This window comes from Leuciscus leuciscus, assembly GCF_965113295.1.
Source record: "Leuciscus leuciscus genome assembly, chromosome: 14".
Classification (NCBI taxonomy): domain Eukaryota; kingdom Metazoa; phylum Chordata; class Actinopteri; order Cypriniformes; family Leuciscidae; genus Leuciscus; species Leuciscus leuciscus.
The window spans coordinates 18703245-18815994 of record NC_138738.1 but is presented as its reverse complement, the minus strand read 5'-3'; the positions used below and the strand labels follow the sequence as shown (position 1 = coordinate 18815994).

Sequence of the window (112750 nt, the reverse complement as noted above, 5' to 3'; positions counted from 1 at the left end):
GCATTTTGAAATCCCAGGAAACATCCGTAATTTCTGCTTGCATTCCTTTGCAGTTGACTGAGCGCTCTCTCCCCAAGCACCTCCCATCAGGAAGTGCCTGACAATGGGAGCAGAGTGCCAGAAACAGGCAGACAGACAGGCAGGACAGAGCTGGGGGCAGCCAGGGGTATCCAAAGTCTATTCCCCTTGCCCTCCTACCCTAATTCAACAAACCAATGCTTGCATAACACAAGCAATGGTGGTTATTTACAGGTGGTACCAAAAATGTTGTCTTTACAAATAAGTTTTGTATTAGGATTTTAATTTACAGAATAATTGACACTAGTCATCCCAGAATTTTGGAACCGTCTGTTTATAGAAAACTTATTTGAACTTCAGTAAATATATATTTTTTTTAATTAGTTGGACCAACATAGGAAAATTTTGTTTGACAAATGTAAAAGTTACACATACTAAGAAATTGGCTTAGTAAATTAATTTGACCTAAGCCAACTAAATTGTGCTGACCCATTTACACTGATTTATTTTGAATGAACTGAATTAAATTATGTGTAAAAAAAATTAAAAAAAACTTCAATTAAATTAGGTAAGGGTAATGGCAATAAACTTGATTTAACTGATCAGATTCATTTGGAAGGGTTTAGTCTAATTCTAAAGTATTCATGTGTATTTTTGTTGTCTAGCATGAACAGTCTACAATCTGTTGTTTACTTATGGCCTTATATTATTGGATCATTATCATGTTGCAACAGCTTTTGTTGTAGATCTCAAACAGATACCCACATTATGCTGTACTATTATCTGATGCAGCTTAGAATTCATTGGTCCCTAAATGACTAAGCTAAGCAGCAATGCACTTCTTTGCTTTACGCAAGAGGTTTTGTCATTGTCAGTTGTATGCAATGTTGTGTTACTCTTTTGTTTGTGCAAAAGATCAAACTTGTCAGTTTCCTATATGTAATGTGTCAATTGAATGCGTTTTTCAGTACTCTGTTAGAGTGTTAAACATGGTTCTGTTCACACACAACAGAACCATCTTTCTAATAAAAAGAAAGTGCCTGTAACATTGGTTTTGGGTTTTGTTCATGTCTTTTATTTAGTTATTCATGCTCACAGTCTTAGTTCCTGGTTATGTCATGTGATTCCCTGTTTCGCTCATGTGATCCTATCATGTGCGTCCCCTGTTCTTGTGTCATGTTCTGATTGGCTACCCTGTTTCATGCGTCACATTCTTTTTGGTTGTTTCATCAGTTCTGTCTTGTCATTGGTTTATCGTCTTAATTATTCACATCTGTTTCTTGTTAGTCTTTAGACTTTGTTTATGTCTGTGTGCATATATATGTGTGTGTGTATATATATATATATATATATATATATATATTAATATAAATATATTAATATATTAATATATATAGCCCTCATGTTTCCATTGTGCCTTGTCTTTGTTAATAACCTGCTGTTGGTGAGTCTTTGTTTCAATGTATGGTCAAGTTTATGTCAAGTCACTGTCTGGTTCTGTTTATTTGTATCTATTCATCTTTATTAAAATAAGCTGTACATGGGTTCAACTTTAACTTGCTTTCTGACTGTTACAGTGCCACATTCCATATTATATAACCAAATTGACTGAATTTTCATGACTCGTATAATAATTTTGAGAACAGGTTTGACGGATATTTGCTTTATGAACTGGTGTTCTGTCACATCTATCTATTAATTATTTAATGACACATTTTTTTACTGAATCACATTTTAGGATTTATTCATGTTAAAATGTATGGATGAGGGGGAGGGAATTTTCTCATGGAGACACTTGATCATCTATCTATATTTTAATCTTAAAACTTTAAATTCTTAACTGACCTTTACAGACTCTATAGGTACGTATTGTTTACTCCGAAAATATGCATATTGGTATCATAAAAGGAGTCATAGAAAACATACAGATTTATACAATCACTACAGATCAATACAGATAAATAAGCATTCAGCATTTTTAAGGAAACAGCCTTTGAAGCCAAATTATGGAAATAACTTCATCCGGCACCATATGCAGACAAAGAAAGAAGCAGAAGGCGCCACAACAATCATGCTGCAACAATACTGTGAGATTCCACTCAGCAGCTGGACAGTGAGATACACAGGCCAACCCTATCCCTTTAGTCCTGCTCTTCGCCACCTGGCCTATGCGTGTCTCCGTGTGTGAGTCTTGTCACTAGGCTTCAGGCTTAGAAGCATCCATCTAATTTCAATGGCTGACGAGACAACCCATGGATCCCCAGTCAAAATGGCCTAGAGAGACATCTTTATCAGAGCTGGTGGGGGAGGTTTCCAGACCATCTGCTCTTGTGTCCTGGTGTACATGAGACCTGATCCGTTTAGATCGTTATCACTTACTGAAAAAAATGCTAAATGCTGTATCAGCAATGAACGTTGAGTTTACTATGACTGTCATATATGAGCTCTGGGATTAATTAAATAGCAGAAAAGGATCCGATTGAGAACTTTCTGAAGGTTTCTATGCTCACTGTATAAAACGGCAAACATGTAAAAGGTAATATATACACCATTGAGAAGTTTGAGGTCAGTAAAAATGTTTTTGAAAAAAACAATCTCTTAACCAAGGCTGTTTATTTGATCAAAAATACAGTAAAAAAATGTAGTATTGTGAAATTTGATTACAGTTTAAAATAACTGCCATCACCGCAGTCTTCAGAGTCACATGATTCCTCATTCTAATCTGATTTTGTGCTGAAGGAACATTTCTTATTCAGTTTAAAGGGGTCATGAATTGAGAAATCAAATTTTCCTTGATCTTTTGACATATAAGAGGTCATAGTATTAAAAAAATCCTGTAAATCTCACAGCTCCAAACTTCCTTATTAGTCCAAAAAGAGTTTTATTGAAACCAGGCTACAAAAACGAGTCGTTTCAGATTTTGTCACATTATTATGTCATAGTGGGACGAAAGACCACCTCTGCAGAAGATCAATGCATACGTCATTGCCCCTTTAGCCCCGCCTCTTTATCGCCGCGGTCAAACTGAATAGTAATAATAGTCTTTGCTTCGGCATAAGCCATTTGCTGTAATCATAAAATAAGAGCTTGAGTGAATGACAACATTACAACACGTTTTGTTTTCTTTAAAACACAACTATGTTTTTCGCTAAATAAGAAAAGGATTAGCGATGAATAGCCTACAAGAATGACAGTGTGACAAACAATGGTACGTTCATAATTGTCATCTATAATTGTGGTAACTCCAAGTACTTAAACTTTATTTGCCACAACCGATATTTATAACGCATATGTAATATAAAGGTTTGACATAGTTGGCAAATGAAATACAAGTACAGAATTATATATCATTTGCCAACAATGTGAAACATTTATGCATATTACATATGCTTTAATGTGTGGTGTCAGTAAGATTTTTTTCCGTGAAAGAAAGTAATACTTTTAATTCAGCAAAGACACACACACATATATACATCCCCCTAAATAATATATGGGGTAGGTTAGGTTCACACTGTGGAAGACCTCATTAACAATTGCCCCTTATGATGGCTGAAAGACTCTCCTGATGTGAAGCTGAAACGCTATCCAGTCCAGACTGTTTTACACCTGCTCTCGTCATAATAGCCGTGTGGAATGCGGAGAGAAAGTAAGAGAATACCTCTTATTCATAAAGCTGTTCTGAGGGGAGACAGGTGCTGTCAAGGGGGGGGGGAAGCTTTCAGCGCATGGCGGGACTGTTGGTAAACACATTAAGGGATTTCGGAACAGAAGAGGCCATGATGATTGCTAAACAGTCACCATCAAAAGAAGTTCCTGAAAAATGCTACATGTGTTTAAACTCTTAGGCACACTTTAAAGATAGAAAAATATATGTAACATTGCATTACGATGTTGATTTGGAAACTTTTTAAATATCCTCCTTGAAAAAAGAAAAACATGTATAAGTGACTGGTGAAAACAGAGGGGAAAAGCTTCAGTAATATTTGTCCAATGGGTTTCATCAGAGAAAAAAAAAGGAAATTTTATATTTTTACGCATACATCCATGAGGACCCCAAACATAAAACAGGACATGAAGTTAATAATGTTTTTGTGTGATGCTTCTGTGGCCTGTTTATATCAATTCTTTCTTTCCGTGAACAAGTGAAGAAATTTAGAGAGTAACACGAGTGTTTCCCTGTATGTGTTTGTGTTTGAAAGGAAGCAGAGGGGGTTTGAAGAGTGAATGCACTCTTCTCAGATGTGCCATATGGTGTTCGTGTGACAGGTGCATCTGCTACTGAATTCCTCAGGCTTTGTTTACATACAACAACAGCAAAATCAAACCGAAATCATATTTCATCATACTTTACAAATATAATCATATAGGCCTAGTTGTTTTCATGTATAAAATGTTTATATATATCTACAAATGTTGCATGATTAATTGATATGCTCCTTCGGTATCACTCTTAAAAGTAAAGGAGATTTTTGCATTACAAGTTAAAAAAAAAATCTTAGTGTGAAGAATATTTCAATAATATGAAAAACCTTTTCCCACTATATAGAACCTTTTGTGCAATGGAAATGTCCCATGGATTTTAAACGTTATTCATGGAACTATCAATGCCTCTTAAAATAATCATTTTTAAGAGTATACAATAAAAAGTTAAAGAAAATGTAAATTGCCCCACGTGTTTACTAAACAGTGCACGATGAGGGTTAAATATTATCAGCAAAAACAGTGAAGTGGAATCTGGTGCATGCTAAAGAGATTGTGTTTATGGTATAAACAAGCTTTGTTTTTCTTCTGAGTGCCATAAACAGGGGAATTGGGTCCACAGAAAATTGGAATAGTTTTCCGCAACAGTGGTATCACGGAATGTCTGACCGTCTGATAGGCACAAGGGCAGGTTTTGACATTGCTTTTTCTAACCCTTTTCCTAGATTGTTCCACTGTAACTGATAGTAGATTTTTTTTTTTTTAGTAAGCACAAATTGTCAATATCCAAGGGTTTATTTGCTAATGTTTTTGTATTTATTATGTATATATTATAAAATCAATACTATTCTATATGTTGACATTAGTTGCAACAACTAACGTGCCATAACAATGAACAGTGCTTTTGAAGCATTTATTAAACTTGGATCATTTTAATTTCCACATATACTAATACATTTAATCATTTCAGTTTGTTTAAAAGAAAAATAACTAATTAACCATAAAATAATAATGAACAATAGTACATTTATAAACAAACATTGACCTAGATTAATAAATGCTGTTGTTCATTGTTAGTTCATGATAACTAATGTTATTAAACCTAACGAACTGAACTTTATTTAAAGTGTTCCCTATTAGGCAAGCAGATTTTATAAGCAGGGGTGCAGCTTTTTTGGTCTGGTTTTTTATTGTTATTTTTTTTACTCACACTTTACGCGGTGCACTTATCCTACAAGCTGTCGTCATCACTTTCCTCCTGACTGCTCTCCTTACTATCTTCTTTTCTCTCGAACATGGTAGATGATGATGATGATGTTTTTATTTTATTTTATTAGCATTAATGACTCAGACAACAGCAGGGATATTAGGCTGCTGTCACTTTAAGACTGAATGCACAGACCGAATATACTGACAAACATTCGGTTTCTTTCTCAACTGTGCACTTATGACATAATGAGAGAATACTTGGCCGTGACGGGTATTTTGACATCATTTTGTGTCTATGTGTCCATTCAAGTGCAAGTAAATGCGAAAAGATTAATCGAGCACTCTCTCTCTCTCTCTCTTTAATTAATGAACACACTTATCATCATGATTGCTATCTTGCAGAGGTGGAGAAAAATCCTACTCCAGTAAGTAAACGTGGCCCTGTCCCCAAAAATGTTGGTACTCAAAACCGCTTCCCTCCACGTTTTCTGGTGCGCATTGTTTATTTTCACCACGCATGCGTATCAGTTATATTCACCCCTGTTTATAACCTCATATTAATTGAGATACTATTTTGAGATACTTTTTGTCCCACTGTTTTTGCTTGCTAAAACGTTTTTAAAATGTTTTTGTTAATTAAAGTATATAAAATGTAAATATTAGATGAACAAAATAGAAATATTGCCTTGGGAACTGTTTGAAATAAAATAAATTAAGAAATTACTGAAAACTACTAAAACTGAAATAAAAAGAATTTAATGATTTAAAAGAAACTAATAGAAAATGAAAAAAACCATGAAATGAATGAAAACTATAAAAGAAAATCTAAAAAATATTTCTATATAAATGATACTAAAAAAGCACTACGCAGGACAATTTAAAATTAACGTAAAGGCAAAAGGGTAAAAAAAAATTGTGTGTGTGTTATAGTTTCCATTATACATTGATACAAATTTGAAAAAATAAACTGCCTTTAATTTATTGTAATCTCTCAACATCATTTTATAATGTGACACATTAAGGAATTGCTGAAGTGTGCTGTGAAATTTAAAATCAAACAGTGATGCGTGTGTGTGTGTAAATGTCAGGTTTGTATTGTAGTCCAGTGCTTTAGGCACATGAACAGCCCTTTGTTCTTTGTGTGGACTCAGATGTGCTGGCCAAAGCTTTCATTGTGTTCTGTGAAGTAGAGAAGAAAATTGCAACCTGCCTTTGAAGGCCACTGTCAGTGAGACATTTGGAGCTCAAAGGAGCGGTCAAAGAGCAGACGTCACAAGTGTGTGACAGCGTCCTGGGTCTTGACCCCCACTATTACGCTCAATGCACACCTGGATACCTAGAAAAGTGATTCTTTTCAATATGTGTTGTGGAACATTTAGTCATCAAATACCAAAAAGATCCATTCCCTGATGTCAACAGAATCACCTGAAAGAAAGCTCTGTCACTCCAGTGAACGAGGGGAAGATTTAGGTGACGCCCCGAGGGCTGAGACGAGAGCCCTTAGTATGCCTGGCCTCACCTGTCATAGATAATATTCCAGTGGTCATGGACAGCTACACATTTTCGACAGCAATTTTAAGATGTGAGCAGCTGTCCTTTGCATGAGGAAGGGATTTTTTTGAAAGGGGTTGAGGGGTCATTAGTGGACTACTGGCCCTCAGGCCAGGATGGATTTGGTTAGGCAAATGAAAGGCCAAAAGGGCTGGTTGAAATATGGCAGAGGTGATGAGAGAGATAGAGATCACCGCCCCAGCAGCTGAACTTTGACATTAGAAAGACCCAGATAATCTATGTGTTGGGTTATAGATATAATAAGCAAAAATGTGCTTACTACCTCTAGCTGTTTTATCTGAAATCCCAGTTTAAGGGGATGCTTAGATTGAAATTAAGCCCATAAAACAGATTAACGGATATGCCTGATTCCAACCTTACTGAAGAACCACCAGATGAATCCTCCACCAAATTTCACAGTGGGTTGAATGCTTCTCCAGGTCTCTATCTATCTATTAGAAGACCAAGTGTTGGGCAAAGCTGAAAACTGAACTCATCAGAAGATCAGGCACATCCGTCTTTGTGAAGGATGCATGACTCAGGTCATCCTGGAAGAAAATTTGCTTTCCTCTGCTCTGACAATGTTCCCAAACTCGAAGGATTGTTTTTTCCCACAGGACAATGCTCAATGCAACACAGCCAGACTGGATGGAGGACCACCAGATCAAGACTCTGTCATGGCCAGCCCAAACTCCAGACCTGAACCTCATTGAAAACCTCTGGAATGTGATCAAGAGGAAGTACACAATGTCACAATTCATCAAACAAGGCCGAGCTGCTTGAATTTTTGTGCCAGGAGTGGCATAAAGTCACCCAACAGCAATGTGACCGACTGGTCGAGAGAATGCCTAGACACATGAAAGCTGTGGTTGGAAACAAAGACTTTAGATATACAAAGATGGTGCACTCGTGTTACTATGAATGGAAAAAAGTGCAACGCCCAATATGGCGGAATTAGTCACTGTGTCACCGCAGATGCCGTTAGAATCTCCGGTTGCTATAGAACAGTCAATGTTTCGGAGACGCACGCTTAGGACTGCACATGTGTGACCGCGGCTGGTCTAGCCTGAAAAATAAGCTTTTTTAATGCTATTTGAGCATAAGAAACAACATTTATGAGATAGTGGTTGTCAGATTTCATTAATGATTTCAAATATGAAATTTAATCGTAAGCTTGGTGTACAGCTTTGGAGAATTTGATGTTTTCCTATTCAAAGAGCTGCACTTGCATGACTGAAATAGATGCCCGAGAGGCGTTTCAAAGATGGCCGCCGAGTGAAATGACTTGCCTGAAAGGAACTTTTTTGGAAATCAGAGTTATTCCATATTGGTTATAAAATATTGATTTCTGAACTTAATTGAAATTAAAACATTAGTATTGTGTTGTTTGAAAATGAACATAAACTTGTTTTTGCATTATTCAAGGTCTGAAAACATGGCTTTTTTTGCTTTTGTTATATTCTTCAAGTAAATTTAACTTATACACATAAATATAAATAGTAAATCCAGAGAAACGGCTGATTTTGCAGTATAGATAACAGATCTGTTGTTGTTTTTCTTTGACTGCTTCAGTTTGAGAGGAAACTTCTTTCTGAGTCTGTTTTATCCGTAGTTTATGAGAACAATAAAGAAACAAACTTCTTATACTTACATATGGGGCTGTGGGGTACAGTACATAAGACAAAAAAAAAGGTTATAAAGTTTGTTAATAATGCATAATGTTAAACTATTAGTTCAAACAAAAAAGCTCACCTGTGAATCCCCATGCATCGCATGTTAGGCAAGTGCAGTTGGGTCGGTCTGTAAATGCATTTATAGACCTGTCTGTCTGTCTGTCATTGTCTGCAAATGTCTAATCAAATAAAGCAATTTTGTGTTTCTGAATTTTAATGTTTAATGTTTTAAAAATGAAAAAACCATGATCCTGATACTATTTGTTCAAAGTCTAAAAAAGCACACACGGACATTTTTGAGTGGCACTCACAGAGCTAACTTTATCTTGTGTACATGCAGTAGCTCATGCATGTAGACATGTTGTTTTTAAAGAAAAGGCTAATTAAGTAGAAAACCCCTCCTCAACCCTCTTTTCCCACCCATACTGGCCGCCACACTGGCCCCAATGCACATGCTAATGTGTGGAATGCGGCCATTTCCTCCCTCTCTAGGAAGACAAAGAGAATCAATGCAGAGACAGTCTTCCCCCCTCTCCTTATAACCTTCAGTCTTGTTCTCCTGAAAAATGCCTCTCTATATTACACATTCACCTTTATGATGGAACAAGCAATGCTATTTTTAAAACCTAATTGCATAATCAGAGATGAAACTGTGATAGCTCACATTAAAAGCCCACAATGGAACTTCAATAGTTATTTGTTTTCTTATTATAAATATAAGATTTAAAATAGAAAAGCATTCTCATTTTATAGCTGCACCTATACAGGAGCTTGCAAAAGAATTCATTGGAGATTGATATTTGCAACATAAGCTGAATAGGTAAATGTAAAGATAACTGTCATGCTAATTAACTAGTTGTACCTTTCTAAATAAAACGTTTGTATATGTGTTTGAATACTGACATATAAAAAGGAACATGATATGATGATATGAGTCCAAATGTCTGCTCAACAAGTGCAGGCTTGATTTCTACACACAGCTGCCACTCACAAAAGGCAGGGACTTTCTTACTTTCCAATGCGTCTTCTCCAGAGCAGGTGGTGTATTCAATACATAGTCGTAAAGATTATATTTAAGATTATGTGTTTTCAAAAAATGTCCTTTCATTTCGTTTTAACATACACTAATAGACATAAACTAATTGACTAAATTTTGTCCGTCATACAAAAATGAAACAAGATAGAGGTGAAATATTACTAATGAAATAAATGTGTTATAAATGCACAATAGGTTTCTGAATCATTATTTAATATTTATATGTTCATACTTTTTAACAAACATAGATCAATGCTGATTCTATGGAGTTTGAATAAATACATTTTGAACATTTTTCTTTTTTAAATCAAAGAAAAAATAAACTGTTATTGTTTAGTGAATAATGAGAGATGAGAGTAAATTAGGCATAGTTTTATTTTTAAAACGCAGTAGAACAGAAACCATTTCATAATAAGAGAGTAAAAGTTTCAAAACAAAAAAACACTTGAATGTGAGCTCTACCTCTATTCAAACTAAATATTGGAAATTTGCAAATTCACAATAACAAACTGACATTTCAATAATAAATGCACAACTGTATGTCATAGATTTATCCAATTAATTCTTCAAAAGTTGCCAAGTGCACACAAACCGTACATATCTTTCTTTATTAAAAGATCTGTCATCTACAGCATTACGGCTGTCTTCTTTATCCCGTTTTTTCATTGCCTGTAAATAGGAGCTATGATTAATAAATGTGTCAGATGTGTGATAAAACGAGGGTTTGCGTTGTGTGATGGGGTCAGGCGTGTGTGTTTGTGAATAGAGTGTTTGTGTAAAGTGTGTAAGGGAGGTGTAGGGTATACGAGCAGATGGTAGACCTCTCCCCTGTAATGTCTGCTTGAGAGAGAACAATACGTCTCTCTTTCTGAGGCATGATTAAGGGGTGGAAGAGGATTGCTCTCCACGGACAGCTGGTTGGCAGCATGCCTCAAACACACATACAGACACCCCCTCCCCATCATCCACACAGACACACTCAGCAATTAACTGACACGGGCCACGGCTTAAATATTCACCAGCCCAGAGCAAACAAAAGACCTTCAAATCGATTCTCTAATGGCTCATGGTCTATATTTCACTTGTGCATTCGTCTTTTTGATTCTTCATCCTGCTTAGCACATACACACTAGCACAGCACCCACCCCCAAATAAAAAGAAAAAAAAAACACGCTCATGTATGACTTTCTTTCTTCCATGGAACACAATAGGAGAATGAAAGCCTCGGTCACAATTCACTTTAATTACATTTTTTTCTTTGTTTTTTTTATACAATGCAGGTGAATTGTGACTGAGGCTGTCAGTTCCGACAATTCTGCCTAACATCTTTTGTGTTCCACAGAAGAAAGTCATACAGGTTTGGAACAACATGAGGGTGAGTAAATAATACAGGCTATCCCTTTAATGAACTATATCGTGAATGAGACTGCAAATCAGCCAAATATAACAATATAGGAAGTGAGTGTCGGTAGAACATCATCTCTATGTCAAAGTAACATCCAAAAAAAACTATTATTCCCCATGATTTTTGTTTACATGAAGTCATGCATTTATAGGCTTAATTGAGCGCACTGCAACTTCACAAGAAAGTGTAGTAAAGCAGAACAACAAAGGTTACAGATCTCTGCGACTTTTACTGCATTCCTCTCACCGTTGAAAACAAAAACGCCTTCCAGAAGCAGGACAAATGCGCACGGGGCTGAGAGTGAATGCAGTTCCGCTGGTCGCGCGCACTGCCCGCCCCCCTTCAACAGCGCGCTCCCCGCCCCCCTTCAGCAGCGCGCTCCGCTTGGGTCGAGCGGTTCTCCCTGCGCTCCCTGAGAGGGGGCGGGGCGAGCGAAAAGCGGAACTGCTTTTGATCCCCGAGGGACTGCAGCCTTCGCATTCCGCGCATTCCAAAGGCAGTGAACAATCGGAGCTCGGTCATTTATTAGCAGAGCCCCTCCCCTCCTGATCTCAGTCTGCTGGAGGAGCTCTCCAGACGCGCACGCAACTCAAATATACGCATGGAAATAAAAGCCGTACTCAAAGAATTTCATTAAGGATTATATCGTTAAACAGATATATCGTCCGTATTTTTTATTCGTAATGCTACTGTGATTTGGTGAGTTTTTAAAGAGTTTTAAAGTAGCTTGTTGTTTTAAACTGAGTTTTATGTCACATGCTTAGTTTCTTGATGCTTTTGATACTGTACGTGAACGATAGGGTTTTCTTTGTAGGCTGTATTTGTTAATCCAACAGTTTTTACATGAATTTGAATATTTTGATGGAATAAACTACGTAGCATTGTGGTTTAAAAAGAATGAGGAACTATAGCTCTAACATTCATAATACCCTTTTGTTTCCATGCTCACTTTGGCATGTTTAAATGTATTGCTACAGTTGTGGTTGTAAAACAAAGGTGACCCACTGGATAGGAATTTGTGTTTGTCAGAAAATAATTTTCGCAACTTTGGAAAGTTATTTGATCCTACCCCATTTTTGTTCACTTCTAATTCTTAGCAAGATTATAAACTTAAGGAGAAACACAGTGCATGGTGGGTGTTGTAGGATGGTGCCAGTGGTATTTTGGGTAAACGTGGTGTTGCTATGGGTAAAGGCAGTCAGCCTAGAAGCATGAGGAGTGAGGCACCACTCAGTGTTTGCTGTTGTAGAATGTTGCCCTATAGATGAGCAATTAAAAGGATTTGAATTTTAAGTAATTTAATTCTCTTTTTTTTTCATCAGGTTCACTGTCCAGAAAAGTCTCATAACACACTATAATTTATTGTTGTCTGCAAAACATAGACTGAAATGAGAACAGCAGAGGATTCGTCAGGCACTGTGCTGCACCGACTGATTCAAGAGCAGCTCCGTTATGGGAACCCTACTGACCCTACTCTGTTGGCCATCCAGCAGCAGGCACTGCGTGGAGGCAGCAGTGGAGGAGGTGCAGGAAGCCCTCGTTCATCTCTGGAAAGCCTAACGCAAGAGGAATCACTTTCTCCCCAGTTGTCCACCCGACAGGAGCCCCAGGGCCAAGAGCACCAGGGGGACTACCAGCATTTAGAGAGTCCAGTCTGCCACCTCTATCAACTCCACACAGAGGAGCTGCCAACTTATGAGGAAGCAAAAGCACACTCACAGTACCTGGCCTACCAGAGAGGTCAGGTAGGGCTTCAGCACTGCAGCCTGGAGACCCCCGGAATGGTTGGAGGAGCCGAGCAGGATGAGGGCATGTGGGACGTGAAGCGGGAGCATGCTCGCTCGCTCAGCGAACGCCTCTTGCAGCTCTCGTTGGAGAGGAACTATGCCCATGACAATATTCCCATGAGCTCATCGCATAGCTACCCTCAGCTCTCCAATAATCACTCTGGTCCTGTTGTGAACGAGAGGTTGATTCATGAGCCAGACCAACGTGGTCCACCCCCGGAGTACCCCTTTATGGTCAGATCCCCTGGATATATGCTTAGTCATTCACAGGAACATGGGCACTATTATAAAGAGCCCCCTCCTGCTTTCCACTCACAGCATCACAGGTACGATCAGCTATTTTTTATCACTTTATATTAGATATAGGTACATTGTGGGTGCACACTAATGGCTTATATTTATTTCTAACAGGTTATTTCCAACCCAATCTCAAGCGCCTCACCACAGCGCCCTGCCCATGTTGACCCCTGCTGGTCAGGATGTCATTGTTGGAGGATACAGCATCCCGGTGAAAAACTGCCAAATAGAGCAGCTTATTAAAGAGAATGAGAGACTGAGAGGAGAAGTTGAGAGCTACAGCGAGAAGGCGGCAAGGCTGCAGAAGGTAAGAGAGGACTCTTTGTTGCTTGTGGCTTTTTAGAAACCTCCTAGAACTGTGATATTCTTGGTATGGTGCCACATTTTGCCATAGATGCAAAGGAACCAGCTGTGGCCTTTGATTTCAATCTCTGAAATGACCTACAAAGAGTGTTGAACAAGAAATCATTGTGTCCTGGTGTCTTCTAGCTGCTGCATTCTAAAGAGATTAGCCCTCTTGCAGTGTAGGAATGTGGGAAAGGGAGAGGATCACTAGAATTTCGATGTAATTTGAAAAGGACTCATTCCTAGTGACTGAGTGAAAATTCCCAGTAACTTAATTAGCATGTGAAACACTGAATTTACCCATGCCTGCAATGCCAAACATTTTTCTGTAATGTGATAATGTCATCACTGAAATACCAGAGTGTCAAGGCAGAACAAGGAGGGAAAAAAACAAGCTTATCTTGGTGTTTGTTTTGCAAAGATTTATTGGGCATTGCGTATGCTGTGCAGTGTCATAACATAGATTGAATTTCAGTCCAGATTCATACATAGATAGTGCTTGGAATCAGAACAACTGTATCTTAAAAGAATGCCATCCTAGAACAGTTGATCATAAAGATCAAACCTTCTTCATACAGAGCGATACATTGTAAATCAGAGAACTCTAAAGGGGGGAGGCCTCTCTGGGTTGTTCTGTGGCCCTCTTTGTTGGGATTCCAATGGGATGCCAATTGGAGCAGATGTCTTGGCTCATCTCAGTGTCCGAGAATGAAGAAGGGGCTTTGCGTAGTCCACAGCTGATGGACTGGGCTGCTAAGAGCAACAACCAGACCCCACAGCTGTGGTTTCCATGACTGAATGGCCCCTTTCACTTTCACTCTTTAACAAAACCCCACATGGCACCCAGGGTCCTGCTTGTAAATTTACCAAGTAGTTTTGAAGTATAAAACCTGCAATTTATAGAAATCAGGTGTCTGATGTTGTGTAATGACAAGTTAAACCTACATGAACCTTTATTTTTTTATTTTTTTTAATGTGCTCTTTCACAAGCCATTTTCTGCGTCACAAATGCCATACAGGTGCATATAGTGTCAAGTATTGTTCCTTTCTCAGTGAATGGTATGCCTTCAAAACACACATTTCCTTTGTTCCCTGCATTTACCTTTGGCATCCCGCCCTGTGGGGAGATGAATGTGCAGACACCTGGGACTCATAAGTGTTCTTTCTGGAATGTTGATTCAATTCCCAGTCCCTGGAGAGCTCTGTGAGAGTGATTCACTTGTGGGCAAGCACCATGAAGAGCTCAGCCAAGCACATTCTTCCCCTTTTTCCCTTTCTCTTCTTTTTTTGTCTATCTGTCATCATTGCGCTCTGATCCTTGTCTTTTTATATTTAGGTGTAAGAAAGAAAGGTGAAATTCACCCAAAAATAAAAATTGTCATATACTCACCGTCATGTTGTTCCAAACAAGCATTACTTCATCCCTCCTCTGAACATAAAAGAAGATACTTGGCATAATGTCCCATCTACTCTTTTTCCTTGCAGTGAGAGTAAATGGGGATTAGGAATTGAGGAATTAATGCGAGTTAATAAATAACAGACATTAAAATGTCTTTCTCCTCTCTTTCAGCTCGAACAGGAGATTCAGAGGATATCAGAGGCATATGAGACTCTTATGAAGGGATCTGCGAAGAGAGAAGCCCTTGAGAAAACCATGAGGAACAAGCTTGAGAGTGAGATCAAGCGACTTCATGACTTCAACAGAGATCTCAGGGGTAAGATGTTTCACATAGCTGAGCTAATTGTCTTAAATATGAGCTACATGTTTAGGTATGAGGCGATAAATACTAATTGTTGACTCCCACATTAGACCGCCTGGAAACAGCCAACAAACAGAGAGCAGCCATGGAAGTTGAAGACAAGAGTCGGCATGCCTTCACCAAACTGGTTGAGCAAAGTAAGAATTCCCCTTTGCTCCTCTATAAATTATCCTTCTCCCAAATGTGTAGTCAAGCATGCAAGCAGCCCCAGCTGTTCCCACTGAGTTTTTATGTTTATGCTGTAGGCATAATAATGCATTCCTCTAACAATGCAATGCATGTTTATCATTGATGTGATTTCTGACAAAGCGTTTGGTTTGATATATTGCTTGCTACGCTGAAATGGTCCATAAGCATAGCAAGACTTTTTTAAAACAAATTAAGTGCCAGTAAATAGTTGGTTTGGTACATCCTGTAGTCTTCGTCTCAGAAAGTTGTTTTTGAAATTTGACCCAACCATTATTAACACTGTAAGTAAATGTGACCTGGATTCCTGGAATATTTTCAGGTATTTTGGGATATTCCATCCTCCTGGAATGCTTCCCAACAGCCCCCACCATTATTTCAGTCTCTGAGGCCCTAAGCGCACCCTCTTCTGATGCCCTATGCACTGGCTCTCCATTTTTGGGCATATTAGCGCTAAAGAATTCAGAGCTGTGTTAGGGTAAACTGGATTTGTTTTGCTAATCCTAATAGGGATTGTTGTTCAGCATTTTATTTGAATGATCCCCAAGAGTAGAAGTATAAAGTGATCCTTCATATTTGCATAATAAAATTAGTTTACTCCAAAAAAGAAAATGTTTGTGCAAACAAAAATTCTGAATGTTTCCTTCTGAGCCAACACATAGTTCCATGGAGGCATGTCAAAGCCACGATTTGGCATCTCTGAAGGCTTAAAAAGGTGTAGGTTATTACGCTTTATGACCTTGTGGAACATTTGCTTTACTTGTTTACTGCCTGCCTCAGAGGCATTCCAGAGATCCAGTTAGTACAAAGACGTGCCTGTGTGCGTAAGTGGATAAGAGAAAATCTGCATTCCATCCAAAGGCATTTGCTTTGGGTTGTATAATCAGCGTAGAAGCGGAATGGAAGACTAATTGCGTCTAATTTTTCTATCTCACAAGGCATTCAGAGTGACCCAAAAACAAGTGAGCTGGGCTTTAGTATATCCCTTTTCAGTATGCAAAGTCATCTTAAAGGGTTTGAGGAATTCAGCCTCCCAAATGGGAATATAGTGAATCGCTTTTGTAATCTGGGAATTCTAAAGCAAGTCTGCAGTGTAGGTCAAAGGACACGGGGAAACTCGGCCACTCCCCTGCAAACCCAGACAGACGTGTGTAAATCAAGCCTGCCTCTTTTGTTCCAGACTCTTGTGGGAAGCTTATCCCCTGAGAATTGGTTAGAATGAGACTACAGCCCAGGGAATGTTCTCGACACACCCCAGTCTTACAGCATGGTCATTCATTTTGTGGCCTGTGTAACAACTAAGCATGATGACTGAGTAGCACTACGTGTACCCTTACCCTAGTAGTGGTACATAGTTCTCACAATGTCTGTCTTTTCTGTCCATAGATGAGGATCACCTTCGAGAGCGGGAACGTCTGGAAAAAGAGCTGCAGCATCTGCGGGGCTCAGGAGAAGAATGGAAGAGGCGGCGAGAAGCCTTGGAGCAAGCGCTGATCTCCGCTCAGACACGAAATAGGCAGCTGGAAGAAGAGTTACGCAGGAAAAGAGCTTACGTGGAAAAGGTGGAGAGGATGCAGAGTGCCCTAGCGCAATTGCAGGCAGCATGCGAGAAGAGGGAGGCACTGGAGTTACGACTGAGGACCAGGCTGGAGCAGGAACTGAAGAGCCTGAGAGCACAGCAGGTAAAAAACAGGCAATATTTTATTCACCCAACTGATGTGTGAGAATCAACGTCTTGGGATCGAAAAGTAAAACTTTTTCTCTTTCAGTGGCAGTCTCATGCCCAGCAAACGAGCCCTGGGTCCTACTCGGACCTTAACGTGTCATCTCTACACCAGCAACTGAGGGAGAGGGAGGAGCAGGTTCTGGCCCTGGAAGCTGACATCACTCGCTGGGAGCAAAAGTATCTTGAGGAGAGCACGATGCGTCAGTTTGCCATGGATGCCGCTGCTACTGCTGCAGCTCAGAGGTGAGTCAAAACAAAAACAATAGATAAGCTTTGCGTCAAAGAATTGGAAATGGGAAATAACTTGACATTTTTTACTCATGTATAACTGTAATGCTCTTTCCAGGGATACCACAATCATCAACCATTCACCTCGTCATTCACCCAATAGCAGCTTCAATGAGGACCTGCCGTCCCCCAACCACAGGCATCAGGAGATGGAAAACAGGTACGTCCTCTATTATGCTTCTATCTGCAACTGGAAAGTCAGTCTATATTTGTTAGCAAAATTAAATGTTTTGTTTCCTTTAGTGTCTATGTGCTTAAAGTACTTTGTTTTATCAGGATTCGAGCACTTTATGCTCAACTTTTGGAGAAGGATGCTATTATAAAGGTCATGCAGCAGCGGTCAAGGCGAGAGCAAGGCCGACTTGAGCCGCAAGGCCTACGACCTGCTCGATCTGTTCCCTCCATCAACACGGTTGCCACACCTAGTACCAGCCGAACCAAAGGTGAGCATAGTAGCCTTAGGCCAGGGGTGTCAAATCTTGTTGCTGGATGGCCGTCTTCCTGCAGAATTTAACTTCAACCTGACTGTCTGGCCTTTTTAGTAATCTAAAGACCTTGATTAGCTGGGTTGTAGCTAAACTTTTCAGGATGTTGGGCCTCCAGGAGCAGGATTGGACTCCTTCCATAGTCCAACGCTGTGTGCCTGTGACCTATCTGAACCAAAAAAGACAACTGGCAGCTTCTTTACTTAGTGGCTATGTAATGTCGCCAAGGAAGAATGTGCTATCCGAAATAAAATGAGTGCGGCGACTAGCCGGTGTTCCTGAAATAGTTTACATCTCGTGAAACGGAATGCATTTCAGTCTCCCTCTTTTCTAGAATAGATCCTCCAGAATAGTAAAGGGAGTTTACAGGATGGCAAATGTTTGCGTGGTGATGCATATGTTTGAACCAGTAATTAAACTGCTTCCTTTTCTGTCTGCGATTTCAGGGAAGAGCCTCTCAGATGACCAGACAGCAGCCGCGTCCATGCCTCCATTGCCCCATCAGCTCTCCAAAACTCAGTGTCAAGACCGCAGCACCCAGTGTGAAGGGCCTTCAGACGAGACCAACCCTAAAGCAGCCCCTGTTGCAGCTAGATCTGCTCCACAGCCTTACATTTCTGGTGTGTAAACTTGTGTGCATAAACCCATCTTCACTCATCTCACTTCTTTATTTGGTGTCTCTGGAACAGTTTGATAAGATTTGTTGGTTGACATGACAAATCTAATATGTAGTATCAGGTGCTAAAAACAACACTTAATGGTAGAACTTCTATAATGATGGTGCATACTTGCCCTTTTGAACCAAAGTTGTTAAAGAGTAACCTGAGCACCATGTCAAAGCAACAGTTGGAGAATGAACTCAAACAAAACAGTCAAAGTTTTGTAAAGCTTGTTTGCTCTCCAGGCACTAGCCAACAAAGCTGAAGATCTTGTATTTCATTACAGATTCCACTTCTCTCAACACAACCCAGATCAGCAGCGCTGTTGAAAACGACATGGTAGAGATCCTCATCTGAAATCTGAGATGAACAGTGTTCAGCTTGATGCTGCCTTCTGCTCTTACACATTGAATATTCTCCTTGGGTCTCCGTCTGAGGACCAATCATGTCAAGAGAAGGTGTGCTTGCTTTGAGAAGGAACTCACCATTGAAGCCGGTCAGTTTTTGTATCAGGAAGTGAGAGGAACGGATGGTGGGAGTAACCTAAAACTGATCCTTGATGGAGAGCTGAGCTCTCTTGACAGTTCCTCCACACGTTAAACGAAAGTTTTTCATCTCACCTGGTTACCCAACCTGGACTGTGAGATGTATCGTCTGAATGTGAGGTACTTGGACAGTACATTACAGAGCTCCAAAAAGCTACCACAAGACTTATAAACACATTGTATATGTTGATGTTATTTTGTATTTATGATTATTGCTGCTGACTGTGTTTGAAGAGTGTTGTCAGAATGGAGTAATAGGAAGAAATATCCCACTGTTGTGAAACTTTTGTTTGTTTTTTTACTTTCCTCAAAGGAACAACCAAGGGCAGTGTTCTTTCTCTTTTTTTTTTCTTTTTTAAACAGCTAAGTATACCAACCCATGTAAGACTATATCCCACATTCCTAGATAAAATGCACAGACGAATATATCTCTAACTTTATGTACTCCACGTATAGTAGATGTGCCATTGCAACTGCTTCGTCCTGAAATATCAAGAAAAGAATAGTTTGAATTGTAGGAGGCCAAATGCAGTTTGAACTGGGAGGCCTAGGATTAGACAATTTACAGGAATAGTTGGGTAATACCTTCACTAGCACTCCCTTTGACTAAATTATCCTTACAGTTGGCGTTCTTACTATAACTGACTGACAGCGGGCGCTTCTCACTTCCTGATTTAAGTGGCGGAATGGGAAGCCTCCTTTTGGAAACAGTGGAAGGGTACATACTCTTTTAGTGACACTTAGGGTAAGTGTTACTTAGGAGGGACAGGAGCTGATGTTTCAGATGCCATATTATTATTATTATTTTGCACCCAGAACTGCAACCACCACACTTGCCACTCCCTCGCAGACAAGCTGGAGCTAATCTTCCCACATTCCTCTGTGGTGGAATGTCCCTGCTCAGAGGAAAAAAGGCTATCTCCAGTCTGACCCTTGGCCTTGCTCAGAACGGTTGCCATTTAGACTACCATCCTCTTTTTGGATCTGTTTATTTTCGTAGTGCTGCAGTAGCTGGTTCTACTGTAAGCATTTAAATACTAGTTTTGATGTTGTGACTCAAAGGTTCTCTAATGTAGTGACTGTGACTAGCCTTGATTTGAGACGGAGACATTTCTACATTTGTTCTCAACCAAGACTACACTTGCATTGGTTTATGGTGGTATAATGGTATAAACAGTTAAAACTAACGAAATCGAACAGTCTTATCTATGTGGGTAATGTGTTAATTTAACCTTTCCTCACTTTTATTAAATGCTTATTTTCCTATTGTCTCAGATACAAAGCACCTGCTGGCCAATGCTTTGTATTGGGAGTCATGCTTGTTTTGTTCACTACTTGGACTGTTTACAGAAAGGGCGGTTTTGAAATGAGAGAATTTAATATATTTTGTATATTATTTTACTTTTTGGTATTTAGTAATGTGATCATGCCAAAGATTTGCATTACAATTAAGTTATATAATAAAACTGAGCATTAGCAACGTGAAATGTAGATACGCAGTTCAAACTGGTTGACCCATATTTGGATGTTGCTGTGAACTTCAAGAATGGGGAATTGTTTTGTATGTCATTAACATTTCAGTTATTTGAATAAAACTTTAATATATATCTTTACAAAGACTGTGTCTGCTGGTTTTTGTCTTGGCTAAAGCCAATGCATTTAGGGGGGAGGTGTGTGTGGTGTCTCGTCCTGAGATGTTCCACAAGTGCAAGTCTGTGCAAACTGCTCTTATCTGTGTTCCTGCTTTGGCATGAATGGCATCTTTCTCTCAGAGCAGAAGGGAGCCTTTTTCACAACAGCAAAACAATTCTGCCACCTGCTTCACTGTTGGCAAGCAGTCTTCATGAAGAGAGGCCTCATTCCAGCTCTACACTCAGAGCCACAAAAAGATTATTACTCTCATCAACTGCACAAATAATTTGCAATTGCAGACCAAATCACTATAACTGCACAATGGCAGATCAATGATTAACCAAAAGCAGAGAATATTTGTATTGTTTTTGTGATTTTGTAAATTAATACATCCTCAGACCATTAAACAAAAAGTATGCTCTATAATAGTTTCCCAACTGACAGTGCATTTTGGATGTCTCCCTTATATGACCCATATATTTCTTCCTTCTAATGAGCTGATGACCTGAACCAGGTATGTTTGATAAGTAAGAGTTTGAAAATCTGTACTGTTGGTGGGTGCGTCTCAATCAGCTCCCTAGGTCAGTAGTCAGGGCACTGTAGTCTGCCATTTTAAGGGCTGTCAATCACGAAATCCTACCAGTGCACTGAAATGTTCGCTCCCTAAAAAGTTCCAAAATGCACCATGAAAACCAGGGAGCAGATGCTCACTATGTTCCCTTAATGGAAGTTCTGAAGCGTGCAACATAAATCACTACACATAATGACACACGATAGATGTTTTTTAAAATACAAACCATTATTTAATTATATTTCAGCATAAACATACAACGCTAGACAGGTAATAAACATAATCTAGCTAACATTATTAATTTATTCACGCTGCACATATATGTAACAAACAAAGTATTTATCATAATGTAATATAAATAACTTAAAAAAATAATGTCAGAAAGATATCAGTTCAGCTGTTGTTCATAAATACAGTGATGTTGTACAATGAGGACGTTGTCATGTCGTCGAGTCATTAGTGTCTCTATGTGTAATGAGCCAGTATCCTTACTGTCCTTACCAGTTCCCAAATTCATGCACACGATATATCGATAGCTGATTGAGACATAGCCGGTGTGCCTCCAAGAACAGGGTTGAGAAACACTGCTCTATAGGAGTGCTTCTCAAACCTAGTGTGAGAACCCCACCACCACTGCAAATTTTGTATGTCTCCCTCATCCAACACACCTAATTCAACTCACCAGCTCATTAGTGGAGACTGGGCTGAATCCGAAATTGCCCCCTATACTCTCAAATAGAGCAGTATTTGAGGGGACAGCCATTTGTAGTGGTGTCCGAAACAATAGTGGACATTATAGAGTGCACTCATTCTATCCCACATTGCACCGCAAAAATGAGTGTTCAGCCGTTTTACACTCAACCGCTGTCCGAATTGCTCACTCGTTTTCATTCACTCCTTCAAGTGAACTGTATCAATGGACTAACGTAGGGTATAGTGATTGAGGGTTTAGGTTCGATTTCGAATTCAAATTCAGCCCAAGACTTGAATTGGATGTGTAGGGAGACAAAATGTGCAGTGGTGGGGGGACCTCACGACAGGTTTGAGGAGCACTGCTCTATAGAATAAACGCTTGTGGTATGAATTAAATCTGGATGTATACAGCTGCCATATTGTCATGTGGCTTACAGCTGCGTCGCATCACTGCCATTCACAACTCCTCTCCTGTGGTCTGTTTTAGGCAGTAGAAGGTCATATTGGTTATTTTTGCATACTGTTTTATGAATACTATGAATTCAGACATTCTACTCTTTTCATGTACTGTTTTTCGCGTAACAATGTAGTAGGGAAATAGGCATATTTGGAGGCAGGGTAGAACGTTCAAATGCCTTAGGCAAATTAGACCTAACCAGACAAGGGTCTCAACAGTTTGGAATGCTTTGCAAGCCAAATTGATTAAAAACTTTATAGCTCAACATTGAGAGGAATTTGCCCTCTGAGTAAAACATGTTAAAGCATTCCATTCCAAATGGGGAAGAAGAGAAATGTCTGACATGTTAGGTAAGAAGGGGAATTAAAATGCTTCAGATTTCAGTTTAGGTCCAATCCTGATCAAACTCACCTGCCTGTACCTTTCTAGAGCTGTGTTTGAAATTGACCCCTATACCCTCATTCACTATTCCCCATTAGTCCACTATAGTCCAGTTGAAGGAGCGAATGAAAACAAGTGAGCGAATTCGGACACTTAGTGCGCCGGAAGAGCTGTTGCTTTTGCACAGTTTGTGCTTGCTGTTTAATAATCATTTGAAACCTTACAAACTGGCAGCTCCAGTAGTGATGAAAAGATTTATCTTGAATTCTGTCATGGAAACTAGCATGTATAAAGCTTAATTAAATTATTTAAAAATTAATTAAAAATAAGTTTCTACTTGTATGCTATTACTATGTACCCATAATGGTCAAGCGGTTCAGAAAATGGATGGATGGATAATTCACCTGCGGGCACCATCTGGCTAGACGTGGGAATTCATTCGGCGCGCGACTCTCACAGTGCATTATGGGTTTTCTCTAGCAGTTGAGTGAACATCAGAGCCAGAGTTGTGAAGCTCTGCATAATTGAGATCTCAGATTTGAGGAACACTGCTCTAGAAGAGACAAGATATTACTTGGGTCTTAAAAAAAAAAAAAAAAAAAAAAAAAAAAGGTTTCACATTTAATCTTATTGCTGTATAGGAGAAACAGCCAGAGGGAATTTGTATAAGGTGAAAACCAATATAAAAAAAAATGCCTGGTAGAATTTCACCTTTCCTCCCTGCTCTGTCAGCGACATTAATCTCTTAAGAACTTTGACTCCCAAGTTCTGTTCATCAGATGCATTTTTAAAATAGTTTTCTGAAGAATGCAGACAAATGATTCACTGTGTAAAAGCAGCCCTTTTGGTGTTCCAGCCTGCCAACTCAATACATTCATGTTTCAAGATAAACTGTATTATTCATCAATATCATGACCAAAATTATTACTTTTACCCATTAAAAGTTGTGAGCCACCTAACTGTGTTAAATAAGTCCACTGAGAAGAGGACTGTGTGCTCTTCAGTGGGTTTCTGTTTTCAGGATAAATATTTTGCCTCGCATGCCTCCCTCAGTAGGTGTGAGCTGGCATTCCATAAATGCTTTGCGAGATACCTGGCTGATGGGTTTACTTGTGACGGATCAGTGTGACTTTTCTCAGCTGAAGAAGTACAGACGCAAGGAATGCTCCCACTGGAATGTCCCTCTCATCAGGGGGCTCCAGTACACTTCAAGGTCAACCAATGGCCTGTTAGCAGTCACCTCCTTCCACCACCAGAGACATCACTGTCCAAGTGCAACAGTGGGTTGCTGGGCTTATAAATCATTTGGATACCACTGTGCCTTCATGTAATGTGAAGCATTTCTTGTCTCATTCGTACATTCTTCTTCATTTCTGGTGTTCTGTCTAGGTGAGAGGTCAGATTGGTGGACTAAGAGCTTCAACATCTGTTAGTGCGCATACTAGGATCACACATTGCTCCATAGGGAATGTCATTCTTGGCTCTCTGCTAGTATTAGCAGGCTTCCCAGGCTCCCCAAAATTCAGCAGAATCACCCGGGACTAAGTTCATTCCAGAAACATCTGCAATTTAACACTGTAAAGCTTTCTTTTTTAGAACAGGCCTGGTTGAAGGCATCAGTGGTTTCTTTAGAAGAACATGTAGTGTTTCTGGTGTTCAGGGTTTGTTATGGTGTATTATATCAGTCAAAACTTAAAGGGACAGTTCACTCAAAAAAAAAAATTTCTGTCATTCATTCACCCTCATGTCTTTCTAAAACTGTATGACTTTTTTTTCTTCTGTGGAACATAAAAGCAGATATTTTGAGAAATGTGCATACTTCTCGAATATGCCTAATGCTTCTATACAGTATAGGGGAGCGCGGGGCACAACCTAACGCGGGGCTAGTTGTAACACGCTTGTTTTAAATACTTCCGCACATGCTTGGATGACGAAACTTTGTGTATTTACTAGTTGCCATATCAACACTATATAGAAAAAAAAATTCCGCCAACATTATAATTTTTTTGGAAGATATCCATAGACATTTATTAAACCATAGCAAAAGTAAATTTCTTACTTAAGTTAATTTTTCATCTCTATTTTTTGTGTTTATTTAAAATAAGACAAATCTGATATTATTTTAATCTCCAAGATGTTATTTAACAGTTGAGATAGTTATTTAATGCTTCGCTAACTAGCAGAAGACACTAGCAGGGTTTAAACCCCCGTTGTGCAGGCGGGGGCATGTTGTAACACTGCGTTACAATGTGCCCCTATTAGAAATATGCTATTATATTCTATACTTTTATTAATTTTATTGGGAAAACGTGAGAAAAAGGTGAATAAAGACTGAGAGTCAATGTTCAGAAATGACTAATTATTTATTTGTTTTGAACTATGTTGTATAGCTTTGTTTTCATGTGTTCGTAGTCCCAAAAAAATATATATATATTTAATTATTAAAAATTGCCATTATTTTATATGAAAAAGTTTTTTAATTGTATTTTATTTAGAAAATATTTTAGTTTGTTTTGTATATATTTTTTATTAGATCAGATAACATTTTAAGCTGTCATAATGTTATGTTACAATGTGCCCCACACATGTTACAATGTACCCCACCTATGGGGCATGTTGTCACATTTCACTTCCATTCTTTCGGGGTATGTCAAGAAAAAAGTATATACTGTATTAATTAAACAAAACCACATAATTGTACTAGACATGTGGGAAATTAATGTGGGAAAAAATAAATACTCTGAACCATAAGTAGATTTACACAAACTGAGAAAGTCAAAAAGCGTTAGGTTGTGCCCCGCTCTCCCCTATACATTATGCACCAGAGAAACACACGTGCAGACATCTTTAGAATTTTGTCTCTAATCTTCCATTTTTGCGGTAGCTTGTATATTTCTATGGCATCGCTGTCGAATTAGCTGGTGAAGTGGATTTTTGGTACTATTGTAGAACAAACGAAAGTTGTCATGAGCGTTGTAATATTTGAAGCGGAGGTCATAACAAATGTCAGTAGACCGGGAAGATTTTAAAACGAGCAGTTCATTCATAAATCCATAAGATCTTACCTTCATGCTGTGGAATACAAACCAGAAGACAGAACCCAACGAGCGCAGCGTTGAAAAGGGGCGGGGCTACATAAGGTCTATAGTAGGCGAAAAACAGTGTGTTAATTGAGTAGTGTGTCTGAATTATTAGTTTTCATAAAACAGTATGGGTGAAAAGTACCAGAATAACCTACAAGATTCTGAAATGCGCATCCGATGGAGACTTTACTATCCCATTATGCCACAGGGAGGATTTGTGAATGGCAGTGAAGCGACACAACTGGTTACACACTAGGTTACAAGACAATGACAACATGGCTGATGTAATTTGACAGAATTTCATACTACATTCATACTATACAGAATATACTTTCGTGAAGTAAGTTGTAACCAAATGTAGTGCCTACTATATAGTATGCAATATAGCCATCATGCAAATGGTTTACAATAGTGTTCAGAAATGTTTTTCCAGTGATGCCCACACTGATTCAGCAAATGGAAAGCACATTTTTATAATTGGCCTATACACATGTTCCAAAGATCTTAGTAACATGTTCTTGGTCAAGGACCTTAGTAACACAAATAATTCAATAAGTCAAAATGTTGTGTTTTACAGCAGTTTCCACGGAGATGCACTAAAATTCCAAAACCTCCAAGAGTGTGGATGGAGTGAATTTCCCTCACCGACTCTTTCCCCTTTTCCTTTTCCAAAAAAGGTTATGGCTGTCTAATTTTAAGTTTGCTTTATGGTGGAAAATACATTCTTATTTTGCCTTATACCTTTGGCAACTGTTTGAAGCCCATCTGTATTGACTCTTAAATAAACCCACAGGCACTAAAACGTAAAACAATTACAATTATATAATCGAAACTAAGAGAGTGTAAAATTCATCTGTAGAAATTTCAAGAGATTATAACAAACAAACAAAAAGCCTTGAAACCAATTAGCCTCTTCAGACTAACCTGACAGCACAAATGTGGGTGTGGAACTTGTGAGTCAGGATAATCTTTTAAGGCAGATGGACCTCTACTATCTGAAAAGTGAGTGCTGAAGGTGGAGTAACAGGAAGTACCGAAAGTATCATCTTCCTGTTCTAGAGATCTGAATCTGACACCCAACTGTTTTGAGCTGGATTATGTTTTATGCAATGATCAGTTCAGTCACGGTGCAATGATGAGTCACGGTGAGGTGTATTAAGGTGAGGTGAGTCTCTGTGCACTCAGTTGTGCTTAAAAAATGTTCATCAGGTTTAACAGACGTAAATGAAATTACTCATTAGTCAAATTATGAAACTTTTAACAATGTCATATCGATAGTCAAGTAAGTTTAATTTTGAGATGCATATTCCGATCACAGTGTCATGTTCACCACACCTCAATTCTTGTGTTTAAAAGCATTCTGTGACTGCGGTGGAACTTACATTTTTAACATTTTTGAAATAAAATGGAAGACTCCTGTCCTTTGTCTTGTGAAGGCTAATTTCACAGTCTTTCATGTATCATAAATACTCATCAATAAGAATATTTTTACACTTTTCATAAACTGATCAAATTAGAGCTTAATTGGAGATGGCACACAATATTTTGCTCATTACTCAAATTATATTTAGATTTTGTCTGTTTTTTTCACTCAAGTATTTATTTATTTAGTTAGTTAGATCTATCTATCTATCAGTTTATTTCTCATTTTTTGAAGCAAGCAATGTTGTTTGGTGTGTATGATTCCACACCTGAAGGTCAGTTATATTTTTTGAAAAATCAATATTAATCATTATCAGTATCACACCATAAATACTGGAATAGTTCATTTCTTTAACCTTTTATTTAGGTTATTGATGTTTTTAACTATTTTATGTATTATTTTTATAGTTAAAAACAAACATCTGGCTCTGGGCAAGGGTAAAATAATCAAATGTATACATAAAAGACAGCTAAATGATGATAAAAGTAGGCTAAGTTATGAAGGCACTATTCGATTTGTCCAGTTTTAATGTGAGCAATGTCATATCGATAGTCAAATAAGTTTAATTTTGAGATGCATATTCCGATCACAGTGTCATGTTCACCACACCTCAATTCTTGTGTTTGAAAGCATTCTGTGACTGTGGTGGAAATTACATTTTTAACATTTTTGAAATAAAATGGAAGACTCCTGTCCTTTGTCTTGTGAAGGCTAATTTCACAGTCTTTCATGTATCATAAATACTCATCAATAAGAATATTTTTACACTTTTCATAAACTGATAAAAGTACAGCTTAATTGGAGATGGCGCACAGTATTAAATAATCAAATGTATACATAAAAGACATAGCTAAATGATGATACAAGTAGGCTAAATGATGAAGGCACCATTACATTTGTCCAGTTTCAATGTGATAGCCTATAACTAAAATTAAAATATATTTTCTTTAAATAAAAATCAACCGATGGGGCATAAAATAGTGTGACATTGAAGACACCATGTGTTTTAATTTGAATGGCACATCCAGTCTGTATTTATAAACAATTTTATGTATTTTTGAACAGGTATAGGTTGATAAAATACTCGTAATGTAATTTTCAGTGTACAGAAAGCTTCCTTTCCAGATCACTGACCTTATGTAAGCTGGAAGTCTAGATGAGCCTAAATCTCACCGTGACTCTTTTCTAAAGATAGCCTAATTATGATCTGTTATTGTGCCTCTAGTCTAGAGAACATCCATCGACTTACATCAAGAGTTCCACAGGAAGGTCAGACATGCCTGACGGATGCCAGACTGATGAAGTGTTCAAATTACCTGGCAAAAGGCTCAGAGATTCTAAGTTGCAGCATTGCAAATATGAATTAGTCATTGCAAAGCGTCTGTCAGTCACCTGTATTATTTTTCATGCTGTGTGTTATGAAATGGCTGGTAAAATAGCAATCGGTTTTCAGATGTTTTCATGTTTGAAAGGAAACTCTTCTGAATTCCATGCTTTCATTGAAACATGTGCAGATACAATTTGATTTACCCCATGTTTTCCCAGTAACAGCATACCATGTTAACCCAGATAAGGTCCTTGCACTGCAATGTAATGCATGCTGGAATGTTCTCTATGCTGTTTCACAAGAGCTCAATCCCGGTCACACACCGACAGGTGAGGATGGACAGTGTCCACGTGCTCTCGCCTCATGTTTGAGTGTGGAATAGAGAGAATGTGGATAAAAATGGCTTTTTAGAAGTGCCCTCTCATCTCAACCTTTGTGGGAGCCTCTACATTAAAGTGCATGTTGGCAAGCGTTTTTATTAGTCTTGTTACCAGTTCATGGACAGAAGAATCCAAGCACCCTGTTTTGGGGCCTGTCAAATGTGAATTGCTAGTTATTATTCTCCACACACCAAACAATTTAGGAAATGTCTGTTTTCATTTTCATTTTATCATCTACATTTTTTACACTTAGTGTAAGCTGCTGCTGTCTTGATCTCAAAACTGACTGAAGTCAATAAGCGTAACATTGTTTTTTTTTGTTTTTTGTAAAATGAATGTGCTATTTTTTTATTTAATATTTTGTATTTTGAGGGAATTTCATGATTTCAAACAATATTCACTATTTGTTTCAATATAGAAAAATAAAATAATACATATATAAGAATAAACACTTCTCATGCTATTTAATTAATTCAGTATTTAAAAATAAAGCAAAATTTGTAAATAACTAAATGATTCAAGTTCATCTTTTGACATATCATTCAACGCACTTTTCTTCCAAAGTGTGCATACTTCTCACTGAAATAAATGAGAGCAATATGCAATCTTATATTCTGCAACTTCTATAATTATCTATATCTCAGAACCAAAAAACAAGCAGAATATCACATAGAGAAAAAAGACTAAGAGCGATATCATTCCTTTTCTGTCATTGATTTTGAACCCATTCCCACTGTAAACAGATGAGGAAGACAGCGCTCATCAAAAAAGCGATATACTTTCCAAAATCAGACACATTGTGTTTTCGTCTCAGGGTTATGGATGTTTTAAACCTGTCACAAAATAAAATATTTTACTCTTGCATAAGGGAATTTGCATTAATGTGTAATGCATAACCTAACAAACTGTCCTGACCCCATGCGTGCACATTTAAGGTTGTGTTTTTTGCACTCTCCAGGCCTTTACCGCAATTTAGAAGTATTTATTGAATTAATTGCAATACCTTCAGGGTAAAGAAGTCATGAATGTTTCAGAAGTGACACAAGAGTTTTTATCTTTTTAACTGTCCTGGATCTTGGTATATTTCTAATATGCAACTATTGCGCAAAAGACAATCATTAAGCAACACTACCAGCCGGAGCTTAGATAGTAATTCATTCACAGATGCTTAAATACAGCCAGGAAAAGTAGAGCAAAAGAAATCTGCCATCCATCACCTCCCTTTTTATGCTATTTTGCTGCAGCTTTATTGTGAAAGTGAAGCCATTCATGGAAAAATCCAGAGATTACACAATGAGAAACACAAGGTGAAGCCTGTTGTGTGGCTTGGTTTAAATCACAAATCGCATCATTGTGCCCTTGACTTTAACTTCATGTTTCTTCATGGGGGACTTACCCTGTAATAAATGCACAGTAAGTTGTGTGAATAAAAGCGTCAACCAAATCACTGAATAGAATGTCGACTCAGTGACTTTGAAGATATAATTGTTCAGATTAAGAGAAGGAGATTCCATTCATCCAAATATAGACCCCATGCAAGAAGCACCTTACTTGACAGACGGAAATAACCCCGCTCTCATCAGGAAAAACAGTTTTGACTAGAGCACAGCAGTGTTGCCAAACATCTTGGGTATCCTAGTGATGTAATGCTCCATTTATGTGCTAGTAACATGAAGCTAAAGCCATAGGATTGTTGTTCATGCACTGAGACTTTTCAGGTCTAAAACGGTCTGTTGTACCTCCTAACCTCATCCTGCATTTGCTTATGCAGAATTGATCGCCTCTTTCTAAGGAGGATAATAACATGACAATAACATGAGGCATTGCTTTAGCCTCTGACAAATATATTATATAATAAGATATTATAGCATGAACATTTGAGAGGGGACTAACAACTTTTACTACACTGCAATACGAAATGAATTTGCCTGAATTTTCCTTACTATCAGCTTCTCATAAATGTAATTTGTTATCTAAACTTTATGAAAATTACATAAAAATTGGTCCCAGTGCACTGTGTTACTGTAATATGAAGGAACTAGATTTTTCACGTGTTTCACCCATATTTTGAATTATGTTTTACGCATTTTGTCATGTTTTAGGGTTAAAGAAAATGTCAGTAAAATTAACTCATAATGTCCTGGCAGAAAATTACTGGTACCTTTTCCATTTTGTCCAGATTTTTTTATCTTACAGTTTAAATCACTTTAGTAAGTCATATTGTATGCAAACATCATGAGCCAAAAACAAGTAATTGCAAAATATCTGCTTACAATTTCAATATCCTGAATTTTGTTGAATTAAGGCTGCAATAATACTGAGCAATTACATTTAATCCATTTAGATGGTATTCTTGAAAACATTCAACAGAACCATACACTGTAAAAAAATCTTTTGTTGACTTAACTCATTATTTTTTGTTATCTTTTTGCATGGTTTTTTTTGAGTTAAACTAACAATTTAAGTTGTTCATTCAACTTTAAGTCTAGTTGAGGACAAGAAAACTTAAAATTTCTTGTTGTCTGGACAATCTAGTTATCTCTACTCACAAAAATAAGTTGAAATAACTAAATTGAAAATTTTTTTTTTACAGTGTATTGATGTTTTAGACACACCATAGCCCCTTTTGTTTGAATACTTGATGCCAAAATCAGACTTCATTACAAACAAAATAGCTGCACGTCTTGTACATTGTACTGGAAGGACTCTGAATTTTAAGGATTGTACATTGCTGTCTGCACTGATTCCTTTTGCAAGATTTTAACTGTTGATAGTTCTGATATCAGATCTAGGGAACTTGATGATTGTAGATATTCAGATTTAGTGCTGAAGAAGTGCTGATATTTGGTTAATCTTCCAAATTCAGTGTAGTTGTGCCATCTAGTGGAGAGAATAAAATCACTTCCCACAAACAAAAATAGGGCCTGAAATAGGGTCTAAATCTGGTTACTCTGCAACTCAACTATAAAGTTTAAATGACACATGCTTTTATTATGCCATTTGTTTTAGAATGTTATGATTCTTTGAAATCCCGTGTAGAATGTGTTTCTCACAACAAGGCAGTGGAATCTTGAAATCTTGAAATTACTAAATAAATTTGTTCTTCTGACTACCACCCCCACCCAAGGGGTTGCATCTTTGCACCCTTTTCAGGATATTTCTGCATCCTTGTCTAAAGAAATATGATTTTATTGTTTTGTTTTTTCATAGCTGATTTATATGATGCATAACTATAATCTATATGCAGGAATATCTATATGAAGAATGAAGTGATGCAATAGCATGTAAACTAAGCGATACACTGTTGTGGTATTAAAAATATTTTCCCAAGAACTGCAGGTCTGTACCAATTTTTATTTGTCTTTATGATTTATAAGTTATCTCTGTCTTGCTAGTTTTCTCTCCTCATTCAGGAGGTGGTGGTCTTCAGAGAGTCTATCTTGGCAGCTGAGGCTCCTCTCACAATTTATAAGAACAAATAATAGTTGCCAGAATGGTTCTGTTAAAATACAGTATTATTGTAAACATATTTACAGAACAACCTGTAAATTTGACAATTTGAAACTGTAATTTAAGTAAAAAAGGGCATTTTAAACAACCATTCTGCTGAATTAGCAAGGCCACGGCCCATGTTGCTACTAAAGTCTGTTTTGAACCTTAAACATACTGACAACCACCATAATAACACCGTTATGTAACACAAAGCCACATAATGAATCAAAGCTGATCAAGTAGATTTTCCACAAGCTGGGGTAAGCTTACTGGACTCTTGGACAGAAAACTTTCCAGGAGTTTACTGGTTTAAATGATCTGAACACAAACAGATCCGTTCCTCTGTTTGGGATCAGATCATTTAAACCGGTAAACCCCTAGAAAGTTTCTCTTCCCTGCTTCTTTTCGCTTTTTAAACTATGATTCCCGCTGCTGTAATGTATTTATTGAAAAACAAACTTCAGAAGTCATAGATCTTAAGGGTTTTCAGCTTTCTAATGGTCTAAGTTGATCAATTGAAAATATAAATAGCACGCCAACGGGACAGTGTGGGTTAAGGGACTACTTTAATTAAATACAAATTTTGACCATTTTGCACACCTCCCATGACATGGTTTGCCCCCCAAGGGAGGCACATCCCACACCTTGAAAACCCCTGGAGTGACCCCTTAGTTTCATTTTCTTGTATGTATTTATGCTGTCTCGGTGCTATTGGATTACCTGAGTTTATTTAAATTAAATAACTTATTTGATCTTCTCTGCCTCTCCTCTTTATCATCGGGCTTGCAATGTTACATAGAGTAAGCAATGTTTATTGAGTGTGTTTACCTATTTAATTTTATTTGTAAATTCAGAAAATGCAGAAAGTATAAAAACAATGGAAGTCTATGGAATGTCCCCATTTAGATAAGTAAGTGTGTGGCTATCTGTTCAGAGGTAGCACTGATGTGGGTGTTAGAGGACTTTATGAAGGACTCAAACTCTTCTAAGATCACTGAGAAAGGCTTTCTTATCTTTAAGGGCACCAGAAACAATCAGGTGACATCCATTTTAATATTCCATGGCAGGGGCCTTCAACAATCAATTTATTATTGGATTGCAAATCAAGTAAAAAGTACAAAGTATTTTGTCAAATTAAAATGTATAATGCATATTTCTCTGTACATCAATAATGATCATTTTAATGACTGTCCAATGTCAGTAATATGGCATTGCTTTGGTTAAAGACCCCTGTTCTATGGCTTAATTTGAGTCAAGAAATCAGCAGGCCAACTGATTGTTTTCATGTTGAAACTGTATATGTACATGGCAACTGTCCCTGTGATAAGCTGGTACCCCATGACCCTTTAAGTTCTCCATGTTACTTCATCATTGAAGTCTCAAACCGGAGCCCCTGAGCTCCTGGACACGCCCCTACTTGATGACATACGTTACTTCTACAGCCTACACACAGCAATATAAACAACATCTCTGTCTGCATGCTCTCTTCACGTCGTTCTTGTAAAATAATAATAATAAGTAAACAAACATCAAAAGCACTTCGCTGAGAATGAAACACCACTTACCAGCAGCCGCAGAGTTGAAGATATCCTCTGGTAGTGCGCGTAGCCGCGCGAAATTAAAAAATGCGCGTGCAGCGTGAGGAATCGTCCCGGATGAGTTCGTAAGGTGAAAGGTCATCATGTGGGTCTTTTTATTTACGGCTAAATTATTATTCATTAATTTTACTAATAGTTAGATTGGGCAGGCATCCACAAAAGGGCCTTTAATTAAAAAAAAAAAAAAGGAGAGGAAATTTTGCCTTGACAAAAGGGCACTTTGGGCACCAAGGGGCAAAAGGGCAGGTGCTGGAGCATAATATAGGCCATAATATAGACCCCCATAATATAGGCCTATAATGATAAATATCTAGACATACAGTATATTTGTATTTGACTGCATGGTTGTTGTTGTTGTTGTTGTTTTTTATCACACATGAAGGTACATTTTAACTGAAAGGTTTTGTTCCCAGGACAAGAACATTTTTCATGAAATCCAGGTCAGGCAAGCTATCACAATTAACTGAGGCAAGTTGTAATGTTTTTTAATTTTTTTTATTATTTTTTAATGTTATTATTAGGCTAGCCAACTATTATTTTACAATGTATTAATTAGGCCTATTACAGTAATACAGCATTAATTCAATAACTGTTCGTCAAAACAATTATTTAATATTCTATACACTACATTTAGCTGTTTCATGCATTTTGCTACACAACTTTAATTGCAGGTTCTATTATTACAATTTACCCAATAGTGTGACAGGGACACAATGCCTCACTATTTTTTTTTTCCTGCTAATATGTTCAGTACCCTTTTTGTATAGCCAAGACTTTCTCCCTACCTTTGAAATAAACCGATTTTCTTCTCACTGCAACATCCGCGCTTGTAACCGTAGTAACTAATGTGCATTGTAGCCCAGCCCCCTGCACACTACGTCATTTGACTGACAGGTAGATGCGGCGCAGTTTTCATCATGCTTGATAGTGAGAGTCGCGCGCACTGATTCTTTCACAGAGAACCGGAGAGAGCATCTTATCCTCGTCACCTTTTCTGATCTCTCACGTGCAAGGTTTTTTTTTCAACCTGGGTGCAAGTGTTTGTTTTCAGAAACGGAGAGAAATGAGCGCAGTATCATTTCGAACGAGAGATCGAAATTGTAATATTACTGATAATTAGCCTATTATTCTGTTGCCCTTATACAAGGAGCAATTGATAAAAAAATAAAAAAATAAAATAAAACTTTATTTTGGGAAATGGGCAGCACAGCAATGGATTCTAAGAAAGATGAGAAGAAAAATTCTATAAAAAGAAGATCGCTTCGGATACACATGCCTGTAAGTTAATATCTGACGATACTGATTTTCTTCTTCCACAGATTCAAAGCCAAAAGTTGTGGACGGACTGGAACATGATACAGAGTCGACACATAGCTACAAATTTAATTCACATTTTCTCTGCTCGCCATGGTTTCGCACTGACATTGTGAAATGAGCTTCAAATGGATTTGACTTTTCAGAAGCTATTTCAAAAAGGCAAGATAGTGCTTTTGTCTTGTGTTTACTGAATATATTCATATTTAAACAGTCACCACATGTTTAAAAATCAGCATGCAAATACTCCATCTTTTGTATTTATGTCCGGATAGTTTTATTTGTTTTGATGACATTTTCGCATGTACATCGGGGTGTTTTGCAAGTAATATCACGATTAAATGATTATAATACCATCGCTATGACCCGAGCTACAGGACGCAGGATTTGATGATCAGCTGACTGGAGGTCATGTGATTCCTCCCGAACGCTGCGATTGGTTGCGTAGTAAATTAATTTATGCCGAATTCAGATGTGCGTGCGATTATGATTCGAATTTTAGTTGCTATTAGCGACGCGTTATACACTCAAACATCGCTGTCTGTTGATTGAGACGAGGCAAATTCAGATTGACTTTTGCCGAGTATTTCTGTGCAGATCTTGCGATTTTGAAGCTATTCGGAGAATTCCTGAGAGAAAACCTGTTATATTCTAGAAGGAGCAGATCGGAGGATATATATTTTCCTTTTTTTCATATTCATATTATTTCTGAGGACGCTTTTATCTAACGTTAATTGTTATTATTTGGGAGTTAAACTAGGAGTTTGTAGTTTTATTTAATTTTGTGTTTAATTTGATTATTTTTGTTTTATTTATTATTTGACTTTTTTTGGTAGTATTTCAGAGGAGGGTTGTATTGTATTATTGTTTTTGTATTGTATTTTGTATTGTTTCTATTGCAGGTTGGAGTAGGACGTTGATGGCTCACATGGGTGAAAGAGGAGGTGAGTGCTCTAGTTTTTCATTTGTTTATGGTTTGTTATGGTATGATGATGGACTAAATGAATGTGCAGAAACTTGTGCAAGGTAACGTTAACCCGATTTGATCCGCCAATTTTCCCAGCTAAGTGATCACATGTATTTGATTCCTTGCATGTGAAATAAACCTTTCAATTTGAGTAACAATTGTAACAATTTGTAATTGACCACTGACATTGATCATTGATTATTATCAAAACATAACTAACTATGTGATGTCTGAAATATTGCAGCTTCAGGCCACTCCAGATCCGGAGGAGCTGCTTCCACTCAGACGGATGATCTGGAGGTTTGTAGTTTCTGTTCTGGTGATTTTGTTTGTTTTGATGATGTCTCTGTGTTCACAGGTCAGGCTTCCGGGAAGAGGCAGAGCGGCAGCCAGCAGAGCCCAGATGGAGGGATGTACAGCGTCGAGTGGAGCTCCGACCGCCTCCAAGAGATGATGTGCCCTCCGCTGCCAGGTCAAGTTCCTGTGGAGCCAACAGTGACCTCGACTCGCCGAACAGCTCAGGGTGCCGTGGAGGCTTCTCCTGCGAACAAGAACTCAACAGGTGAGATTGAAATAAGGCTGGGGGGTGTAAAGTGTACGGATACAGATTTCGTGCATAAGACTGCTTCAAGCTTTTAACAGGTTAAGGTCTAGTCATATTTACGGTTGCTCAGCAAAATTTAGCTGAAATTTTCTTTCCGAAATGATTTCCAAAATATTTTAGTCGGACGTTTGTCTAACATATTAAATTGATTCGTTCAATAACTCACAATGTTCATTTATTGTTAATTTAACTGTTATATGTAAAATAAATATCACATTTGCAGTTGTGCACGGAAAACGGCACTCTTGCTGATGTGATATTGTAGGCAGCGCCGTCGCAGGTGGGGTGCGAGGCCCTGTGTGAACTTGAAATGCGAGGCCCTGCTCTTTGATGTGGATGCTCAATTGCGCATGAATAACAGTCACACGGACGTAGCTGTTCTAGTTCTATTGCACGCATAATCTCGCTGCAATACGTTTTTATCAAGTAGAATAATACAGCATAATCATGATTCATGCACATAGTCTCAGCTATGACTTTTTGCTATTTATTTCAAAGGGAAAAAAATCAACTGTGCAACGAGTCCTTTACATAAAGTCAGCTCGAGAATTTGTCCGAATACATACATAGATCCGCCTACTTAACTAACGTATATCTTAATGGTCCAGTGGTAGAACTTTCACCAAGCGTGTCAGAGGTTCTGGGTTCGAGTCCGCGCTCGTATATATTTTTATTTTATTTTTCTCGTATAACGTTAGTTTTAAAAATGTTTTTTTATCAAAACCGATTATGTTCATCAGGTTGTATATCAAGCAGGGACACATTTGTGTGCATTATGTTAGAGTATCCGCAACGGATTGAAGCGCGCGTCCAAAGGAAGACAGTGCGGCGTGTGCGCGAGCCACACGAGAAAACACTGTATCCGCGCCACTGATCGCAGCTGCAAGGAGCACTTTGATCACTTGATAAAAAACACATATCAGCGCTAGATCGTCTCTTATTTAAAAAATAGTTAACTGGCCAGTTAACTGGAGATGTTTTATTTATTTGTAGAATTGTTACATTCGTGCAGCGAGATGTTTTAAAAAGTGAAAAAAAGAAAAGAAAAAAAAACAGCAGGATTGCGAGGCCCCCTAGTGGCGCGAGGCCCTGTGCGGTTGCCATAGACTGTAAAAAATATGGACAAAGCGTCTGTGACGTCACCCATAGACTTTCTGAAGAACGGGTTTGAAGCCGTTTATGGGGGGTATGGGCGGCGCCATCTTGGAAAATCTTGGGAAACCCTAACCCCGCCCACCTTCTGACGCAGCGCGCGTCACTCAGCTCGCTCTGCTACTCCGGTTATCTCTGTGTATATTTTAGGCAACGAAATATGTTATAAAACACCATACTAACTCTTTTCGTTTTCATTTAAAGAAATCTTAAACATTATAGCCACACAAATGTGGTTCAGGCAACGCGTATTGATTATATTCACTGCACATAACGTTTGCCTATTTATAACAAAACGAAATATAAAACACAAACCTGCCTCTTTTCGTTTTAAATATAATATAAAAATATTAAACATTTTAATATGGTCCAGGCAATATGTGCATTTGTACTAAACAACAGATGTTGCAGTAAACAACATTACAGATCATCTTCGTTGTATTAAAATTTAAAATGACAAAACTCAACCCAGTCTCTTTTTGTTAAATTTCAGTTTTATCAATATTAGCTATTATAAAAGTATAAGTAAAAGGTAAAGTTACAATAAGCTATACAAATAAAGCAAACAATTCAGTCAAACATAAAAAGTCATGCGCTCGATCTAGTCTAACCATACAACGGTACAAGTTAAATATAGCTTATAAAGTTATGAAACTTCCCCTCAGCCAAAACGATTGCCCACGAGACCAAAAATCGCCCGTTAGATATAGACAAGACGAATTATATCTCATGTTTAACCACTACAGAGACGCCAGAGTCAGCGGCAAACCTCAAAACGTCTAGCCGATGAAAGGCTGCTCCAGGCGGGGTACATCGCGCCGAGCGCCCGGTCATCGCTGGATCTCACAACTGGATACAATTTTCATAAATCTTTATAAATAAACCACAGATTTGAGCTTTAAACAACTACATTCTCGCCTGAAAAACTCTTAAAACTACATTTCATGATACAGAAACAGTAGTATTATATGTCAACTGTATTAAAAAATGGCGCTTCTTATGTTGTCATTCTGCCTTTCAGCTGTCAATCAAGCTGTCAATCAAAGTTAACCACGCCCTTATTGTCATACATTTTATATCTAAATACTATCTAAACTAACGAGTTAGAAAAAAATTCACTACCCTCGCCGTTGTCAGGCACTCGGAACCTATCGAAAAATCCAATAAAAGTCCATGGGACCAACCTGTAAAAACATGATTTTATGCTGTGAAAACGGACATTTTAACATGGGGGCTATGGACATTTGCTCCCTTTTGGGACCTTCCCCTAGCGGATTTTCGATGTATTGCAGTTTTTCGCACTTCCGGGTAGGCTTCATTTTTCAGATCAGAATGTTGCCCCTTGGCGGTTGCACAGTTCGCACAGTCTATGCGACGGCTCATTCAGGACGTTATCGTAACGTTTAGGGGACCATGTTTTATTTGGAAATGTGATGTTCCCAGAACGTCCCCACTTATGGTATGATGATGGACTAAATGAATGTGCAGAAACTTGTGCGAGGTAACGTTAACCCGATTTGATCCGCCAATTTTCCCAGCTAAGTGATCACATGTATTTGATTCCTTGCATGTGAAATAAACCTTTCGATTTGAGTAACAATTGTAACAATTTGTAATTGACCACTGACATTGATCATTGATTATTATCAAAACATAACTAATTATGTGATGTCTGAAATATTGCAGCTTCAGGCCGCTCCAGATCCGGAGGAGCTGCTTCCACCCAGATGGATGATCTGGAGGTTTGTAGTTTCTGTTCTGATGATTTCGCTCCTCTGCCTTCTGAGTTTTCTGTCTCTGTGTTCACAGGTCAGGCTTACGGGCAGAGCGGCAGCCAGGAGAGCCCAGATGGAGGGACGTACAGCGTCGAGTGGAGCTCCGACCGCCTCCAAGAGATGATGTGCCCTCCGCTGCCAGGTCAAGTTCCTGTGGAGCCAACAGTGACCTCGACTCGCCGAACAGCTCAGGGTGCCGTGGAGGCTTCTCCTGCGAACAAGAACTCAACAGGTGAGATTGAAATAAGGCTGGGGGGTGTAAAGTGTACGGACACAGATTTCGTGCATAAGACTGCTTCAAGCTTTTAACAGGTTAAGGTCTAGTCATATTTACCGTTGCTCAGCAAAATTTAGCTGAAATTTTCTTTCCGAAATGATTTCCAAAATATTTTAGTCGGACGTTTGTCTAACATATTTTTCAGAACATTGACAGAACATTCAAAAGTAACCATCCCATAATGTTTGCAAAATTATAAAACAGAATGTTCCCTGAACATTTGTATAACTGAGAAAAAACATGTTTAAAAGGATGTTTACTGGATGTCAATGCTTAATATTGTGAAATAAGACTTTGGGGCATTTATCCAGGCATTAAGCAGAAGCAGGGCCGTCGTATAATATATTTGCATTACTTGATTTGTAACATTACAGATAATAATTGAACAGTAAATATAAGTGTCATTGTGTCACTGTTTAATTTGAGGTCAGAGATGTTTCTAATAGATGTCTTTTCAATTGTGTGATTTCAGAAAAACCTACAGAACGTCGGAAGAGGAAAGGAATTCGTTCTTTCCTCATGAGAGTGTGGAAGGCTATGAAACAACACTTCGGCTGCTGTTGTCACAGTAGTGCTGTGGATGTTGTGGAGCCTTTCGTCCCTCCAGCAGATCTGGACCCAGAGCCTGAGCCAGATCACCCAGCCGTCAAGTTGCTGACCTTGGTGGAGTTCTTTAGCTCAGAGTCACTCAACATGGAGGATCTTTCGGACAGGGAATAAAGGTAAGCCAAAGGGTCTCTTAGGTGATCATTTGAAAATAAATTCATCATCTTTCACTGGACTCTAATTTAGATGTTCTTTGTTTATCTGAGTCACAGCGCGCGTGTCGGGCTTTAAACGTCACTATAGTCATCATCAGCATGCAAATACTCCATCTTTTGTATTTATGTCCGGATAGTTTTATTTGTTTTGAATGATGACATTTTCGCATGTACATCGGGGTGTTTTGCAAGTACAAGTAGATTAATTGATGCCGACTTCAGATGTGCGTGCGATGATGATTTGAATTTTAGTTGATATAGCGACGCGATTATGAATTCGATTATGAGTAACTATTGTAACAATTTGTAATTGACCACTGACATTGATCATTGATTATTATCAAAACATAACTAACTATGTGATGTCTGAAATATTCCAGCCTCAGGCCACTCCAGATCCAGAGGAGCTGCTTCCACTCAGATGGATGATCTGGAGGTTTGTAGTTTCTGTTCTGATGATTTTAAAACTAGATTAAAGACGCATCTCTTTAGCTAAGCATTCACATAATACTTGCCTTTTATACTACAGTTGAATCAGATCGAATGCATTAATATTATGAACAGCAGCTATGCTAATTATTTCCCATCTACTTTTCTGTTGTTATCTCGGGACGTTAGTCCCGAGGTAAATAGAGTTCGTCAGCTCCAGTTTGTATCCAGCCTCTCATGGAAACTTCAGATGCCCCAACACCCGTGAAGAGACGACGCGACGCCCGTGAAGAGACGACGCGACGCCCGTGAAGAGACGACTCGATGCCCGTGAAGAGACGACGCGACGCCCGTGAAGAAATGACGCGACGCCCGTGAAGAGACGACTCGACGCCCGTGAAGAGACGACTCGACGCCCGTGAAGAGACGACTCGGCGCCCGTGAAGAGACGACTCGAAGCCCGTGAAGAGACGACTCGACGCCCGTGAAGAGACGACGCGACGCCCGTGAAGAGACGACGCGACGCCCGTGAAGAGACGACTCGACGCCCGTGAAGAGACGACGCGACGCCCGTGAAGAGACGACGCGACGCCCGTGAAGAGACGACGCGACGCCCGTGAAGAGACGACTCGACGCCCGTGAAGAGACGACGCGACGCCCGTGAAGAGACGACGCGACGCCCGTGAAGAGACGACTCGACGCCCGTGAAGAGACGACTCGACGCCCGTGAAGAGACGACTCGACGCCCGTGAAGAGACGACTCGACGCTGGCGATATGTTATGCCCTAAATAAATACATGATTAACTAACTGTATTTTTCTATGTACATTTCTGAAATGCACTTTCTGTGAAGCTGCTTTGAAACAATATGTATTGTGAAAAGCGCTATACAAATATCTTTTACTGGACTCTAATTTAGATGTCCTTTGTTTATCTGAGACATGGCTTCATGTATACTCCCCGTCAGCAGCATTAGAAGTGCCTGCTTTTAAACTGCATAAGAAAAATAGAGTTGGTTCTAAGGGGGGTGGAGTTATGATCTATGTGAAAACTGGTATCCAGTGTAATGAAATCGCTTGGTCAAATTGTATGGATTTGGAATGTATTGGCCTGAATCTTATTCGATCACCACAAATGTCCTTTGTATTAATTGTAATTTATAGTCCTCCCTCTTCAAATAGTAGTTTTTATGAAAATTTGAAACAATTACTTAAACAGTGTGATTGATTAATGAAATATGATTCTTATGGCATCTCAAAACATAAACTAGATGACTTCAGAAGTGAAGACTAAGACAGACTAATATTCTCCAAAGTATTAGAGCACACTAAAGATTTTAGTTGCAAATTTAGTCATAAAAATAAAAAAAACATACTGTCCACTGGATAAATTCTGATATTTTAAAACTGATGAAAGAACGGATCTTGCTTTAAAAACGAATAAATCAAAGTTAAGTCATGATAGCCAACATTTTATGTTAAGGAACAAGGTGGTAAAGATACTCAGAAAAGCTAAGGCATAGGGATAATTGAACCAGCAAGAGTTCATTCCAAAATAATCTGGAACTAGTTGAATAAATGAAAAGGAGATTAAAAAGAAAGATAGGACACATCTTTCACATGGATACATATGTTTTTTTTTTTAGTTTTAAGTTATTTTACTTACTAAGCACTGTCAACATTAGTATCTTAATATTCAGATTTTAGTCATTCTTCTTTGTAATAATTGCTCTTAGTTATTTGCTTTCTCCTGTTGCTATTTTTCTTACCTCTTATGAAGCACTATATATGTTTAGACTGATTTTCGCATGGAATCATGTACTTGTTTTTTTAGTTTTTTTTTAGAATGTGATTTTTTTCTCTCTCTCTCTTTTGTGTGTGTGTGTATTAATATAAGATCCTTTGTGTTTATCAATGTGCACTGTCCCTATGAACAAATAAACATGAGAGACTGCAAGACAGGAAAGAAGTCATCACAGCCATATTTGCTTTGTTTTAATAGTAGTATGATTTTACACAGCAAAATATGTAGATGTATAGATATAGTAGTTTTTTTTCCTACCCTTTATTTGTACTTTAATATTTGTGTGTATATATATGTCATTGGTCTCTTACTTTGTATAAGCAGCTATGTCTTGTTAATACAAAAAAGGTACAGAAATCAAATAAAAACATTTAAAGTTAAGACGATCATCTTTATTTATACAGCACTTCATACAATATTGTTTCAAAGCAGCTTTACAGTGCTAAAAGATAAGGATCAATAATGCAAACACACTTCAATTCTCTAAGATTCAGCTCTAAGACAGTAGTGTCATTATTCAGCTGGAGTCAGTTCATAGTTGATCCAGTTCAGTAATTGTGTAAAGTTCATCAATTATGTAATGAGTTCCATTCAGCTGTAAAGCAGCTCTGCAGAAAACAGTGCTGTCATCATTCAGCTCAATAAAAATCTTGACAAACATTATAAGTGGATCTTAGTTGGATTATAAAAAGTGTGACATGAATAAATTCTTTCAAAGAATAGAAAAATTAGGTTCATGACAGCCCTCTCCATGGTTGTTAAAAATAAATAAATAAAATAAAACAGTCAGTTATTATGCTAGATTATGCTAGTGCTGCCCTTCAACACCGGGAGGGGGCATACTGTCACAGTTATGCTCTGCTTGAGTTTGGTTTATGTCATTGCTGTTTTCCTTCCTGCCTGAGTTCGTTATTAGTTTCTATGGTTAGTATTTGATTAGTCATTCTGTTCATTCTGTTCTGTGTCCTAATTAGTTCCCTTTGTTTGTTCCTTGTATTTAAGGCCTTGTGTTTCATTTGTGAATTGTCCGGTCTCGTTAACACTACGGTTGTGTTTCCTTGCCTGCCTTTGTGTTAAGTTACCTGTGGATACCATTAAAGGCTGCTTTGAATCTGATTCTTCATCGTTGTGTCTTCCTGCAACCTATCATGACAATAACTAATCAAACCAATGATCAAACCAATACTTGAAGACACCAATAGCCTACTTAAGAAACCAATATACTTGAACAAAACAATGTGAATGTATACTTGGAAAAGAAAAATATATATATACTCGAACAAACCAATAAATACTTGAGCAAACCGATGTGTCTAAACGAATATTTAGTAGAACAAACAAATATATACTTGAACAAACCAATATGTACTTGAGGAAACCATTGCGTAGCCTACTCGAGGAAACTAATGTAGCCTATACTTGAACAAACTGTTGTATAAATGAAATAACCCATGTGTAGGCTTCTTGAACAAACTGATGTATCTAAACAGGGTTTCTGCACACTTTGTAAAGTCAGATTTAAGGCTTTTTAAGACCTTTTTAAGACACGAAGAAATCAAAATTAATACTGTGCATTAGGGGTGTGCAATATTGACAAAATATGTCTCGATATTTTCAAAGTTTTGTTGATAATCATTAGATAATATTTTACTGATTGTGTTTTTGTGCTGGGTGCCATGGCTGGTTTAGGCCTGTTGTTGACAGCTGACTGAAGAAGATATTCATATTTTTTATATTCTATGCAGTGGTCAGTTCACAACAGTGACAGAAATTATTATTTTTTATTAAGGGGTAATATTTGCCACCTTAAATTTATTTCCAGGGGCATTTTCACCTATATATGGATATTTGTAGATGTATGCATCACCATTTATGTCAAATTCTAACATTCAAATTAAATTTGATTAGAATAATAACATAATACCACTGTTAACAGTCAAATTAAATCATTAAATCAAAATCCATCTTTGCAGTGCAGAGGTGACACAGAAGCGGCATCAGATCTGGCATTAATATATTTACACTGCATTTACAATTGCATAAATAAAGCTATGAGATTGTTGTTGTTGTTTTTTATTCAATATTTAAATATGAACTAATTTCTAATTTTAACGTTCTAATTAAAGGGTACTTTGAATGTGAAACTAAAACTGCATGTAGTAGTAAAAATTCACTTTTTGGTTGTGGTTGTCGATGTCAAAACACTATATAAGCTGTGATTCAAATATTAAATAATGTAATGTCATTATGTCTTTTTGAATCTTGCCCCTGACAAATAACCCAAATTACCAAAAAAAAAGACTAAAACTAACACTAAAACTAATAAAAACTAAACGAAAACTAAGCATTTTCAAAAAATAAAAAATAAACTAAACTAGCAAACCCACTTTAAAAACTAATTAAAACTAAACTGAATTTGAAAACAAAAAGTCAAAACGAAATAAAAATAAAAACTAATGAAAAAATGCAAAACTATAATAGGCTAACCCTGTTTACAGCATATTTTAAAATCATATCAAAACACCAACATATGCAAAAATATTTGGAGTTGTTTATTATTATTTAAAGAGTTAAGTATCTTTAAATCTGTTTTATTCCAATGATTCTCACATACAGTAGCCTTATTGGTTAAAATCAGTCTGTTGACGTGTGTCCAGTTATTAATGGACTGATGATTCATCTGAAGGGGTTGTTTCACCTCATATTATGTCTGTTGTAATGCATTCATAATAAATTCATGCTGCTGTTTATGCTTCATTGGTTGTTTGCTCATCTGGATATAATTGTATATATGTATGCACATATGTTCGTTTAGTTTAATTGGGTTAGGGTGCCGTGGAAAAAAAAACACTACAAAGGGGTGCCATGCTTTCAAAAAGTTTGGGAACCACTGATATAGGCCATAATATAGACCCCCATAATATAGGCCTATAATGATAAATATCTAGACATACAGTATATTTGTATTTGACTGCATGGTTGTTGTTGTTGTTGTTGTTGTTTTTTTATCACACATGAAGGTACATTTTAACTGAAAGGTTTTGTTCCCAGGACAAGAACATTTTTCATGAAATCCAGGTCAGGCAAGCTATCACAATTAACTGAGGCAAGTTGTAATGTTTTTTAATTTTTTTAATTATTTTTTAATGTTATTATTAGGCTAGCCAACTATTATTTTACAATGTATTAATTAGGCCTATTACAGTAATACAGCATTAATTCAATAACTGTTCGTCAAAACAATTATTTAATATTCTATACACTACATTTAGCTGTTTCATGCATTTTGCTACACAACTTTAATTGCAGGTTCTATTATTACAATTTACCCAATAGTGTGACAGGGACACAATGCCTCACTATTTTTTTTTTCCTGCTAATATGTTCAGTACCCTTTTTGTATAGCCAAGACTTTCTCCCTACCTTTGAAATAAACCGATTTTCTTCTCACTGCAACATCCGCGCTTGTAACCGTAGTAACTAATGTGCATTGTAGCCCAGCCCCCTGCACACTACGTCATTTGACTGACAGGTAGATGCGGCGCAGTTTTCATCATGCTTGATAGTGAGAGTCGCGCGCACTGATTCTTTCACAGAGAACCGGAGAGAGCATCTTATCCTCGTCACCTTTTCTGATCTCTCACGTGCAAGGTTTTTTTTTCAACCTGGGTGCAAGTGTTTGTTTTCAGAAACGGAGAGAAATGAGCGCAGTATCATTTCGAACGAGAGATCGAAATTGTAATATTACTGATAATTAGCCTATTATTCTGTTGCCCTTATACAAGGAGCAATTGATAAAAAATAAATAAATAAAATAAAACTTTATTTTGGGAAATGGGCAGCACAGCAATGGATTCTAAGAAAGATGAGAAGAAAAATTCTATAAAAAGAAGATCGCTTCGGATACACATGCCTGTAAGTTAATATCTGACGATACTGATTTTCTTCTTCCACAGATTCAAAGCCAAAAGTTGTGGACGGACTGGAACATGATACATTACAGACACATAGCTACAAATTTAATTCACATTTTCTCTGCTCGCCATGGTTTCGCACTGACATTGTGAAATGAGCTTCAAATGGATTTGACTTTTCAGAAGTTATTTCAAAAAGGCAAGATGGTGCTTTTGTCTTGTGTTTACTGAATATATTCATATTTAAACAGTCACCACATGTTTAAAAATCAGCATGCAAATACTCCATCTTTTGTATTTATGTCCGGATAGTTTTATTTGTTTTGATGACATTTTCGCATGTACATCGGGGTGTTTTGCAAGTAATATCACGATTAAATGATTATAATACCATCGCTATGACCCGAGCTACAGGACGCAGGATTTGATGATCAGCTGACTGGAGGTCATGTGATTCCTCCCGAACGCTGCGATTGGTTGCGTAGTAAATTAATTTATGCCGAATTCAGATGTGCGTGCGATTATGATTCGAATTTTAGTTGCTATTAGCGACGCGTGAAATGATATTAATTCTGACAAAAATATACACTCAAACATCGCTGTCTGTTGATTGAGACGAGGCAAATTCAGATTGACTTTTGCCGAGTATTTCTGTGCAGATCTTGCGATTTTGAAGCTATTCGGAGAATTCCTGAGAGAAAACCTGTTATATTCTAGAAGGAGCAGATCGGAGGATATATATTTTCCTTTTTTTCATATTCATATTATTTCTGAGGACGCTTTTATCTAACGTTAATTGTTATTATTTGGGAGTTAAACTAGGAGTTTGTAGTTTTATTTAATTTTGTGTTTAATTTGATTATTTTTGTTTTATTTATTTATTATTTGACTTTTTTTGGTAGTATTTCAGAGGAGGGTTGTATTGTATTATTGTTTTTGTATTGTATTTTGTATTGTTTCTATTGCAGGTTGGAGTAGGACGTTGATGGCTCACATGGGTGAAAGAGGAGGTGAGTGCTCTAGTTTTTCATTTGTTTATGGTTTGTTATGGTATGATGATGGACTAAATGAATGTGCAGAAACTTGTGCAAGGTAACGTTAACCCGATTTGATCCGCCAATTTTCCCAGCTAAGTGATCACATGTATTTGATTCCTTGCATGTGAAATAAACCTTTCAATTTGAGTAACAATTGTAACAATTTGTAATTGACCACTGACATTGATCATTGATTATTATCAAAACATAACTAACTATGTGATGTCTGAAATATTGCAGCTTCAGGCCACTCCAGATCCGGAGGAGCTGCTTCCACTCAGACGGATGATCTGGAGGTTTGTAGTTTCTGTTCTGGTGATTTTGTTTGTTTTGATGATGTCTCTGTGTTCACAGGTCAGGCTTCCGGGAAGAGGCAGAGCGGCAGCCAGCAGAGCCCAGATGGAGGGATGTACAGCGTCGAGTGGAGCTCCGACCGCCTCCAAGAGATGATGTGCCCTCCGCTGCCAGGTCAAGTTCCTGTGGAGCCAACAGTGACCTCGACTCGCCGAACAGCTCAGGGTGCCGTGGAGGCTTCTCCTGCGAACAAGAACTCAACAGGTGAGATTGAAATAAGGCTGGGGGGTGTAAAGTGTACGGATACAGATTTCGTGCATAAGACTGCTTCAAGCTTTTAACAGGTTAAGGTCTAGTCATATTTACGGTTGCTCAGCAAAATTTAGCTGAAATTTTCTTTCCGAAATGATTTCCAAAATATTTTAGTCGGACGTTTGTCTAACATATTAAATTGATTCGTTCAATAACTCACAATGTTCATTTATTGTTAATTTAACTGTTATATGTAAAATAAATATCACATTTGCAGTTGTGCACGGAAAACGGCACTCTTGCTGATGTGATATTGTAGGCAGCGCCGTCGCAGGTGGGGTGCGAGGCCCTGTGTGAACTTGAAATGCGAGGCCCTGCTCTTTGATGTGGATGCTCAATTGCGCATGAATAACAGTCACACGGACGTAGCTGTTCTAGTTCTATTGCACGCATAATCTCGCTGCAATACGTTTTTATCAAGTAGAATAATACAGCATAATCATGATTCATGCACATAGTCTCAGCTATGACTTTTTGCTATTTATTTCAAAGGGAAAAAAATCAACTGTGCAACGAGTCCTTTACATAAAGTCAGCTCGAGAATTTGTCCGAATACATACATAGATCCGCCTACTTAACTAACGTATATCTTAATGGTCCAGTGGTAGAACTTTCACCAAGCGTGTCAGAGGTTCTGGGTTCGAGTCCGCGCTCGTATATATTTTTATTTTATTTTTCTCGTATAACGTTAGTTTTAAAAATGTCTCTCGACGCTGGCGATATGTTATGCCCTAAATAAATACATGATTAACTAACTGTATTTTTCTATGTACATTTCTGAAATGCACTTTCTGTGAAGCTGCTTTGAAACAATATGTATTGTGAAAAGCGCTATACAAATATCTTTTACTGGACTCTAATTTAGATGTCCTTTGTTTATCTGAGACATGGCTTCATGTATACTCCCCGTCAGCAGCATTAGAAGTGCCTGCTTTTAAACTGCATAAGAAAAATAGAGTTGGTTCTAAGGGGGGTGGAGTTATGATCTATGTGAAAACTGGTATCCAGTGTAATGAAATCGCTTGGTCAAATTGTATGGATTTGGAATGTATTGGCCTGAATCTTATTCTATCACCACAAATGTCCTTTGTATTAATTGTAATTTATAGTCCTCCCTCTTCAAATAGTAGTTTTTATGAAAATTTGAAACAATTACTTAAACAGTGTGATTGATTAATGAAATATGATTCTTATGGCATCCCAAAACATAAACTAGATGACTTCAGAAGTGAAGACTAAGACAGACTAATATTCTCCAAAGTATTAGAGCACACTAAAGATTTTAGTTGCAAATTTAGTCATAAAAATAAAAAAAACATACTGTCCACTGGATAAATTCTGATATTTTAAAACTGATGAAAGAACGGATCTTGCTTTAAAAACGAATAAATCAAAGTTAAGTCATGATAGCCAACATTTTATGTTAAGGAACAAGGTGGTAAAGATACTCAGAAAAGCTAAGGCATAGGGATAATTGAACCAGCAAGAGTTCATTCCAAAATAATCTGGAACTAGTTGAATAAATGAAAAGGAGATTAAAAAGAAAGATAGGACACATCTTTCACATGGATACATATGTTTTTTTGTTTTTTTTTAAGTTATTTTACTTACTAAGCACTGTCAACATTAGTATCTTAATATTCAGATTTTAGTCATTCTTCTTTGTAATAATTGCTCTTAGTTATTTGCTTTCTCCTGTTGCTATTTTTCTTACCTCTTATGAAGCACTATATATGTTTAGACTGATTTTCGCATGGAATCATGTACTTGTTTTTTTAGTTTTTTTTTAGAATGTGATTTTTTTCTCTCTCTCTCTTTTGTGTGTGTGTGTATTAATATAAGATCCTTTGTGTTTATCAATGTGCACTGTCCCTATGAACAAATAAACATGAGAGACTGCAAGACAGGAAAGAAGTCATCACAGCCATATTTGCTTTGTTTTAATAGTAGTATGATTTTACACAGCAAAATATGTAGATGTATAGATATAGTAGTTTTTTTTCCTACCCTTTATTTGTACTTTAATATTTGTGTGTATATATATGTCATTGGTCTCTTACTTTGTATAAGCAGCTATGTCTTGTTAATACAAAAAAGGTACAGAAATCAAATAAAAACATTTAAAGTTAAGACGATCATCTTTATTTATACAGCACTTCATACAATATTGTTTCAAAGCAGCTTTACAGTGCTAAAAGATAAGGATCAATAATGCAAACACACTTCAATTCTCTAAGATTCAGCTCTAAGACAGTAGTGTCATTATTCAGCTGGAGTCAGTTCATAGTTGATCCAGTTCAGTAATTGTGTAAAGTTCATCAATTATGTAATGAGTTCCATTCAGCTGTAAAGCAGCTCTGCAGAAAACAGTGCTGTCATCATTCAGCTCAATAAAAATCTTGACAAACATTATAAGTGGATCTTAGTTGGATTATAAAAAGTGTGACATGAATAAATTCTTTCAAAGAATAGAAAAATTAGGTTCATGACAGCCCTCTCCATGGTTGTTAAAAATAAATAAATAAAATAAAACAGTCAGTTATTATGCTAGATTATGCTAGTGCTGCCCTTCAACACCGGGAGGGGGCATACTGTCACAGTTATGCTCTGCTTGAGTTTGGTTTATGTCATTGCTGTTTTCCTTCCTGCCTGAGTTCGTTATTAGTTTCTATGGTTAGTATTTGATTAGTCATTCTGTTCATTCTGTTCTGTGTCCTAATTAGTTCCCTTTGTTTGTTCCTTGTATTTAAGGCCTTGTGTTTCATTTGTGAATTGTCCGGTCTCGTTAACACTACGGTTGTGTTTCCTTGCCTGCCTTTGTGTTAAGTTACCTGTGGATACCATTAAAGGCTGCTTTGAATCTGATTCTTCATCGTTGTGTCTTCCTGCAACCTATCATGACAATAACTAATCAAACCAATGATCAAACCAATACTTGAAGACACCAATAGCCTACTTAAGAAACCAATATACTTGAACAAAACAATGTGAATGTATACTTGGAAAAGAAAAATATATATATACTCGAACAAACCAATAAATACTTGAGCAAACCGATGTGTCTAAACGAATATTTAGTAGAACAAACAAATATATACTTGAACAAACCAATATGTACTTGAGGAAACCATTGCGTAGCCTACTCGAGGAAACTAATGTAGCCTATACTTGAACAAACTGTTGTATAAATGAAATAACCCATGTGTAGGCTTCTTGAACAAACTGATGTATCTAAACAGGGTTTCTGCACACTTTGTAAAGTCAGATTTAAGGCTTTTTAAGACCTTTTTAAGACACGAAGAAATCAAAATTAATACTGTGCATTAGGGGTGTGCAATATTGACAAAATATGTCTCGATATTTTCAAAGTTTTGTTGATAATCATTAGATAATATTTTACTGATTGTGTTTTTGTGCTGGGTGCCATGGCTGGTTTAGGCCTGTTGTTGACAGCTGACTGAAGAAGATATTCATATTTTTTATATTCTATGCAGTGGTCAGTTCACAACAGTGACAGAAATTATTATTTTTTATTAAGGGGTAATATTTGCCACCTTAAATTTATTTCCAGGGGCATTTTCACCTATATATGGATATTTGTAGATGTATGCATCACCATTTATGTCAAATTCTAACATTCAAATTAAATTTGATTAGAATAATAACATAATACCACTGTTAACAGTCAAATTAAATCATTAAATCAAAATCCATCTTTGCAGTGCAGAGGTGACACAGAAGCGGCATCAGATCTGGCATTAATATATTTACACTGCATTTACAATTGCATAAATAAAGCTATGAGATTGTTGTTGTTGTTTTTTATTCAATATTTAAATATGAACTAATTTCTAATTTTAACGTTCTAATTAAAGGGTACTTTGAATGTGAAACTAAAACTGCATGTAGGTGGCGGCAAGTCACGTGTCTTAATAAGTGAGCTGAGGGAGTCATTAATTCAACCGATTTGTTCAAACGATTCATTCAGGAAAGAAGTGATTGTTCATTGAATCATTAAATTGATTCGTTCAATAACTCACAATGTTCATTTATTGTTAATTTAACTGTTATATAAAATAAATATCACATTTGCAGTTGTGCACGGAAAACGGCTCTCTTGCTGATGTGATATTGTAGGCAGCGCCGTCGCAGGTGGGGTGCGAGGCCCTGCTCTTTGATGTGGATGCTCAATTGCGCATGAATAACAGTCACACGGACGTAGCTGTTCTAGTTCTATTGCTCGCATAATCTCGCTGCAATACGTTTTTATCAAGTAGAATAATACAGCATAATCATGCACATAGTCTCAGCTATGACTTTTTGCTATTTATATCAGACGGAAAAAAATCAACTGTGCAACGAATCCTGTAGCCTACATAATGTCAGCTCGAGAAATACATAAATAGATCCGCCTACTTAATGGTCCAGTTGTAGAACTTTCGCCAAGCGTATCAGAGGTTCTGGGTTCAAACCCGCACTCGTATGTGTAAATATATATATGTGTTTTTTTAATAAGGTTTTTTAATTTTTTTTTTTATTTTTTTTATCAAAACCGATTATGTTCATCAGGTTGTATATCAAGCAGGGACACATTTGTGTGCATTATGTTAGAGTATCCGCAACGGATTGAAGCGCACGTCCAAAGGAAGACAGTGCGGCGTGTGCGCGAGCCACACGAGAAAACACTGTATCCGCGCCACTGATCGCAGCTGCAAGGAGCACTTTGATCACTTAATAAAAAACACATATCAGCGCTAGATCGTCTCTTATTTAAAAAAAACGAACGAAATGAATGCTCTGCCAGTTAACTGGAGATGTTTTATTTATTTGTAGAATTGTTATTCGTGCAGCGAGATGTTTTAAAAAGTGGTAAAAAAAAAAAAAAACGCAGGATTGCGAGGCCCCCTAGTGGCGCGAGGCCCTGTGCGGTTGCACAGTTCGCACAGTCTATGCGACGGCTCATTCAGGACGTTATCGTAACGTTTAGGGGACCATGTTTTATTTGGAAATGTGATGTTCCCAGAACTGGTCCCCACTGGTGTCAAGGACCTGTAGGGACCTATAGGGAACCAAACTAGAATGTTACTGCAAAAAACACTTGTTTGGTGGTACCCCACTCGTGATTTTTTAAAGCTGTTATGTGTCTTGAAAAAGGCTTGCTAACAAGTGCTAAATGGGACTACAGAGGCAGTCGAGCAGATTAAACGTCATCACAGCGAACAGGTAGCCTATGCCCAGTCCGCTTTTACATTCTCGTTATGCTTATAAGTGTGCTCTTATAAAAACTTTTATGGGAAAATGGTTTTTTTTAGACAAAAACTAAAAGAGTTGTGTGAAGCTTAGTGGTGGTGACATTGAAGTCGTTTCCTAGAAAGTTTCTCTTCCCTGCTTCTTTTCGCTTTTTAAACTATGATTCCCGCTGCTGTAATGTATTTATTGAAAAACAAACTTCAGAAGTCATAGATCTTAAGGGTTTTCAGCTTTCTAATGGTCTAAGTTGATCAATTGAAAATATAAATAGCACGCCAACGGGACAGTGTGGGTTAAGGGACTACTTTAATTAAATACAAATTTTGACCATTTTGCACACCTCCCATGACATGGTTTGCCCCCCAAGGGAGGCACATCCCACACCTTGAAAACCCCTGGAGTGACCCCTTAGTTTCATTTTCTTGTATGCAGTGTTGTGCCAGTTCACAGCTTTTCTGAACTAGTTCAAGTTCAGTTCATACATGCTCAAAGTGAACAGTTCACGTTCAAAGTTCACAATTTTAATTCTGAACTAGTTCAAAGTTCAGTTCATTTTACTTTTTTCGTGAGATATTCAAATAAATACTTTTTTTCACACTACGAGCTAGAAATCACTATACGTTCTTTGAAGCTGCTCATTGTAGACATTTGCTCATGACACTGCAATTGTGGGTTTCTTACCAGGTGATGAAACTTGCAGCAGTACAGACAAGGTAGACCAGTTCTATACTTAGTGCAATGAAATCTACCAGCATTTAATTAAAAAAAGAATATATAATATGAAATATGTATATATTATTTGATATATATGATATTATATATACATATGTGTGTGTATGAAATGAGCAAAACTCTTGAATGAAGGTAATGAAGGCAAAACTCAAAGGCACAAAAAACTTTATTTTTAAGGAAACTCTCGTCGTTGCCTGCTACGCGGCGTTGCTATGCCTACCCCGCTCTGCTGCAATTCATCACGGGTAACGTTGTGCGGAAGCCAGTATGCTATTCAACTATTCTCAGCCGGACACTACGTTGCCCGCAATGCATTGCGCACACAATGTCAAAACCATTTCTGTCTGGTGATACATGATTTAAGCGGCACCAGCGAGAATACAGGAGGGAGGAACTTTCTCTCGTTGCGTTTCAAAAGAGAAAACAGATGTCACTCAGTTTTCAATGGAAAACAAATTCCAACGTTCATTTACAGTGATGTCTGCCGTTCATGACACATAATGTGAACTAATTCACGTTCAAGTTCTTTATTAAAAAATGTGTTGCGTTCAGTTCAACGTTCACGAAAAAATGAGCGTGTTCAATGAACGCGTTCTTTTGAACTCGTTCACGCACAACACTGCTTGTATGTATTTATGCTGTCTCGGTGCTATTGGATTACCTGAGTTTATTTAAATTAAATAACTTATTTGATCTTCTCTGCCTCTCCTCTTTATCATCGGGCTTGCAATGTTACATAGAGTAAGCAATGTTTATTGAGTGTGTTTACCTATTTAATTTTATTTGTAAATTCAGAAAATGCAGAAAGTATAAAAACAATGGAAGTCTATGGAATGTCCCCATTTAGATAAGTAAGTGTGTGGCTATCTGTTCAGAGGTAGCACTGATGTGGGTGTTAGAGGACTTTATGAAGGACTCAAACTCTTCTAAGATCACTGAGAAAGGCTTTCTTATCTTTAAGGGCACCAGAAACAATCAGGTGACATCCATTTTAATATTCCATGGCAGGGGCCTTCAACAATCAATTTATTATTGGATTGCAAATCAAGTAAAAAGTACAAAGTATTTTGTCAAATTAAAATGTATAATGCATATTTCTCTGTACATCAATAATGATCATTTTAATGACTGTCCAATGTCAGTAATATGGCATTGCTTTGGTTAAAGACCCCTGTTCTATGGCTTAATTTGAGTCAAGAAATCAGCAGGCCAACTGATTGTTTTCATGTTGAAACTGTATATGTACATGGCAACTGTCCCTGTGATAAGCTGGTACCCCATGACCCTTTAAGTTCTCCATGTTACTTCATCATTGAAGTCTCAAACCGGAGCCCCTGAGATCCTGGACACGCCCCTACTTGATGACATACGTTACTTCTACAGCCTACACACAGCAATATAAACAACATCTCTGTCTGCATGCTCTCTTCACGTCGTTCTTGTAAAATAATAATAATAAGTAAACAAACATCAAAAGCACTTCGCTGAGAATGAAACACCACTTACCAGCAGCCGCAGAGTTGAAGATATTCTCTGGTAGTGCGCGTAGCCGCGCGAAATTAAAAAATGCGCGTGCAGCGTGAGGAATCGTCCCGGATGAGTTCGTAAGGTGAAAGGTCATCATGTGGGTCTTTTTATTTACGGCTAAATTATTATTCATTAATTTTACTAATAGTTAGATTGGGCAGGCATCCACAAAAGGGCCTTTAATTAAAAAAAAAGGAGAGGAAATTTTGCCTTGACAAAAGGGCACTTTGGGCACCAAGGGGCAAAAGGGCAGGTGCTGGAGCATAATATAGGCCATAATATAGACCCCCATAATATAGGCCTATAATGATAAATATCTAGACATACAGTATATTTGTATTTGACTGCATGGTTGTTGTTGTTGTTGTTGTTGTTTTTTATCACACATGAAGGTACATTTTAACTGAAAGGTTTTGTTCCCAGGACAAGAACATTTTTCATGAAATCCAGGTCAGGCAAGCTATCACAATTAACTGAGGCAAGTTGTAATGTTTTTTAATTTTTTTTATTATTTTTTAATGTTATTATTAGGCTAGCCAACTATTATTTTACAATTTATTAATTAGGCCTATTACAGTAATACAGCATTAATTCAATAACTGTTCGTCAAAACAATTATTTAATATTCTATACACTACATTTAGCTGTTTCATGCATTTTGCTACACAACTTTAATTGCAGGTTCTATTATTACAATTTACCCAATAGTGTGACAGGGACACAATGCCTCACTATTTTTTTTTTCCTGCTAATATGTTCAGTACCCTTTTTGTATAGCCAAGACTTTCTCCCTACCTTTGAAATAAACCGATTTTCTTCTCACTGCAACATCCGCGCTTGTAACCGTAGTAACTAATGTGCATTGTAGCCCAGCCCCCTGCACACTACGTCATTTGACTGACAGGTAGATGCGGCGCAGTTTTCATCATGCTTGATAGTGAGAGTCGCGCGCACTGATTCTTTCACAGAGAACCGGAGAGAGCATCTTATCCTCGTCACCTTTTCTGATCTCTCACGTGCAAGTTTTTTTTTTCAACCAGGGTGCAAGTGTTTGTTTTCAGAAACGGAGAGAAATGAGCGCAGTATCATTTCGAACGAGAGATCGAAATTGTAATATTACTGATAATTAGCCTATTATTCTGTTGCCCTTATACAAGGAGCAATTGATAAAAAATAAATAAATAAAATAAAACTTTATTTTGGGAAATGGGCAGCACAGCAATGGATTCTAAGAAAGATGAGAAGAAAAATTCTATAAAAAGAAGATCGCTTCGGATACACATGCCTGTAAGTTAATATCTGACGATACTGATTTTCTTCTTCCACAGATTCAAAGCCAAAAGTTGTGGACGGACTGGAACAATACAGACACATAGCTACAAATTTAATTCACATTTTCTCTGCTCGCCATGGTTTCGCACTGACATTGTGAAATGAGCTTCAAATGGATTTGACTTTTCAGAAGCTATTTCAAAAAGGCAAGATAGTGCTTTTGTCTTGTGTTTACTGAATATATTCATATTTAAACAGTCACCACATGTTTAAAAATCAGCATGCAAATACTCCATCTTTTGTATTTATGTCCGGATAGTTTTATTTGTTTTGATGACATTTTCGCATGTACATCGGGGTGTTTTGCAAGTAATATCACGATTAAATGATTATAATACCATCGCTATGACCCGAGCTACAGGACGCAGGATTTGATGATCAGCTGACTGGAGGTCATGTGATTCTTCCCGAACGCTGCGATTGGTTGCGTAGTAAATTAATTTATGCCGAATTCAGATGTGCGTGCGATTATGATTCGAATTTTAGTTGCTATTAGCGACGCGTGAAATGATATTAATTCTGACAAAAATATACACTCAAACATCGCTGTCTGTTGATTGAGACGAGGCAAATTCAGATTGACTTTTGCCGAGTATTTCTGTGCAGATCTTGCGATTTTGAAGCTATTCGGAGAATTCCTGAGAGAAAACCTGTTATATTCTAGAAGGAGCAGATCGGAGGATATATATTTTCCTTTTTTTCATATTCATATTATTTCTGAGGACGCTTTTATCTAACGTTAATTGTTATTATTTGGGAGTTAAACTAGGAGTTTGTAGTTTTATTTAATTTTGTGTTTAATTTGATTATTTTTGTTTTATTTATTTATTATTTGACTTTTTTTGGTAGTATTTCAGAGGAGGGTTGTATTGTATTATTGTTTTTGTATTGTTTCTATTGCAGGTTGGAGTAGGACGTTGATGGCTCACATGGGTGAAAGAGGAGGTGAGTGCTCTAGTTTTTCATTTGTTTATGGTTTGTTATGGTATGATGATGGACTAAATGAATGTGCAGAAACTTGTGCAAGGTAACGTTAACCCGATTTGATCCGCCAATTTTCCCAGCTAAGTGATCACATGTATTTGATTCCTTGCATGTGAAATAAACCTTTCAATTTGAGTAACAATTGTAACAATTTGTAATTGACCACTGACATTGATCATTGATTATTATCAAAACATAACTAACTATGTGATGTCTGAAATATTGCAGCTTCAGGCCACTCCAGATCCGGAGGAGCTGCTTCCACTCAGACGGATGATCTGGAGGTTTGTAGTTTCTGTTCTGGTGATTTTGTTTGTTTTGATGATGTCTCTGTGTTCACAGGTCAGGCTTCCGGGAAGAGGCAGAGCGGCAGCCAGCAGAGCCCAGATGGAGGGATGTACAGCGTCGAGTGGAGCTCCGACCGCCTCCAAGAGATGATGTGCCCTCCGCTGCCAGGTCAAGTTCCTGTGGAGCCAACAGTGACCTCGACTCGCCGAACAGCTCAGGGTGCCGTGGAGGCTTCTCCTGCGAACAAGAACTCAACAGGTGAGATTGAAATAAGGCTGGGGGGTGTAAAGTGTACGGATACAGATTTCGTGCATAAGACTGCTTCAAGCTTTTAACAGGTTAAGGTCTAGTCATATTTACCGTTGCTCAGCAAAATTTAGCTGAAATTTTCTTTCCGAAATGATTTCCAAAATATTTTAGTCGGACGTTTGTCTAACATATTAAATTGATTCGTTCAATAACTCACAATGTTCATTTATTGTTAATTTAACTGTTATATGTAAAATAAATATCACATTTGCAGTTGTGCACGGAAAACGGCACTCTTGCTGATGTGATATTGTAGGCAGCGCCGTCGCAGGTGGGGTGCGAGGCCCTGTGTGAACTTGAAATGCGAGGCCCTGCTCTTTGATGTGGATGCTCAATTGCGCATGAATAACAGTCACACGGACGTAGCTGTTCTAGTTCTATTGCACGCATAATCTCGCTGCAATACGTTTTTATCAAGTAGAATAATACAGCATAATCATGATTCATGCACATAGTCTCAGCTATGACTTTTTGCTATTTATTTCAAAGGGAAAAAAATCAACTGTGCAACGAGTCCTTTACATAAAGTCAGCTCGAGAATTTGTCCGAATACATACATAGATCCGCCTACTTAACTAACGTATATCTTAATGGTCCAGTGGTAGAACTTTCACCAAGCGTGTCAGAGGTTCTGGGTTCGAGTCCGCGCTCGTATATATTTTTATTTTATTTTTCTCGTATAACGTTAGTTTTAAAAATGTTTTTTTATCAAAACCGATTATGTTCATCAGGTTGTATATCAAGCAGGGACACATTTGTGTGCATTATGTTAGAGTATCCGCAACGGATTGAAGCGCGCGTCCAAAGGAAGACAGTGCGGCGTGTGAGCGAGCCACACGAGAAAACACTGTATCCGCGCCACTGATCGCAGCTGCAAGGAGCACTTTGATCACTTGATAAAAAACACATATCAGCGCTAGATCGTCTCTTATTTAAAAAATAGTTAACTGGCCAGTTAACTGGAGATGTTTTATTTATTTGTAGAATTGTTACATTCGTGCAGCGAGATGTTTTAAAAAGTGAAAAAAAGAAAAGAAAAAAAAACAGCAGGATTGCGAGGCCCCCTAGTGGCGCGAGGCCCTGTGCGGTTGCCATAGACTGTAAAAAATATGGTCAAAGCGTCTGTGACGTCACCCATAGACTTTCTGAAGAACGGGTTTGAAGCCGTTTATGGGGGGTATGGGCGGCGCCATCTTGGAAAATCTTGGGAAACCCTAACCCCGCCCACCTTCTGACGCAGCGCGCGTCACTCAGCTCGCTCTGCTACTCCGGTTATCTCTGTGTATATTTTAGGCAACGAAATATGTTATAAAACACCATACTAACTCTTTTCGTTTTCATTTAAAGAAATCTTAAACATTATAGCCACACAAATGTGGTTCAGGCAACGCGTATTGATTATATTTACTGCACATAACGTTTGCCTATTTATAACAAAACGAAATATAAAACACAAACCTGCCTCTTTTCGTTTTAAATATAATATAAAAATATTAAACATTTTAATATGGTCCAGGCAATATGTGCATTTGTACTAAACAACAGATGTTGCAGTAAACAACATTACAGATCATCTTCGTTGTATTAAAATTTAAAATGACAAAACTCAACCCAGTCTCTTTTTGTTAAATTTCAGTTTTATCAATATTAGCTATTATAAAAGTATAAGTAAAAGGTAAAGTTACAATAAGCTATACAAATAAAGCAAACAATTCAGTCAAACATAAAAAGTCATGCGCTCGATCTAGTCTAACCATACAACGGTACAAGTTAAATATAGCTTATAAAGTTATGAAACTTCCCCTCAGCCAAAACGATTGCCCACGAGACCAAAAATCGCCCGTTAGATATAGACAAGACGAATTATATCTCATGTTTAACCACTACAGAGACGCCAGAGTCAGCGGCAAACCTCAAAACGTCTAGCCGATGAAAGGCTGCTCCAGGCGGGGTACATAGCGCCGAGCGCCCGGTCATCGCTGGATCTCACAACTGGATACAATTTTCATAAATCTTTATAAATAAACCACAGATTTGAGCTTTAAACAACTACATTCTCGCCTGAAAAACTCTTAAAACTACATTTCATGATACAGAAACAGTAGTATTATATGTCAACTGTATTAAAAAATGGCGCTTCTTATGTTGTCATTCTGCCTTTCAGCTGTCAATCAAGCTGTCAATCAAAGTTAACCACGCCCTTATTGTCATACATTTTATATCTAAATACTATCTAAACTAACGAGTTAGAAAAAAATTCACTACCCTCGCCGTTGTCAGGCACTCGGAACCTATCGAAAAATCCAATAAAAGTCCATGGGACCAACCTGTAAAAACATGATTTTATGCTGTGAAAACGGACATTTTAACATGGGGGCTATGGACATTTGCTCCCTTTTGGGACCTTCCCCTAGCGGATTTTCGATGTATTGCAGTTTTTCGCACTTCCGGGTAGGCTTCATTTTTCAGATCAGAATGTTGCCCCTTGGCGGTTGCACAGTTCGCACAGTCTATGCGACGGCTCATTCAGGACGTTATCGTAACGTTTAGGGGACCATGTTTTATTTGGAAATGTGATGTTCCCAGAACGTCCCCACTTATGGTATGATGATGGACTAAATGAATGTGCAGAAACTTGTGCGAGGTAACGTTAACCCGATTTGATCCGCCAATTTTCCCAGCTAAGTGATCACATGTATTTGATTCCTTGCATGTGAAATAAACCTTTCAATTTGAGTAACAATTGTAACAATTTGTAATTGACCACTGACATTGATCATTGATTATTATCAAAACATAACTAATTATGTGATGTCTGAAATATTGCAGCTTCAGGCCGCTCCAGATCCGGAGGAGCTGCTTCCACCCAGATGGATGATCTGGAGGTTTGTAGTTTCTGTTCTGATGATTTCGCTCCTCTGCCTTCTGAGTTTTCTGTCTCTGTGTTCACAGGTCAGGCTTACGGGCAGAGCGGCAGCCAGGAGAGCCCAGATGGAGGGACGTACAGCGTCGAGTGGAGCTCCGACCGCCTCCAAGAGATGATGTGCCCTCCGCTGCCAGGTCAAGTTCCTGTGGAGCCAACAGTGACCTCGACTCGCCGAACAGCTCAGGGTGCCGTGGAGGCTTCTCCTGCGAACAAGAACTCAACAGGTGAGATTGAAATAAGGCTGGGGGGTGTAAAGTGTACGGACACAGATTTCGTGCATAAGACTGCTTCAAGCTTTTAACAGGTTAAGGTCTAGTCATATTTACCGTTGCTCAGCAAAATTTAGCTGAAATTTTCTTTCCGAAATGATTTCCAAAATATTTTAGTCGGACGTTTGTCTAACATATTTTTCAGAACATTGACAGAACATTCAAAAGTAACCATCCCATAATGTTTGCAAAATTATAAAACAGAATGTTCCCTGAACATTTGTATAACCGAGAAAAAACATGTTTAAAAGGATGTTTACTGGATGTCAATGCTTAATATTGTGAAATAAGACTTTGGGGCATTTATGCAGGCATTAAGCAGAAGCAGGGCCGTCGTATAATATATTTGCATTACTTGATTTGTAACATTACAGATAATAATTGAACAGTAAATATAAGTGTCATTGTGTCACTGTTTAATTTGAGGTCAGAGATGTTTCTAATAGATGTCTTTTCAATTGTGTGATTTCAGAAAAACCTACAGAACGTCGGAAGAGGAAAGGAATTCGTTCTTTCCTCATGAGAGTGTGGAAGGCTATGAAACAACACTTCGGCTGCTGTTGTCACAGTAGTGCTGTGGATGTTGTGGAGCCTTTCGTCCCTCCAGCAGATCTGGACCCAGAGCCTGAGCCAGATCACCCAGCCGTCAAGTTGCTGACCTTGGTGGAGTTCTTTAGCTCAGAGTCACTCAACATGGAGGATCTTTCGGACAGGGAATAAAGGTAAGCCAAAGGGTCTCTTAGGTGATCATTTGAAAATAAATTCATCATCTTTCACTGGACTCTAATTTAGATGTTCTTTGTTTATCTGAGTCACAGCGCGCGTGTCGGGCTTTAAACGTCACTATAGTCATCATCAGCATGCAAATACTCCATCTTTTGTATTTATGTCCGGATAGTTTTATTTGTTTTGAATGATGACATTTTCGCATGTACATCGGGGTGTTTTGCAAGTACAAGTAGATTAATTGATGCCGACTTCAGATGTGCGTGCGATGATGATTTGAATTTTAGTTGATATAGCGACGCGATTATGAATTCGATTATGAGTAACTATTGTAACAATTTGTAATTGACCACTGACATTGATCATTGATTATTATCAAAACATAACTGACTATGTGATGTCTGAAATATTCCAGCCTCAGGCCACTCCAGATCCAGAGGAGCTGCTTCCACTCAGATGGATGATCTGGAGGTTTGTAGTTTCTGTTCTGATGATTTTAAAACTAGATTAAAGACGCATCTCTTTAGCTAAGCATTCACATAATACTTGCCTTTTATACTACAGTTGAATCAGATCGAATGCATTAATATTATGAACAGCAGCTATGCTAATTATTTCCCATCTACTTTTCTGTTGTTATCTCGGGACGTTAGTCCCGAGGTAAATAGAGTTCGTCAGCTCCAGTTTGTATCCAGCCTCTCATGGAAACTTCAGATGCCCCAACACCCGTGAAGAGACGACGCGACGCCCGTGAAGAGACGACGCGACGCCCGTGAAGAGACGACTCGATGCCCGTGAAGAGACGACGCGACGCCCGTGAAGAGACGACGCGACGCCCGTGAAGAGACGACTCGACGCCCGTGAAGAGACGACGCGACGCCCGTGAAGAGACGACTCGACGCCCGTGAAGAGACGACTCGACGCCCGTGAAGAGACGACGCGACGCCCGTGAAGAGACGACTCGGCGCCCGTGAAGAGACGACTCGACGCCCGTGAAGAGACGACGCGACGCCCGTGAAGAGACGACTCGACGCCCGTGAAGAGACGACTCGACGCCCGTGAAGAGACGACGCGACGCCCGTGAAGAGACGACGCGACGCCCGTGAAGAGACGACTCGACGCCCGTGAAGAGACGACTCGACGCCCGTGAAGAGACGACGCGACGCCCGTGAAGAGACGACGCGACGCCCGTGAAGAGACGACTCGACGCCCGTGAAGAGACGACGCGACGCCCGTGAAGAGACGACTCGACGCCCGTGAAGAGACGACTCGACGCTGGCGATATGTTATGCCCTAAATAAATACATGATTAACTAACTGTATTTTTCTATGTACATTTCTGAAATGCACTTTCTGTGAAGCTGCTTTGAAACAATATGTATTGTGAAAAGCGCTATACAAATATCTTTTACTGGACTCTAATTTAGATGTCCTTTGTTTATCTGAGACATGGCTTCATGTATACTCCCCGTCAGCAGCATTAGAAGTGCCTGCTTTTAAACTGCATAAGAAAAATAGAGTTGGTTCTAAGGGGGGTGGAGTTATGATCTATGTGAAAACTGGTATCCAGTGTAATGAAATCGCTTGGTCAAATTGTATGGATTTGGAATGTATTGGCCTGAATCTTATTCGATCACCACAAATGTCCTTTGTATTAATTGTAATTTATAGTCCTCCCTCTTCAAATAGTAGTTTTTATGAAAATTTGAAACAATTACTTAAACAGTGTGATTGATTAATGAAATATGATTCTTATGGCATCCCAAAACATAAACTAGATGACTTCAGAAGTGAAGACTAAGACAGACTAATATTCTCCAAAGTATTAGAGCACACTAAAGATTTTAGTTGCAAATTTAGTCATAAAAATAAAAAAAACATACTGTCCACTGGATAAATTCTGATATTTTAAAACTGATGAAAGAACGGATCTTGCTTTAAAAACGAATAAATCAAAGTTAAGTCATGATAGCCAACATTTTATGTTAAGGAACAAGGTGGTAAAGATACTCAGAAAAGCTAAGGCATAGGGATAATTGAACCAGCAAGAGTTCATTCCAAAATAATCTGGAACTAGTTGAATAAATGAAAAGGAGATTAAAAAGAAAGATAGGACACATCTTTCACATGGATACATATGTTTTTTTTTTTAGTTTTAAGTTATTTTACTTACTAAGCACTGTCAACATTAGTATCTTAATATTCAGATTTTAGTCATTCTTCTTTGTAATAATTGCTCTTAGTTATTTGCTTTCTCCTGTTGATATTTTTCTTACCTCTTATGAAGCACTATATATGTTTAGACTGATTTTCGCATGGAATCATGTACTTGTTTTTTTAGTTTTTTTTTAGAATGTGATTTTTTTCTCTCTCTCTCTTTTGTGTGTGTGTGTATTAATATAAGATCCTTTGTGTTTATCAATGTGCACTGTCCCTATGAACAAATAAACATGAGAGACTGCAAGACAGGAAAGAAGTCATCACAGCCATATTTGCTTTGTTTTAATAGTAGTATGATTTTACACAGCAAAATATGTAGATGTATAGATATAGTAGTTTTTTTTCCTACCCTTTATTTGTACTTTAATATTTGTGTGTATATATATGTCATTGGTCTCTTACTTTGTATAAGCAGCTATGTCTTGTTAATACAAAAAAGGTACAGAAATCAAATAAAAACATTTAAAGTTAAGACGATCATCTTTATTTATACAGCACTTCATACAATATTGTTTCAAAGCAGCTTTACAGTGCTAAAAGATAAGGATCAATAATGCAAACACACTTCAATTCTCTAAGATTCAGCTCTAAGACAGTAGTGTCATTATTCAGCTGGAGTCAGTTCATAGTTGATCCAGTTCAGTAATTGTGTAAAGTTCATCAATTATGTAATGAGTTCCATTCAGCTGTAAAGCAGCTCTGCAGAAAACAGTGCTGTCATCATTCAGCTCAATAAAAATCTTGACAAACATTATAAGTGGATCTTAGTTGGATTATAAAAAGTGTGACATGAATAAATTCTTTCAAAGAATAGAAAAATTAGGTTCATGACAGCCCTCTCCATGGTTGTTAAAAAAAATAAAATAAAATAAAACAGTCAGTTATTATGCTAGATTATGCTAGTGCTGCCCTTCAACACCGGGAGGGGGCATACTGTCACAGTTATGCTCTGCTTGAGTTTGGTTTATGTCATTGCTGTTTTCCTTCCTGCCTGAGTTCGTTATTAGTTTCTATGGTTAGTATTTGATTAGTCATTCTGTTCATTCTGTTCTGTGTCCTAATTAGTTCCCTTTGTTTGTTCCTTGTATTTAAGGCCTTGTGTTTCATTTGTGAATTGTCCGGTCTCGTTAACACTACGGTTGTGTTTCCTTGCCTGCCTTTGTGTTAAGTTACCTGTGGATACCATTAAAGGCTGCTTTGAATCTGATTCTTCATCGTTGTGTCTTCCTGCAACCTATCATGACAATAACTCATCAAACCAATGATCAAACCAATACTTGAAGACACCAATAGCCTACTTAAGAAACCAATATACTTGAACAAAACAATGTGAATGTATACTTGGAAAAGAAAAATATATATATACTCGAACAAACCAATAAATACTTGAGCAAACCGATGTGTCTAAACGAATATTTAGTAGAACAAACAAATATATACTTGAACAAACCAATATGTACTTGAGGAAACCATTGCGTAGCCTACTCGAGGAAACTAATGTAGCCTATACTTGAACAAACTGTTGTATAAATGAACAAACCCATGTGTAGGCTTCTTGAACAAACTGATGTATCTAAACAGGGTTTCTGCACACTTTGTAAAGTCAGATTTAAGGCTTTTTAAGACCTTTTTAAGACACGAAGAAATCAAAATTAATACTGTGCATTAGGGGTGTGCAATATTGACAAAATATGTCTCGATATTTTCAAAGTTTTGTTGATAATCATTAGATAATATTTTACTGATTGTGTTTTTGTGCTGGGTGCCATGGCTGGTTTAGGCCTGTTGTTGACAGCTGACTGAAGAAGATATTCATATTTTTTATATTCTATGCAGTGGTCAGTTCACAACAGTGACAGAAATTATTATTTTTTATTAAGGGGTAATATTTGCCACCTTAAATTTATTTCCAGGGGCATTTTCACCTATATATGGATATTTGTAGATGTATGCATCACCTTTTATGTCAAATTCTAACATTCAAATTAAATTTGATTAGAATAATAACATAATACCACTGTTAACAGTCAAATTAAATCATTAAATCAAAATCCATCTTTGCAGTGCAGAGGTGACACAGAAGCGGCATCAGATCTGGCATTAATATATTTACACTGCATTTACAATTGCATAAATAAAGCTATGAGATTGTTGTTGTTGTTTTTTATTCAATATTTAAATATGAACTAATTTCTAATTTTAACGTTCTAATTAAAGGGTACTTTGAATGTGAAACTAAAACTGCATGTAGGTGGCGGCAAGTCACGTGTCTTAATAAGTGAGCTGAGGGAGTCATTAATTCAACCGATTTGTTCAAACGATTCATTCAGGAAAGAAGTGATTGTTCATTGAATCATTAAATTGATTCGTTCAATAACTCACAATGTTCATTTATTGTTAATTTAACTGTTATATAAAATAAATATCACATTTGCAGTTGTGCACGGAAAACGGCTCTCTTGCTGATGTGATATTGTAGGCAGCGCCGTCGCAGGTGGGGTGCGAGGCCCTGCTCTTTGATGTGGATGCTCAATTGCGCATGAATAACAGTCACACGGACGTAGCTGTTCTAGTTCTATTGCTCGCATAATCTCGCTGCAATACGTTTTTATCAAGTAGAATAATACAGCATAATCATGCACATAGTCTCAGCTATGACTTTTTGCTATTTATATCAGACGGAAAAAAATCAACTGTGCAACGAATCCTGTAGCCTACATAAAGTCAGCTCGAGAATTTGTCCGAATACATAAATAGATCCGTCTACTTAATGGTCCAGTTGTAGAACTTTCGCCAAGCGTATCAGAGGTTCTGGGTTCAAACCCGCACTCGTATGTGTAAATATATATATGTGTTTTTTTAATAACGTTTTTTAAAATTTTTTATTTTTTTTTTTTATCAAAACCGATTATGTTCGTGGTTGTATATCAAGCAGGGACACATTTGTGTGCATTATGTTAGAGTATCCGCAACGGATTGAAGCGCACGTCCAAAGGAAGACAGTGCGGCGTGTGCGCGAGCCACACGAGAAAACACTGTATCCGCGCCACTGATCGCAGCTGCAAGGAGCACTTTGATCACTTAATAAAAAACACATATCAGCGCTAGATCGTCTCTTATTTAAAAAAAACGAACGAAATGAATGCTCTGCCAGTTAACTGGAGATGTTTTATTTATTTGTAGAATTGTTATTCGTGCAGCGAGATGTTTTAAAAAGTGGTAAAAAAAAAAAAAAACGCAGGATTGCGAGGCCCCCTAGTGGCGCGAGGCCCTGTGCGGTTGCACAGTTCGCACAGTCTATGCGACGGCTCATTCAGGACGTTATCGTAACGTTTAGGGGACCATGTTTTATTTGGAAATGTGATGTTCCCAGAACTGGTCCCCACTGGTGTCAAGGACCTGTAGGGACCTATAGGGAACCAAACTAGAATGTTACTGCAAAAAACACTTGTTTGGTGGTACCCCACTCGTGATTTTTTAAAGCTGTTATGTGTCTTGAAAAAGGCTTGCTAACAAGTGCTAAATGGGACTACAGAGGCAGTCGAGCAGATTAAACGTCATCACAGCGAACAGGTAGCCTATGCCCAGTCCGCTTTTACATTCTCGTTATGCTTATAAGTGTGCTCTTATAAAAACTTTTATGGGAAAATGGTTTTTTTTAGACAAAAACTAAAAGAGTTGTGTGAAGCTTAGTGGTGGTGACATTGAAGTCGTTTTCTAGAAAGTTTCTCTTCCCTGCTTCTTTTCGCTTTTTAAACTATGATTCCCGCTGCTGTAATGTATTTATTGAAAAACAAACTTCAGAAGTCATAGATCTTAAGGGTTTTCAGCTTTCTAATGGTCTAAGTTGATCAATTGAAAATATAAATAGCACGCCAACGGGACAGTGTGGGTTAAGGGACTACTTTAATTAAATACAAATTTTGACCATTTTGCACACCTCCCATGACATGGTTTGCCCCCCAAGGGAGGCACATCCCACACCTTGAAAACCCCTGGAGTGACCCCTTAGTTTCATTTTCTTGTATGTATTTATGCTGTCTCGGTGCTATTGGATTACCTGAGTTTATTTAAATTAAATAACTTATTTGATCTTCTCTGCCTCTCCTCTTTATCATCGGGCTTGCAATGTTACATAGAGTAAGCAATGTTTATTGAGTGTGTTTACCTATTTAATTTTATTTGTAAATTCAGAAAATGCAGAAAGTATAAAAACAATGGAAGTCTATGGAATGTCCCCATTTAGATAAGTAAGTGTGTGGCTATCTGTTCAGAGGTAGCACTGATGTGGGTGTTAGAGGACTTTATGAAGGACTCAAACTCTTCTAAGATCACTGAGAAAGGCTTTCTTATCTTTAAGGGCACCAGAAACAATCAGGTGACATCCATTTTAATATTCCATGGCAGGGGCCTTCAACAATCAATTTATTATTGGATTGCAAATCAAGTAAAAAGTACAAAGTATTTTGTCAAATTAAAATGTATAATGCATATTTCTCTGTACATCAATAATGATCATTTTAATGACTGTCCAATGTCAGTAATATGGCATTGCTTTGGTTAAAGACCCCTGTTCTATGGCTTAATTTGAGTCAAGAAATCAGCAGGCCAACTGATTGTTTTCATGTTGAAACTGTATATGTACATGGCAACTGTCCCTGTGATAAGCTGGTACCCCATGACCCTTTAAGTTCTCCATGTTACTTCATCATTGAAGTCTCAAACCGGAGCCCCTGAGATCCTGGACACGCCCCTACTTGATGACATACGTTACTTCTACAGCCTACACACAGCAATATAAACAACATCTCTGTCTGCATGCTCTCTTCACGTCGTTCTTGTAAAATAATAATAATAAGTAAACAAACATCAAAAGCACTTCGCTGAGAATGAAACACCACTTACCAGCAGCCGCAGAGTTGAAGATATCCTCTGGTAGTGCGCGTAGCCGCGCGAAATTAAAAAATGCGCGTGCAGCGTGAGGAATCGTCCCGGATGAGTTCGTAAGGTGAAAGGTCATCATGTGGGTCTTTTTATTTACGGCTAAATTATTATTCATTAATTTTACTAATAGTTAGATTGGGCAGGCATCCACAAAAGGGCCTTTAATTAAAAAAAAAGGAGAGGAAATTTTGCCTTGACAAAAGGGCACTTTGGGCACCAAGGGGCAAAAGGGCAGGTGCTGGAGCATAATATAGGCCATAATATAGACCCCCATAATATAGGCCTATAATGATAAATATCTAGACATACAGTATATTTGTATTTGACTGCATGGTTGTTGTTGTTGTTGTTGTTGTTGTTGTTTTTTATCACACATGAAGGTACATTTTAACTGAAAGGTTTTGTTCCCAGGACAAGAACATTTTTCATGAAATCCAGGTCAGGCAAGCTATCACAATTAACTGAGGCAAGTTGTAATGTTTTTTAATTTTTTTTATTATTTTTTAATGTTATTATTAGTCTAGCCAACTATTATTTTACAATTTATTAATTAGGCCTATTACAGTAATACAGCATTAATTCAATAACTGTTCGTCAAAACAATTATTTAATATTCTATACACTACATTTAGCTGTTTCATGCATTTTGCTACACAACTTTAATTGCAGGTTCTAGTATTACAATTTACCCAATAGTGTGACAGGGACACAATGCCTCACTATTTTTTTTTTCCTGCTAATATGTTCAGTACCCTTTTTGTATAGCCAAGACTTTCTCCCTACCTTTGAAATAAACCGATTTTCTTCTCACTGCAACATCCGCGCTTGTAACCGTAGTAACTAACCCTGCACACTACGTCATTTGACTGACAGGTAGATGCGGCGCAGTTTTCATCATGCTTGATAGTGAGAGTCGCGCGCACTGATTCTTTCACAGAGAACCGGAGAGAGCATCTTATCCTCGTCACCTTTTCTGATCTCTCACGTGCAAGTTTTTTTTTTCAACCAGGGTGCAAGTGTTTGTTTTCAGAAACGGAGAGAAATGAGCGCAGTATCATTTCGAACGAGAGATCGAAATTGTAATATTACTGATAATTAGCCTATTATTCTGTTGCCCTTATACAAGGAGCAATTGATAAAAAATAAATAAATAAAATAAAACTTTATTTTGGGAAATGGGCAGCACAGCAATGGATTCTAAGAAAGATGAGAAGAAAAATTCTATAAAAAGAAGATCGCTTCGGATACACATGCCTGTAAGTTAATATCTGACGATACTGATTTTCTTCTTCCACAGATTCAAAGCCAAAAGTTGTGGACGGACTGGAACAATACAGACACATAGCTACAAATTTAATTCACATTTTCTCTGCTCGCCATGGTTTCGCACTGACATTGTGAAATGAGCTTCAAATGGATTTGACTTTTCAGAAGCTATTTCAAAAAGGCAAGATAGTGCTTTTGTCTTGTGTTTACTGAATATATTCATATTTAAACAGTCACCACATGTTTAAAAATCAGCATGCAAATACTCCATCTTTTGTATTTATGTCCGGATAGTTTTATTTGTTTTGATGACATTTTCGCATGTACATCGGGGTGTTTTGCAAGTAATATCACGATTAAATGATTATAATACCATCGCTATGACCCGAGCTACAGGACGCAGGATTTGATGATCAGCTGACTGGAGGTCATGTGATTCTTCCCGAACGCTGCGATTGGTTGCGTAGTAAATTAATTTATGCCGAATTCAGATGTGCGTGCGATTATGATTCGAATTTTAGTTGCTATTAGCGACGCGTGAAATGATATTAATTCTGACAAAAATATACACTCAAACATCGCTGTCTGTTGATTGAGACGAGGCAAATTCAGATTGACTTTTGCCGAGTATTTCTGTGCAGATCTTGCGATTTTGAAGCTATTCGGAGAATTCCTGAGAGAAAACCTGTTATATTCTAGAAGGAGCAGATCGGAGGATATATATTTTCCTTTTTTTCATATTCATATTATTTCTGAGGACGCTTTTATCTAACGTTAATTGTTATTATTTGGGAGTTAAACTAGGAGTTTGTAGTTTTATTTAATTTTGTGTTTAATTTGATTATTTTTGTTTTATTTATTTATTATTTGACTTTTTTTGGTAGTATTTCAGAGGAGGGTTGTATTGTATTATTGTTTTTGTATTGTTTCTATTGCAGGTTGGAGTAGGACGTTGATGGCTCACATGGGTGAAAGAGGAGGTGAGTGCTCTAGTTTTTCATTTGTTTATGGTTTGTTATGGTATGATGATGGACTAAATGAATGTGCAGAAACTTGTGCGAGGTAACGTTAACCCGATTTGATCCGCCAATTTTCCCAGCTAAGTGATCACATGTATTTGATTCCTTGCATGTGAAATAAACCTTTCAATTTGAGTAACAATTGTAACAATTTGTAATTGACCACTGACATTGATCATTGATTATTATCAAAACATAACTAACTATGTGATGTCTGAAATATTGCAGCTTCAGGCCACTCCAGATCCGGAGGAGCTGCTTCCACTCAGACGGATGATCTGGAGGTTTGTAGTTTCTGTTCTGGTGATTTTGTTTGTTTTGATGATGTCTCTGTGTTCACAGGTCAGGCTTCCGGGAAGAGGCAGAGCGGCAGCCAGCAGAGCCCAGATGGAGGGACGTACAGCGTCGAGTGGAGCTCCGACCGCCTCCAAGAGATGATGTGCCCTCCGCTGCCAGGTCAAGTTCCTGTGGAGCCAACAGTGACCTCGACTCGCCGAACAGCTCAGGGTGCCGTGGAGGCTTCTCCTGCGAACAAGAACTCAACAGGTGAGATTGAAATAAGGCTGGGGGGTGTAAAGTGTACGGATACAGATTTCGTGCATAAGACTGCTTCAAGCTTTTAACAGGTTAAGGTCTAGTCATATTTACCGTTGCTCAGCAAAATTTAGCTGAAATTTTCTTTCCGAAATGATTTCCAAAATATTTTAGTCGGACGTTTGTCTAACATATTAAATTGATTCGTTCAATAACTCACAATGTTCATTTATTGTTAATTTAACTGTTATATGTAAAATAAATATCACATTTGCAGTTGTGCACGGAAAACGGCACTCTTGCTGATGTGATATTGTAGGCAGCGCCGTCGCAGGTGGGGTGCGAGGCCCTGTGTGAACTTGAAATGCGAGGCCCTGCTCTTTGATGTGGATGCTCAATTGCGCATGAATAACAGTCACACGGACGTAGCTGTTCTAGTTCTATTGCACGCATAATCTCGCTGCAATACGTTTTTATCAAGTAGAATAATACAGCATAATCATGATTCATGCACATAGTCTCAGCTATGACTTTTTGCTATTTATTTCAAAGGGAAAAAAATCAACTGTGCAACGAGTCCTTTACATAAAGTCAGCTCGAGAATTTGTCCGAATACATACATAGATCCGCCTACTTAACTAACGTATATCTTAATGGTCCAGTGGTAGAACTTTCACCAAGCGTGTCAGAGGTTCTGGGTTCGAGTCCGCGCTCGTATATATTTTTATTTTATTTTTCTCGTATAACGTTAGTTTTAAAAATGTTTTTTTATCAAAACCGATTATGTTCATCAGGTTGTATATCAAGCAGGGACACATTTGTGTGCATTACGTTAGAGTATCCGCAACGGATTGAAGCGCGCGTCCAAAGGAAGACAGTGCGGCGTGTGAGCGAGCCACACGAGAAAACACTGTATCCGCGCCACTGATCGCAGCTGCAAGGAGCACTTTGATCACTTGATAAAAAACACATATCAGCGCTAGATCGTCTCTTATTTAAAAAATAGTTAACTGGCCAGTTAACTGGAGATGTTTTATTTATTTGTAGAATTGTTACATTCATGCAGCGAGATGTTTTAAAAAGTGAAAAAAAGAAAAGAAAAAAAACAGCAGGATTGCGAGGCCCCCTAGTGGCGCGAGGCCCTGTGCGGTTGCCATAGACTGTAAAAAATATGGTCAAAGCGTCTGTGACGTCACCCATAGACTTTCTGAAGAACGGGTTTGAAGCCGTTTATGGGGGGTATGGGCGGCGCCATCTTGGAAAATCTTGGGAAACCCTAACCCCGCCCACCTTCTGACGCAGCGCGCGTCACTCAGCTCGCTCTGCTACTCCGGTTATCTCTGTGTATATTTTAGGCAACGAAATATGTTATAAAACACCATACTAACTCTTTTCGTTTTCATTTAAAGAAATCTTAAACATTATAGCCACACAAATGTGGTTCAGGCAACGCGTATTGATTATATTCACTGCACATAACGTTTGCCTATTTATAACAAAACGAAATATAAAACACAAACCTGCCTCTTTTCGTTTTAAATATAATATAAAAATATTAAACATTTTAATATGGTCCAGGCAATATGTGCATTTGTACTAAACAACAGATGTTGCAGTAAACAACATTACAGATCATCTTCGTTGTATTAAAATTTAAAATGACAAAACTCAACCCAGTCTCTTTTTGTTAAATTTCAGTTTTATCAATATTAGCTATTATAAAAGTATAAGTAAAAGGTAAAGTTACAATAAGCTATACAAATAAAGCAAACAATTCAGTCAAACATAAAAAGTCATGCGCTCGATCTAGTCTAACCATACAACGGTACAAGTTAAATATAGCTTATAAAGTTATGAAACTTCCCCTCAGCCAAAACGATTGCCCACGAGACCAAAAATCGCCCGTTAGATATAGACAAGACGAATTATATCTCATGTTTAACCACTACAGAGACGCCAGAGTCAGCGGCAAACCTCAAAACGTCTAGCCGATGAAAGGCTGCTCCAGGCGGGGTACATCGCGCCGAGCGCCCGGTCATCGCTGGATCTCACAACTGGATACAATTTTCATAAATCTTTATAAATAAACCACAGATTTGAGCTTTAAACAACTACATTCTCGCCTGAAAAACTCTTAAAACTACATTTCATGATACAGAAACAGTAGTATTATATGTCAACTGTATTAAAAAATGGCGCTTCTTATGTTGTCATTCTGCCTTTCAGCTGTCAATCAAGCTGTCAATCAAAGTTAACCACGCCCTTATTGTCATACATTTTATATCTAAATACTATCTAAACTAACGAGTTAGAAAAAAATTCACTACCCTCGCCGTTGTCAGGCACTCGGAACCTATCGAAAAATCCAATAAAAGTCCATGGGACCAACCTGTAAAAACATGATTTTATGCTGTGAAAACGGACATTTTAACATGGGGGCTATGGACATTTGCTCCCTTTTGGGACCTTCCCCTAGCGGATTTTCGATGTATTGCAGTTTTTCGCACTTCCGGGTAGGCTTCATTTTTCAGATCAGAATGTTGCCCCTTGGCGGTTGCACAGTTCGCACAGTCTATGCGACGGCTCATTCAGGACGTTATCGTAACGTTTAGGGGACCATGTTTTATTTGGAAATGTGATGTTCCCAGAACGTCCCCACTTATGGTATGATGATGGACTAAATGAATGTGCAGAAACTTGTGCGAGGTAACGTTAACCCGATTTGATCCGCCAATTTTCCCAGCTAAGTGATCACATGTATTTGATTCCTTGCATGTGAAATAAACCTTTCAATTTGAGTAACAATTGTAACAATTTGTAATTGACCACTGACATTGATCATTGATTATTATCAAAACATAACTAATTATGTGATGTCTGAAATATTGCAGCTTCAGGCCGCTCCAGATCCGGAGGAGCTGCTTCCACCCAGATGGATGATCTGGAGGTTTGTAGTTTCTGTTCTGATGATTTCGCTCCTCTGCCTTCTGAGTTTTCTGTCTCTGTGTTCACAGGTCAGGCTTACGGGCAGAGCGGCAGCCAGGAGAGCCCAGATGGAGGGACGTACAGCGTCGAGTGGAGCTCCGACCGCCTCCAAGAGATGATGTGCCCTCCGCTGCCAGGTCAAGTTCCTGTGGAGCCAACAGTGACCTCGACTCGCCGAACAGCTCAGGGTGCCGTGGAGGCTTCTCCTGCGAACAAGAACTCAACAGGTGAGATTGAAATAAGGCTGGGGGGTGTAAAGTGTACGGACACAGATTTCGTGCATAAGACTGCTTCAAGCTTTTAACAGGTTAAGGTCTAGTCATATTTACCGTTGCTCAGCAAAATTTAGCTGAAATTTTCTTTCCGAAATGATTTCCAAAATATTTTAGTCGGACGTTTGTCTAACATATTTTTCAGAACATTGACAGAACATTCAAAAGTAACCATCCCATAATGTTTGCAAAATTATAAAACAGAATGTTCCCTGAACATTTGTATAACCGAGAAAAAACATGTTTAAAAGGATGTTTACTGGATGTCAATGCTTAATATTGTGAAATAAGACTTTGGGGCATTTATGCAGGCATTAAGCAGAAGCAGGGCCGTCGTATAATATATTTGCATTACTTGATTTGTAACATTACAGATAATAATTGAACAGTAAATATAAGTGTCATTGTGTCACTGTTTAATTTGAGGTCAGAGATGTTTCTAATAGATGTCTTTTCAATTGTGTGATTTCAGAAAAACCTACAGAACGTCGGAAGAGGAAAGGAATTCGTTCTTTCCTCATGAGAGTGTGGAAGGCTATGAAACAACACTTCGGCTGCTGTTGTCACAGTAGTGCTGTGGATGTTGTGGAGCCTTTCGTCCCTCCAGCAGATCTGGACCCAGAGCCTGAGCCAGATCACCCAGCCGTCAAGTTGCTGACCTTGGTGGAGTTCTTTAGCTCAGAGTCACTCAACATGGAGGATCTTTCGGACAGGGAATAAAGGTAAGCCAAAGGGTCTCTTAGGTGATCATTTGAAAATAAATTCATCATCTTTCACTGGACTCTAATTTAGATGTTCTTTGTTTATCTGAGTCACAGCGCGCGTGTCGGGCTTTAAACGTCACTATAGTCATCATCAGCATGCAAATACTCCATCTTTTGTATTTATGTCCGGATAGTTTTATTTGTTTTGAATGATGACATTTTCGCATGTACATCGGGGTGTTTTGCAAGTACAAGTAGATTAATTGATGCCGACTTCAGATGTGCGTGCGATGATGATTTGAATTTTAGTTGATATAGCGACGCGATTATGAATTCGATTATGAGTAACTATTGTAACAATTTGTAATTGACCACTGACATTGATCATTGATTATTATCAAAACATAACTAACTATGTGATGTCTGAAATATTCCAGCCTCAGGCCACTCCAGATCCAGAGGAGCTGCTTCCACTCAGATGGATGATCTGGAGGTTTGTAGTTTCTGTTCTGATGATTTTAAAACTAGATTAAAGACGCATCTCTTTAGCTAAGCATTCACATAATACTTGCCTTTTATACTACAGTTGAATCAGATCGAATGCATTAATATTATGAACAGCAGCTATGCTAATTATTTCCCATCTACTTTTCTGTTGTTATCTCGGGACGTTAGTCCCGAGGTAAATAGAGTTCGTCAGCTCCAGTTTGTATCCAGCCTCTCATGGAAACTTCAGATGCCCCAACACCCGTGAAGAGACGACGCGACGCCCGTGAAGAGACGACGCGACGCCCGTGAAGAGACGACGCGACGCCCGTGAAGAGACGACTCGATGCCCGTGAAGAGACGACGCGACGCCCGTGAAGAAATGACGCGACGCCCGTGAAGAGACGACTCGACGCCCGTGAAGAGACGACTCGACGCCCGTGTAGAGACGACTCGACGCCCGTGAAGAGACGACGCGACGCCCGTGAAGAGACGACTCGACACCCGTGAAGAGACGACGCGACGCCCGTGAAGAGACGACTCGACGCCCGTGAAGAGACGACTCGACGCTGGCGATATGTTATGCCCTAAATAAATACATGATTAACTAACTGTATTTTTCTATGTACATTTCTGAAATGCACTTTCTGTGAAGCTGCTTTGAAACAATATGTATTGTGAAAAGCGCTATACAAATATCTTTTACTGGACTCTAATTTAGATGTCCTTTGTTTATCTGAGACATGGCTTCATGTATACTCCCCGTCAGCAGCATTAGAAGTGCCTGCTTTTAAACTGCATAAGAAAAATAGAGTTGGTTCTAAGGGGGGTGGAGTTATGATCTATGTGAAAACTGGTATCCAGTGTAATGAAATCGCTTGGTCAAATTGTATGGATTTGGAATGTATTGGCCTGAATCTTATTCGATCACCACAAATGTCCTTTGTATTAATTGTAATTTATAGTCCTCCCTCTTCAAATAGTAGTTTTTATGAAAATTTGAAACAATTACTTAAACAGTGTGATTGATTAATGAAATATGATTCTTATGGCATCCCAAAACATAAACTAGATGACTTCAGAAGTGAAGACTAAGACAGACTAATATTCTCCAAAGTATTAGAGCACACTAAAGATTTTAGTTGCAAATTTAGTCATAAAAATAAAAAAAACATACTGTCCACTGGATAAATTCTGATATTTTAAAACTGATGAAAGAACGGATCTTGCTTTAAAAACGAATAAATCAAAGTTAAGTCATGATAGCCAACATTTTATGTTAAGGAACAAGGTGGTAAAGATACTCAGAAAAGCTAAGGCATAGGGATAATTGAACCAGCAAGAGTTCATTCCAAAATAATCTGGAACTAGTTGAATAAATGAAAAGGAGATTAAAAAGAAAGATAGGACACATCTTTCACATGGATACATATGTTTTTTTTTTTTTGTTTTAAGTTATTTTACTTACTAAGCACTGTCAACATTAGTATCTTAATATTCAGATTTTAGTCATTCTTCTTTGTAATAATTGCTCTTAGTTATTTGCTTTCTCCTGTTGCTATTTTTCTTACCTCTTATGAAGCACTATATATGTTTAGACTGATTTTCGCATGGAATCATGTACTTGTTTTTTTAGTTTTTTTTTAGAATGTGATTTTTTTCTCTCTCTCTCTCTTTTGTGTATGTGTGTATTAATATAAGATCCTTTGTGTTTATCAATGTGCACTGTCCCTATGAACAAATAAACATGAGAGACTGCAAGACAGGAAAGAAGTCATCACAGCCATATTTGCTTTGTTTTAATAGTAGTATGATTTTACACAGCAAAATATGTAGATGTATAGATATAGTAGTTTTTTTTCCTACCCTTTATTTGTACTTTAATATTTGTGTGTATATATATGTCATTGGTCTCTTACTTTGTATAAGCAGCTATGTCTTGTTAATACAAAAAAGGTACAGAAATCAAATAAAAACATTTAAAGTTAAGACGATCATCTTTATTTATACAGCACTTCATAAAATATTGTTTCAAAGCAGCTTTACAGTGCTAAAAGATAAGGATCAATAATGCAAACACACTTCAATTCTCTAAGATTCAGCTCTAAGACAGTAGTGTCATTATTCAGCTGGAGTCAGTTCATAGTTGATCCAGTTCAGTAATTGTGTAAAGTTCATCAATTATGTAATGAGTTCCATTCAGCTGTAAAGCAGCTCTGCAGAAAACAGTGCTGTCATCATTCAGCTCAATAAAAATCTTGACAAACATTATAAGTGGATCTTAGTTGGATTATAAAAAGTGTGACATGAATAAATTCTTTCAGCCCTCTCCATGGTTGTTAAAAAAAATAAAATAAAATAAAACAGTCAGTTATTATGCTAGATTATGCTAGTGCTGCCCTTCAACACCGGGAGGGGGCATACTGTCACAGTTATGCTCTGCTTGAGTTTGGTTTATGTCATTGCTGTTTTCCTTCCTGCCTGAGTTCGTTATTAGTTTCTATGGTTAGTATTTGATTAGTCATTCTGTTCAGTGTCCTAATTAGTTCCCTTTGTTTGTTCCTTGTATTTAAGGCCTTGTGTTTCATTTGTGAATTGTCCGGTCTCGTTAACACTACGGTTGTGTTTCCTTGCCTGCCTTTGTGTTAAGTTACCTGTGGATACCATTAAAGGCTGCTTTGAATCTGATTCTTCATCGTTGTGTCTTCCTGCAACCTATCATGACAATAACTAATCAAACCAATGATCAAACCAATACTTGAAGACACCAATAGCCTACTTAAGAAACCAATATACTTGAACAAAACAATGTGAATGTATACTTGGAAAAGAAAAATATATATATACTCGAACAAACCAATAAATACTTGAGCAAACCGATGTGTCTAAACGAATATTTAGTAGAACAAACAAATATATACTTGAACAAACCAATATGTACTTGAGGAAACCATTGCGTAGCCTACTCGAGGAAACTAATGTAGCCTATACTTGAACAAACTGTTGTATAAATGAACAAACCCATGTGTAGGCTTCTTGAACAAACTGATGTATCTAAACAGGGTTTCTGCACACTTTGTAAAGTCAGATTTAAGGCTTTTTAAGACCTTTTTAAGACACGAAGAAATCAAAATTAATACTGTGCATTAGGGGTGTGCAATATTGACAAAATATGTCTCGATATTTTCAAAGTTTTGTTGATAATCATTAGATAATATTTTACTGATTGTGTTTTTGTGCTGGGTGCCATGGCTGGTTTAGGCCTGTTGTTGACAGCTGACTGAAGAAGATATTCATATTTTTTATATTCTATGCAGTGGTCAGTTCACAACAGTGACAGAAATTATTATTTTTTATTAAGGGGTAATATTTGCCACCTTAAATTTATTTCCAGGGGCATTTTCACCTATATATGGATATTTGTAGATGTATGCATCACCTTTTATGTCAAATTCTAACATTCAAATTAAATTTGATTAGAATAATAACATAATACCACTGTTAACAGTCAAATTAAATCATTAAATCAAAATCCATCTTTGCAGTGCAGAGGTGACACAGAAGCGGCATCAGATCTGGCATTAATATATTTACACTGCATTTACAATTGCATAAATAAAGCTATGAGATTGTTGTTGTTGTTTTTTATTCAATATTTAAATAGGAACTAATTTCTAATTTTAACGTTCTAATTAAAGGGTACTTTGAATGTGAAACTAAAACTGCATGTAGGTGGCGGCAAGTCACGTGTCTTAATAAGTGAGCTGAGGGAGTCATTAATTCAACCGATTTGTTCAAACGATTCATTCAGGAAAGAAGTGATTGTTCATTGAATCATTAAATTGATTCGTTCAATAACTCACAATGTTCATTTATTGTTAATTTAACTGTTATATAAAATAAATATCACATTTGCAGTTGTGCACGGAAAACGGCTCTCTTGCTGATGTGATATTGTAGGCAGCGCCGTCGCAGGTGGGGTGCGAGGCCCTGCTCTTTGATGTGGATGCTCAATTGCGCATGAATAACAGTCACACGGACGTAGCTGTTCTAGTTCTATTGCTCGCATAATCTCGCTGCAATACGTTTTTATCAAGTAGAATAATACAGCATAATCATGCACATAGTCTCAGCTATGACTTTTTGCTATTTATCAACTGTGCAACGAATCCTGTAGCCTACATAAAGTCAGCTCGAGAATTTGTCCGAATACATAAATAGATCCGCCTACTTAATGGTCCAGTTGTAGAACTTTCGCCAAGCGTATCAGAGGTTCTGGGTTCAAACCCGCACTCGTATGTGTAAATATATATATGTGTTTTTTTAATAACGTTTTTTTAATATTTTTTTTAATTTTTTTTATCAAAACCGATTATGTTCGTGGTTGTATATCAAGCAGGGACACATTTGTGTGCATTATGTTAGAGTATCCGCAACGGATTGAAGCGCACGTCCAAAGGAAGACAGTGCGGCGTGTGCGCGAGCCACACGAGAAAACACTGTATCCGCGCCACTGATCGCAGCTGCAAGGAGCACTTTGATCACTTAATAAAAAACACATATCAGCGCTAGATCGTCTCTTATTTAAAAAAAAACGAACGAAATGAATGCTCTGCCAGTTAACTGGAGATGTTTTATTTATTTGTAAATGTTTTAAATGTTTTAAAAAGTGGTAAAAAAAAAAAAAAAACGCAGGATTGCGAGGCCCCCTAGTGGCGCGAGGCCCTGTGCGGTTGCACAGTTCGCACAGTCTATGCGACGGCTCATTCAGGACGTTATCGTAACGTTTAGGGGACCATGTTTTATTTGGAAATGTGATGTTCCCAGAACTAGTCCCCACTGGTGTCAAGGACCTGTAGGGACCTATAGGGAACCAAACTAGAATGTTACTGCAAAAAACACTTGTTTGGTGGTACCCCACTCGTGATTTTTTAAAGCTGTTATGTGTCTTGAAAAAGGCTTGCTAACAAGTGCTAAATGGGACTACAGAGGCAGTCGAGCAGATTAAACGTCATCACAGCGAACAGGTAGCCTATGCCCAGTCCGCTTTTACATTCTCGTTATGCTTATAAGTGTGCTCTTATAAAAACTTTTATGGGAAAATGGGTTTTTTTAGACAAAAACTAAAAGAGTTGTGTGAAGCTTAGTGGTGGTGACATTGAAGTCGTGAGACCGTGGTGTAGTTTGTTATAGCATTTAGTATTTTACTCCTGGCTACTGCATTTAGGCTTCAAAATACATGCAAGTTGCATTCATCTCTATGGTTCTGCACCACTCTATTCCACCACATTTCTTTTCACTGACACACGCCCAACTCGTAAACATCGAGGCTTAAAAACATCCCGAGCTTCCCACTCGTATTTACGATCTTTTCGAAATGACTTGAACATACCACGCTTTAGAAGGTGGCCTTCTGAAGATATGCTGACCCAATATACACCTGGAGGCACACACACACACACACACACACACACACACACACGACGTTCTCTCACACACAACAAGCCTTTCAGAAGCGTGTCGGGCTTTAAACGTCACTATATACTCTGAATCAAGAATTAAGATGTGTGGATTTCAAAATGTCAATGGGAGTCAAAGGTTATGCTGTGCAGTTTAAAAGTTAAGTATGGGCAAGGCCCTTCTGAGAGGAAAAGAAATGAGTTGGGAAACATATTATGACTTACTGACAGAGCAAGACAGCTCTGAAATAAGCCAGACTAGAGTATCAATGTAGAAATGTGGAAGATGGCCAGTTGTGTCTCTAGAAACAGCTGTACTCGGCACTGTCAGACAAGCTAAAGGCGCACCGGGGTAAAAAGGCGCATTTGATTTCATTTTCCTCTAAACCACTGGATGACACAAAAACTTGCCGCAATACTTTTCAAAACAGACGCTTTTCAAGATGTCACCACATTTAGGCATATTTGCCTATCATCATATTTAAAAATATGATTTTAATCATATCTTATAATAAAATATCATTTATTGTTACTATACTGTAAAGCTTTGTTAAATTATTATGGGATCTACTTCAGTGCTTTCTGAATCTTTACTTTTTTTAAAATTGTTTCTGTATTTTTTTAATATATTTTTATATTAACATATTTTTATCACAATTTATTTATTGAACAAAAATGAATTCTTTTATTTATCAAAATAAACAAATAATAGTACAAACTTTGCTAAAGTGATTGTTTTCAACAAGTATAGGCTAACTAAAACATTATTAAAAACATTATTTTAGCTAAAGTATTTGTAGAAATAATATGTGCCTTTTGCCCCGCATGCTGGTGAGCCTTTTACACCACACACACACCCCTCGCCAAATATTTTCCAGTTTTAATGTGCTTTTTGAAAAGTGATTGCCCAGCATGACCCAGATGAGCTTTGAGTGATCTCACTGTGAAAATAAAAAATGAATCTGTTGACACAAAGATTAAATGTTGTAAAAGTACTAGCTGGTAAAATAGACACACACAATAGCTGGAAGATAAGAAAGATGCATCCACTCAAATATGTGAAGGTGCTGGGGGAATGATGGGCTATAGCCAGACACTATAATGCCACACAAATGTAATAAATAGATGGAAAAATAATAAATCACAAATCCACATAGGCCTATTTGTGCATATTAATAAATAAATACATGACTATGAATTTTAAATCTATATTTCTATTTTTCTTGAATCATTTATTCATTTATGTCTGCCTAGTTCTGTATTCATTACCCCTTGTGTAACATATGCTAAAGAGAGAATGATAAATAAAGAAACAAATTAATGATTGGAGATTGGAAATTTTAAATATAGACTTTCAACTTTGCATTTTTTAATAGGCCTTTTTTTTGCATTTCTCCAAACATTTTTGTTTTATAATTTTTGCATTGATGAGTGAATTTATTTAATTATTTATTCTATATCCTCGCAGATTTAATTATTTATATATTTATTTACATGTGTTATTTTCATAGACAGTATATAAACGGTTATTTTATGCAGGTGGTTTCCTCTTTCACTCACTAGTTGATGCTGTTTGACAACACTTTCGTGATGTCACACGCACACACAAACTGCAGAAAATTGCGGATTTACAAAGCCAAATAATAAAGAGAGAGAGAGAGAGAGAGAGAGAGAAAAAAACTAACTAACTAAATAAAAATAAAAGATGTAACAGTTAAACGTGAACACTGGTGCGGTTCGGGATTTTATTTTGAAATCGTTTGCGCCGGTCCGCCATTTCGTGCTTTTTGGTTGATGCAGTGTTCACACTATGGAGTGGGAATAGCTTCAGAGACACGGTAGTATTTGCAATGTGTTTTATTATTATTTTTTTCATTTATTTTTTTAGGTTCTATTTATGTTTGCAGTACATGTGCATATTTTTTATCATGCAATAACCCTGATACATTCTGTATATCAACTGCACTTTATAAACAGATTCAAATAAGCTTTTGTCAACCAGCAATGGAACAGAGAAAAATAGCGCCTCTGTTTTGATATATAACATTTATTATGTTATCATGGCTTGACGACTGTTTGTATGATTTACACCCGTAACCGGTTCAGTTTCGTGAAGTAAACATTAAAGCACCAAAAGTGACAGGTTTCGAAATCAGCTAGTGTTTATCACGGCATAAATTGAAGAAAAATATTTAAAGTCCCTCAGTATTGATGGATATTTTTTTTAATTAATAAGAGCGAATGGAGAGTAACGTAATGTGTTGTATGTGCAGTGCATCGATCGTAGTTTGTTTAATTCGTTCATGTGTTTTCTTTGCAAGTAGCTAATTCCTGGTCTGTGTCAACAACACAACATGTTCCATACTGTACTCTCTAACCCTGTTGTTGAATGAGGCTACCCTCGTGCGTTTTCGATCCAGCCATAGACATCCAATAATCATCTAATCTAAGTTAGGTCTTTCAGATTGCTTGAAAAGTACAGGCAGGTTGGAGTATAGTTGGAAGTAAACTCTGCTGGACACTAGGGGCCCTCCAGAAGCAGAATTTCACACCTCTGCTCTAAAGCACACTTTCTGTCTAGTCCTTTTCGAATTGTGATATTTTTCTTTGCACAGGTACAGTAAGATATTAAACCTGTTTAACTTTCCTCACAGCTAACACAAAGAAGATGAGTTCTCAGCAGTTTCCTAGGGCTGCGCTGCCTCCGGCTGGGGCCGGACCGGGTCAGACTTCTACTGACAGCAGCGTTTTAGGGACACACTCAGGTAGGATTGTGATACCACCACTCCAGACCATTTAGTTTGAGATGGGGTTGTCACTATACCAACATTCCAGTAGTTGGTACTGCAGGAAAAACTAATATATTGATGAGCATCATAACCATAAAATTAGTGCCGTCAAATTAATTTATCGAGGTTAATTGATTCTAAAATAAAAGTTTGTGTTTATATAATATGTGTATATATGTATTATACACACACACACACATATATGTTATGCATACATATTCTTATGTGCGCACATATGTATATATATTATACACATTTATATTATATAAACAACTTTTATGTTAGAAACGATTTATCGCGAAATAGTCAATTTGACAGCACTACATAAAATCAAAATTGACATTTCTTTATTGAATATTGCATGGTTTATTATAAATGATAAATTATCTGTGCACATCATTATTTAAAAAAATGCATTTGCCCTCGTAATCTTTAATCAAAATAACTTCCCCTCACACTTGCATCTCTTCTCTTCTATGATGATGTGCTTACTGGCACGAGGGCGGGACAACCTGTCACTCACATGAGATCGTAGCAGTAGCAAATAGCAATTCAGTCAATTCCCAGTGGACAAAATGCCGTACTACATTTTGTCTTGTTCCATGAGCCGTTTCACTCAGATGTACATCAGAAAAGAAGAGAATGCCGACTTTAATCAAAAAAATTATCTTTTCTTTTTAAAATTCCCTTCGCAATGACATCTTTTCTCTGCTACTCTCCCTGAGAAAGGCATGTGTCAATGCATAGGAGTTTTGTTTTTTGTGTGCAGCCATGAAATAATAAAAGCTTTTTAACTGAAAAGAGTGCTATGGTCATACCCCAGAGCACATTTATTTTAATGCATCTCTGGATGCATTCTCCATTATTCTACTTAGTTTGAGGACATCTTTTCTCTGATGACGTGTGGGCAATGTGGGCCTTCCCACGAGAAAATAGCAAAAGATGAGCAAAAGCAAAAGCAAACGAGCAAAAGATGACCACCACTGCTTTCATTTTGTGCGACTTTAAATACTAATACATTACATTTTGAAAAGTGTTTAGTTGAAATTTTTTCTTTCCCTGTGGGCTGATGCAAAGACTCACTATTTCTTTTCATCCTGTCCCTTTACATTTACAAACCTACTGTGTATACATTAAAGGGTCATAAAACCCTAAAATCTATTTTTTTGAGCATTGAACATAATTTAAAGACTTCCTGAAATCAAAATTAACCGCATTTTCCTTGTGTGCATTACTAGTCTTGTGGGCTACGTCCAAAAGCGTAGGCAGACCTATCCTGCAATAAGTGCGTTTGCATGCATGTTCTTAGCCCGATTATGCATAATAAGCCGACAATGCATGTAGTCATGTAAATATATTAACCCATTTTTTTCAGGCTTTTATTAGCATATAAACACACATATAGTGCATTACTTGGTAAACACAGAATCTCGTTCATATGTGTGTGGCTGTGTGCGTAACATGTGTTGTTCAGATGTAAACGAAAAGACCAATTTAAATCTGTTCTTCATATGAAGCGACCGTATCTCTTCAGAAGAAAAATGCTTGATTCATTTTTATGACCTAGTTGGACCTTCTAAGTTTTGGTTACCGTCCTAGACTTTCAATAGAGGGACAGACAGACAGACACCTCTCAGGTTTCATTAAAAATATCTTAATTTGTGTTTCGAAGTTGAACAAAAGTCATATGGGTTTGGAACAACATGAGGATGAGTAAATGATAACTGAATAAACATTTTTGGGTGAACTTGCCCTTTAAGGAGAAAGTTAAGCAATTTAAAGTTGATGCAGTGTCACAATTATTGATATTTTAATGTCTGAGTTATGATTGACACAAAGAACCACAGAAAACATGTGTCCATGTCGGTCTGTAGGGATCTTTTTATTAGCAACAACCTAGTACTGAAGTACGAGTATTTTTGACATACCAATAGGCATGACGTAATGTGGTGAATATTGTGTTACAGTTGGCAGTGAGGACAGCAGGCTTGAAGTGGATCACCCTCAGGATCCTCCACCTGGCAGCAGCAGCGGCAGCGCTTGTGGAATTGCATCATTCCGTGATGATAAGCAGGAGACGGTGGTGGTCAGGCCCTACCCACAGGTCCAAGCCCTCGGCCAGCCCCCTGCTCTGCCCCAGCATGTGCCTATCCAGCCCAGCCCTTCAGTAACTGTGGCCGCCCCATCAGTCCATCTACTGCAGGGCCAGCAGTCCAGCGTCAGTGAGGCCTCTGTAAAGGTCATTTATTTTCTCTTTTTTTCGTCTTGTGATTCTGTCAAAATTTCGAAGTCCCCCTTAGTCAATAATTTTATCCCTTAACTCATCTTTGATAATCAAGTTTTGTCATGAGAAAATGATTTCTTCATGCCTTAAAATCGCTTGAATGTAAATCTAAACCCCTGCTTCATTTATTATATGTGGATCCATGAATACGCATGTTAGTCCCCGCCTCCACTCACTCACACGAGATCACAATACCTGATGTACTTGCTCAACTTTACTGTAGTAAACACAGCATAGTGGCAAGTGGAAATATTGGTTTAATTCAGCCATATATGTTTGAACCAGAAAAAGAGAGAGAGCGAATTATACAGGCTCGTCTACAAGTCGATGTATCAGAATGGTAATGCGATTTATGTATCACTCTTTACAATGTCGGACACATAACGGTTGATATTGATATTGATACAATTGATATGATTAGCCTTTGGCTTGACTACGTTATCAAACAGCTAATAATGTGTTGCTAATGTTACACAAACCATTTCTTTTCACTAAATCCTTTGACCCCTTAAAAGGTGAAACTAATATATTTAGTATGTATAACTATATACATATGCATGATCATACTTTTCAGAGGTCCGACCTTTCTGTATTTAAAATCCTTTTTTTTTATTGATTTCATGTAATATTCAAATTTTCTGAGATTTTGAATTTGGGGTTTTCATAAGCTGTAAGCCATAATCATCAAAATTATAAATTTTGCACAATATTCAAATTTGTCGAGTTTCACCTGTATGTATGTGTGTGTGTGTATGTGTGTGTGTGTATGTGTATATATATATATATATATATATATATATGTATATAGGTGTATTTGGGATACTTTAAATGCTAATTGTGAGGTTGCCATTAGGATCACCTCAACTTTAGGCTACCTGAACTCACACATTTTTTTTTTTGTTAATTCTCCAGGCTGCTCTGAAATCACCAATGCCCAGTCGTCTTATAGCACCTGCTCCGGCTGTTAGCCAAGGGCATATTCCTGTTCCAGGCAAAGTGTCTGGACATATCACCGTTCCTCTTGAGAGCAGCATTGCTCCAGCCTCGATACCAGTGGCAACCATCAGTGGTCAGCAGGTATAAGCACAATCCACTAGGAACTTCTTCTAATCAGGTTTCTTTAGATACACATAGTGTGCTTATTGTAAGAAAGGTTTTGAGATGAATAATGTTTCTCTAGGGACAGAGTAACCTGCATCATCTTATGGCCACTAACGTGCAGATCTTCAGGGGCAGTGCACCTGCGCTACAGATTGGATCTCCTGCTCCTCCCCACACTTTTACCTCCCATCTGCCCAGAGGTCAGTGGTTTCATTCATACACTGCTGACATGTAAGGAATAATTGATGACGGGACTTTAAATTATTAGAAAAATAGTGCACGCACAAGGTGGTAATGCGGCCGCGACGCACAGTGCGAAGCATTAATTTTCAATAATTCAGCGGCCCAAAGTCAATTATTCCGCTTACACTATGATTACCACAGCTCAAGACATTGCTCAGATGATGTCTTTTTAAAGACATTTGTCAAGTTTTTGTCCTTAAAACGCTCTTGTGTGTAGGACTAATTTCTTACGCATCTAACCCCAAGCCTCCGTTGCTAATTCCAAAACATCATTTTAGAGCTAGTAACAGAAGCTTGGGCCACTGATAGCAGACTAATGCAGTTATTAATGTAGTTAGAGAGAGAAAGAAAGAGAAAGATTAAGCGTGTGAATTACCTGAGTCTGTGCGTCTCTCAACAGGGTTCGGCAGCAGCGTCTCTAGTAATAGCGAAACTGCTCCAAGAACAGCGCCGTTATTACATCGCTAGTGAGACATGTCATGTAGCTTTTAAGTTGTTCAACTATTTTACTGATAAAATCGTCAGAGCAGTGCTGACGTCACGTTTCTGAACGTGTGTGTGTCCGTACTATATGTGTGTGCGTTTGAGTGGGAGAGAACGTGAGAAAGAGAGTGTGCTTTCCGTACATAATCAAACATAATTTTGTGGCAAAAAACATGGAAATAATTTGTTGTTTTTATCCTATTGTTTACAATATTTATTTGTTTGGTCAGTGTCGTTGTGGGGTTTGGCTCTCTTGCTGTTATAGGCTGTAAGGACCTTTGAAATAACTGAAATCATTTGGCGAGGTGATATGGAACTGTAATGCGGTCAAGACCTGCCTGAACTACTTTAGCGTGCGCTTCCCTGACAATAATTGCACACCTTAGAACGTTCGTCAACCAGTCAGATTCAATCATTCAACTGCCCCATAGTATAATATTGCTTGAAGGAATAGTTCACCCACAATTGGAAATTCTAAACCTGTATGACTTTCTTTTTGGAACAACAACAAAATATATATTTTTAAATAATGGTAATCAGTGGTAACCAAAAATGTTCGGCTTCCAACGTTCTTCAAAATATCATCTTTTGTGTTCCACAGAAGAAAGTAATTCATACAGGTTTGGAACGACATGAAGGTGAGTAAATGATAACAGCATTTTCATTTTTGGGTGAACTATCCTTTTAATGTCTTGATTATTTAAATAAAAAAAAAAGTCACTTGCTCATTTTACAATATTTCACTGAAACTTGCAGGGCTAAAGCTGAAGTAGGCATGTGCAATGCTAGTTGACTAAATGGTAGGAAGTGTCACGAGATCTGGCGATATTAAAACGTGACAATATTTCTCGTTGAGGTGAAAAGATGTCTCACTATATCAGTGACAACTGAAGTGACATTCATTACAAGATGATTAGTTAAAATTAGTTACTATTTTTTCGTCATTGAAGATTTAATAAAAAATGGTGTTAAAATATCGTCTTGTTCTTGTGAACACAATATCATGTATCGTCTCGTGAGCTAAGTGTCTGCTCATCATCACACTGCTACTAAATGGTTCTGCTGATGCTGGTTGACATTGGAAAAAACAAATAAGTTGTTTCCCATTAATTTTTTCAACGTTTATTTTCACATTTACTTTTATTACTTTTATGCTCAAATTATTTATTAATAAATAATAAATACAAAGATGTATTATTATTTTAAATAATACAATTATTAAATGTATTATATCACTTAGTGAGAGAGTGAGACAGTTGAGGCACATTGGTCTTTTTACCATACGATTATAATTGTAAAATTAAAATGTATATGCTAGGTTTAAATTATTCGTTCTTGTTTTTTTTCTGTCAAAATGATGGAAAGCATTTTGAATTAATCAATGCTTTCTAAATTTGGTTTTGATAGGAACATTTTCAGTTAATGTAACCTGGTTATAATATGTTGACTAACTTATACTTGATATTCTGCCTAGAATAGGGTGTTAGTTTTGCTCTTATTAGTCCTGCACTGTCTAAATATGACTATATTGGCTAACGTTGACTTGATGAATGTTTGTCGTTTTATGCAACAGATCATGTGCAATGATCAAAATGCATGGCAAACAAATCGCAAGTATATGACCTGTTTTTCAGCTGTATTTAGCATTGGAGTAGCATTTGGATTGTGTGTATATAGGGTTTGTTACTTGAACACTAATTTCTGTTTAAACGTCTGTGAAATTAGTTGTTAATCTGATATAGATATAGAGCCATTTTGCATGGCTATGAGCGTGATATTGCTCATATAAATATCCAAGTATATGATACAGCTTTAATTCTTCAGGAGAAAATGAATCATGTTCATGAGGGAAAAAAATCTATTTGAATAAGGAAAGCCATATCTTTGTCATAGTATCCTTTCAATGGTTAAAATAACCACAGTCATTGCATGTGCTGCACTTTATTTGTACCATTTTTTTTTTTTTTTTTTATCTATTTACCTTTTTTAGAATTTAAAGGATAATAAAGATACTCCTAGATAAGTGAGATATCTGATTATTGCCCTAGAAAACCCCAAAAAGTAGTGCTTTGAAAGTCCTTGAAAGCCCTGGAATTTCATTTTACAGTATCTGTTCGATGCCTGTTTTAAATGCCTGTAATTTTCTGCATGTTTTGCACTGCTGAGTTATGTTAGATATGACACACTTCACCTCTATGTGATGAAGGTGAATTTTCTGGTATTTTTGTTTATTTGTTTTGTGACATGAACCGTAGCGTACTGTAATAAAGTGATATCTGTGCCTGTGTTTGGTGTTTCAGGCGCAGCTGCTGCAGCTGTCATGTCCAGCACTAAAGGCCCTACTGTTCTCAGACCAGCCGGAGGAGCCAACACAGGCCCTAGCCAACCTACAGCTGTGCAACACATTATACATCAGCCTATTCAGGTGCAGAAGCTTTAACAACTTACTGATCACATACAGTTAGACCCAACAGTCTGCTCTGGTCTAAACAGCACTTCATGTAAATGCCACGTTTAGAGCACTGGTTCACTTCTTTTTAACTCCAAATCCCTTTTCTATACCCTCTTGGCCTATAACAAATAGAGTTAATAGGTTTTTTATTTGCATTAATGTCTGGTTCTTTACTGTCTCCATGATGGCTATAAATTTGATACAGTGCAAAACATGGATGATTCATTGATAACTTTCAACTGTTCCGACTAATTCAACCGATTCCAAAACAAACATCATTCAGAACCTCATCTCTGATAGCCAGCTAGCCTTGCCACCTTGATTACATATTTAAGTCATAAGAATTTGCAAAAATTGTTCAGAACTTCAGAGATAAACATTTTCATATATTCACAAGCCATAACAACAGCGCATGATACTACCCACAGGGTTCCTACACAGTTTGTAAAAGTATGGAATTTGATTTAAGTAATTTCCAGGTCTAGATAAGTATGGGAAAAAATTTTTTCCAGACTATTCAGTTTTCTAAAATATACAATTAAGAATTTGTAAATATATATTTATAATACAATTATAGTGTTTTTATGTTTAGTGATCATTTAGTGATTGTCTCAAACAATGGATTCAATGTGCACAATTTCATTATGTAAAACTGTTTGTATTCACCATAACTGAGTCTCTTTTGAACTTCACTCAGGCTGTACTTCAATGTTTGTTTATCGTCTAACATCAAACCATATTTACAGTATCAAACTGATCACAACTGATGTCAGATACTGTATGTCAGAATATATGCAGGTAATATATATTTTTTTGGTTTCTTCTCATCATATAACCTCATGTTATCATAAAAAAAGAAAATACAAATATTTACAGATGACCGTATTATATAATATGCCAAATATAATGCTGTAAGAACCATTTATGTTAAATATGGTCTGAAAAATATACAGAGAGGTTTGGAAATTTGGAAAAGTATGGAATTTTGAAACAGAAAATGTGTAGGAACCCTGTACCCAGCACTGGTCTGATGGTGGCACTGACAGTTCTGACAGACCACTCTCACTTCCTTAATGTTGAGTCCTGTTTTGTTTATGCACTTTGTTTGATGTTGCTGTCAGTTTACACAGTTGTGAAAATGTATAGATCTGCAACATCTTCCTTTAGTTCTTGAGAGTTCTTGATATTTACCCACTGTCTGTATTCACAGTCTCGACCTTTGGTGACCACCTCAACGGCTGTTCTACCCACCATGGTGGCTCCCATCACAGCTGCTAGAACCCAGTCCCCAGTCATCAACACCCCCGTCACACACTCTGCAGAGATGGTTCATGGGTAAATGATTGTATCTGTCTCTTCGATGAGCACTATAACTATGTGTCATGATTGGATTGTTTGGTGCTATTCCAATAATAATCTTGAATTTGCTGTTTTTTTTAGGCGACCAGTAACCATTCACCCTCCACCAGCCGCCATCAACATCCAGCGTCCACCAACCCCCCGGGACACTACCACTCGCATCACCCTCCCAGCTATTGGAGCGCAGAAGGCCCAGCCCCCTCACACCATCACACAAGTCAGTATGAACCTATTAATCTAAAGGTATTTGAATAAAGCAGGGATTTTTAAACCTTTTGATGCCAAGAACCCCCAAATATTACAATCCCCTGCAGAGGAAGTTTATGTTCTTGCTGGAACATAATGCCACAAACTTTCTTTCTAATACTTATGAACTTTGAGGGGTTTTTTTCTGTCTGCAGAAGCCAATCTTCAACACTGTGACCCCTGTTGCCGCTGCCACTGTAGCTCCTATTTTAGCTACCAACAGTGCTCCTTCAGCCACCACTACAGGTAAAATTTTCCCCCCAAAGATTTCATCCACAGAGATGAGACATTTTCATGCAGTTCATAACTGTGTGTACCCCAAAACAGGCTCTGCAGCACATACCCAAATGACCAGTAGCACTATTGTCACTATGACAATGTCCAGTCACTCCCATGCTACAGCTGTGACTACCTCTGCTATTCCTGTCGGTAAGCACAACCCATTCTCTACATGTGTTTATAACATTCAAGATTGTTTCTCAATGCATTGCGAATCTTTACAATTTTGGTCTTTAACAATTTTGAATCAATCCAGAACAATTCAGACCATTTTTATCCACAATTACATATTGGCATTTATGAAGAGACAGAGTGCAATGCTAAAACTTTTGGCGAGTCATGCTAATACTTACTAGATCATTTCCATATCCAATGAAATTCATAGTTAAGGCAATTCATCAACTGTCATTTTTGACGACAAACCCAAACAAACCTGACTTGTCAAGACAAACTTTGAATGTTGGCTTAAAGACTTAAAGTTTGACTCTTTATTGACTTTACAGAGGGATAGATTAATTGATTTATAGATGGATTGATAGATATATTGATGGTTGAATGGATGGTTATTATGGATTGATAAATTGTTTGGAATGGATGGATGGATGGAGGGATTGTAGATAGATCATTGTTTTCATCCGAGTAGCCTGATAAATACATTATCTCTGGCCCTGTTTAGACCTGGTATTAAGACGTTTTGGTCGATCGGATCACAAGTGAACAATGCATAACATTGTAGCGTATAACAGCGTAACAATACAGGTGTAAACTGGGTCTAAAACATTTTGAGCTTGTCCACTTTTGACAACTTCCAGAGGTAGTCGTTCAAACGCATTCAAACAGCCACAAAAGACTGCCTACTCTCCATCTACTGACCTAATGCGTAGACTTTATTGGAAGTGTGCTAGCCAGATGGGATTTAAACTGTCGACTGGAGACCCAAGTTTGGTTTGAAGAGAAAACGTACCAAGTACAATGTTCTCTCACCACTCCTAATTTCTAACACACATTCACAGGAACGAAAGTTGATGCTCTCCGTATGTTTTTCCATAGTCTCCGGTCTCGTTCATATGTAAATTGCGTGAGCTTATTTTGTCCATTAGATTGAAAGATCTGAAAGACCCTCCCCTTGAAGAAATCAGGACAGAAGTGGTTGAAAGTGTACAAAAGAGACGGATTAAAACACAACGTGTAAAAGGGAATGTGTCTCCCTTGTCTACTTGTCATCCAATCGTCCAAAACGCATCTTAATACCAGGTGTAAATAAAGCCTCTGTATGTAACAGGCCATCCAGATCCAACACAAAAGTAGTCTTAGTAATTGTCAAAAATTGTCTATTGAGCAAGTTACCTAATAAATACACTAAACCAATGAGCGCTGCCAAAGTCCTTTTAGGCAAGTCATGCCACTCGGCCGCCATCTTGGCAACGCCTCCGGGCAGCTATTTCGGACTAACAAGACCAGGCTCCTATCTGAATGAATGGGCAGAGAGTCAGAACTGCACTTTCACTGGTCACCGGGACATAAAAACTGCATGTATAGAAACAGCGGTAAAATATGATCAAAAACGCTGAAAAAGTTTGATGACTTTGCCCCAAAATAAGGTTTAAAACGCCTTTTCCCCCACAGGTTATACTTTTACTACGCATGCGCAAGGGTTCACGACACCAACTTCATTTACGTCTCTATCCAGAATGCCGGTGTTGTGCCAAGCACTTAAACAAAATGCTCAATGTCATTTGTTTTATCAGTGTACCGAAGAGAGAGAGAGTGCGCGCGCGCGACCGGGGCTCTCTCTCTCTGCTTGTTCTTTCAGTTAAATATGCGCCCTTTCACAAGCGCAGCCGTTCATCTACATTATTCACCGATCAAATAAGACAAAATGTGTCTTTTACTTAGAATGTAAGGTAACATATTTGTGATCGATATAAAATGCTTTAACTACCTTGGTAGTCCGGTACCTTCGCGTTGTTTTTTAATTTTTTTTATTGCAAATCAAAAATATTACAGTACTTGAAAATTAATAAGGGGGAGCCTTCGCGTTGTTATCACCCTCTTCCATGTGGATTCCATCTGATCTTGTACACACCACAACTCGCTGTCGCCAAATCGTCTCCGCTGTCGCAAAACCTCAACTGTGCGCATGCGTCAGTGGAACCAGACGATAGGCTTAAATGTTTCCCGGCTTGACTGTTAAAAGCAGATGATTGGCTTTCCAGCGGGAAGGGCGGGACATGTGCATACAACCGCCATCTTTGCCGTTACGGGTTTTCCTTACATAGTTGTATTGAGGATTGAGGAAGTGGCATGTCTCTTATATAAATTGTCTCTGGCGCTGCATAAAATGCAACCTTGAGTGGCACGGCTAGGTGTGCATTAAACGATTTTAACGCACTACATGCAGGCAAAGAATCACTGACGTGAAGCAGAGACTAGAATGGTAAAATGAAGCGCAGTAATGAAGCGGATGACGTCATAGCTTTACGGATGGGGGCCCCTATCCGCCCAGGCCCATATGCACATGCATACCCTGAATGCCCAGGCACGGATGGATGGATGTATTGATAGTAGGGGTGTGCTCAAAATATCGATTCTTAGATACATACCGATATAATAAAAAAAGATACAGTATCGATATTCTAGCCCTTAGTATCGATACTCCGCCCAGCCATTAGGCGGCGCAGCGGCGCCCGCGAGTTTAAAAAAACTCATGGAAAATGTCGAAGATTTTATTACAAGCTTTTGTTACAATCACTTCCCATTACGTTAACGAGGAGTGGGAACTGATGTCGCACGTTTTACAAACGCGAGCCATGCGGGGTCAAACATTGCAGAGTTATTGAAAGCGGCGCTGGAGGAGTGGGACCTCGTATCCAAAGACCCAGCTATTGTGACTGACAACGCCGCAAATATGAGCGTCGCAGCGGAGCTTGCCGGTATGTTGCATTTCAGGTGCTTCGCTCACACTTTAAACCTTGCCTCGCAGCGTGCATTGAAGCTTCCTGCTGTCGCTCGTTTATTGGGACGTGTTAGACGGATATCCACCTTTTTTAAGATTTAATAAGAAGTTAATAATAAGAATAAGAATAATAAGAAGATTTTGTGCTTGTGTGAGCTCAGACTGTACCCTTGGAAAGTTAAATGTTGACTTGTGGTAATTTCCAGATTAATACAATTTGTGTACAATTAATCAGAGCACTTAAAGTTGCAAATATTTAAGCAAAATGCACTTTGTTATAATGCACTTTTGTCTTTAATAAATTTTTGTTGAGTAAATGTGTTCAGCATTAACTAATTGGCTCTGGCCCATGTATTTTTATTGAATCGTATCGAATCGTGTCACATTGTATCAAATCGTATCGAGACAGCTCTGTATCGAGGTACGTATCGAATCGTGACCTGTGTATCGAGGTATGTATCGTATCGCCAGGTTCTCCAAGGTATACAGCCCTAATTGATAGATTGATTTTCATTCTTGCTTAATGTTTCTGCTCTGTCCAGCTAAAGTGGTTCCTCAGCCCATTGCCCACACATCCCCACGTATCCAGCCAGAGTATCCAGGAGAAAGGACCAACCTGATTTCCATTTCAGGTCATCGCTCTTCTCCAAACCCTGTCAACATGGAAGCCCGCAGTGATAACAGGTGAAACTATCTTGAAGTAATCCAGGGGTGTCCAATCCTCCTCCTGGAGAACCACTGTCCTGTAAAGTTGAGCTCCAACCCCAATTAAATGCACCTGAAGTAAGGTAATCAAGGTCTTCAGGATTACTAAAAAGACCTTTGGACCTTCAGGTGCAGGATTGGACACCACTGAATAAGCCATCTAAACCTAAGTAATCAGTGAATTATCATTGAATTGAAGCTCGCATCATGTTATCTATGTGTGTTCTTCTGCAGGCCGCCACTACCAGTGCAGTTTCAGTACTTCTTACCCACACAGTACTCATCCCCGTATCCTCTGACCCACACCTACACCCCCATCACCAGCTCTGTCTCCACCATCCGCCCCTACCCAGGTAAACACAACACACATGCTCAACCAGAAACTTTGTGCTAATATCCAAATGTTTCTTAGACCTCTAACACGGACTCTGTGCTGTTTTCCTCAGTCACGGCTCCCGCTCAGAGCCCAGCTCTTCCTGCTCAGGCTGGTGTGAGTGTGGCCACCACTGTGCACTTGAACCCCATGCAGCTGATGGCGGTGGATCGCATCGGCCTGCCATCTGCCCAGATCAGCACCCAGAACATCCAGTCAGCCTCTATGACTGCTCAGGGCATTCAACCTGCACCAATAGGAGTGCAGGGGCTGCATGCCACTGCACCAATCAGCACACAGAGCGTACAGCAGGCTCCGGTTTCCACACAACAGCAGCAATCAGAAGCAAAACCACCAGGTAATTTTAGCAGAACTTTTTTTAGATCTAAAGTTTTTAATTTATAAGATATTCAGAAACCGTGAGTGAAAAAATTAAAATAATAATTAGCTTGCCCTAATAGGCCAGTACTCACTACATTAAAACATTTTTTTTTTTCAATATTCTGGAGATGTAAATGGCACCAAGGTAGTGTTATGTAGCTGGTTTTGTCAAAATTGTGAAAATTACATGTGGAACATAATTTAATGGGTTTAAATCTCAAAACATCATTGTATTTCATCATTTTCTAGCAATAGTGGGTTAGTGAGTTACATTTATAGCTGTATAAGTTCTGTGAACTGTTTTGTGAACAAAAATGATAAATGTTTTTCAAACATAAAATTAAATGCATTCTTTGTGTTTGTGTGTGTGGGGCTAGTCAGAATGGTGTCAGCGCAAATAAAATCCGGACAAATGAAGAAAAAAAATTGGATACCGTTTGTCCTGCTCATAAATATTTTATGAAATCTGTTTTGTTATACAGGTGTCATTTTGGCTGAAAGTCCTGCTTTTGTAACTAATCCGATCGGGAGCACTTTCACTGGCACGCAGTCTGTCACTACGATGGTGCAGACGCACCCTCAGGGGATGGGCACAGGTGCACCCACACTTGTCTCTTCCCCTCGGCCTAGCATCCTTCGCAAGAAACCTGTGAATGAAGGGTGAGTCAGCTTTCACTCCACAGCCTTCATCATTGTTTCCATAGCATGTGTATTTATAGTATGCTAACTACTAAGGAGCCAAACTAGCCATCATATTATGATCAATTACAGTACTTTCTCATTAATGGCATCCTGAGAAGTAACAGTATCCAATGTGCTCACTGTTATTAAAGGCAGAGATGATGTTGATAAAATAGTTTGAGACCACTTTTGGGGTGTGTTTCTAGGGCAGTACGTAAAAGTCTGATCCCAGCGCAGCCGAGCGAGCCTAATGCTGGCCGAGTGGATAGTGGGATAAGACTGTCGGGATCCCCTCGCCCAGCGGGGTAAGCCCTGCCTGAAGTTCCTTTATTATCCTAATAAGGATAGGACAAAAGACAATGCTCCTAACACAGGGTTCCCACGGTCCTGAATACCCTGAAGATATCAGGGTAAAAGTTTGGTTTCCAGGCCTGAAAACCTCAAGAAAGAGAATTAGATCTTAACATTTTCCACATTTCCAATATGTTATAGATTTTCTTTTTTTGTAAATAATTTAATCCATGTAAATCAGAATCAGAATATACTTTGTTCACCAACTGTGCACAAACACACAAGTAATTTAGTATAGTTTCCAGAAGCACTAGGTACTTGCATGCATATGTACTACACTGCCTGGCCAAAAAAGTCGCTGTTTGGATTTAAATAGGCAAATGCTTCACAATTTGAGCTTGATGAATCTTGACATTGTCATCCTGGAATATGGGCACGATGTGTCTTCCTACGTGGTTGTTTAAGAAATAAGCTACACACTCCATTAATTAGTGTTAGAAGAACTGTTGGCAAACATATAACATGCTAGAAACATAATAATTACTACAACAATTATCATAGACTTAACTACAATCATAGACTCTTAAGCATTTGCCAATTTAAATCCAAACAGCAATTATTTTCTGGCCGGGCAGTGTATATAAACACAAGAGTAGAGAGAAAAAATTAAATAAGAATTAAATAGCGTAATATACATCTAGAAAAATTGCAAAAAAAAGTACAAATAAGGTAGAAAAACTTAAAGTAAAATACATCTAGATGACGTAACCAGGAGGCTTAATGAACAGATGTTCACTTTAAGTAAACTTAAATATACTGTATAAAAATGGGTATGATAAATGTTTAATAAAAATGTTCTTTTTGACCTTGTCAATTTAAATCAAAATGTCATAAACTGGATCTTTTGTTAAACAACTTATCTCTGGTGATGTGCTCCAGTTATTTAGTCTGCTTAAACCTGCCCAGGAGAGTGAAATAATGAATTACAAATGCTCATGTTACTGTAATTAAGTAGTTTTTTTTAATCAGAAATTGTGCTTTAAAAAAAGTCGGCGCACCAAGGCTCCAAAAATCTCACACAGTTGACGTTTCGAGCACGCAGACGACTCTTCAGATTTTTTTTTTTACAGTTTTTTTATTTTTTATTTCCTTTGTCGAGCACCCAACATGAGCATTTTTTGCCAGTGATGTGTGTGTGCTTTTGCCCCGTTCTTTCTTTTGCTTTAAGTAGTTTGTAAATTGTGTACTTTTACTTGAGTACATAAGTGATGTAACAGTATGTTTACTCCGCTATTTTCCCTCCGTTTGTGGTCGTTACATGTTTGTTTTAATTTTCTCCATCAACATGATTGGCTGGGTAGAGAGTAGGGCTGGGGAGGTCTTGTGACTCCTGTCAAATCTAATCGTGCATAGAAAACTTTAACCACAGCAGTAGATGGCGCCAACTGCTGTTCATCACGGTTGCTCTGAAAGTGCATCCTTCAAGCAGCAATTCAGTGATATCATTTGAGGAAACATGTTAAGATTTTTTTGGGGGGATTTCAGCTTACAAGATGATCTGTACAACTACAGGGCCTGAAATTTCAAGTCAAATCAAGTAAAAAAAAAATTAAGAGAAGAATAAGAATAAGAGGAGCTTATTTGCAGAGACCACCGTGGCCCTGAAAAGAGATGTGCATTTGTGGTGTTTTTTTTTTGTTGTTTTTTGGAAAAGTTTTCCCTGGTAAAATAATACTTCTATATTTAATGCAAATTTTTCATTACAAATGATATTATCAGCATAACAATTGGAGTAAATGTAGCTGTGTAAAAGGTAGAGGTAAAATTCCCCCTTTTAGAACAATGTGCATTTATGTATATGTAACCTATTCGGATGAATAAATTTAGCATGCTTAAAGGTGAGATTACACCACTGTCTGGGGCAAGAACGTAAACTCGGCACAGCTGTTATCTTATTTTTATTCAATATAAAATACATCTGATATCACTAACAGAGTGTATTTGTTATTTAATATGAAATACTACAAATATTCTATGGAATTATGTAATTGCGCATTTAAGTTGAATAATGACATGCATGCATAATAACAGACAAATCATATTAAAGAGACATAACATATCAGTTAGAGAGATTCATCTGAAAGAATTTTTTTTAATTAATTATACAGGTCAATTAATATTTTTAGATGCCAATATCTTCAAGGGATGTTCTAATGACAATTTTTAAAAAAAAGTATTCTTTAAAGGGGTCAGAGGTTAATTTTTTTATATTGTTGTCTGAGGTCAACTTATGACATTTGCTTGGTTTTTACATTCAAAAACATCAAAATGAATAAGTAATAGACTATTTTCTACCCTGGTTTTGAGCCTAGCTCCTGAAACGCTCGGTTTTTATGGGCGTGCCGCATTTAAGACTTGGAAGTAAACGGCCACTGCTATGATTGGATAACAGTTTTGCATATTAAAATGAGTTTCATGTAATGCGAATCGGTGGGCGGGGCTGAACAGGCAGTGTTGAAGTAGGCGTTGATCTTCTGCGGAGGCGGTGTTTGACACCCTTTGACGTCATAGATCCCCACTTTGAAAAACCTGTCGTTCGCTGTGCCTGGTGTCAATAAAAGCTTTTATTGGACTAACAAGGAAGTTTTCAGTTCTGAAACTTACAGGATATTCTTATTGTATGATGACCTCTTATATGTCAAAAGCTCAAGGAAAATTTGATTTCTCAGTTCATCACCCCTTTAATAAAGCATTACTTTTGTGGATTTTAGATTTCCCTTCCTCCAGAATCCCAGTTAACCCCTGGTTATCACTGATATTATTGGGCTGCTGGGATTTTTGCATTGTTAGCATTGTATAGTGTTAACTCACTATCTTTGCCTATTTCAGTGCATTACGTGAGGTAAACTGTTTGATAATATAAGGGATTCTCATATCTTTATCACAAAATGCTAAAACTGGTGCTATTTTGGTGAGAAATCGTCTACGTTTTTGGTATGATACTGAACTCTCATATGAGTTTCTTTATGTGTAACAATAGCTCGCTCGGTGTTAAGACATTACAGCTGATTTTGAATCTATTTTTTTCATACATTATAATTTAAAATGGTATAGTGTGTACTGAAAATAACTTTTTATCTTTTCATCTCTGTAATAGACTCTCCCTGTTGTTTTGGAAATAGATACATTTTATCACTGATAAGTGATGTAAGCTACTCGTTTACTCTTCCTTTTTTCTGTACTTGCACTACATTTTTTTGGAAAGTTATATTTTTCACTTGTATATGTTTCAGTTCTCTTTTCACCCTTGAACTCTTAAAGTCGTCTGCCTCTATTTTTAGTGCAATGGCCACATCTCAAAATCCAATGCATAGAGAGAGGAAAATACATGTCGCTATTTCTGCTGGAAATTACAAGAAATTGGGTGTGATTAAAATATGTATATATAATTCCTGCTGGAAAAATCATGTCAGAAAATGTGGGAACCCTGTTAAGTTTTTGCATGCATGTGATCTCATTGTCAAAAACTAGTTTTATGCAAGCAGATCTTAATGTTTAATGTTGTTCTAATCTTTCTGTATTTAGAGTGAAGCACAAATCTGATGTTCATGTTGCTATGGCGCCCCCAGTCATGGCAACTGTGGAGGCTCTTCCGAGTCATGGAGGTGAGCAGCAGAAGCTGTCTACTCCTGCTCAACATCATTCACAGGCCATTCCCACCCTTCTGGCTCCACCAGCTCCAACGCCACCTTCTCAGCCCACTGCCGTTCTCTCAGCCCTGCCCGCAGCCATGGCTGTCACTCCCCCAGTGTCTGCCTCCATGGCCAATGCAGTGGCTTCTCCCACCCAGCCAGCGCCCAGCAGCACTGCTGCCCTGAGCTCCACTCTTCCAGAGGTTAAAGTAAAACAGGAAATGGAGCCAATGGACACTTCACAAGCAGGTAGGTGTGCTTGTCAAAATAAGAGTCCACCTATCAGGGCTTGATACTTGCTTTTTTCCTAATTTGAAAAATGTTGGAGCGCATAAAGAACTTTAGTGAAAAATTATCAAATAATTGTTAACCTCAAGGCATACAAGGCGGCATTTACAAGAAAAAGAATTTAAATTATTTGAATAAAAAAGTACACTTTTTAAAAAATTCTGCTTCAAACTGTATTCATTTAATAATGAAAAAAATATGCATGTTCTAAACATTGAAATAAATCTTAGAGACATATCATTTTTTAAGTGAAATACCAATAATAAAAGGGAAAAAAATATGTTCTGCATATTGTGGGACTTTTAATTATAAACAAGGCTGAAAAACACTAGGACTCTTATTTTGAAAAATCTTTACTACTTCCAAACACGAGGAAGATAAAATATGCACTCTTAAAACGTTCTAAAACATATTACAATACAAACACCATAAAGTCAGCCTATAGAACATGCAACAGCACTGCGTTTTGACTTTGAAACGTGCAGCGCTCACATATTTAAATAGATCACAGCTGGAATTGTGATATAAAACTTTTGTTACACAATTTAACACTTTTAAGACCATAAATTAAAAACTAAATTTGAGACTTTAAGGAGCCGTGGAGACCTACTTTTTATTTGCACATGTACTCCTAAATACATGTTACAGTTGGCACAGATCTTTTTTCATTCACAAATGCGAGTGAAATGCTTCCACTGTCAAGCCCTGCCTATTCCTTATACAGTCATTTTATAATCACTACAAACAATTCTACATCCAATTTAAGTGATGTTTGGTCACATCGACTGTTTTACAATGGCTTCTAATAATATGCTAGTCCAATGAAATTTTAAAGATGGAGTTTGGCCACACCATGTATTTATACATTTTCTTGATCACAGTGCCGTCAGTTCCTTCTTCGATGGGTCCGGCTCCATCCCTCTCCTCCCAGGCCTTATCTTCTCAACCTGGAGACCTCCTTCCTGGGGCATCCCCGAGGAAGAAACCCCGCAAACAGCAGCATGTGATCTCCACTGAGGAGACGGAGATGATGGAGACCAACAGCACAGACGAAGAGAGAGCTAGCAGCCGACCTCCTGGAAACAGGCCAGAAAGGCATGAGTCTCCACCTAGAGAATATGTTGGTGAGCTTAAATTTATATTTATATATAAAACATACACACATCCTTTGATATCTAGGTGTTGCATTAGCAACTGAAGCTGATTACTGTGATGCATCTGTGCAGTGTGCATTTGCCCTTTTGGAAAGGTCAAGATGTGACCTTAAACTCATAATAACCAATTGACAGATTCAGTCTGCACCATGCAACAGTCACTTGGAATACATTTTCTTTTCTTTTTTTATAAAATGTTGGTTGTCATAAATTCAGAAACATCAAAATGATAAAACTACAGTTAATCCTTCTGCTAAATAAAAAACTAGGGTGTTACACTAAGGTGTAAAGAAATATATTTTCACAGAATCTCCAAACTGATGTGGAAACAATATAAAGACAGTATTTTAAATGTTTTATACTTCAAATGTTTATTTAATGGCATGTTAAACAATACAATGAAGGTCAGTATCACTAAAACTGATGCTGATGAATCTATTAAAGGGATTTTTTTTATTTCATTTTTGGGGGATTAAATGAGTTACTCAATGAGAATATGAGATAATGAGATAATTAAAAATATGATAATTTGCATTATAATTTAACAAGTACATTTTTGGTAACACTTTACAATAAGATCTCATTTGGTAACATTCGTTAATGTATTATAACCAGTGGTGTAGTCTACGTGATACGCAGGTATACGCCGTATACCCACTAGAAAAGGCCAAGGATTTGCGTATACCCACTTAAAAAAGCGTGAGGATACGTATCAACTTCGTTTTGTGTCAGAACTTTCACACTTTCATTCATAAATTCATAAAGTCTGTGTTTGCGAAGCGACGGATCGAATCGCGGAATCCAGTCACAAATGGAACTTGCTATATAAAGCAGAACGTCACGGATTGTGGCTATTTTTGAATGAATAAATCAAAAGTAGCTGCTGTACAATGAATCAAATCTCGATATGGACTAGTGTCTATGAATATTAAAGCTAAAAGAGATTGCGTCTCTGGGAATGAGCGCTCAATGTGTGCTCCACTACACACACACACACACACACACACACACACACACACACACACACACACATAGAGAGAAGCACGGGTGACTCACGCTCGTGGTGTTTTCAGCATTTCACTGTATTGAGACATGATGTAGGCTACAGCTACACATGTGCATTTCATCGCAGAGCTGCTATGAGAGTCACTTGACGAGAATTTGATAAAACTATCGTCATTCATTCGTTTCATATACACACAGAAACTGTTATGTCTTTACGACAACCTGTCAAAATAAAAGTTAGGTATAACTTGAAGAAATTATAACAGAAATATATTACTATTGCACAGTAGAGTATACTTCAGGCCTAATAATAATAATAATAATAATAGTTTATTAAAACACACAGAAACTCAAATGTCTACAACCCACCAAAATAAAAGTTTGGTCCAACTCAAATAAATTAGAAAGAAATTGCACAGTAAAATGTATTTTAAAATAACACTTTTTTTTTTTTTCAAAAACACCATTTCTAAAAGTAAATTTGTATTTGTGAAAAAATTTTTTTTTTTTTTAAATTGTCAGCTGATAAAACCTGTGCTTCAGGGACCATATTCATATAACATCTAAGGCTAAATGTAGCTCAACTGACTGAGTTAGATGGTGATTAACACTAAACAGTAGAAAATCAGTCCAGTCTCCTCAGCTGTAAATGTCATTGGCTGTTAAAGTCTTGTGTTGCTTATAATAAATTGACATGTTGATAACACTTATTTCATAATGCTCTCAATTACATGTTGATGCATAGGCCTACTGTATGCATTAGTGAGTGTGGTGGTGCTTATGGGGTGACGCTCTGGGATGGGTGAGTATGCGGCGGCGCGGGGGGGGGAGGGGTATTAGAGTATACTCACTACAAAAAACAAGACTACACCACTGATTATAACTAAATTGAACTAACAATTTACAATGCATTTGTTACAATGTTTATTAATATTAGTTAATGAAAATCCAGCTGTTCATTGTTTGTTCATGTTAGTTCACAGTGCATTAACTAATGTTAACAAATACAACATTTGATTTCCATAATGTATTAGTAAATGTTGAAATTAACATTGACTAAGATTAATAAATGCTGTAGAAGTATTGTTCATTCTTTGTTAATATTAACTAAAGTAGTTGACTAATGTTAACTAATGAAACCTTATTGTAAAGTGTTACTGCTTTATTTAAAGCATCTAATGTGAGTTTAAATATCATTTTGCGTGACCTTTTATAGCCGTACTGAAAGCGACAATGGATAAATCACCTCAGATCTTGAAAATACATGAAAGGAAACGTTCAAACTGAGAACTCAATATGAACGAACAAGTCTATTCTATGAAAAAGACTGTTTTAGTTAGTATGTATTTTTAATAAAAATGTTAGGTGAAATGTTTATGAATTGAATTATGTACTTATCCATTATGCTGCGAGCGCAGTGTTCTTGCACTTGCAGAGAGACTCCGCTCTTCTGATTGGCTGTGATTTTTGATATTTAATATTGTCATGTCTTTTAGAACACTGTGATTATTTGAAACTGAGAATATGCATAAAACTGTGTGTGAGTGAGTGAGAGAAAAACTGAGAAACAGTATTTTATTGTTCTTGTCGAGATCACCTGATAGTGTTTTTGGTCTCTCTTGGTTGCTTATTTATTTCCCTTTTTCTTTAGCAGTGTAAATGTGAAATGCTCCCCAAAATGAGTGTACACTTGTTCAATTGTAACTTTGATTAATGTAGATGAGGACGGTGTTCGCTATGTGCCAGTCCGACCCAGACCTCCCCTCACTCTTCTACGGCATTACCGTAACCCGTGGAAGGCTGCCTATCACCACTTCCAGAGGTACAGTGACATCAAAGTCAAAGGTAGGTACCTTTCAAACATTCTGTCTGCTTTCTCAGTTTGGTCTTTGATTTATTTTAGTGTGCAGTAGTTTTCTTGTTTCCTTGTGATAATGTTTATAGTATTGAATCAGGTCATGTAATGTGAGAAGTCATCTTGCTGCTCTCTCCGCAGAGGAGAAGAAAGGAAGCCTTCAGGACATGGCCAATCAGAGAGGAGTAGCATGTCGTGCTCAGGGCTGGAAAGTGCACCTGTGTGCCGCACAGCTGCTACAGCTGGTGGGTTCTGCAGCTGATGGTTTTACTTCCGCCATTAGTCTACAGTGGCTTAAGAGTTATATTGTGTTATACATGAAATATATTAGTCTAACAGCCTGTTGTTGAGGAAGTTAATGTAATGGTTTAATGAATTCCTTTCTTGTTTGATGACAGTCTAACTTGGAGCATGACGTGTACAGCCGGCTGACCACCCTGCAGGAAGGGCTCATCCCAAAGAAGAGAGCGGGAGCTGATGATGAGTTACACCGCATTAATGAGCTCATACAGGTTAGTGTCTCCACGTTCCTCACCATGGAAACTACATTGAATGGGCACAAACTTGACTAACCAAAAACCACCTTAAAAGAGATGGTGACTAATGATAGAGCACCTAAAATGTACACTTCCTCTTATACTGACATTTAATTTTTAACCTGAAAACAAAATGCAACAGAACAGGGTCTATATATTTGTCTGCCACAATAATGTAATGTCTTTTAATTGTCTTTATTGATTGTATTTTCATTGACATAATTCGAGCATTTGAATTAACACCATATATATATATATATATATATATATATAATAAATAAATATATTAAATATATATATATATATATATATATATATATATATATTAATATTATGTATCTCCATTTCTCCAACTAGGGGTTGGGCCACAGGTGAAACAGAAAATACGCGCTGCGTTAATCACGCGTTAAAAAAATTTGTGCCGTTAATATGATTTTGCGTTAACTCGTTATTAACGCGCTAACTTTGACAGCACTAATATATATATATATATATATATATAATAACGCGTTAACACAAAATTATATTAACGGCACAATTTTTTTTAACGCGCGATTAACGCAGCGCGTATTTTCTGTTTCTGGTATTTCTTTGTTCTTTCTACATGTCTAATAGACATGAATAAGTTCTTTGAAAAACATCTATGACCTTTGAAACATGTCTCGTCTTCATGCTCTATGTTGACTATGGTTTCAATAATAAACATACATTTGCATAAAGCATCCATATTTATCCATGCCCATGTTTATTAGAGTATTACAAACTTGAAAAGTATTCATTTAAGGTACATTTAGAACAAATAAAAAATGTGCGATTAATCGCGAGTTAACTCATGACAATCATGCGATTAATCGCGATTACATTTTTTTTAATCGATTGACAGCCCTAATATATATATATATATATATATATATATATATATATATATATATATATATATATATATTAACATAGTAATATATAGTTATATATATATATATATATATATATGTGTGTGTGTGTGTGTGTATATATATATATATATATATATATATATATATATATATATATATATATATATATATATATATATATATATATTTATATTTATATTTGTTTATTTATTTATTTATTTGGATCACATGATATGTGTCACATGATATGCTGATTTATTATCAATGTTGAAAACAATTGTGCTGCTTAATAGTTTTTTGGGGAACTGTTATACTTTTTTCAGGATTCATTGATGAATAAAAAGAACAGCATTTATTCAAATTAGAAATATTTTCTAACAAAATAAATCTTTACTATGACTTTTTATCAATTTAATACATCCTTGCTGAATGAAAGTATTAATTTTTTTTTAAAGAAAGAAAAAAAATGACTGACCCCAGACTTTTGAACGGTAGTGTATATTGTGTCTGTATATTTCTATTGTAAATAAATGCTGTTCTTTTTTCTTTTCTTTTTTTACTTTCCTGAAAAAGAATCCTGAAAAAATTATCACAGGTTATAAAAAATATTAAGCATCACAACTGTTTTCAACACTGATAATACATCAGCATATTAGAATGATATCTGAAGGATCATGTGACACTGAAGACTGGAGTAATGGCTGATGAAAATTCAGATATTGATTTGACAAACTTTACCAATACATGTAAAAAGTGACCCCAAACCATAGCACACCATACTGTAAATACATTCATGACCTTTTGACCTGACTCTGTCCAGGGTAACATGCAGCGCTGCAAGCTTGTGATGGATCAGGTGACTGAAGCTCGCGACACCATGATGAAAGTATTGGACCATAAGGACAGAGTCCTCAAGCTGCTCAACAAGAACGGAACTCCCAAGAAGAGCTCCAAGTTAAAGCGCAAGGAGCGGGCATAGAAGCCACTCCACCGTCTTAATCTTCCTCCTTCAGCATAGTTGAACTCAAGAATGCTCTTCAAAAGCTGGATATGTCATGGTTTATCAGGATGCTGTGCACAATCATCTACTTTCTTTTACAGTCTCAAAGAGAGAAAGAGAGACGTTTGTAAACCATCGAACAGTTTTTACAGGAACTGCTGCTTACTGTGGACCGTCAGACTGTCCATTGGGTATAAGGCAGCCTGGTTAACCAATGCTTTTTGTTTTTCCCCTAAAGACATTTCCTGTCATTTTAAAAGAAATATTATGTTGTACTATTTTTTTTGTTGTTGTTGTTGTAGAGGCTAAGCTTTTGCGGTAGTGATCAGAAGATCAGGTCATGTTTGCTAGATGTAACTCCTGTATTTAGTTTGATTCACACCAGTACAAACTGCACATATACACGCACTCGCAATAGTGTGTGAACTTTCCATGTTTGGTGCCTTGTAACATGGGTGAAACTGGGGGACTTTTTTTGTGCGTGTGTGCGTAAAACACAAAAGTTAAACACTCCCAGATTGTTCAAGAAATTAAGCCCACACTGAAAATGCGGTTATAGTCTTGTACTAACCAGATAATGATACCCCCAACCCTTCTAGTTTGTTTTTCATCACTGCAAACATTCAAGCGCTATAGTGACTGATGATAGTACAAAGCAGTGAAATGTGTACTTGAAAGAATCAGTATAATTATGTGAATTTATATTATAAGAATGTGTGGATTGTTTTATGTTTCAGTGTAAGAAGATTGTTGTTAGTGGAAGTGATGTGGTTTTCACAGAGTTTTTTTTTTTTTTTTGTGATGTTTTACAGACTGTAAGTGAATGTTGTTCTGCATTTGAATAATATAATTTTTTTAATTCTTTCATTTTTCTGTGTATACTCTGTTATGTGCTATTGCAGTAAAACTGGATACATTTACAAAGCATCTTGTTTAGCAAGTACATTTGGTACTGAATGCACCTCACAAGAACTAACATTTTAAGTGATAATGTGCATGAGAATGTTATATTTTGAATATAATAGTCAGTGAATTGTTAGGGATCTTTTTTTTTTCTTCAGCGCAACCAATGAAAGCTCAGATACACAGCAGGAAATCTGGCCTGTTGTTTCTACTGTACTCAGTAAACTAGAAAAGTTTCCACAATGTTCAAATACATGTTTCTAATATAGCGGAGAAGGTCGTAAAATGTCGACTATTTTCATCGTTTAGGAATTAGCATGTATTTAGGAATTACACTGAATTAAGCAAATACAGGGATATTACAGACATAACTGCGTTAAACTGTAAGCTAGCTACTTTTAATGCAATAATTTTTTTTGTTAGAGAGTGGAATTAACATTAGTTCTCCAAAAAAGCACATGGGATTCGTGCGTCTAAAAGTACGGCTCAAGAGTTTAACAAAATGATTGATGCATTTAATGTGTAGCAAATAAAAGGAAATTACCTTTATGTGAAATCTGAATATAAATACCTATATATGAAGAGTTCAGATGCAAAAGCCTCTAAATGCCATCTGAAATTTTCTTATAGAATGATCATTTTTATCAAGCTTGTGTATTTAAGTTCAGTAATTTCACTTAAATGACAATTAATAGGTAATCTTCATTGCCATTTAAGTGAAATGATTGAATTTAAATATACGAGCTTGATAAAAATGATCATTCTATAAGAAAATTTCAGATGGCATTTAGAGGCTTTTGCATCTGAACTCTTCATATACTCTCACAATGTGGGAATACCTACTTTTTATATATATATATATATATATATATACACACACATACATATACACATACATATACATACACATTCACATACATACATATTATTATTTTTATTTTTTTTATAATAACTATTATAATAATAATTATTTTTATCTAAAGTAGGCATTCCTGCATTTTGATAGTCCAACAGTTTTATCTGATCTTGATTCTTCCCATTTGTTTTATTTGTGTATACATTTCATACAAGGATAGACATTTTATTACCTATATAAGGATTTGACATGCTTTATTCTCTTAACCCTCTAGTGTTTTTTACGTGGCGATCAAAAATAACCGATTTTTTTTATTTCAATTAAATGAATGTACTGTACTTTAGTCCGATAATGTTTTTTATTTAATATTTTGTATTTTTAAGGGATTTGATGTTATTATTATGCTGTAGTTATAATCCATTTATTCCCTTTTTGAGTATAGACCTGAAAATGAAATTTCCAAATTAAACTGTCATAAATCTTGAATGCTTTAGTCTTTAATCTTGAATCTCTTTTCAAAGACGACATGTTGCAAATTATTGCTGAAGTGAAAAAAGTGAACATAAAAAAAGTTAGAATTTTACGTTTATTGTTACAAAAATATTATTAAATTTTTTTTAATGAAATATATATTTTCAAAAACACGTTTTACTCTAAAACTGCAAGAAAATCAAAGCCATAAATCTGAACGAGTTGTGTTCCAAATTTGAGCTTGATATCTCAAAAAATTAGCTTTCAGTAAGATTTTGTTTGGGCGCAGTACCAGAAGTTTCCACTAGATGAAATTCGTCTCCCATTCATTTCCAATGCGGTTCCAATTGACCGCAAGGAGTACAAGTGTGACTTTTTTTTTTTTTTTTTAGCACC

General features: G+C 37.4%; 4 protein-coding genes across 9 annotated transcripts; all 4 read left to right on the top strand.

The window, feature by feature from the left end:
* Window positions 1–11597: 11597 nt before the first annotated feature.
* On the top strand, window positions 11598–19513 carry amotl2a (angiomotin like 2a). The gene is made up of 11 exons (XM_082189543.1): window positions 11598–11791; window positions 12415–13205; window positions 13291–13483; window positions 15092–15236; window positions 15332–15418; window positions 16854–17149; window positions 17237–17436; window positions 17540–17641; window positions 17758–17924; window positions 18413–18586; window positions 18912–19513. The coding sequence occupies exons 2-11, from the start codon at window positions 12481–12483 to the stop codon at window positions 18980–18982; spliced, it is 2160 nt and encodes a 719-aa protein (XP_082045669.1). The 5' UTR covers window positions 11598–11791; window positions 12415–12480; the 3' UTR covers window positions 18983–19513.
* A 16864-nt stretch (window positions 19514–36377) lies between these two features.
* Window positions 36378–41832, top strand: LOC309514086 (uncharacterized protein). 3 transcript variants are annotated; one of them, XR_014211597.1, is made up of 6 exons: window positions 36378–36465; window positions 36733–37050; window positions 39931–40251; window positions 40769–41018; window positions 41438–41493; window positions 41676–41709. XR_014211597.1 is itself a non-coding variant. In XM_082190225.1 (5 exons), the coding sequence occupies exons 1-5, from the start codon at window positions 36441–36443 to the stop codon at window positions 41774–41776; spliced, it is 927 nt and encodes a 308-aa protein (XP_082046351.1). In that variant the 5' UTR covers window positions 36378–36440; the 3' UTR covers window positions 41777–41832. The 3 variants fall into 3 exon arrangements, 2 of the variants coding, with proteins under 2 accessions (XP_082046351.1, XP_082046352.1); XM_082190225.1 differs by lacking the exons at window positions 41438–41493; window positions 41676–41709 and adding an exon at window positions 41718–41832 and having other exon boundaries at window positions 40769–40972; XM_082190226.1 differs by having other exon boundaries at window positions 41438–41711.
* Window positions 41833–47922: 6090 nt separating this feature from the next.
* LOC309514078 (uncharacterized protein) lies at window positions 47923–77971 on the top strand. Of its 3 annotated transcripts, XR_014211596.1 has the most exons (9): window positions 47923–48213; window positions 48481–48798; window positions 58900–59217; window positions 62098–62418; window positions 72867–73184; window positions 76064–76384; window positions 76902–77151; window positions 77571–77626; window positions 77824–77965. XR_014211596.1 is itself a non-coding variant. In XM_082190213.1 (8 exons), the coding sequence occupies exons 1-7, from the start codon at window positions 48189–48191 to the stop codon at window positions 77147–77149; spliced, it is 1869 nt and encodes a 622-aa protein (XP_082046339.1). In that variant the 5' UTR covers window positions 47923–48188; the 3' UTR covers window positions 77150–77151; window positions 77571–77971. The 3 variants fall into 3 exon arrangements, 2 of the variants coding, with proteins under 2 accessions (XP_082046339.1, XP_082046340.1); XM_082190213.1 differs by having other exon boundaries at window positions 77571–77971; XM_082190214.1 differs by lacking the exons at window positions 76902–77151; window positions 77571–77626; window positions 77824–77965 and having other exon boundaries at window positions 76064–76119; window positions 76187–76384.
* Window positions 77972–84786: 6815 nt separating this feature from the next.
* sap130a (Sin3A-associated protein a) lies at window positions 84787–111049 on the top strand. 2 transcript variants are annotated; one of them, XM_082190205.1, is made up of 21 exons: window positions 84787–84916; window positions 85733–85843; window positions 87835–88106; window positions 89064–89228; window positions 89332–89452; window positions 92279–92403; window positions 93641–93765; window positions 93871–94006; window positions 94191–94281; window positions 94363–94464; window positions 97813–97954; window positions 98210–98328; window positions 98422–98706; window positions 99212–99389; window positions 99617–99715; window positions 103287–103642; window positions 104563–104805; window positions 107560–107685; window positions 107837–107940; window positions 108094–108207; window positions 109945–111049. In XM_082190205.1, the coding sequence occupies exons 2-21, from the start codon at window positions 85747–85749 to the stop codon at window positions 110101–110103; spliced, it is 3159 nt and encodes a 1052-aa protein (XP_082046331.1). In that variant the 5' UTR covers window positions 84787–84916; window positions 85733–85746; the 3' UTR covers window positions 110104–111049. The 2 variants fall into 2 exon arrangements, with proteins under 2 accessions (XP_082046331.1, XP_082046332.1); XM_082190206.1 differs by lacking the exon at window positions 99617–99715.
* The last annotated feature ends 1701 nt before the right edge of the window (window positions 111050–112750 follow it).

Excerpts from the sequence above, each read along its gene's own strand:
- amotl2a (XM_082189543.1), top strand. The coding sequence starts at position 12,481 with ATGAGAACAGCAGAGGATTCGTCAGGCACTGTGCTGCACCGACTGATT. Across the intron at positions 15,237-15,331 it reads CTTCAACAGAGATCTCAGGG|ACCGCCTGGAAACAGCCAAC; the intron begins GTAAGATGTTTC and ends CTCCCACATTAG. Across the intron at positions 17,150-17,236 it reads AGAGCCTGAGAGCACAGCAG|TGGCAGTCTCATGCCCAGCA; the intron begins GTAAAAAACAGG and ends TTTCTCTTTCAG.
- LOC309514086 (XM_082190225.1), top strand. The coding sequence starts at position 36,441 with ATGGCTCACATGGGTGAAAGAGGAG. Across the intron at positions 40,252-40,768 it reads TGCGAACAAGAACTCAACAG|AAAAACCTACAGAACGTCGG; the intron begins GTGAGATTGAAA and ends GTGTGATTTCAG. Across the intron at positions 40,973-41,717 it reads GACCTTGGTGGAGTTCTTTA|CCTCTCATGGAAACTTCAGA; the intron begins GCTCAGAGTCAC and ends GTTTGTATCCAG.
- LOC309514078 (XM_082190213.1), top strand. The coding sequence starts at position 48,189 with ATGGCTCACATGGGTGAAAGAGGAG. Across the intron at positions 73,185-76,063 it reads TGCGAACAAGAACTCAACAG|CTTCAGGCCGCTCCAGATCC; the intron begins GTGAGATTGAAA and ends GAAATATTGCAG. Across the intron at positions 76,385-76,901 it reads TGCGAACAAGAACTCAACAG|AAAAACCTACAGAACGTCGG; the intron begins GTGAGATTGAAA and ends GTGTGATTTCAG.
- sap130a (XM_082190205.1), top strand. The coding sequence starts at position 85,747 with ATGAGTTCTCAGCAGTTTCCTAGGGCTGCGCTGCCTCCGGCTGGGGCC. Across the intron at positions 93,766-93,870 it reads TCTGCAGAGATGGTTCATGG|GCGACCAGTAACCATTCACC; the intron begins GTAAATGATTGT and ends TGTTTTTTTTAG. Across the intron at positions 104,806-107,559 it reads TCCACCTAGAGAATATGTTG|ATGAGGACGGTGTTCGCTAT; the intron begins GTGAGCTTAAAT and ends TGATTAATGTAG.